Below are 115,750 nucleotides of genomic sequence, written 5' to 3'. Positions count from 1 at the left end.
TGTTGATGTTAGATTTTCAGATTCTTGTTCTGTTTTTAAATTCTAAACTAAAAAAATCAAGAACTCACATCCTGCGAGATGAGACTTTGTGCCAAGAGATTTAACCAGCCAGAAATAAAAAACAAAGAGTAAGACAGCTGCTGTGCAGGCTTTTAAATACTCAAAGCACTGCGCGAGATGCAGATCACTCAGGGGCAAAAAAAACTGTATTTGTTTCCCATTGTATCACTGTTTAAGTGGGGGTTTTGGAGGAGCGATCACATCTCCTTCACAATGTGAGTGGTTGGTTATGGGGATTACTTTGGGGTTGGCTGAAGCGAGGAGGGGGGAACCCCCTAGTAAGAATAATAACTATAATAATTCTCTTTATTGCATTCTGACAATAAAAAAAATTAAACATAAATAGAAACAATTGTGCAATTAGAACCTTAGATTAGTGCACACATCACAATAAACTTTCTGATGCAATGTCCCATAAATGATTATCAGTCAACTGAACCAAGATTCAATGTACTGTCCGTAGTTCGTTCCTCCCCTTTCAGTAAACATATTGATTCTTTTGTTGAACTAGTTCAGTGTACTGTCCTGTGAATCTCTTGTCAGCAGTTCATGAACGAACTTGCAATGGTTCTCCAGATCAGTTGGTGGCATACTGGTTCATTCAGGTAGTCAGTGTACATACTGCGATGGTCACAGTTACTCAGTCAGAGTGAACCGATCAATGGGAGGTGCTTGGTGTCATCTACCAAGTCAGTCATTAACGAGTTGTAGTTATGACCACTTTGCTGAAACAGTTTATTTATTTAGGTTATTTCCCAAAGACAGCAGCCATTTAAGTGAAGTTAAGATGATAGCTCCAGACTGTCATGGAATGCCATATAAACTGTGGCATGCATCATGCATGCCTCAAAAAGATTTGTTCTTTAATGTCATTGTACCAGTACATTCATTCAGAGACCAAGACAAGTACAAAATGACTAGTTTGTTCATTCTTTGCACATAGCTACTTATGTTTTCTGTTAAGCTGAAAGAAGCACTTTGTAAGTAAGATAATAAAAAGTTATGCTTTTTGACCATTCAAGCCTTGTGTGACTCTCTCTGCTGTAAACTAGGACAAGGGATCTCAGGAACAGGGTTTTACTCCAGAGCACAACTCACTGGCCCTGGAGCTGCACACCACTGAACACACTGAAGGAGAAGCTTCCTTGCGTCATCCCGCCCACGGTCCAGAGACAGGCAGGAAAGGTAAAAAGAATCACAGCCCACTATTAGGAACCTGAAAACATTTTTTAAAAAGTATTTCAAAATCTCGTGGGGTGCAAGTGATGGAGGAACAGACTATGCCAATTGCTGGTGAGTGGCCCTAAAAATGACCATTGCCATTTTCAGTGCTGCGTCAACCATCAGGTTTTCACTGGCGCTACAAGCTCCTAGCTTCTCATCATTCTGGTCACCCGGATTAAAAGGCAACCCATATGCCACACTATGACTATCTTCCAGCTTCAAGAGCTGTCCCAAGACCAGTGGCCATGGATCGAGATTGATGGGATTTAACAGAGAGTAGATGCGATCAAAGTGCTATCTAAGTGTTGTGTCTGCAGCCCCCACGCCATGCAGCTCAGGCGGCTATTTAATAGCCATCTTCTCCAGGTATTCTCACCCTCTCGGGCAGTTTGTGGCCACCTAAGGTTCAGTCCCTGAGTTTTTCTACAAGTGATGTCCAGGATCTTCTGGAGACAGTGGATGCGGAACGCTTCTAGGATGCAGATTTGCTTGCAGTAGGGCATCCAGGACTCAGAGTTGATATACATACTAAATGAAAGACCTAGACCATGTTTTTTATGCAGAGATTTTGGATAGAGAAGTCATGCTTGAAAAGGCGGCTGATTGCAGAGGGGGCTTATCGGAAGCAGTTAGCAATCTCCTCAGTGACAGAGGCATCACTAGAGATTCCAATATAAGGGAATGGCTGAGTGTTCCCCAGTGTATTTCTGTCAGTCTCAGTGTTCATTGGAGGATCTACAGTATGTACCTGAAGGTAATCTGAAGGGTCAGCATTTTGGAGGTGCTAATTTCCTGGCCCATTCAGGAACAGGCTGAGTGTAAGGACTCAATGGTCCTCTGAAGGCTTTCTGGGTCAAGAACTATGCCGGCAACATTGTCAGCATGCTGGAGCTTACAGATGATACAGATGATTGTTAAGGAGGTTCTTGAGTGGGTTGACAATCTTTGGAGGCTGAAAATATTGCCATCCAATCAGTACCGGATCTGCACTCCATCAGTGGTGTCCAACACATTTCACATACCAAAGTAAATACAGTTACAGTAGACCCCCGCAAAGTTGCGGTTCTGAGTTCGTGGCCTCAGTTGTTTGTGGATTTTTCCTTAGAATGTAACTAATAATTGTTTATGGAAACTGCAAATATCCTCCGCAATTTTTTATGGCTTTTTTTGTGGCAATACTATACTGTAGAGAGAACAGAAAGCAACAGTAGAGGAAAACGTGGCTTGGGATGGTGAAAATAGCCAATCTGAGAGCGTTATTCATTTCTCCTTGCTGCTGATTGACTGCTGCCCTGTGATGCATCTCCGGCTGAGTGTTCTCATGTTTTCCATTTTGTTCTTCTTAAAGCCCTAAGATGCCACCCAAACACCCTGCACCTTCTAAAGCTTCTGGCAATGAACCTAAGCGCCAGAAGAAGTTTAAGAAACTCCAGGAGAAGGCTGAACTACTGGATTTGCTCTGGGAATTAAAAAGTTATGTCGTAGTAGTGTGCCATTATGGCATCAACGACAGCACCATACACTAGATAAAGAAGAACGAGGCAGCGATCAGGAGGTACCGTATCAGTAAGTTTCTGTGATAGTGCCAAAAAGGTAACGACTAAGAAATAAGAATATCGTCAGGATGGAATCTGCCTTGGCATTGTGGATCACCAAGTGCAGGAAGAAGAACATCCTCTTGGACGGTAACATCATCTGTGAGAAAGCACGGAAATTGTACCAGCAGTTCTTTACAGGAGAAACGCAACCAGTACCATCAACAGCACCGGAGCCTGAAGATTTTCAAGCCTGTAAGGGATGGTTTGATCATTTTCAGAAACGATTCAATATTAAAAGCATTTCTCTACATGGAAAGGCAGCATCTGCCGACAAAGAAGCCATGGAGAAGTACCCCGAGACCTTTAGGCACATCATAGAGGAGAAGGGATACAAGCCCGAAAAAGTTTTCAACATGGATAAGACTGGCTTGTTCTGGAAGAAGATGCCTTCTAGAACTTACATCATGAAGGACAAAGCCAAAGCTCCAGGGTTTAAGGCACAAAAGGACAGAGTGACACCTATTATGTGTGGCAATGCTGCTGGTTACATGATGAAACCAGGCCTCATAAACAAATCAGTGAACCCTATGGCCCTCAAAAACAAAAATAAAAACCTGCTGCCTGCCCACTGGATGCACAACCACAAGGCCTGGATTACCAAAATCTTAACTCACCAGTGCTTCATCACTCAAGGCAAAGAATACCTCCATTATTTAGGCATGGATTTCAAAGTGTTGCTCATTATGGATTATGCTGGCGGCCACCCTCATCCAACCTATGGACCAAGGCACTTTATACCCAGAATTCTCTCCAACACCTTGTGGATGCAGTGGACATGGACATTAATTTTTATATTAAAGGGTTACTAGCATAACTTAACAATCACAACGTGCCTGTCAGTCATCCAAGCTGCTCTTAAGGAGATGAAAAAGGAAACCCTTAACCCATGCTGGAAGAAGCTGTGGCCAGAGTGTGTCCATGACTACAAAGGATTATCACCAGCAGAAATTCAGCACGAGGCTGTCGACAAGGCCGTGACACTGGCAAAGATACTTGGTGGTGAAGGTTTTAATGACATCACTCAAGATGAGGTCAACAACCTCATTGATGCCCACTCTGAACCCCTAATGGACGGGGATTTGTTGGAGTTAACGAAGTCTGCCAGCGAAGAAGAGGAGGAAGCAACAGATCCAGAGCAAGAGGAGGAGGAGCAGGGCCTGACATTGGAATGTCTATCCCAGATTATTAGGAAAGTGAAGGAGTTGCAAGGGATGATTGAAGCATGAGATCCCTATATGGTTTGGCTCTCAAAGTTAATAATGGCATCGATGCTGCCATTCAGGCATATAAAACCCTCCTCGCCACCATGAAGAAACAACCTACCAAGAAAAGCGAGCACGAAATCCCACCAGAAGAAGACCCATCAGAAGATGTGACTCCTTCTGAAGAAAAGCCTGAAGAAAAGAGCCACCCGAGGAGCTGTAAATCCTCTGCTTTGCTGTGCAGCCGTTATCTTCATTACATACCTTCATTGTACTGCACAGCTAATTCATCATCATCTTCAATCAATATCATTCATTATTGGTGAGTACCCATACATTTTACTGTATTTTTATTAAATTATTACATATTTATCCTACTTATAACAAAGAAAACGACAGCACATACCAAAGAAAATGCGCTTATATGAATTACAGTACATACAGGGCTAACATCGGTATCTTATATTCTAGCACTGCGGGAGACATAGCAGTACAGTACTGTACAGTATACGGGTTTACCTTTACATTCTTTTTTTTAGGTAATGTATTAAGCTGAGTTTAAAATGAAATTAAAGTGTTTTGGAGGCATATTTAGGGTTTAAACTATAAAAATAGGCATTTTTTTTGATCACATCCAAAATTCGCAGTTTTTCACAATTCAAGGGTGCTCTAGGAATGTAACCCCCGCAAATTTCAGGGGTCGTCTGTATACATTTTTTTTATTTGTAATGTATATAATATTGTTTATCATAAAACACCAATATATTAAAGAATATAGTAAAGTAGAATTGCACTTCCACCCACTAATATATAAAGTACATCCTTATAAAATGAATCCCAAAATGAACATAATTTAGATTGGATGGAGGAGTTTAGAAATCAGGAAAAGACAGATGAAATGGAGACTGTGCTTAACCTAGTGACTACAGTAAAAAAGAAACAGTTTCTAGTGCATGTGTACTAGTTCTTGTATTTATTGACCAGTGAGATTTCCTTGATGGTAATAACAAACTCAGGGATAGGTGTACCAAGAAATTTAAAATATTCCACCATGATGACAAAAAAAATTTAACACAAGGGATTTAGGAAGTGAGTAGTGTCTCCTAAAATCCACACTCATTTCTACTGTATTCAGGAAATTCAAGTCAAGATTACTGAGGATTCACCAATTGGCCAGCCAATCTACCTCCCTCTAATATGGCACCTAATCCCTGTCTGTGATCAGGGGCCTCATGCATAACGCCGTGCGTAGAATTCACACTATAACATGACGTAAGCACAAAAGCCGAAATGTGCTTACGCACAGAAAAATCCAGATACATAAATCTGTGTGTTTGCCTACTTCCACATACTTCCGCTACATAAATCCCAGTCAGCGTGAAAAGTAACGCACGTGCACGCACCTGCTGTCCCACCACAACTCCTCCCAGAATTACGCCTCTTTGAATATGCAAATCAATATAAATAGCACTTAAGCTCAGCGTTCTGTGAAAAGGCAATGGCAAAAGTACGAGGACAAACAGAAGAATTTCAGCGAATACCAAATGGAGGCAAAGAAAAACGTACTATTTGTTGGTTTAAACAGTGATATAAGCAACAAAAGGAAGTTGATTGAGTGACATATCGTGTTGGAGAAACTCGAAAGCTCAAGTTCACAAAGTCACACAGTGCTCGAAATAAAAAAAGAAGTTGTCACATATCAAAGTCGGCGTGAAAAGGCGAGTCGTAACCCACTGTCCGAGTGTCATATGAAAGCTTATTAGGGTACAGTGAAAAAAAAAGGCACACAGTGTGAAAAAAAGCACGAAATGTCAACTTTAATCTCGAAATTTCCACTTTAATCACGTAGTTTATTTTGTCATTATAGTAGAACATCATAAACTTCAACTTAAAATCGTTTAATTTACTAGTTTCTCAAATCCCATCATAACTAAAGTAGCACGTTAAATACTTTGTTGTGTATTTGATCTTACAGTATATGTGCTCTATGTGCCTGAATCACTATGTGCTCTTCCTCCGACAGGACACAGAATCCATTACATTCGCAATATTACAGCTCTCTGAATAATTAAAATACTGAGAAGTATACGTGATATCATTTTCATGATGATATGAGTTAAAGCATGTTATTAAACATGGGAACACGGTGGTGCAGTGATTGTTCATGTCTTACGCAAGATGCTTGCTGCGCCATGCGCGACCTTCGATGAAATACTTTATTACAGAAGTACTGTCTTTTTCAAACATACTAATCTCCAATTCCTGTCCTTACTTTTCTTTCTCCAAATACCCAATCGCCACACAATCAGCTCTGTAATAGACGTTAAGCCATCTGTAAGCTTAGAACGCAGATTCTTCAAAACTTTTATGGAACATCGAAATATCTTCGTAATGTTTAATTATTCTATCCATCTATCCTTCCAGTGTTGCGCCAGCCATAGCATGAATACAGCGCGAGGCAGGAACAAACTGTGAACGAAGCTCAAGCTTGCTAGCGCTGTGGCACCGTGTAGTTAAAGTTTAATTTGTATAATAAACATTTTGCTGCATTTCATCTTAAAAATGATATTGTCATCATATGTAAATACGCGCTTTATAAAGTGGCTCACATTGTGCAATATTATAATTATCATAAGTACAATTACCTCCCGGTAACTTGCAAGTACAAACAGTTCTACAAGGAGCACTTGATGGACTGATTGAGTGCGTGTATAGTTCTTGGGATGAAACTGTTTGTGAACCGTGAGGTCCGAACAGGAAAGGCACTGAAGCGTTGGCTGGACAAAGAGCAGTTCAAATAGTGAATGGCTGAGGCAGCAAGTGCTTGATGCTGTATACCGATAATTCTCTTTCTGATCAGCTGCTGTAGATCTGTGATTCACACTCGGATACAGTGATATAAATACTCCGAGTGGTGCAGTGAGAGTAATATGGAAAAAGATGATCCGCTGTGTCAACCCCTAACGGGAGCAGCTGACGGAAGAAGAAGGTGGTGCAGTGAGAGTAACAACGCTAAAGCGGTTATGGTATTTAGAATAGTTTGACCATTCTGTGGACCATTATATTGTTACAGGTTTATTACAATCAGATGCATTAAACTTATAAACAATATGCGGTTAATTTCAGTATATTTATAAAGCCACGTCAGGGATGTGGATCTAAAAAAGAAAGGGTAATCACACAGGAACAGTAGCACTGCTTTGACACTGGGTGCTGCCAGTCTGCAAAACCAAGCAGAGAACTTGCTTACGACAGGGTATGAGCTACCGTGGAAATGTGCGTGGCTTTACGCAAAGTTTAGGTTTTATACATTTCGATTTGAACGTGGAAACGTTCTTACGCAACATTTCTGTGCATACGCACCGTTTATACATGAGGCCCCAGGCCAGTCAGGATGGTGTATTCAGCAAACTCCAGCAGTGGTGCAGTCAATGGTGTAAACACAGAAAAGAAGACAGAACAGAGCCCTGAGGAGATCCCGTGCACAAGATCAGAGCCCCGAATGATATTTGCCCATCTTCACTGTCTGACGTCTGTTCCTTAGAAAGTCAGAGATCCAGAGATAGGTGGCATTGTCAACATTCATACTGAGAAGTTTACTGTGGAGAAGCTCTTGTACAATTGTATTAAATATTGAAATCCATAAATATGTTCCTGGTATGAGTAGCCAGAGAGTCTAAACACTGCAAAATGTATTGAAGAGCCATGTTCACTGCATCCTCAACTTACCTGTTGGGATAGTAAACAAACTGTAGTGGGTCAATTCAAGAACTTGTGAAAGATTTGTGATGCTAATGTCATTTGTTGTCCACACGTCTTGTGTCTAACATACATACTTAAGTTTTCTTAACATGCTAAATCCAATACAAAGTCATGGGAGGATGGTGTCTATTTTAGCAGGAGCCTCTCCTCCTTGGCCAAGTGAACCAGAGTCAGGAGTAACAAAGCTCACCAGGACAGGAAGAGTATTGTGATTGTGGAAGGTATATATTTTGTTTTAAATAAAAGGTATAAACAATAAAAATACAGGTATAAAAGAGAACTCAATCCAAGATAAGATGACAATCTATCATACAGAGCCTCACTTTACTGTCACTAGTGAAGCTAACCTGAATGTTAGAGATTTGGGAAAGAAACCAGAATACCCTGAGAAAAAGTAAAGCAATAAATTAGGAAAAAATGTGTAAACATATCATAGATGCGGATAACTACATTCTGTGTGGTGGCCAGTTACTCACTACCACTTTGTGTTAGAGACGATTGGAATAATTTTAACGAAAGCACGTGGAAATTGTGATTAATGTTCCAAAAATGTTACAAAGAACTCATTTTTCAAGGCTACTTACAGTACAATATTACAGACGATATATTAAAAGTATAGTAAAATTTGACTAATAAAATAAAGGAAAAGTTCAGTTACAGTTTGGTCCATAAATATTTGGAAAGTGACACAATTTTCATGATTGTTTCTGTATGCCACCACAATGGATTTGAAATGAAGAAATCATTACATGACTGAAATGTAAGCTTTCAGCGTTAATTCAATAAGTTTAACAAAAATATTGTATAAGCCATTTAGGAATGACAACCGTTTTATATATGGTGCCCCATTTACAAGTTCCATAAAGTGAATAACCATGAGTAGATGGTAACAGATTTGTGAAATACCAACGGGTTATAATTTTAAAAAGGATTCTGGCCACATACAACAACACAGGCAGAGTCCAGTTTTTTGTATTTTGTTAGTGTCTTGCTAGGTAACCTACCATACATTAAAGATTTCAGTTTTTTATAGATATTAGAAGTTTTCAAAAAGCCAATTTCATATGCAAAGAAACCGTACCAGAATGAAATGGTTCTTTGTCAAGCAATGACTCTACGAGGAGCCACAAAAAACCAGTAAAGAACCAAAAAGTGTCATTAAAGAGATATTACTTTTAAGAGTGTGGATGGAGGTCTTTAAGTCTTGTGGCAATTTCAATTAACTGCAAGAGATAGCACAGTGATGTCCCTTAAGAGTTCACTTTTTGAAGCACCCTGTATTATTTGAAAGAAATATTTAGAATTCCATATTTTTAAAACATTTTCCTGATTAGCCCCGAATTATTCTGTATTATACTGTATTTTTCACTCCATAAGATGCACCTGAACATAAGACGTACCTAGGTTTAGAGGAGGAAAACAACAACAAAAAAAAACTCTGAACCAAAAGGTGTACTATTTAATAAAATATAGAATAATATTTCAACCATGTGAAGTCAACAGCTGTATTAAGAACCATCATCAGTGTCATTAACAAATGAAGAGAGACTAAGGTTCAAGCACTCTGTTTTCTCAAGTTTTCTGTACTCCTCATCGCTAGTGTCAGAATTTATGAAGCTCAGTTGCTCACAATCACTTTGCAGGAGCACGTATCTATCATCACACGGCATAACCTGTCCAAAGCCACCAGGGGACAAAGCACGTTTGGACCAATGCTCCCTGAAGTTATATCGCCAGTCTAGTCCCATCTCGATTTGTAATACCACAAAGCCCTTCATCTCGTCTTTTGTTGTGGGTTTCCACTTTGAAAAACGAGAATGCGGTGCAAGCGCAATTAAAAAAATTGCTCTGCATACCTGTGTCTCGTCTGACAGAAGCTGAAAGGCAGTCTCAGGAAAGAACAGCCTGAAGTAGTCCAGCGGCTGGTAATCTGTTGAAACCAACAGCAAGCCATGCTGTCTTGTGAAGTCTGGTAGCCAGTTTGGCTCCCACGGATCAATGTCTGGTTATTCCTCCCACACAAACCTTGCCGTAGGTGCATCGGCTGCACGAATGCGCTCAGCTGGGGCGGCATCAGCTGGTGTCCAATCAGCTGATGCCAGTTCCTCACTCTCCTGCTCAATCTCCTGATCACTCTCAAAAAAATCAGATTTTGAAAAATCAGTCTGACTCCGCGATAATGCACAAAACATCGTCTGCTGAGTCTTTCGTTTTCTGAACTCACTTCGCTCCCTTGTGAGAAGTCAATGCCATCTTGCCTTTGTTTACATTTTGTAACTCACGCAAGGATTAATTAGATAGATAGATAGATAGATAGATAGATAGATAGATAGATAGATAGATAGATAGATAGATAGATAGATAGATAGATAGATAGATAGATAGATAGATAGATAGATAGATAGATAGATAGATAGGACAGACTATTAATCCCCAAGGGGAAATTCACATACTCCAGCAGCAGCATACTGATAAAAACAATATTAAAGAGCAAAAAAATTGCAGTGCAAGTTAAAAAAAAAAATGCAGAGTCAATGAGTCTAACATTCCTCCAAGCAGAGAGGGAATGCCTGTAACGTAACGCTGAGTTTCATCGCCATTAACAACTGATTGTCGCCCTCTACCCCTGGATGTCGACTTTTGTCAGGTAATACACATCACGGGTCAATGATGCAATATTTGCTCCATAAGACGCACTGACATTTCCACCCTTCTTTTGGGGGGAAAAAAAGTGTGACTTATGGAGCGAAAAATACGATATATACGTGATACATTAATGCCCACAAGAACTGACCTCTTGCCGGAATTCTTTCATCAAAACTCCTGCAAAGTTACTTAAAGGTGGCAGTATATTCAAGAAAGGCCACAAAAACACGCCATTGAGGAGTTCTGTAATGTATAGGAAAACATTTCTCCAAGGTGATGTATCAGACTAAAAGCTATTAAAACACACACTTATAAAAAATTTTAATCAACTATAAAACTTTAAGAATGTAGTTCTTTTCCCCCCCAGATTATCTCCAGAAAGCAGATAATTGCTACTCTGTCTTTTATGTTGAATAAATGATTGCAAGAGAGTAAATTGTCATTGTTAAGTAAGGCTACCTTGATGTATCAATATTGGTGAAATGACAATCAAATACCCATATATGCAAACATGTTTAAGAATGCAACCTTTTTATGGGATGTGCTTACTTTTTTCCTCTCTTTTTTAAAAGATTGAAATATTCAAGGGCAACAGTGGAGCAATATCTCAGAATGAGCATGAGAAAATGACAGACCATCATAAAGTTCCATCTCAGTCATGAATGCCAGCCTGGAAGACTGACTACTATGGAAAGTGCTGGGTAGTCATTTGGCCTAAACCCACTTCAGTCTTCAAAACCAAGGACCATGTGTACCCAAGTGTCTCCTTAGGACTTGTCATGATTTGGCAGTAAACCCAAAAGCAACCAAAACTGTTTCACTAGTCTCATACAACAGTGGTTCTCAAGCTCAGTTCTCTGGACTCCTTATGGCTGCAGGTTTTTGTCCCAGCCAGCTTCTTGTCTAATCTGGTCTCCAATCTTAACTAAGCAAGCTGTTATTCCCAGTTTCTGTTTTATGCATCCACCAAGAAACAACACTGCTTACACTATTGTTTTACTGAATGAAGCAGGAATTTTTGTGTTAGAGGGGCAAGAATTTGTTCTTTTTATATATTTATTTGTTAGACAGTTATTTACTAATATGTGTACATGTGGGTAAGACTGAAGTAGATGCTCCTTTCTGAGTCATGTGCGTCAGTGGCTGCTCTTCTCATTAAATGTCTAAATTTAGAGATAAGAAAGCAAAATTCTAAAGAAAAAGTATATTAAACAATACCAAAACAAAGTAAACATTTAAAGATACAGAAAAAAAATACAAATTAATGTTAATCTCCTATTAGTATAAATCTGACACTACTTCACTGTTCTAAATGCAACATAAAAAGACAAAAGGGTCAGCTAATTAAACAATAAGATTAATTAGAAGGTAAAATTCACTAACTGATTGAGAAACTGGCTGGAACAAAAACCTGCAGCCACTGGGGACCCCATGACTGAACTTGAGAACCAGTGACATTTAAATATGTATTTTGTAAATAAGGGACTTGCATTCCCTTCGAAGAACTAGAATGAATAAGAGATGGCTGGTTCCTGCTTCACACCTCTTGTTGCTGATAATGACACGGACTATCCAGATACATATGCTGCAACATAGACAGAATGAGAATGGGTGGGTTGGTTAACAAAGCCCAGTGCATTCCTCTACGCTACAAAGCAAAACAAGTCCAGAGTCCACAACAAAGTTAGTCTCATCATTATATTAATGCAGTTTGCGGTGCCCCCCAAAAGGACTTTATGGTAGAGATAAGAATAGCATACCACTGGAAAATGAGTGATGCTAAATAATTCAAACTGATGGCTCAGATTTGAAAAGTGCATGGTACTTTACATACTTCATATTGATTTTGACAGAGATTAACCCATTTTTGAAAAATAGAGTGTGATCATGTGAGCTGGACACTTGTTAGCTTAAACCCTTAAGCAAAAATGAACATTTCTTAAACTGAAATATATTGTATATACATTTATTTAATACTTTAAAGAAAAAGACATTTACAGACAATTTAAAACAACAATTTACTGGTAAAAATTAAATTTTTCATAGCTGCTTTGTGTACTTTGATTGTAATTAGGATTTCATAAAAAACATGCATCAAAATCAGATATTGCAAGTAACTGGCCTGATTTTAAAGCATCTGGTTAGATTAGAAGTTTTATAACAAAACTACTTCATGTCAAGCGGTTTTCAGCTTTTCCAGAAGAGAAAAAGAAAAAAAAAACATTATGAAAAAATAGAAAACTTGTACTTAAAACTGTTTAAAAACAATGATTTAAATCAATCTTTGTAGTACGTCAACAGCTCATTACAATATAAATTGATTGATGCACAATTCCAATATCAGATAGGCTTCCAACATTATTTCTTTAACTCTTGACTTTCAATAGCCCATAAACAGAGCATACTTGAGTATCCATGTGTAACATTTTCAGAATGTTTAACAGCAACTAATTAATTTTTAGATGTTAAGGGCCCGGGGCATTTGTAGGCATTCTTTCTTTAATTACAAAATGGTTCCTTGCTTTTAGGGATATGGATGTCAGTAGCGGGGATAGTGCACCATTTACAATCCCTGAAACATAAAAACATTTAAATATTAGAATTACATTAAATACGAACTACATCCAGACCTTAAAAATTGGCAATGATTTGCTCCAAATGTCAGGCAGAAGAACAGTATTACGTTAAAGTCCATGTCAATGCACAATTCAATGCTTAGTACCTTATTATTAAGTACCTAAATCTGTTATGTAAGTCTGTTCTTTCTGAGTGCAACAGTGCTAAGAACAAAACAAGAGTAACATGTAAATAAGCTCCAAAAGTGTACAATCTAGTCAGGACAACTACCATCAGAAAAATTAAAGTGCATATAAATAGTTTTGATAAAAGAACAGGGAGAAAAAAAAAAACAAATTTTTGTGTCAATGCAGTATGGCTTAATTTTAATTGACAAAGAAAAGGAAATCTGTGCATTTTGGGAACTTTGAAATTCAACTAAGATAACTGATTTAAAATTGCAAACATAAAATGAATGTGCAGCTCCAAGAAATTTAGTATAAAATAAAACTATTTTTCTTGAACATCAATGAGCGAACTCCTCTGGAAACTTACCAAGTTCCACTGAAGATTTCAGAGATTCTAGCAAATTTGGGCTTGAAAACTTAATCACACATCTGAAGGGATCTGTTTTGTTTTCAAGTATTCGATTTACTGGATCCTTGAATTTTGTTTCAAGCTGGAAAAAGACAGGAATAAATCAAGAAAAAAAGTCTTCTTTTGCTTTCCACATTAAGTGTTTTAACAGCAGCTTACAGGAGTTATTAGCATTCAATCAAAAAACACACAATTGTGTGTTCTATATAAACAATTTTTGGTGGACAATTTAAAAAAAAAAAAACACATTCGAATGAAGACATTTTTCATATCAAAGAAAGCCTTCTTCTACTCCAGTGCTGTCTAACCTTAAAGATTTATATTACTTCAACATACAGTACATGGATGAAAACACGTAAAAATTATGCTTATTGTGGCCTACTTAAAACTTATTTTAAATTTAAAGTTTTCTCCCACTTAAAAAAAAAAACTACCTTATCATTATCATAGACTGTGGAAACTATCTTCTTGCATACGTTAAATCACATCACAAATTTATTTTCTGTTTGACAGTACTCTGTCCTGACATCTTAATGATTATCATTGGCTGAAGTACTTAATTTTTGTATTATCTTGCATCTCTACATCATTTTTAGCTGCTTAGTTGTTTAACTGCCATATTCCATATTGTGTCAGATGGTAATGAAACCCTACCACACCACTGCAACACATGCATCATTTTTGCAACAAGTAACAAAGGGGCTTCCCGACATACTAAATCCAGTCAAAATGATATACAGCAATTTCTCCTGGTTGACAATTTCTACCAGTGTCTTATTTCTGCCTTGCACCACTAGCTAAGGTATTTTCCATCCATTCATCCATTTTCCAAGCCGTTGAATCCGAACACAGGGTCACGGGGGTCTGCTGGAGCCAATCCCAGCCAACACAGGGCGCAAGGCAGGAACCAATCCCGAGCAGGGTGCCAACCCACCGCAGGGCATGCGCACACACCAAGCACACACTAGGGACAATTAGGATCCCCAATGCACCTAACCTGCGTGTCTCTGGACTGTGGGAGGAAACCAGAGTACCTGGAGGAAACCCACACAGACACGGGGAGAACATGCAAATGCCACGCAGGAAGGACCCAGGAAGCGAACCCGGGTCTCCTTACTGCAAGGCAGCAGCGCTACCACTGCGCCACCGTGCCGCCCTGCAAAGGTATTTTGTTTAAAATAATCACTTTGAAAAAGTAGTAAGTCTGTCTTGCTGTTGAACTGGAGTTCAATACCACAAAATAGACATGTCATCCTATGTCTCAGCATGTTTAGCCAGTTATTTAACTAGATATAAACAGCACAAGGGGGCTCTGCCCCCTGCTCGCTTCGCTCGCCTACCCCCGGTGTTTTGAACCCGTGCCCGCTGGGCAGCCACGTGTGAGGATGACGCACGTTTAATACGGAGCGTTCGCCCGTGTACCTGTTTATGATGTTTTACTTTGCTTTCTACTCTGTCTTTTATTTGTGATCTCGCTTTATTCTGCTTTTGTTTTAATGACACGTGGTCCGTGGTGAATATATTTTGCCTTTTTCGAGTAATAATGTTGAATTGTTTGCGATACTGTGATGTTTATCGTACTGTTAATAATGCATCACTGTAATGTGATTCACTTAGGGGGGGGGTAAACGTTAACATTTAACATTCTACAAAGTTATTGTTTTTTTTTCACCTGCATTATCATCATTCTTTAATTTAATATTATTTATTGTATTAGTATGTTGCTGCTGGAAAATGTGAATTTCCCATTGGGATTAATAAAGTATCCATCTATCTATCTATAGTTTGGACGTGTGAGGATGACGTATGTTTAATACGGAGCGTTCGCCCGTGTCGCTGTAGCTCTTTCCGAACTATTATGCGGTGCATTGTGGAGCACTGCGGACTCTGTAGTGTTTGCCGTTTCACTTTGTATCCCACGTTCATTAGATCTGTCCACGTGGGCTCGGTGTCGAAGCTGTGTTAGTTGTTGAGCTGTTTGGTTTTGGAGCCGAGACAGTTTTGCTTCCGCGGTTTGAGACGCGTGTCCGTACCATCTCGGGTTTGACGTATGGACCTTTGTGTTTCTTTAATCCCTTTATGAAGTTTTACTTTGTTTCCAACTCTGTGTTTTATTTTGTTTCCAACTCTGTGTTTTATTTCTGACCTCGCTTTATCCCGCTTGCGGCATCTCTTTATGACGTTTTACTTTGTTTCCTACTCTGACGGTTCGTAGTTTCTCCCGTTTTGCACTGTTGCGGGGGGGGTTTTTGTGTGGCGCCTGCACACGTGCGTAGTCTGTCCCGTTTCACTATGGGGGGGGGCTTTGTCTGGCGCTTGCGCACTATGTCTTTTGCGTCCACGGGCATGTCCCTGCTTCCATATCCGGTTTACCATTCTCGTTTAGTAATATGGATTGTATGGGTGTTTTTTTTTGTTTTTTTTTAAATCAAAGCAAACAACTATCAAAGGCTCAAAATATTTGACTAGTCAATAAATGATTATTGATGATAAATTTTGGTTATTAAGAACCTACTCAAACAAATCTCAAAAACCCTGAAAATATGTATACAAAAACTACAAACCTTGAAGACAGCAGTTTCTAGAAGTGGCAATGTCCCTTCCCCAAAGGCATCATCGGCAACAAGCTTAAGGTAGGCCTGGTGTTTTGCATGCTCATTAGTAATATTTGGATCTGGAAATAAAGTAACACTTAACATAAAGAATTATAATACTACAACTAAAGATCTCAGCATCTAAAAATATCATTATTATAGAGTACTGATGTTAGCATTGGTTAACTAATGGCTTGCACATTTTTTGTTCTTCTAGACATTTCAACAAACTGGTGACTTTAGCAACAAGTTTAAAATAAAATATGACTCTACTTCAGCTGTTGCAATTAATTCTACACCACAGACTAATAAACATGATCAAACAATCCCAAGACACAATTGTATTCATATTTTTTTCAAAGATTTAAGATGCTACCATTCACAAAGAAGTATGCACAGAAGTACCACTGAGGGTAGGTCTTCTTTTATGCAAAGTGACTGTGATCCAACCATGCATGTCCTGAACTAATTTCTTTTATGGTACAGTGTGAGAGCAGCTGCAGGATATATTTATTACCCACTTTATTAGGTACATTTAACTAGTACCATTTGGAACCTACAATCTGTGTCAAAACAAGATGGATTCTTTAAGGCATGCATTCAACAAAGTGCTGGAAAAAAAATAGATTTTTATGCAAGCTGACTTGATATTACTGTATCATTATTGCCCCTACAGATTTTTTGGATATGGATTCATGCTATGAATCCCCTGTTATACATCTTCCCACAGATATTCTGTTGATGTGGGATCTAGAAACTGAACACTGGAGTAAACTGAAGTCACCACCATGCTAGCAAAACCAGCTTGAGATGTTTTGTTTTTGACATGGTATAATTTTTTGCTAGAAGTGTCCATCTGAGAGGAGGGAAAAAAAAAAAAAAGCAATGGCCATGAGGGTGGGCACATGATCTGAAGCAATGTTTACAGTAGGTGTACTGCAGTATTCAAATTATGCTCAACTGTTATTAATGTATGCCATAAAATATTCTTATTAGGCTACTACAAATAGCATGAAAGATGAGATACTGTAGATCAATACTAATTCTGAACCTACCACCTACATGTCAGAGCAGAAATCAAGATTTGTTAGACAAATGCCATTTTTCCAGTCTTTAATTATCCAGCTGTCATATTCACGTTCCCTGTATAGCCTTATGTTATTGTCCTTTATTGACATGAGAGGAATCCATCATCATCTTCTGATGTTGTAGATCATCCACTTCAAGGTCTGATGCATAGTGCATTTAGATCCTTGATTTGAATACTTGTGCCCTATGTTTGTTTCAGTATGTTCATTCCTCTCTGACCATTGTCGTTAAAAAGGTGTTTTTACCTGCAGCTTGATGGATGCTTGTGTGTGTGTACCATTCTCTGTACACTCTAGAGACTGTAGGACTTGATTCTACTTCCGAGATGTAGGAAAACGCAACAACTGGCACCAGCTATCATACCACAGTCAAACTTGCTTAGATCGCCTGACTTGCCCATTCTAAAGCTTGGTTGAACAAGTAATACTTCTGAGCATGCTTGCAGGGCATATTGAGTTACAGCCACATGAACAGCTATTTGAAGTGATGTGCACTGACAAGCAGGTGTACCTACCTAATAAAGTGGCCACCAAATATATCCCCAGAGCATCAAATACTAGGTAGAAATCTGCCCTGTAATATATAGTCTCACACTGCCCACAACACCCCCCCTTTAATCAGACTTGCACCAAGCCAATTTCCATGTCCAATTAACACAGCAACAATTTTCCAGAGAAAATCCAGTCACATTGGGAGACCAGAACAAATCTAGATTTTTCCAGGCTGTGATTAGAAATCTAATTCAGATCTAGAGGGTAAGAGAGTTTAATGCTGAAAAATGTAGTTGAGAGAGTAAACATTCCAATCTCTTAAATGTAATATACTGTATACACCCACCACCATTTTCATCCTTTAATTTTTATAGAAAAAAAATGATTGTATATACTGAAAATAATGCCTAGAGGTAAAACAGGCAAGTAGAGATAATATGGTGCTACTTTTACTTAGTATGTTCTAGAAAAATTCTAAACAGGGAAACACTCTAATCAAGAATAACACCAAATCAACAAAGAAGACAGAAAACCTTAAATGTAAAGTATATACAGTACAGTGGATTCATAAATTATCAAGACTCCTTCTCTTTCTGCATACTTTATTACGATGTGGACTTAATTTTAAATGAATAAATGTACCTTATTTTCCCCACAGTCAATACTCAATAACCCATGATGACAAAAATAAAAACGTTTTCAAAAATGTCTGCAAATTTATTTAAAAAAAAAATCAAAAACTGAAGTCCTTCATTCATAAAAGTATTCAGGCCATTTATTGCTGCACTCCAAACTGTGGTCTGGTGCATCCTGTTTGCTTTAATTATCCTTGAGATGTGCCTAGACCCGGGTTGGCAAACTCCAGTCCTGGAGTGCCACAGTGGCTGCAGGTTTTCATTTTAACCCCTTTCCTAATCAGTGACCAGTTTTCACTGCTAATTAACATTTTTTTCCCTTCATTTTAATAGCCCTGTTTTTAAGGATTCAGTGCTCTGAATTAATTATTTTCTTCATTAAATGACAGCCAAACAGAAATCAAATGTGAAACAAGTCAACAGTTGACCAGCTAAATTGGGGCTTCAAACTCCAACTAATTTCACTCCAACCAGTTTCTTAATGAGAAGCCAATTCTTGCTGTTAATTAAACTCGTTATTTAATTCTATGGCTTGTTACTGCTCTCATTCTGACACAGCAGACATTTCCATAACTGTTGATTTTCTGTTTTTTCTAAGAACATTGTCAAAATGTTTTGGGAACCTGAGAGATCAACCTTACTGAGACCTTCACCTTTCTTTATTCTCAGATATTGTGTGATGGGCACGGGTGAGCTGGTCATGTGGCACCTTGTTTTGTGTCATTATTGCTTTGTGTCATTATAGTGATCCAAGTATGGTGAGGCACAGTTCAGGGCAAGAGTATAAAACTATCTCTAAAGCTTTGAGTGTTCTCAGGAAGATGGTGGCCACAATAATTGCGACATGAAAGAAGTCTGGAACCACCAGAATTTCTCCAAGTGTCGGCAGTTCAGCCACACTGAATAACCAGACAAAAAGGGCTTTGGTCAGGCTGGTGACCAATTCCCCAAAAGCTCACTCTTGCAGAGCTTCAGAAGTCCTATGCTGAGCTATGAGAACCTGCAAAAAGAACAACCATTTCTGCAGCACTCCAATCAGTAAGGCATTACTTGTAGAGAGGCTAGGCGGAGGCCACTCTTGAGTAAAAGTCATGGGACAGCCCAGTTAGTGTTAACCTAACTGCATTTGAACTACTCAGAGCATAAGAAAAAAATCTCGTCTGTTGAGACAGAAATGTAACTATTTAGGCAGAATTTCAAGCACTATGTTAGGCAAAAACTATGCACTGCTCATCGCCTGACTAATACCACCCCTACAGTTAAGCATTGTGGATTTAGCATCATGCTATGGGGGTGCTTTTTAGCAGAAGGGACAAGGAGACAGGTACATATTGAGAGAATAATGAATGCAGCCAAATACAGAGAGGTCCTTGAAGAAAATCTGCTCCAGAGTGCATGAAACCGCAGACTGGGATGAAGGTTAAATATTCAGCACAAAAACGACCTGTAACATACAGCCAAGACAACACTGCATTGGCTTTGAGACAAGTCTCCGACTCTCCTTAAGTGGTCCAACCAAGGCCTAGACAAACTCCATTGAACATATGGAAATAGACTAGAAGATGACAATTTGGGTTAGGGTTACTTTCCAATCAATCTAACAGACGCTGAGAGGTTCAGCAAGGAATAATGGGATGAAATGCCCAAAGCCAGGTGTGCAAAGACTGTATAGACCCAAGAAGACTTGAAGCAGTAATTGCTGTCAGAGGCATTTCTAAAAAGACCTGAAATAAGGTCTGAATACTGAAGACTGACTGGCAAAAATGGAAAATTTATCCATTTAAAATTAAATTTACAACACAATAAAGTGTGCAGGAAATGAAGAGGTCTGAGTACTTTCTGAATCCTATTTAAATTTAATATAGCAATAAGAAAAAGTAAAAGTAAAAATATTTTTATAATGAGACAAACAGGAAAATACATACGTGAAGCACTTATTTCTTGTGATGCTTTTGGACAGGGAATCTGAAATGGTAATCATGGAAAAAGACTAAGCACAATTACAAAAATACATTTCTGTTATACCTTGTATGTAGATTACACTAAATTTAACTATCACATACTGTTGATTTCTTTTGTCCACTTTTAAAAGTTAAAAGTAGAGAATGAACAAATTTTGACTACAAACAACATTGAGCAGGATGTCTGAATAGACAGCATAGCAACATGCACTAGTCACTTCTCCAAAATTTAGAAAGGAGAAAATTCATAATTTATAAAAAATAATTGAGAAAACATTTTAAAATCATCTGATATTTGCAATTATAATGAAAATAAAAGTATGTGTGTAAATCTGAATGGGTCTCACCTAAATTAAAAACATTTAAAAGATTCAAACTATGTGATCACTTAGTTTCTTATACTAGCAGGGTATATTGACAGTAAGTTGACAAAAAACAACAAAATGAACATAGTTGGACAATAACCAACATTCACAAAAAGGGTTAAAAAAACTAATTTAAATAATTTTCAATAAAAGGCACACTTCATCACAGAACTATCTGGGCAAAAACTTAATTTCCTTTATTTATAAAATAATTGGGGGACAGCTTCCGCATATTTTAGAAACTGAATAAAGAGATATTTAATGAGCAAAAAGATTGATGACTAAGTAAAATGTATCTTTTCTTTGATAAATCACAGGGAATTATAAAGAAAACAGCTTTTTACTTAAAAAATACCATATATTCAACCCATCTCTTGTCATAGATTAAAAATAGTAAGTGGGAATGTGAACCTTTTTCCACTTTGCCATATTAGCAAAGCTGCACAACATGCTTGGTGAAAGACAGAATGTGAAGGATTGGGACTGCATTCCAACATTTTTCAAATACTAAATAACTTGTGTAAATGACATCTCATTTTACATTATAAAAATATCTATGCAATGCCAGCAGAAATACAATCAATGCATAAAAGTGCAAAAAAGCAAATGTTCCAGCAAAATCATCTTTCAAATGCCAGACAAGTCATAGTGCATGAAGTTTTTTTTTAACCTAACTACTGGAAAAATCTGCTTTAAAAAACGTACATAGTTGGGCAAGATCAGGACGGGAGCTTATTATGCATTTACCTTTAACAAAGGGGTTACTTGATTCACAAATACCATTCACTTAACACTACATTTGGATACTTAAATGAATGACCTTTTACATAACTATATGAACAAAGCTCTCCTTCTCACTTAATGATAGAAAAAAAATCAATGTGCTAGTGCAAAATTCATGTCAGTTTGCAAATAAGACTACAGTTCTGTCACCAAATTCCCAAAACTACTTGGGTGCCCATCACACAAAAATTCCTGGTCAGGTACTGTAAATAAACAATTTGCCTGTCCTTTCTTTACATTCCAGTGCTACTTAAGTACACAGAAACATGTTTAGGTTCATAGTTGACTTAAGTGTGCTCTCTTCACACATACACACATAAAAAGTAGTGTAAATAGCGGCCATCCTGGTCCTGATGTTATCCATAACAAATAAGAAACCACACACACACAAAGTTATTTTTATGAACCTTCTAACATTGAAAACCGAATAACTAACTTTCTCCATGAAAATAGTTCTTGTTAATAGGATTTCACAGGTTCTCATTAACTGGTGACCTTCCACATATAAACACTGGTTCTTCATACTATAGTCATTTTTTTGGAACCAAGGCCTTTTAACATAGCATAATATAATGAATAACACTGCAATTACATATGTATCAAACAAAATAAACCATTGCATTTGTTAGAAATTATTTAGCAAGCAATACTTAAATTGCCTGTACTTACAGGTTTAAAGTGCCGCATCACCAGATCTCTAAGAGACTTCAAGCAACGACCTTTGAGTTGAATCTCCTTAATATCTGTATATTTAGCTGCAATGAGCAGTGCCTGTTAATTAGCAACATATACAAAAATCAGCAAATGAGTATCACCTTAATAATGTTGAACAGGATTGCAAAAATGCAAATACGTTACCATCATGAATGATAGGCATTAACCAATAAAACTGCAACAAGATTAACAAAATGCCTAATATGTGGTTTGCCTCTGGATAACTGCATAATATTGTCATCAACATTATAAAAAAATCTAAATAAAAAACCTAGTACTGCACAATTGATCAAATTAAAATTACAATTTCAACCAAAGCAATTAGTAAAACAAAAAAGGTTGTGATTTTTCTACCAGTAGTACACTACAGTGATGTGCAAAATGATTCTTTTAGTGATTCAATTCATTTTGTCCATTTCATCAAAATGATTACAATATTGGAATCACTTATTTGTTCACTTCAAAGACAACTTGTTTACTAAACATGAACTATGCATGTGTAGAACTCAAACTAAGACAGACTAATCAGAAGACTCCTTAATCAGTCCCTCTGATATTTATTTTTGGACTAGTAGCCTAGTGTATCATGCGCTTTTGGAGAGGACAGAATAAGCTAATCTGTTATATATTCTGCCAATAGGAGAACAACAGAGTAGGGGGAAGTCTGTGTCTTAGTACTGTCATTTGGCAGTACATACTTTGGATTTGACCACAGAAACATCGATCGATTAAACAGAGGTATTGTGCAAAAAAATGCAAAATTGAAGTTGCTACGTCATGTGGAAACATACCTAAATTATAACAGCATCACGGACAACACTATAATGTTGTCTCTATAATGAATTCTATAATGAATGAATTACAAAAAAGGTGAATGCAAGTTAAACTGTCGTAGACAAGATTAAAGTGGTTGTTCTGTAAGGCACCTATCACACAAGCTGGTGACCCTCAGAAACTTGCCTTCTGATTGGGTTGTGACTTTGGTTCTGCCAGATCTCTTCCTTATCACAGTTTCATCCAGTCTCCAATTGCCTTTGGATTGTGTACGACACTGTACTCACTTTGATTTTTTTGACAATTTCTCTAAATGAAAGGCCTACACTTCTAAGTGTAATAATGCTCTGTCTCATTACAATTGTTAATTGCTGTTTTCTTGCTATTATCGCTGGAAAATTGTCCAAGTAGTATATCTCATTTTCCATAACAACTGTAAAGCTACTTTTGCCCACCCTATCTTTATGATACAGTATCTGCCAAATAATAAAAAGAGTATATTTATACTTATTTGGCAGGTACTGTATCACATATCTATGGGCTGCTTCTCGCAACTGAGAGGATGTGTCTGACCAGCCACAAGCGTTATCTGGTAGATAACCATCCAGATAATCAAGATTGTGATTCAGACCTATGAATATTATTATATTATTATATATATACACATACATACATATACATACATACATACATACACACACATACATATACATATATACATACATACATACATATACACATACATATACATATATACATACATACATATACATACTACATACATATACATAGACATACATATACATATTATATATAATTTGCCAGTCTCCTCACACACTCACTCACGTCCGTCCGAAGCCGAATGCGCAGTCACCTTCTGCGTAGCAGCCCAAAAAACCTTACGAGGCCGACATCGCGGCAGGCGGCAGTTTTACGGCCGCAAAAATTCAAAAAGAAAGGCGACTTCGACCAACATCGCGGCAGGCGGCAGATTTACGGCCGCAAAAATTCAAAGAGAAAGGCGACTTCGATTAAAGCTCTAGAGGCCTGAAAGGCGATTTCGACTACAGCTCCAGGCCTAATTACGCATTCATTCAATACACCTATATCAGGTTTGTGGTGCTTATACTCATTACTTACTATTCCACTCGTGCCTGTTTCATCTTCCGTTGTCGAAACGGGCTCTTTGTCTAATATATTTTATATATATATATATATATATATATATATATATATATATATATATATATATATATATATATATATATATATATATATATTCATATTCATATATATATATATAGATATATAGATATATATATATATTCCTGAGCTTTCAGCCCATACCAGGAATAAAAACTACTTTATGATACATGATTCATTTTCTCCCTTTGTGGATCTCCAGCTGCAAATATGCAAACCGTATCACAGACCTTCTCTTCCATATATATAAGAATTACAAAAGATAATATAACTGTCCATTAAAAAACAAAACCTTACCTGGAGTAGCAGAGGTCTTTGTTTTATACCTAAATGAGATATAAAAACATAAGGAGAGTGGGGATGATACACGGCATATGTAGGGAAAAAGTGGTTGGGTCTTTTGAAATTATCTCCCCAAGCAACACGAATCAAAAGGGCATCATCTTCAAACTGCTTTATAACAACTGATACCTGTAAAAGATTTTACAAGCACAAAAACCTAAAGTTTATTTTCTTATTCTTAACACCTTCTATATTTTACTTATGATCAACCTGTACACAAAAAGCTCAAATTTAAATCACATAGTTCATTATTACAATAAGGAAGCCATATCAAGCCATAAAAATAAAAAAGCCAAGACTGATGAGTTTGCTGATAGTTTTAAATTCCATTTAAATTAGTTTTACTGCTTAAGAATAACATTTTTAAAAAGTGACTTTATATTATTCAAAAAACGTAAGGAATATTTACCCCCTAATAACTTCTTTGACCAATTATAACAGCATGTACTAGAGAAAAACTCACAACATAAGCAGGGTCTAAGAGTGGATTTGTTTTCGTAAACTCAATATAGCACAAAGCAAAACCTTTTGTATAACCTGCAGACTGTGTGCAAGTATTAAAACAGGCAACACCACCCTCCTGCTTTATTCATCTAAAATTAAACACTCAAAAGAGTACTCATAATATGTGGCCCGAGTTATCATCGGAGCAATAGTAACAGACAAACTGCAAGCCACATTCCTTCAACTGCAGCACATACAGGCCATCAACAGCAATGACTAAATATGCCCTTGCTGTTTACAACATCCCCATATGACAAAACATTCAAGAAAAACAAAAAACATAATTGCCTAATGCATTGCAAAAAACTTGCCAATCGACAAAGTAGAAAAATGATTAAAATACTTCACCCAAGTAACCTGCTTCCAAGCAAAAAAAAAAGAAAAAAAAAAAAAAAGGAGTTGTGTGTCCATAACAAGCTCTGCTATATTTGCATAATAATTATAAAAGGCACATAGCCTTTTCTAATTATCTTGGAAGAACACTTGACAATTTTTTGGATGTTTGAGAGGTCAACACTTTTCTACTCATAAAGTAGGAAGGTAGCAGCTGCTCAAGTAGAACTCACCCTTTTTAAGCACATAGAAGTGACAGAAGCACCTAGGAAGAATTCTAGAGAAAGAGAACAAGCTGCTATTTGTCTGTGGACTAAAAATGAAGCACATGGTTGCCAAAAGACCAGAATTTGAAGTCCTGGATTTAACACACAAGATACTGTATCCATTTTTAGACTTCACTGATGCAGTCTTCAGAATATACAATACAAGCATTTCTTACCTGAAGCCATTCCTGTACAGTGTTAAAAAGTATTTCTTTGAAGTTTGTGTATTGTCAAATTATGCCGTAACTTTTTTGTTAAAGCAATGATCATAAGGTCTCCAAAGTACCGATTTTTATTTACTTGATTTATACTTAGTGTTCAAGTCTGTTAATTATTTTGCGTATTACACTATAATGATAACAGCACCAATTTTGATTTCTTCAGGGTTCAAAACACCATCATGCAATGCAGCAAAACAGCATCAGGAAATGCATATAATTATCATCAACATGTATTGATGTCATATGATATGGGAACATATATCATAATAATAACCTGACCTGACATTACTCAGACGTATCACAAACACTGTCAAGCTTGCGAAGAAAGCAAGATTAGCAACAAGCGGTGACTTAATGCCAGTAAAACTATACAGCATATTTATCAATTCAGTAGATTTGGAGGGAGTCACTTGCCTTATGATGTCATTAGGGTTGCAATGAAAAGAAAAACCTTTACAAGATTAGGGATCTCTTGCAGTGTCTTTTTTACATGCACTTTAATAACCCTGTTATTCATGAAACTCTGCTTTCTAAAATGCCATGTAAGCCCTTATTCCGGTTAGAGAAACTGGGTTTTTGGTCTCTGAGAAACCAGGTTAACCAATGTAGATTTCTTCATGAGTAACCTAGTTATTTTGGCATGTAAACCCTTAACCGGGTTACAGTTGAGGATAATATTTAGTTTGCGCATGTCCTTTGCTCTCCGTTCATCTGTTTAGCTTCACACATGCTTTCAGGGGCTAAAGGTAAACGTGTCAACAAAGGTAAATTTCCTAAAGCAAATGCTCAGATGATTGCATTATCCCTTCTCTGCGTAACCTAATGCATTACTTATTTTATTAAGGGAAAAATGCCTGCATTATCATTATCCCAGCAGAACTGGGTTTAAAGCAAAAAGCACACAAATAAGTATGCTGCACCTTTGTGAAGCTCAGTTGCACAGCCAAGCAGAAAAGTGTGCGGCTTGCAATCCAGTAACTGAAACCTATAAATGAAGTGTCAGTTTAATTTTTATCTAGTTATTTGTTATAGATATGTTGAAAAAGTGTGATCCAGTGGCTAGTGTTCATACCACAAATTATTGGTGGCTCAGGTCGGTTGAGGTTATAAAAAGGGGACAAATAATATTTACTTTACAGTACATGAAGGACTAAAGGTATTTATAAAAACACACAAAATCATCATATGCTCCACGCTTGTTTTCAGTTCATGTGGCTGATGACATTTAACTTCTTTTTTTGCGCAGTTTAAGAATGTCAGAGCATTTTGCCAAAGGAGAACTCAAGAGGCATACTTACCTATGTAAATGCGGATTTTTAAGAAACCGTATTTCTGCCTTGACTGGTTCGCCTTATCACGGTTGTCTATATGTATGTAAACGTACCAAATGATGATTTCTTGGGTTTGTCTTTTTTGAGAAGGATGAAAACAGTCAATATGTCTCCTTGGACTATCACTAATTTCTACATAAGCAGGGGGACTCAAAAATAAGTATTTTTTTGTGGAGGGGCGTTCATTGCGATGTTTGCTGCTAGGTGTATGTACTAAACTACCCTCTGTATCATTTGGCCAAACTGCATCCTTGAAATGCTCAAGCGATTGCGTGATGCAGTGTGGAGAAAATGACCTGAATTGTGGCAATCAGACGAGTGGCTTCTGTATGTCGACAATGCTCCCTGCCCACACAGCATTGAGTGTGCAACAGTTTCTCATGAAAAATGAGATGACGAGTTTATGCAGATACAGTACATGTACGATTCACTTCATCCCTTCATTATAGTAGGCGTACTTTTAAGTGATGTTGACTACTACTTGAGCATACTGTAGTGTGTTCCAAATATATTCCAAATATTGTGTCATATGGTATAACAAAAGCAGATGCATGCCCTTTATTTGCTTTGTGCAGTTTCACTGTCTCCTATCAATATGGCTCATTTGGCAAAACCTCTGAAGGCCACTGTTCTACTACATCAAAAAAGTATATGAACTAATGAATAAAACGACTACATTGTAGCAATGCCTCAAATTTTTATCCATACTTTGTATGTTTTATAAGGATTGATAACTGGTCACTACAGTATAGCAGATCTCAGTGCATATCTCTGTGTTTTGAGACTGTGTTTTGTTCTTAAATTGTGTAAAATCACTTCTTTTGTTTTCTTTTACTAGTTTGTAAGTAGTTACTTTTATAAAATGCTTTATGACATTTGTGAGAGTTTTTTATTTTTTTAAACTTTTGATTGTTATCGCCTTTGGAATCCAATGGGACACTTACTCACTATATGTGCATGAAATCCCAGGTCTGTGGCCATTGCTGTTAGTTTACAGTTGTGCTGTACTGCTATCAATGAGACCAGCTGCCAGTTACTCCCCATCTACTACTAATATACACCGGACAAGCTTTGAAACCCAGAAACGGATTAAAGAAAGGTGGACTTAAGAGTACGTCTGAGATGGAGAAGTTTTAAAATACCTTTGCCAAACATCACCATGAGCAATGTCCAGTCCTTGCGGAATAAACTGGACGAGATGAAAACATCTGCGCAAGTACCGAGAAAGCCGTCTGATGTGCTTTACTGAGACCTGGTTTAAGAATACCTACTCGGATACAGCTGTTGAAGTAGATGGATTTGTTTCTGTACAGCGAGATAGAAACCCAGCTTCTGGTAAGCAGGCAGGTGGGTGGGGGAGACTGCCTTTACATTAACAAAAGCACGCTGAATATTGACCTCATTGTACTCACTGTTGGACTTCTTCCATGTTATTTACCACGAGAGTTTAATAAAATACTTGTGACAGTAGTTTACATACCGCCGCATGCTAATGTAGGAGCTGCAGCTGAAATGATTCTTGAAACTGTTCAGAAACTGGAAACCAAATCACCTGGCTCTTTCAAACTTGTGATGGGCAATTTTAATTTATGCAATCTGGAATCAGTAATACCACATTACCATCAGTAAGGGAATATTAATACTAGAGGGGACAAAACAGTAGACAAGTGTTATAGAAATGTCCCTGGCACCTACATATTGCATAATAAAGCAGCTCTGGGTGCGTACAAACAAGAAAGTACAAACAAACTGAAACCAGGAAAAAAAAACAAAAAAAAACAGCCTTAAGAAAAACACAAAACTGGTGCAAGGATGGTGTAGAGGAACTGCACGAATGCTTCTCCTGTACTGTCTGGGATAGACTGACATCCACAGAGTCAATGAATGAGGCCACTTACACTAAGTGAATACACTGTATATGAAATTCTGTGAGTCTATGATCATAAAGGAAAAAACTTTCAAGGTGTACTCAAACAGTAAGCCATGCATCACTAAAAAGGTTGAAGAATTACTGTTGGAAAAAACATGCACATCACAGAAAACAAGAGAAAAAAAATCTAATTTTACAGCAAAGAATTAACAGGTTAATTAAACAAAACAAAGATTTATGGGGGAAAAAAAATCAAGAGCTGGTTTAATGATAACAATCCAAAGCAGGTTTGGAAAGGCCTAAAAGCAAAAACAGGACTGGATTCTAAAAGGAGTGTGTACTTTCCAGTAGACAAAGACCAGCAGGTTAAAATAAACAGGGCAGTGGGGCCTGACAGTATATGAGATTGGCTCTTAAAGTCCTGCTTTAAGCAGCTCTCTCCAGCCTTTCATTTGCTTTTTAACTGGACTCTGACCTGTGGTATTGTACCTAAACAATCAATATTTACCCCAGTTTCTGAGGTTTCCAGGCCAAGCTGTTTGAAGGACTATAGACCAGTGGAACTCACTTCTATTCCAATGAAATGCTTTGAACATTTGGTGAAAATTTTTTTAATGACGGAGACAAAATCTTTTCAAGATAACAACCAGTTTGCTTATTTTGCAAACATAAGTGTGGAAGATGCTCTACTTGTTAATTTACACCTTTCTTGATCAGTCTGGTTCATACAGTTAGGTCCATAAATATTTGGACAGAGACAACTTTTTTCTAATTTTGGTTCTGTACATTACCACAATGAATTTTAAATGAAACAACTCAGATGCAGTTGAAGTGCAGATTTTCAGCTTTAATTCAATGGGGTGAACAAAACGATTGCATAAAATAAACACTATTAGATGCAACTGAACCTTGAAACCTAACTTGTGTAGGTTTTACCTTTCAAAAAGGACATAATACTTTTATTTCTTTTGGTCTTCTATTAGATGCAACTGAGAAGGCAATTTTCATGTTTTTGAGTAAAAAACATAAAAAAACTGATTATTATATAAATATGGTCAAAAAAATGTGCTTTAATGACTTTCAAGAAGAAGAAGAAAAAAAAATCTTACATGACTGGTAAGCTGTTTCAGATTAGCTGTGAACTGCTCAACAAACTCTGTCACCTTCATTGTATATGTAAGCTCTGTTAAAGATATGAATAAGTCAAACAAAAAAAAACATTTCTCTCCAAAAAAATTATCCAAATGGCAATTAATTACTTAATCTGTAAATTCTATTCAACTTCAATTTTTAGTTCAAAATTTCTTGGCTCATCTACCATATATTAATTATATTACCTTGCTGTTCATAAAATTGGAAAACACTCCAGTTCCTTTTTGTGGAATATGCATGGTTGTCTGTTAAAAAAAAAAAAAAAAAAAAAAAAATTAAAAAATGGTAGTTTAAACAGTGCACTGATCTTCAGAACAGGGCTAATCTTGCCCTTGATGAACATCCACAAGGAAAAAAAAAGGAACAGCACCACAAACCAAAAGGGTGTGCAGTTGTGAAAAATGAACCTCATACTGTGCTCCTGCTGTGACTTGACCTGTATATTACAATCAGTTCAACACTTGGTATAGTATCTACACCAGTTACCACCAAGAGAACAACACAGCTGGCATTTTTGTACAACTCCCAAAATATTGACAAGAAGCCATTGACTTCAGAAAAAAGGCACACAATATCTGACAGCCTAGCAAAGTGCAATATTTACATTTCTGCCGATTATGAGGTAGACTCAGCTATCAAAAAACCTTCAACATTAGCAAGTAATTCTTCACTACTCCACTAACATCAGAGAACACAGTGTAATTCTCTTAGACCTGTTTGCAGTAAGTATGAAATGAAAATGATTGAGTTTAACTCTTGCTAACATATGCATGATAAAAGAAGCTTAAATTACTAGTAGACTTTAATTGAATAATCCACCCAAAAGTGACATTTTTTCGTAATTAGGTTACTTATCCCCAATTACTTAGTAGAGGCGGCTGAGAAAAAAAAAATGTATCTTGTTTTCTTAGAGAAAGCACATAAGAGAGGCTCTCATTGAATAGGATTGATACCATGCTGAACAGTGGAAAACACTGCGAAAAATATTTCTCTAAGGGAGAACCCACCAATCCTGCGAATAAAGCTAATTTCAGCACCTTGTACCCGTGATCTCAGTCTTTTGGTCTTTATCCAAAGCTTATGATCATAGGCGAGTATAGGGATGTAGATCAACTGGTAATTCAAGAGCTTCCACTTGTGAATTAGCTCCTTCTTCACCACTATGGTTCGATATAGTGACCGCATAACTGCACTTACTGCCCCAATCCGTCTGTCAATCTTACCTTTCCCCTCACTCATGAGCAAAACCCCAAGGCACTTAAACACTTCCACTTGAGGCCGTAACTAACCTCCCACTTGGAGAAGACAGACCACCTTTTCCCTACCTAGGATCATGGTCTCAGATTTAGAGGTGCTGATCCCCATCTCTGCTGCTTTACATTCGCTCACAAACTCTTCTAATGCGTGTTGGAGTTCCCAGCCCGATGAAGCCAACGGGACATCATCATCAGCAAAAAGCAGTTCTAAGGCCACCAAGCTGGAACACCTCCTTTCTCCAGCTTGCACCAGGATATCCTGTCCATGAAAATCACAAACAGGATAGCACACAAAGCAGAGACCAGGAGGAGTTCCACACCCACCAAAAATTGTGCTGACGTTTTCCTGTGTATGTGGACACAGCTCTCAATGTGATTATACAGGGACAGCACAGCGCTGGAACCCCATACTCTCCCAGCACCCCCAAAGAACCCCTCAAGGAACACGATTATATGCCTTCTCTAAGTCCACAAAACACACTTAGACCGAAAGGGCAGAATTCCTGAAACCAAACCCCCACAAATCCTCATGACGGTACAGCCTGTATAGAATCCACATTTCTCCCTCTGGATCTGAGGCCCCAAGACTGGGTGGATCCTCCTTCCTAGTACCTTGGCAAAAGCAATTCCGGGGAGGCTGAGAAGTGCGATCCCCTGATATTTCGAGCACACCCACCTGTTCCCCTTTTTAAAAATGGAGACCACCACAACCGTCTGTCACTCCAGAGGCACAACTCCCATTGACCATGAAACACTGAAAAGGTGTGTCAGCCATGACAGCCCAACAATGTCCAGAACCTTTCAGCATTACTGGGCAGATCTCATCCAGCACCCGAGCCTTGATACTGCAGAGTTGCTTAGCTACTTCAGTGACCTCCCTCAGGTAAATGGGCAGTGATCCTCAATCAGTTTCTAGATCTGCCTCCTCCACAGAAGGTGTGTCCAAGTTCAGAAGCTCCTCAAAATGCTCCTTCAACCACAATACAACATCCTCAGTTCAGGTCAGCACTTCTCCATCCTTGCTGAAACCCTGCTTTCCATTTCTGACTCGCCTGATGGTTTTCCAGAAACTCTGAGCCCATGCAAGAGTCACTTTTAATGGTTTACTATTCGATTTACCCTGTTTTAGATTTTTTTTGCATTTATATTTACTTAATGTTTAAATTGAAATTAAAAAATATAACTAGCATTAGTTCTTTGTTACTGACATGAGGGTGTGGTTAGGTCTGCATTTGCTATTAATCAATCAACTTTATTTGAAGTGCAGAATTACTATGCAGCATGGTCCCAATACATTGAACAAAGAATAATACATGCAACAAGACATAAAGTAAGCAAATAAAAACAAATTAAAATCAGAATCAGAAAACTTTATTAATCCCGAAGGAAATTACTTATGTTACAACTTAACAACAGACAAGGGACATGTTACACTAAGAGCAAGTATAAAGTAATCATGTAAATATAAATAGAGTATAATAAATGTAAGTATCAAACTAGAGTGCAGAGTGTTGCACCTTAAGTTAATATTGCACATTCTGAGAACAAATAGGTTATTCTCATGTGAAGAAAAGACAATTTATTGCACAAGAACAGATAGTATGTTGCATATTTCAAGTACTTGGAAAATGTACCTGGATATCCAATAAAGAAGAGAGGGTAATAGCTTAAAATATGGGTGAGTGACCGGAAAAAAGAGTTATAGAGTCTGATGGCTGTGGGGAGGAAGGATTTTCTGACGGTCAGTGGAGCACTTGATGCTAGTCAGTCTATTGCTGAAAACGCTCCTCTGTCCAACCACAACACTATGAAGTGGGTGCATTAGCATTTTCAATAATAGACCAACTGCGGTGGGTTGGCGCCCTGCCCAGGATTGGTTCCCTGCCTTGTGCCCTGTGTTGGCTGGGATTGGCTCCAGCAGACCCCCGTGACCCTGTGTTTGGATTCAGTGGGTTGGAAAATGGATGGATGGATAATAGACCAAAGCCTAGACAATATTCTCTGATCTGCCACAGTTTCCAAGCTGTCCAGTTTCTCTCCTACCACGGAGGAAGCCTTCTGAATGAATTTGTTTAATCTCCTGATGTCTGCCACTTTCATGCTGCTCCCCCAGCATGCCACAGTGAAGAAAAAGGCACTGGCAACCACACTGTCATAGAACATCCGCAACATAGTGCTGCTGACACTAAAAGATTTGAGCTTGCGTAGGAAATACAGCCTACTTTGACCCCTCTTGTATATGGCCAGCGAGTTCCTGGACCAGTCTAGCTTATTGCTCATATGCACCCCTAGATACTTGTACTCCTCAACTATCTCCACCTCCACACCCTTAATAGACAGGGGAGTGGCTGGAGATTGTGATCTTCTTAAATCAACTACCAGTTCTTTAGTTTTACTGGTGTTGATCTGCAGTTGATCAGCTCACACCAGTCACAAAATTGTCCACTACCTTCCTGTATTCCGTCGCTTCTCCATGTCTGATACTACCAACTATTGCAGAGTCATCAGAGAATTTCTGCAGATGGCAGCCCTCTGTGTTTAAACTAAAATCTGTAGTGTACAGGGTGAAGAGGAATGGTGACAGAACTGTCCCTTGTGGAGCACCAGTGCCACACAGCACGGTATCAGACACAGAGCCCTGTAGCCGCACAAACTGTGGCCTTCCCGTCAGATAGTCCATGATCCACAAAACTAAGAGAGCATCCACCTGCATTTCCGATAGCTTAATCCCCAGTCTGGCTGGCTGGATGGTGTTAAAGGCACATGAGAAATCGAAGAACATAATCCTGAGAGTTCCTCCTGGCTTGTCTAGGGGAGTGTAGGCACAGTGCAGCAGGTAGACGATTGCATCTTCGACTCCAATCCTCGCCTGCTAGGCAAGCTGGAGAGGGTCCAGTGCTGACTTAACCTGGGGGCGAAGTATTTCCAGGACTAGTCTCTCAAAGACTTTCATGATGTATGCGTTGAGCGCCACTGGCCTATAGTCAGAAGGGGCACTAGGATGTGCCTTCTTTGGAACAGGAACCAGACTAGATGTTTTCCATAGCACTGGCACTTTTTTAACACTCAGGCTTAAGTTGAAAATCCTAAGTAGTACACCACAGAGTTGTGAGGCGCAGACTTTAAGCACCCTTGGGCTGATGCTATCAGGGCCTGCCGCCTTGTCAGAACGAAGTCTGCGTAATTCTCTCACGACTTGGTCTTCTGTAAAGGTGGTGGATGGTCTGGTTGTGTCAGTGTTGTGGACAGAACAAGGGGCGGAGTAGGGTTCAGCTGGTAAGGAGGTAATGATTCACCACGCTCTTTCTCCTGTAATGAGTGGTGGGAGAGGGAAAAGTTAGCAGGTGAGGAATTGATGGTGGTGTCCAGGGATACATTGTCAGCCACAGAGGTAGAGCTGCAGGGCAGGTTGGACTGTGGCATGCTGTCAAACCTACTAAAAAACTGGTTAAATTCATTTGCCTTTTCTCAGTCACCCTCAGTCCTCTGGCAGCTTGAATGAAAACCAGTAATTGCCCTCATGTCCTTCCAGACCTCTCTGGTGTTGTTCTGCTGCAGCTTTTGTTCCAGCTTTATCCTATAGGTGTCCCTTATTTTAACAGACAACTGTTTCTGTACCCTCTTCACTGCTTCTTTGTCACCTGAGCTAAATGCTCTGTTCTTTTCATTCAGAAGAGCTTTAATGTCCTTGGTGACCCATGGTTTGTTGTTAGGGAAGCAGCGTACAGATTTTAAAAGGTACAGTGTTGTCTACACAGAAGTTAACGTATTCTGTGATAGTCAGTGAGACCATCAATGTCCTCCAAGTGAGGCTCACAGAGAGTGTCCCAATCTGGTGCCTCAAAGCAGTCCTGTAAAGCTACACTGGCTTCCTTTGACCACACCATCATAGTCCTGACAGTAGCTGACTGCCTCTTCACAAGTGGCACGTAAAGAGGAAGAAGGTACACAAGGTAGTGGTCTGATCTCCCAAGAGGTGGGATGGCTGAACAACTGTAGGCCTCTTTAACATTAGCATACAATAGATCCAGTGTTTTATCCTCTCTGGTAGGACAATTAACAAACTGGCTGAAACTGCTAAGTGTATTGTTAAGGGAAACGTGATTGAAGTCTCCAGAGATGAGGATGAAAGCATCTGGGTGTTTCGTCTAGAGTCCCGCGGTGACCGAGTGGATGACATCACATGCCGTTGCTGCATTTGCCGACGTAGGAATGTAGACAACAATGGCGATCGCATTTGAGAACTCCCTGGGCATGTAGTATGGGTGTAGTCCTACTGCTAGCAACTCGATGTCCAGGCTGCAGATACGTTCTTTAATCACAATGTGACCTGGGCGGCACCATCGTTCATTTACAAGTACAGCAAGCCCGCCACCTCTGCACTTTCCACTTTCAGCCTGTGTTCTATCCGCTCTTACACACTGGAAGCCTGCAATGTCCACGGCAGAGTCAGAAATAAGCTTGTGCAGGCATATCTCAGTAAAGAACATTAAACTGCACTCGCGAAATTCCCTGTTATACTTAACTAATGCCATGAGCTTGTCCATCTTATTATCAAGCGATCTAACATTGCCCATGATCACAGAGGGGAGATACGACTTGCATCTTCTTCTCGTTTCACTCTTACCCGCCTGTTGCACAATCCTACCTGCTTCCCCCCCAACATTTTGCTCATCCACAGCACACCCTCTTCATCTTTCTCCTTAACCCCGGAGGTAAATCCAAAACAATTCTGTTTTGTTCTGCGTCTGGCTTCAGAGTGAGTAACTAGTTCCATGAGTAAACCAGAAGCTGTCCCATGTTGCTTACCACGTTAACTTTAGTGGCGCTCAGGAAAACCAAACACAAAGTAAAAAAAGTGACTAAAATGCTCTTAACACTAGAATTACCAGAGCCTACGAAAAAACTCATAGATCCGTCCCACCTTAAATCGCTTCTTAAATCCGTTCACACCTCTCCGCCATTGTCTTTTGTCTTCTAAATGTGCAGATAAAGACAAGCTGCAAACAGCCGACTATTCCATCCCCCCACTGACTTAGAACGTGCACGAACTTCTTCCAGCTCATGCCTTGAATGATTATCTGGGAGTGAAGTGGAGTTTTAGAGTGGAAATAATAGATCGTTATTTGGAACACACGCATTTCATGTGTGTTCCGTTTCTACAGTAATCTGTGTAAACACGTTTTTAAAACACAAACATTTTTCATATTCTAGTAGTAAATGACAAAATGTAGGCATAAACTATATAATGTATGAAGCCTGAAGTCCAAATATCAAAGAAACACTTTCACGAAAGGTACAAATATTACAGAACAAGTGCGCTTTTATTCAAAAATATAACTACAGAAAAAAAAAAAGCCGCCTTAGTGTGCGACTTTGACACTCATTTACTACGACGGCCCCGTGGCGCAACAGTATCAGTTGCCGACTGGGAATCAAAAGGTCACGATTTCGATCCCGCACGACTCCCTTTTGAGAAGTGAACTGCTCTTATTTTTACTATTTTAGAATAAAAAGATACATTTGATTTCAGTCGGTGTAATTTATGATATTTGTAAAGATTAGCTTTGTTTTTTTTACATTCACTTTTCATTCTCTCAGTCGCGTTCAGGATCCTTCCCTACCCCATCTGACACTGCTGTTTTCACATAAAGACGCGCTATAGCTCTGCAGTGTATCACGATACATACGACTGTGTGTTTTTTTCCCCCAATCTTTCCAGTCTCCACATGTTGCTGTATGCGGTTTCTTTTGTACTCCAGGACATGCAGAGGAAAGCATAGTAAAGACCAGTAACTTCAGTGCTATATGCAATCATCAGACACACCCCATCTGACACTGCTGTTTTCACATAAAGACACGCTATAGCTCACCCAAGGAGCGCCCTTCCTACATTTACGACATGTGTACTTGTTGCAGTGTACACACCTCTCTGTGCTATGGTTCTTATTACACTGAACAAGCACCTGTAATTTGCAGCTCTATTCATTATCTCAAAACAAATATGTGACGTTTTGAAGAAATCATTTTATGACGCGAATAGTACCAATCAGAAAACATTGTTGAAGTAATGCAATATTATTTGAAAACGAACAGCATCAGATTGGGTGTGATTTATACTGGAGCTGTTACTTAGAGTCAGATCAGAAGCTGAATAAGCTCCTGTTCTGACTCTAAGTAAAAAAGCATGAATTAATCAACAGAAATAACCGTGATCGACATTTTAAACTTAACGATTTACAGTGCATACCAATTTATAAATGTTATGTCCATTTGAGGCTACAGATAAGAAAAAGAAAAAAAAACAAACAAAAAAAAAAAACAAAAACACCTCCCCAGCGGGGAATCGAACTTGGGTCTCTACGGCGCAGCAGGGCTGTCGTGCTCTGAGTCAGCAAATCTCAGCGTTACGCCACAGAAGGTGTTGCGACATTCCTGAACCTTTCGTGAAAGTGTTTATTTGATGTTTGGCCATCAGGCTTCACACATTTTATAGTTTATGCCTACATTTTGTAACATTTATTACTAAAATATGAAAAAGTTTGTTTTAACAATGTTTTACACAGATTACTGTAGAAACGGAACACACATGAAATGCGTGTGTTCCAAATAACGATCTATTATTTCCACTCTAAAACTGCAGTTCAGTCACTCCCAGATAATCAAACAAGGCATGAGCTGGGAAAACTTAGTGAACGTTTTGCGATGGTGGGAGATGGAATAGCCGGCTTTTTGCTGCTCATCTTAAATCGGCACATTTAGAAGACAAAAGAGAGGTTAGAACGGTTTTAAGGTGGGCCGGATCTACGAGTTTTTTCATAGACTCTGGTAATTCTAGTGTTAAACCTCATGGTCAAAGAGGGCTCAACTTATGAATACTTAATTGCACTTTAAGCTATTGTTAGGAAAACAAAAAACAGTCTAAAAAAACTAAAATATGTAGACAAGACACGGAGCTGTTGCAACAAGCTGCTGCAAGGCTCACGCCTGTGCAATATACAAGACACCAAGCTCACAAATTGTTTTAGAAAATTGTAAAAAGTTTCAAGACATGAGGAAGAAAACCACTCTTAGTCTTGGGCTCATTTGACTGCACAAAATTGAAAAAACAGTAGCATCAATGTTGAAGAAATAACAAATAAAATTGAAATAAAACAACATTAAAAAGTTAAGGTATGTCAACAAGTAATAAAAATAAATAATAATTTAAGCATTTAAGAAATATTTTAAAGATGAAATACCTGACTGAATTCTAAGGCAGGTTGTAATTAAGGGAACAAAGGTAAGTTTTAAGTCTTGATCTGAAAATATAATGGAAGCCCATTCCAAAGATAAAGTGCATGGTAGGCAAATGCTCTGTGACCTACTGATTTTTTTCTTAACAGGGGGAATTACCAAAAGACCAGGATTAAGAGATTGAAGAGGGCATACCGGAGTGTATGGTGTAATTAGCTCAACTAAGTAAGGTCATGCAAGTCTTTATACGTTAAACGAACTACTTCAAAAATCGTCTCTTGCTTGTACTGGTAACCAGTGAAGAGAAGCTAGAATGGGTATTACATGGGTGTTTTTAGTTTTTTTTCCAAGATTGCAGCTTAAGCATTCTGAATAAGCTGAAGACTTCTAGTAGCACAACTGGGAAGACCGGAGAAAAGGGCATTACAATAATCCAGTCTAGAAGAAACAAATGCATGTATTTATGTGTCAGCATTACGCAAAGACAGAATAGACTTGATTCTTGCAATATTACTGAGATGAAAAAATGCTGTCTTGGTAATAGCCTTGATAAGAGACTAGAACATGAGAGGAGTATCAAAGATCACTTGAAGGTTTTTGATGGTCAAACTGTCAGAAATACTACAGCAATAAATATTAACACTCAAGCTCTCACCTAATTGCCCACATCTGGCAAGCCTAACAACCAATAACTCTGTTTTATCAGCATTTAAGAACAAAAAGTTCATACCCATTCATTTTTTTTTTTTATTTCTGACCTCTAAATTTAGGAGATGGGAAAGGTCATTTGGCTTTACAGATATACTATATACAGTTTTGCATCATCAGCATAACAGTGAAAATTAACACCATATTTACAAATTATGTTACCAAGGGGAAACATATAGATAGAGAAAAAAAAAAGCAGAGAGCCAAGGGTTGATCCCTGGAATACACCAAACTTTACTATAGAAAATTCAGATTGTATTGTCGTAATTTACACGTTAAGTTTTATTTGATAAATAAGAGTGAAACCATGAAAGTACCACCCCCAGAATGCCAATATGCTTCTTCAAGCCATGTCTATGGTGTCAAAATATACACTTAAGTCAACAAGCAGCAACACGGACATCAAATAGAATCAACAATGAGCAGAAGATCATTAACAAAAGCAGTTTTTGTGGGATGACAGGACAGAAAGTCAGATTATAATTTATCAAAGAGATTACCATCAAACAAGAAGGCATTAAACTGATCAGTGACGGCCCTTTCAAGTAATTTCGACATAAAAGAAAGATTGGAAATTGGTTGATAATTATTCCGAATTTGTGGATGTGTTACCGGCCTCACGGTCTAGGGGAACCTCGGCCAGGTACAAACCACTGTTGCTACAGGGTGTAGCCACAGCGATATGGTGAAAAGCATAAAAGAAACAGGCAGCAATCCCGAGTCTCAGACTATACTTCTCTGTCCTCCTTTTACCAGAAATATACAGTATATATGCTTCAGTTTCTGCATAGATCAACATGGCAATCAGTGAAACAATGGTGCAAGCCAAGTTCCTCCTCTTGAACAAATAGTGTAAACACATTTACTTTGGTTCAACAATGGTATTGTGGCCAGCTATCAAAAAGTACTTGATTAGAAACCAATGTCCCCAGAACTCGTTAATTTTCAAAGGAAGCAGAGAGTTCTGTTATCACCACATTGTGTGTGGATGAGATACTTAACCTTCCTCTTATGTTAGCTTTCTCTTACTATCTCTTATGTTAACGGGTCGGTTTTGACCCGTGTCTTTAATCAGCCATATTACCCTCAAAACAATTATTTATCATCCAATTTTTTTCCTTACCTCTTGGTTACTTTGTTACGCTTCCTTGTGCATTAAAAGAATGTTTTTAATATTTTTGCTGTGACCTCATGAGCTTTTACTTTAACAGCATACCTCTCGTTTTCAATTTTAAAAAATGATTAAATAAACCTCAAGAGAATTATTTAAATAAATAAAAGGTTGTTATGTTACCTGACTATTACTGAGGGGTATTAGAACACATCTCTTAAATAAATTTCTTATATATATATTTTTATTATAATATTAATTACTATAGTAACATCTATGGTGTTACGGGTCAAATTTGACCCATATTTATTTCATAGAAAAAGGCAAAAAAGTATTTTCAAAAATAACTTTAATATAAATGGAAAGCTAAACAAGTAAATCTCAAAATGTGGATTTGCAAGGTCAAACAAACAACGAACAATCAAGCAAATCAAACCAATAGAAATGAGGCAGTAGTTCCAAAAAACGTCTTTGTGTGCAAGAACATGCATGTGCATTTAGATGCATGTGTGGCAAAAAGGGACACTTTTAGTGTGTTCTTTGCAAATATATTTTTTGCAGTAGAAGCAGAGTACGTTTGACTTTCTGTCTTTATTGCTAGGGCAGACCTGACACCTCTTTCTTTTAGAATCAGGTGGCCTCAGTGGGGTTGTGGTTGTGGCTGTGTAGGTTGATGTTGAGGCAGTGCTGGCCGAACAGGATGCTGGCACTGATGCTCTTTGTGTTACTGATGGTGTGGAAGGAGTGCTACGTGAGCTCTGCAGCTATCTGACCAAGGCTGCAGCGGCTGGGTCCCGGGGCACCCGTTCCCTTCGCTCAATGTGTGCCTTGACAAGGGAACTTCCTAACTCCTCAAGAAAAATTCTCCGCTTGTTTTTTCTGGTTGAGTTCCACCCTAGGTGAATGTGGGTCCACAACACAAATGCATTGTATGCAGACACATCTAGAATGTTATAAAACACAACCATTTGCCATCTCCTGGTCATTCTCTGGCAAGTGTAGGTGGCAGTCAGCTTGTCCAGGTTGTCCACTCCACCTTTGTTTTTATTATAGTCCAAGATAATTACGGGCTTTTTGTCACTTGCTGATGACACAGCTGCGTCTTTGTGAAAAGTGGACATAAGTATCACACTCCGGTGTTTTTTTGGACAATATGAAACAACCGTGGTGGTGTCTGTAAAAGCAAATTTTGAAAGAAAGTGGAGCCCTGTCCTTCACCTGCAAAATTTCGGCAGGCAGCTCAGGTTTATTTATTTTTTTTTACTGTGCCCACCATGGTAAGTTTCCACCTGAGAAGTTCTTGTCCAAGGTCATAGCTGGCAAAGAAATTGTCACATGTGATATTGTGACCCCCGCAGTCCAGTAGTCATATCGAGGACTACACGTTTTCCTCGATTTTTCTCAGGAATGCCACTTGCATGTTTGCCTGTGTAAATCTGCAGATTCCATGCATAGCTGGTTTTTGCATCACAGGCTGCCCACATTTTTATGCCGTATTTCCCTGGCTTACTAGGCATGTACTGCCGGAAAGGGCATTTTCCACGGAAAGGGACAAAACGTTCATCTACTGTTACCTCTGGCCCTGGGTTGAACATCAGTGGAAGGAGCTGCACCCACCTTTCCCAGACATCCCTGATGGGAGCAAGCTTGTCAGATTTTTCTCTAGTTTCTCTGTTGTCAAATCTAAGGACTCTTGATATCATTCGAAATGACTGAAGTGACATTGTTGCCCGGAAAATATTTCTGCCTGTCGACGCATCCCAGAGACTATCAGTGGCCTCATTGCTGGATTTGTAAACACCAGCAAGAAGAAGAACACCAATATAAGCATCCAGGTATTCCAAGGTTTGTCATAGCAATCTGATTTTCTTTAGTGACAATGGCATAAACAGATCAAAACATGTCTTGATGTCACTTACTCTCGTCACAGCAAACCTTGTGATTCCAGGGGTCATTTTGATGACATTTGCAGCAGCTGCCCTGCCATGTAAGTCAGAAGGTACTGAGCTCCAACAGATGTTACCACTTTTGGATTTGAACGTTTCAGCAGGAGTGAGTGCAGCTTCAGCATCGGTGACCTCCTCATCAAATGTGTCTGTGCCTTCTGGTAGATACTCTACAATGTCTTCCTCCTCGGAAACCTGCTCATCTGGATCACTATGCTGTTCTGTGTCCTCTGCCTCATTTTCAGAAAAGATATGATCCAGAGCTTGGCTTACTGTAAATCTTCTTCTCATTTTTGACTGCTGCAAACAGGAGATGTGTACTCTGCAAGTCACCAACGCTAAACTAAATTTGTCTTATGCAAGCCTTACAAGTCTGTCTTTGTTTGTTTGTTTTGTTTGTTCAGGTAAGGAGACACACAGGCAAAGAGAGAAGCCCCTCAAAGTGTGTTTATGATTTTTGTTTTGACCCTAACTATTGTTTTATAACCTTAAATTATAACTGGGTCAAAACTGACCCTACCAACACAAAGTTAATAATTTTCACCAGAGCATTTTATAATTTAGTACAATTGTTTTTTTTTTGTTTTATTTTAATTAAATACAGATTCCTGACAAAGTCAAAAAGCCTTGATGCAATAAACAAAATTAGGTAGTAGTTTTATGCATTTAAAAAGTAAAACGGGTCGGTGCTGACCCTAACACAAGAGGAATTAATCAAAGCAGGTGATAGATAACCATCAACATTAACCTGATGCTGGTTTATAGCCCATTACACTAAGCAACACACAGAAATGTCATTTTCTTTAAAGTACTGAATTCTAGCCCATTACACTTGCAAGTTAGTTTTTTTAAGCAGTGGTTTATTAATGTCAGTTCTAAAAGCTGAGGGCACAGAGCCAATGGAAAGTGACTATAATAAATATTAAAAGTAGGACTAATTAAAACAGGAGACAGTTCCTTAAAAAGATTAGAAGGTCTAATATTCAGATTGTAGGTTTGGAAGCAATTATCAAGCTAGACAAAGCCACAGGGGAAACAATGTCAAATTGTGAAAAGTTGCAAGAGGTCCAAACCACATTGCCTGTATCCATGAAAGTAGTGGACAGATCATAGCCAACATAGTGTACATGTGGAAGCCTCTTCAAATACAATACATCTGAATAAGATAGATGCCTTTTGCCTTTCATTTGTTCTGTGCATTATTCAGGACCTCTAAACACAAACATAAAAACTCATTAAAATCTCAATTGCAAATGCTCAAACATGTCCTTCATTTGGGAGAAAAAAATTCCTTGCTCTGTTCCAACAAATGAAAAATTACCCTAATTTTCCAAGAACACAATTTTCTCTTAAAAATTCTTTGTCTTGTCAGTGAACGTAAAGTTTACAGAATGGAAATACAGATTGTGAATTTCCCATTGGGATTAATAAAGTATCTATCTATCTATCTACAGATTGAATAACAAATAGCTATCATTCTAAAAGCTTACTGCACTGGCTAATTTTTTTTTTTATATTAAATTTAGAATTTTGCTAGATAGATAGATATAGATTAGATACTTTATTAATCCCCAAGGGGAAATTCACATACTCCAGCAATAGCATACTGATAAAAACAATATTAAATTAAACAGTGATAAAAAATGCAGGTATAACAGACAATAACATTGTATTGTGTTAATGTTTAACCCCACCCCCCAGTGGAATTGAAGAGTCGCATAGTGTGGGGGAGGAACGATCTCCTCAGTCTGTCAGTGGAGCAGGATGGTGACAGCAGTCTATCGCTGAAGCTGCTCCTCTGTCTGGAGATGATACTGTTCAGTGGATGCTGTGGATTCTCAATGATTGACAGGAGCCTGGTCAGCGCCCGTCGCTCCGTCACAGACAATAATTCTTTGCATTTATATAGCGCTTTTCTCACTACTCAAAGCGCTCAGCAAGTGCAGGTTAAGTATCACTGTATCACTAACTATGGGAACATCTGGAGTGTATGAAGCACAACTGGGCATCAAGTAGACAGTAAAAGATGTTTGAGTGAAAATTACTTGCAGATAGAGAAGGAAAAAAAGTCTTCTTTAACATTCTGAAAATTAAAGTGTGTAAAAAAAACGTTTAGACTATGACAGCTGAAGCAGCAGGTTGTACAGTAGGCTCCAAGCACCATAGGTTACTAGTCTGTCACAGTTTATTTAAAGTGTTGTCTCCATTAACAACAAAAATCAACAAGTTTCAAATAATATGGAATTCTAAGAAGATGCTTGAAGAAAATAAATATAAACAGCTTTAGATTAATACTTACATATCATATCAAGCTCTATGACATGCTTTGTTTGGACGTGATTTTCCTGTGAATTACAATAAAGAAAAGATCACTGTGTGTTTACATAAATGGGCACAAAGCAAAAACATTTTTGTAACTGTGCCAATTAGTAACAATAAAACCTTGCAGTCAGTAGTAGCATTTCCAAAAGTATTACGGATATGTAAAAAGAATGGTAAATACAGAATTTGATTTGAAATGTAAACACTCAAATTGTTAAACAATTAAAAACAATAGAGGCAGAATATTTAACTACTACGTTATATGGGAACATTGTCAGCTGAAAAAGTTTAAGAATGATGATTTAAAGATCCCACAGATGAGATCTTGATTTTTTTTTTTTTTTTTTTTTTTTTTTTTACTTACAACACAGTAAACGCTTATAAACACATTCATATTACAATTCTGGGACATTTTCTTTCTATTAAATTTACAAAGTTTAGGGCACATAAAATACTGATAAGGATGTTCAACGATTTGTATTAGAATTATTACTTGCAGTTTGAATTATTAATTAACTCAATTATATCAAAAAACCATGGCACATTTCTTTGCTCCCTTTCAAAACAATTACCTTGTTAATCGCCATATTTCAATAACACAACATCCACTTACAGATCTTAAAAAAAAAAAAAAAGAAGCCAAAAACAGAACCTGACAGCCGGATTTCATTTCCTTGATCTATATTCACTGGATATATTTGAAAAGCTAGAAAATGCAGTCCACTAGAACCAGTAACTGCAGGTTTTTGTTACAGAAATATTCAGGACCTGAATCAAGACTGTAAACAAATCAAGCACTTAACTGGATTAATTTATAATGATTTGTGTTTTAGTCCCTAAACAAATATTTGCATGGATTTCCCTTTTTGTGTTCAATGATTACTCTAGGTTGTGCCAGGCCACTTTTTTCAGAAATGTTCCTGTATTAAGCAGCAGATTTCAGATGAGTAGATATATAAACTAAAAAAGGATGAAACGTCAGAGCATCCATTATTTGAGCAAAAGCAATGCACCGGTGTTGATCAAATAAAATATCTGAACAAAACTGATAAAAAATAAAAAAATAAGATAAAAAACAGAATACCCAGAACTCAGATCTAATCCTTCCCCAACCATTTTGTGGTTTATGTTAAGAAAGTAAAATATTGCCTGGAAGGAATGTGATGAAGAAGTAATGATAACATTTACAGACTAAAAGAATCGGGCTATAAATAGGAACATGGATAGAACCGTAGACCTCCAGAGTCAGGATTAACTGGTGTGAACGGTTTAGACATCGACTACAGATGATGTAACTATTATAACTGCAGAAATGCTTTATTACATGTACAAACTCAAAATATCCAGATTTAACACACATTACCTTTTTGTCATTAAAGAATATGTTGGTTCTGAGGAAGCTATGAGAAAGCAGAATGTTATCCAGTCTGTCCTAAAGCATTCTTCATACCTGTCCAATTTTACCTAATACAAACTTAGATTTTTGTTCTATACTCTTATGCACGTGTAAATCTGCCACTTAATATTTACAGTATATAGAATCCTGTATACAAGGCATAACTCGTTTTACATAACATTCGGCTAGTCTATATTTCTTTGTAAGGAAATCTTCTTACATCGTTGTCTACTCAAGTTTTTATAAACATAAGTGCCTACAATGTTCATATATTTCAGAACTAAAACTAAAATCATAAAAATAAACTCACATACAGTATAGTTTAACGTTTCATGGATTTGAAGACACCAATTACTACCTTGTAAAGCAGTTTCTGGCAGTACTATTTGTGAAAGGCGATGCGTGAAATAAGCACTGACTGAGTTCTTCACGGGAGACATACACTCACTGGAATTCTGAACAATGACCACATTTTCGGACCCACTTGTCCATTTTGGATAGAGTCCTGCTGTAAAATGCAGCAATTGGGGAAAGGTCCAAAAGGGATCTGGGTGAAAATTACTTTTATTTATCATGTGCTTGAAACAAACAAACGGTTTGCTTAAGAGTACGGCTTTCTGTATGCCTCGACATTTCACAATTTAAGCATACACTAAAAAAAAATTAGGTAACTAAGTAAATTATACAGCATTTATGGACATATGTACACAATTAACTTTAGAAAGTCGTTGACATTCCCTCTTTAGAGCCAAAGTATCACATAAAGCAGTTACCTCGCAGAGTGCAAGCACTTTCAGCCGTAGAGCCGGACCGTACTTGGCTGAATCCAAGGAGCGGAGCTGCGCTGGGCTTAAGAAGTCCCATTCTTCCAAAATGCGTCGTAAGCCAGAGACTGGGATTTTGTTTAAAGTCTTCTGTAAAAATTTTGCCACAGTGTATTCCATTGAAAGCCAAATATGTGAAATCCTTAAATGAGAGATAACACTCAAGTACGTGAAAGTCAGCTCGGTGTTGTTTAGCCTCCTGTAAAACCTGAAATAAAAAAAACACGTTTTCCCAAAGAATCGGGGGTCTGTTCCGAAAGAGTTAAAAGAAAACACGTTCGCTACGCCCTCTATGTGAATTTGCAGACCACTGCGTTATGCGAGTCCTACTATTATGTACCCAATTAAGGATCTGTTTGTTTGTTTTTTTGGAAAAACACTATTTCAAAAGTAACATTTCACGACGCAACAACTGTATAAACCAAGAAGGAAAGAGCCTAATCTGCAACCCGCCACATCCACATATATGAATAACCCAATGAGGTTTCCCCAGACTTTGAAAACCAATCAATGATAGAAGAGTGGGCGGGGATATTACGTCACGCATGGTTGCGTCATTGCAGTGCAGCCTTCTCCAAGTAGATATTGCTGCAGACCGGAGTAAAATGGGCGTGAATATCATTTTCGACTTCAGCCAATCAAATATTAAATTTGCATACGTCAGTCACCGATCAGCCAATCGAAAATTTAAACTTCGCCGTCAATCACCTTTTTATTTAACAAATCGCTAATCGGTGTTATTTGTCATTCATGTTCCACTTTAGCGAATTGCCTTATGGATACGTAAAAAGAAAGGTGGGAGTAATTTCTAAAGGTGGACGTGTAAGATAATTTCTAAAGGTGGACGGTCAAGATAAAGTGACTGTAAGAGACGGAGTGTATATTCGTAAAATACATCAGCGACGATAGTCTACTAGTGCCACTATCTTACACTATAACATTATGTCGAGTGCATTATTAAGACTGCAGTATATTTTTACCACCGTCATTTATGATTAGCGGTTCTGAAAAAATAATGATAATAAAAGTTTGGATTTGAGATATTTATATTTACTAAACAACTTCTGAAGAAAATTTAAATGAACATAACAATACACATTTGTGTCCGCCTAATTTTAATGGATTGACGTACACTTAAATGTGGGCTCTACTTGATTGAGTCAGTCAGATTAAAACAAATATGGAACTGTTGTTGTTTACTTGAATATCCAAATGAAATAGTCGCCTACATTTAACAAGTCACCTTAAAGACGGGCTATAAACGTATTACAATTTTAAACGTTGAATAAACTGTCAGAGTTAAATCTTTACTTCTATAATACACAACCCTAAAATGTGTTTTATTACTTTCATTACTTTTTGATCAATGTTTATTTATTTAAGTATTCCTAATATTCCATTGTCTCCCCTTCTGCCTGCATATCAGCCTCTGTTCTTTGTTTGTCTGATGTGTGTCAAATATTCTGCGGTCTTCATGTCTGTTCTCAACACACCAGCAGCTCCAGTGAGTTTCTTGCTTGTGGATCTCGTATTCAAGTTTGTTTTTTTAGCTGTATTATGAGTACAGAATTTCACAAATCACATACTTGACACTCTCATTTTCAGGTATCAGGGAATAGACAACGTTAAGAAAGCTGGCAATAAAATTGTGACTTTAAAGAATCCATTGGCTGTCTCTACATGTTATCAATGTTAAATGTAAGAAACACAGTTATCATAGTGCTAACAGTCACATTTCAATTATTATTTTTATAATGAAATTTACTATGTTAAACGATCTGTGAAGAGCAAATATTATGCCTTTAAAAGAGTAATAATTTTGCAGTTTTTGTGACTGTGCACCAGCTAATCAGGGTATTCAATTATTTGACTTAATTGGATCTTTATTACTTTTGGGATTTTAAAAATCTCTTTAAGATCATCAAATATATCCATCCATCCATCCATTATCCAACCCGCTGTATCCTAACTACAGGGTCATGGGGATCTGCTGGAGCCAATCCCAGCCAACACAGGGCGCAAGGCAGGAAACAAACCCCGGGCAGGGCGCCAGCCCACCGCAGGGCACACACACACACACACACACACCCACACACCAAGCACAATTTAGGATCGCCAATCCACCTAACCTGCATGTTTTTGTACTGTGGGAGGAAACCCATGCAGACACGGAGAGAACATGCAAACTCCACGCAGGGAGGACCCGGGAAGTGAACCCAGGTCACCTAACTGCGAGGCAGCAGCGCTACCCACTGCGCCACTGTGCCGCATACATCAAATATATATTTATTATAATACATATTGTTTATGCAAAAGTTACATTTAGAGATTAAAACATGACCGATGTTTGTTCATATCTCATTGAGCCTCCATTTGACTCCATCAGGTCCTAGTGGCGTGCTGAACACATCAGCCTGTCTTTAGGGTCTCTGAGACTGGAGGAGGAGGCCAGGAGTCCAACTGTACAGCAGGCACTGATGGGCATCGGCATCACGATTGGTAACAAGATAGAGATGGCAGATAGTTCAGCTGGGCATCATCTTATATGACTACCCAAGCAGACAGCATATTAAGAGCACACCGAGTCTGTATACTCCAGTATGGCCCTGAAATAACCACCTGTACAGCTGTAAACGACTCCACTTTACTGGTCATTTAGCACACACTGCACTGAGGCTGTCAAGTCTGAACCATTAAATCATTCAATCTGAACAGCTGGGAATTTATTTTGACAATGATATTACTGGTAAGGCATTTTATTTTGTTGTTTGTCATAGGTTTATACTGAAAAACTGGTTTAGATCAATGTAGTTTTCTATCAGTGACACTTGTGGGCTATTGATCTGGTCAGTGAAGTAGCAGAGGGGCTTGTTCATCAGTTTCAGCTGCTTTGGTGCACTAGAGGGGTGGGTAACAATGAGACGACCCCCAAAACAGGAATGAACTGACATTTGTCCATCCTCATCTGTTTTGTCACTTGTTTTGCATTTGGCTATGGTCAGCATCACTACTGGTGGCATGAGGCCATACCTGGACCCTACAGAGCTGGCACAGGTAGTCCAACTTCTCCAGGATGGAACATCAATACCACGTGCCATTGTCATAAGGTTTGCTGCGTCTCCCAGCACAGTCTCAAGGGCATGGAGGAGATCCCAGGAGGCAGTTACTTTAGGAGAGCTGGACAGGGCTCCTCGTAGAAGGTCCTTAACCCATCAGCAGGACCCACCAGTATCTGTTCCTTTGGGCAAGGAGGAACAGGATGGGCACTGCCAGAGCCTACAAAATGACCTCCAGCAGGTAGACCACTGGTGTGAATATCTCTGACCAAACAATCAGAAGCAGACTTCATGAGGGTGGCCTGAGGGCCCAATGTCCTCTACTGGGCACCGTGTAGCTCGATTGGCATTTGCAATAGAGTACCAGAATTGGCAGGTCCACCATTGGTGCCCTGTGCTTTTCACAGATGAGAGCAGGTTCACTCTGAGCACATGTGACAGACATGAAAGGGTCTGGAGAATGTTATGCTGCCTGTGACATTGTTCAGCATGACTGGTTTGGTGGTGGTTCAGTGATGGTCAGTGTGGGAAGGCATATCCATGAAAGGATGCAAGCTAGACAACGGTGGGCACCTTGACTGCTGTTAGGTATCGGGATGAAATCCTTGGACCCATTGTCAGACCCTATGCTGGTTCCTCTTGGTGCACGACAATGCCCGGCCTCATGTGGCGAGAGGATGAAGGAATTGAACCCATTGACTGGACCCCCCCACGCTCACTCGCCTGACCTCAATCTAATAGAACACCTCTGGAAGGGACATTATGTTTCAGTCCATCCAACACCTCAGCCTGTCCAGGAGCTCAGTGATGCCCTGGTCCAGATCTGGGAGGAGATCCCCCAGGACACCATCTGTCGTCTCATTAGGATATTATCAGGCATGCATACAAGCACATGGAGGAGGAGGGGGGGGGTTGGGGGTACTGGGGCATACAAACTACTGAGTACGATTTGGAGTTGCTGCAATGAAATTTTGGCAAAATGGACTCGACTGCCTGCCTGTCTGCTGCATTATTTTCTCCCTTTGATTTTTGGGTTGTCTTTGAATTCAGCCCTCTCTCTGTGGGTTGATCGTTTTCATTTCCATCCTTTTATTCCTCACACATCATCATATTAGTCCATAGCAGCAGAGATAGCTAGCAGGATTTTTTTCCCATTGTGATCTCATGTGTTTTCCAAGTGTTCCTTTAATTTTTTTTCAGCAGTTTATATATATATATATATATATATATATATATATATATATATATATATATATATATATATATACTAGAGAAAGAGCCCGTTTCGACAACGTAAGATGAAACGGGCACGAGTGGAATAGTAATAAGTATAAACACCACAAACCTGATATAGGTGTATTGAATGAATGCGTAATTAGGCCTCGAGTTGTAGTCGAAATCGCCTTTCAGGCCTCTAGAGCTTTAATCGAAGTCGCCTTTCTCTTTGAATTTTCGCGGCAGTAAATCCGCCGCCTGCCGCGATGTTGGTCTCGTAAGGTTTTTCGGGCAGCTGCGCAGAAGGCGACTGCGTATTCGGCTTCGGATGTGCGCAGAAGGCGACTGCGCATTTGGCTTCAGACAGACGTGATTGAGTGAGTGAGTGAGTAGGCTGGCGAATGTATATAAGATATATACAGTATATATATAGAAATGGATACACACTTAATGTCAAGACCTTAGAATAACGAGGCTCTAGCTGCGAGTTATGGTTTTAGAATACTGAGCTTCCAAACTTTTGACTCTACATTTATCAGGAGTATTCAATCCTTTTCCTTTAATTTTGTTCCTTTATATATAAGCTGCATTTTCAGTTAATGATAATGTAAGTTTTATTGAAAATGTGACTCCTAATTAAAGATCAGTAAGACCCTTATTGTTGTAGACTATGTTTGTAAGTGAACAGCACAGTCTTGATCAGGATGCTCAGTTTCCAAGCTGTGGGATTACCGGTGAGTCCAGCAAAGTGCCATTTATAGACAGTGTTGATACAAGAGGAGGCTCTGCTCAAATCTATCAGTTCTAGTTGTGTTATTACACGAGGTGATTGGGCAGCACAAATTAAAACACTCCGTATTGTCACTACCAAAAACATAATGTTATTAGTAATCATTCAGTATAAATTGTACAACCATTTCAAGAAACATTTAGAATTAACAATAATGATGGGTCAGTTGAACTGAAAGAAAAATTCATCTTCTTTGTGCATTCTAACAAACAGACTGATCGGGGAATATACTAAAGCAGGCCCACTTCTATATATTATATATAAATAATATGTAATGGTGATAGACATGTTTGCTTGTAATGTTTACAAAAGTAATAAAACTGTACAATGCATTTATAAAAATTAAAGAAAAAATGCAGATGGCATGAATTGGCTAAAACAGATACCCAGACAAAATGTCCTTTATTATTTACATCAATAGTTAAATCAAATATACACAACTCTATTATGCACAGTCAGTTTAACACTCAGAAAAAAAAAAGGCCAAAGACTAATAAAGCCAGTGACACGTTTATTAGAGGAGGCGTTGAGATGGAATCCCAAGTTGAGATGCCTCAGTGATGTTGTCTGTCTTTGGTACTCCAACAGTTGAAGCTCAAGTTTGTCAAACTCTTCACTCACTTTAAAAAATAAACAAAAGATTGACTTTCACCAATACTAAAAGTGTATTAATGTGTATTTTAAATATCACTTTAAACATATATTTACATTTATATGTATTTAGTTTATATTCTTGGCTAAATACACTACAAGTAAAATGGTATTATAATTAACAGAATAATGGCGCTGAAAATAAAAAGAAAGAACTGTCTGCTCCCCAACACCACATGACGTCCCACTCATCGTCTGCTGGTCCATCAATGAGCAGACCTTCTGCTTCTTACTCATGGAGACACTCTCTGTACTCATCAGAGATTCACTGAAGCCAAATGAGCCTCTGGCATCAGCACATCCACAATGATGTGAACTCTGTTGATCTTTTCAAAAGTGCCTACAGCTCTTGATAGCACTTCATCAGGTAGTTGTAGAAGCCATCTGTCAGCTCCTCATCTTCTACTGTATAGAGGTCATTACCCGGTGACCTTTAAGAGCTTCATAATTTTTTAAACCGTTTGGATGACACCTTTTCAGATACAACAGCCTGTTGGACAAGCAAATACAAGAGTTTGGTGCTATAAGGTCATCACAGCTCTTTGCTGCTAGATAGATTACAATAACAAAGGTTTACTTGTTATCTGAACTAAGTTACCAGCAAGTGATCATCTGCTCCATGGCATTTTATGATGAACTCCAACAGTTTTCCATGTTGAGTCTCCTGGAGGCCCTGCTGATCTCTGCAGCCTCATAAACCTGAGCCCGTTGTTCTCAAGTCAGCTGCCCCACTGCAGTCACACAGCCAGCCTGCTCTCCTACATGGTGGACACACACAAATAAATACATCAGACTGTCACATGAAGTATTTGTCTTGTGCAAACTATCTGGTTTGGGTATGAACACTCCTGTTTTCTCATAAAAGTGGACACTTTGGTGTAGAGTTCAAACTGTGAGAATTCCTCTGTGGTTCACTACACAAACTCTCATTCATGGTTATCTCAATAGTTTTTTTAGAATACATCAATTATTTCAGAATATTATGAATACCCCAATCTGGACACTACCTAAAGTAATATGCAAGTCACAGACATGTCATCCTAAAATAAAAAGGATAAACACAGTGCTCTCCACTATTATTGGCACCCCTTGTAAAAATTAGTAAGAAGGGTTAGAAAAAAGATCCCTGTTTGCTGAAGAAATGTCACCTTGCACTGAAAAAATTAGAAACTTCTGACTTGTAATTGAAACAATTTCATTCAAAGAAAAACAAAGCCCTCATCAAGAAATAAATATTTTTAAAATTAACATTTTTATAAGGGGTGTCATTAATAGTGGAGGGCACGTTAAATGAATGACACAATTAAAGGTATGTCACACATGAAAAAAAAATTATATATTATCAGTATCTTTTAAAGACTGACAGTAAAATCAAAGGGTTCCTCTATAGTCAGATAAAGAGAATACTGAGAGAGAATAAGAGAAAAAGTATTGAAATCCTACACAATCTAAACACAAATGTAAAGTTACATAAAGCTTACAGTTCATATTCACACACCATCAATGTGTCTATTCCACAGTCTACTGAACCAGCAGGGATGTCCTAGAAAATGAAGGAAAGAAAAAAAGACACACGTGAAAGTCCAACACTACAAGTGAATTACAAGTTTAAGAAAAGGTTTTTTAACTTACCTCATTTTTCATTAACATCCAATTTCCAGAAGATATTCTTGTAGCAAGCTGGCTGAAAGGAAAAAATGTAAATGTCACTTGTAATTAAATTGAAAAGGCTCTGTGCACATCGCGACTGTCAGTCTGAGTCACATACATAGTGGCGCACTGCCCATTGCAGGAAAGTCTTTAACAATTTAGAAATAGCAGGCATCATCTGCACAAAACTACCATGAAATTCTATTGAAATTGACGGTACAAAAACATTGCGGATTATTTGGTATTACAATTTAGACACATTACTCCAACATAAGGAACTAAACTGAAAAGAAAAAAGGTAATGCCGTGCACTACTGTAGTCAATCTGAACTTTATCAAAAGCCTGGTTTGCCACAGAATAGCCGATCAAGCGTTTCCAAGATGCTTGTAAAAGTTTTTTTTTTCGTTTTCCATGCACAGTCGAGGAGTTCTCGTGAAACTTGCCTTGTGGAATTTGAAAAGTTGCCGGTACCGCTGAGTGCCGGTCCACTTCAAGCACTGAATATAAATAAATTACTACAGCGAAAATGACTATTAATACAAAACAAAGTTATTAAAAATACGAGAAAAAAAACTACAAATTTCAAACGTTTTCATTTCGAAGCACACTTACTTCCATTGTCAAAAATACGAGCAATTAGTTTGGTCGCTTCTTCTTCTTTTGTCTAATGGAGTTTCATCGCCGCAGCTTCTTTTTTTATCTCCTTTAGTTTAATGGAGTTTCATCTGTTGGTACAACGGCAGGTTATTTAGAGGTAACTCAATAAGGCGGAACCTCAAAGAGGTAGGGATCACGAACTGTGAAATGTTTGGTTAAAGTTACACTTGATAGACAGCTTCAAGCGCTGATAATTGGACAGGTGAGTTTTTGATTGTCATAGAGTATTAATAATCTCATTCGTTGAAATTCTGAATTAGCCAATACTATCCACTTGCATTTACAGTTATCCCGCCTTCAGATCCGCCCATAATGTCTCCGGTCTGCAGCAATACCCTTCTCGCCTTTTTTGGATCAAGTATGCACAGTTTGGCGGCCGAATACTGAAAATGTGAGTACTGTTAATTTAAACACGCCGGCTGCTCTGCCTAAATTATGCTTCACAATGAGAAAATTTATCTTAGTGCCTCACCTAGCGGAATGGAGGAGGAACAATGGATGGCTGCATGTACATATTTAGCATTACAGAAAGATGATTAAAGGTTGTGCAATAATATTTATATATTATGATATATGTATACTGATGATTTTTAATTTTATCTTATTTAAAAAAATCAATCTGGAGTAGTGCTGTATAAAAAAGTACGTTTTTATCTCATGCAATAATGTTTCTTTCTGAAAAAGCTATTGTAAAGCCATGATACCATTACTAATTTCATGGAGCCTATATTGGGTGTGAAGAATTATATTGTGAATAACTTGTAGCATATGCAGATTTTTAAGTTGAATTCCCTGTGTTGGAGAAAATTACTATTTTGTAGGCTGACTAGGTTTTTAAAATATATTTAATAAGCAAGTATTGTTCTATAAGGACTAGTTGGCTTAAAGTTATCCTTGAAGGAGTTCCATAAGATTAGATAGATAGATAGATAGATAGATAGATAGATAGATAGATAGATAGATAGATAGATAGATAGATAGATAGATAGATAGATAGATACCAATATAACAAAGGTGTTTATGCTCACTTTTACCTGTTAATTGTTTTTATTAATTTTATTTCAAGAAAGTAACATAGTATACAATCAAGCAGATAAGATTTGCAGAACAGATATAACAGATAAGTTCAAAATCAGTTCAGAAATATACACCAAATAATTTACAAAACAAAGAAGACAGAGGGAAAAAAAACAAATCCTAACAAAACAAGACTTCTACCCCCTAACTTATAAAAGGAGGGTTGTCATTCTTCAAGATAACAAGATAAGTCTATGTGCTAATAGTGTGGTATAAGTAATTACAATCAATTTGTCCTTCTCCACCTTAAGCCCATCAGAGGGTATACCAAACACAGCTGTTAATGGGTTAAAAGTGATTATGGCACCAAGGTTGTCTGATAGGTATTCAAAGAATTTTGTTCAAAATTATGTTAATTTGGGTCATTCCCAAAACTTTTGGCTTAGAGATTCTGGAGCTAGATGGTAACATTCACAAGACAGATCTTGCCCTGGATATATTATGAGATAAATGTGGTCAATGAAAGATTTTAAGTTGAATTATTGACTGCGGGTGGCGCAGTGGTAGCGCTGCTGCCTCGCAGTTAGGAGACCCGGGTTCGCTTCCTGGGTCCTCCCTGCATGGAGTTTGCATGTTCTCCCCGTGTCTGCGTGGGTTTCCTCACACAGTCCAAAGACATGCAGGTTAGGTGGATTGGTGATTCTAAATTGGCCCTAGTGTGTGCTTGGTGTGTGGGTGTGTTTGTGTGTGTCCTGCGGTGGATTGGTTCCCTGCCTTGTGCCCTGTGTTGGCTGGGATTGGCTCCAGCAGACCCCCGTGACCCTGTGTTCGGATTCAGCGGGTTGGAAGATGGATGGATTATTGACTGCCTTCTGTATACAGAGCTAGAGTGTATTCTATTTATGGCTTACTTCCACAGCTGTTTTTTCCACTTTACCATTGGATTGTTGAGGGGAAGATTCTTTGAGATGTTTTTGTATATTGTTGAGAGACTGACCAGTATTGCCCCTGGAATAGAAACAGTGGATGTGGGAATGGTGCTTGGGGGGTCTGGAAAATTGGACAGATTTCTTTTAACAGATTTTCTAGTTTGAAAATAGTGTAAAAATTGTATTGATGGGAAGTTAAATTTGAAGCATAGTTGTAGATTAGATGCAACAACTGTATCTAATAATAATTCTTTGCATTTATATAGTGTTTTTTTCACTACTCATAGCGCTCAGCAATTGCAGGTTAAGGGCCTTGCTCATGGGCCCAACAGAGCAGAGTCCCTATTGGCATTTATGGGATTCAAACCGGCAACCTTCCGATTGCCAGTGCAGATCCCTAGCCTCAGAGCCACCATAATTGCACATCTATGCATGGTTCTCTAAATGTCTTAACCCCAAGTGTCTTCCAAAGATTAAGTACCGAGTATGTTTGAGAAGATTGAAAAAGGTGATTATCATGTAGAGGAGCAACAGATAAAAGCTTCTCTGCTTTAAAGTGCACCCTGTATTGGTTCCATATTCTGAGTGATTGATGGACAAGTGGATTATTGGTATATTGACAAAAGACACAAAGCAGGGCATATAAAAACGTACAGCAAGATTTCATTTCCGTTGCTGACCAGGCTGGTATAAATTCATTCATTTGTGCAGATTACCAGGTCTTTATAGTTGTCCATCAGGTTTAAAGTGTGCAGACACTTCCCTAGGAATCAGCCTCTGATCCTGAGTCTCAGCACCATGAATATATCCCATTAATAAGGTTTAGATCATCCTACTTTACCCTTTAAATAAATATGCTCACCTAAAGATTTGCATGCTATCAGCTATATACCATACTGCATATGCTCTTGTATATTCATATACAGTATATAAAACCTTTCTCTGAACGAAGGATTGTTGGCATATCCATGATTACAGACCTATATTTTTTGCTAAACAATTGTTCAATCTCTCTGGTAAAATGAAAGTAGCCTACAACTTGAACACCTTTCATGTGGGGTCGCGCTTTTGAATTGAAAACAGGACTCTTTGCCAATATATCTGGTGTGAGGTGATCACTACAAACCACAAGAGGCAAGTAACATTTACAAATATATTATATATATATATATATATATATATATATATATACAGTGATCCCTCACTATATCGCGCTTCGCCTTTCGCGGCTTCACTCTATCGTGGATTTTATATGTAAGCATATTTAAATATATATCGCGGATTTTTTGCTGGTTCGCGGATTTCTGAGGACAATGGGTCTTTTAATTTCTGGTACATGCTTCCTCAGTTGGTTTGCCCAGTTGATTTCATACAAGGGACGCTATTGGCAGATGGCTGAGAAGCTACCCAACTTACTTTTCTTTCTCTCTCTCTTGCGCTGACTATCTGTGATCCTGACGTAGGGGGTGTGAGCAGGGGGGCTGTTCGCACACCTAGACGATACGGACGCTCGTCTAAAAATGCTGAAAGATTATCTTCACGTTGCTACCTTCTGTGTGCAGCTTTTAAGTATGCTGCACGGTGCTTCGCATACTTAAAAGCTCAAAGGGCACGTATTGATTTTTGACTTTGTTTCTCTCTCTCTATCTCTCTCTCTCTCTCTCCCTGCTCCTGACGGAGGGGTGTGAGCTGCCGCCTTCAACAGCTTTGTACCGGCAGTGCTTCGCATACTTAAAACCAAACAGCCCTATTGATTTGTTTGCTTTACTCTCTGTTTCCTTTGAAGAGGAAGATATGTTTGCATTCTTTTAATTGTGAGACAGAACTGTCATCTCTGTCTTGTCATGGAGCACAGTTTAAACTTTTGAAAAAGAGACAAATGTTTGCTTGCAGTGTTTGAATAACGTTCCTGTCTCTCTACAACCTCCTGTGTTTCTGCGCAAATCTGTGACCCAAGCATGACAATATAAAAATAACCATATAAACATATGGTTTCTACTTTGCGGATTTTCTTATTTCGCGGGTGGCTCTGGAACGCAACCCCCGCGATGGAGGAGGGATTACTGTATATATATATATACGTTTTTGGTGGAATATTCCTTTAAGATATGACAATCCGAACTGTGTTTTGTACTTTAACAATTGTGCTGTTGATAATTATTTATTTTGCTACTGTTGCAATTTTATTGGCTGACATTTTTCTTATTTACTTGTAACACACGACATTCCACCTGGTGATACTTTGACCTTGACATTAACCTTAAGACACTTAACTACAGACTTTTAAATTAATCCCTTCTACAGTAGTAAGAAAATTCCCTCCAAATACATTTTTTATCTCAGAAGACATTTTCATTATTTTTTTATTGGGAACTGTATTGTTTTCTTACTAACATTCATGTTGTTCAAAAATATCTTTCCAGCAGTCAGTGCCTCAAAGTAATAAAAGACAACAGTGTATTGAACAATTTCCCAAACCCAAAAATACATCAGCCTCAGAAGACTGAAATTACCCTTCGAATTATCGGTTCTAAATCCATCTAAATTTCAAATGCGTGCTCAACGTCAATTCAATAGAAAAACAACTGCCATAAAAAGAAATCGGGAGTGGTCTCTCCAAGACTTTCTCGTATACACAGATATGGGGTTGGATATTTGAGGAGTAAACCGCCAGACAATGAGTATATTTTTATATTACCGTATGTACATTAAAGAACGAACAACAACAAATCAAATTAATAATATATTGAACAATTATTATAAAAGTAAAGTTGAACATGCAGCTCCATGAACAAAAGGTAAAATATCACTTCCGGTTAACGGAAATGGCCCAAAAGTTAATAGAAATATACGTTTTGTACCAAATATGTGTATGCAAAATTTTGTTGACCTAAGTGAACCCGTACTCAGGTTATCGTGTTTATATACACACACTGACAGACACACAGACATAATTACAAAAATGGGATTTTTGGACTCAGAGATTCATCAAAATCTCAAAATGGAATTTTTGGAGGATTCCAGTACTTTCCCTATACTTCATCCATCCATTTTCCAACCCGCTGAATCCGAACATACGGGGTCTGCTGGAGCCAATCCCAGGGCACAAGGCAGGAACCAATCCCGGGCAGGGTGCCAACCCACCGCAGGACACACACAAACACACCCAGCACACACTAGGGCCAATTTAGAATCGCCAATCCACCTAACCTGCATGTCTTTGGACTGTGGGAGGAAACCGGAGTGCCCGGAGGAAACTCACGCAGACACGGGGAGAACATGCAAACTCCACGCAGGGAGGACCCGGGAAGCGAACCCAGGTCCCAAGGTCTCCCAGCGCTACCCACTGCGCCACCGTGCCGCCCTCCCTATACTTCGCATACGAGAAAGTAAAAAAGTCGGTCGGTCGGTCAGAATTGTTTGTGAAACCCCGCCCTTTGATCAAAACTACTAGCTGTTCGGAAAATAATCCCGCCCACTTTATTACGACAAGAAAGCGAAAGCTCAATTCTAATTGGGTATCTACGTTGTCAAACTTGTTATAAGCCAATGTATTTCCGGTCTTCTGTGACTTTCTGAGAAAATCACCGGTGTGCGGTATATGCCACCTTGGAAATTAGAGGCAAGTTCAATGGTTTTTAAGTGTTCGTTTGCCAAATAATTGAATAGGGAAGTTCGATGTTTATGCGGGGCTGCTGTTAAAAAATAAAATATCCCCATTACAGATACCGCGAGGTGCGTTTTGAATGTGTAAAGGTGGAACAATTTCTTGTATTGTAAAATAATATTAAAAATAAACACCATGATTTGGTGTAAATTTCTATTATTTATTTCCTGACTTGGTGTAATTTTTATATACCTACTTTTTTGCACTGCAACGTTCTGTGTAACCTTGACTGAGGTGACGTCACGTCCAGTCTTACACGCTGCTCAGTTTAATTTAATTGAACGTAGAAGTCGTTTTAGGATATTGAATATGGACGATTATTTTATACCTTCGCACCACTTCTCCCCATTGCATTTTCTTATTTTGAACTAGAGTTTCAGTCTGTAGCTTTGTGCTTCCATGTACGTTGTTTTCAGAGCTGCCGATGGCACCGCTTTAAAATGCTCTTAATTCAGAGCTTTTGTTATGTCAACAGAAAGTGAACAATCTTTCCATTACTATTTATTGTATTGCATTTTACAGTGCAGAGGGTAATTAAGTATGAAATTACTGAGAGTGCACCCAACTAGATATCTGATTCTACAAAACGTACATCTTGGGAGAGACAGCCTCACATGATGTTGTAGGAATTTTTAAAATATGTAGTTGTTTGGATTAACCTCGCAAAACAGGATATTTCCGTTTATTAGAAAGTATAATGCTAGATGAAAGCTGATGACTTGCAGACAGATCTCGAGGAACATTTAATATCTGGGGTAAGTTTAAACCACAGTTAACAACATATAGTCGTTCATTTGCATGAGCCATATTTAATACATCAAGGTTCCAATTTCACTCATTCACTGTTTTAAATATATAACGCCTCGGAGGTGGCACACCACTTAACTTGCAAGTCTTCATTCAAATACTGTATAAAAAGTGATCAGTGAGGGTGATGCAACATTTTTCTGTGTGCATCATCTGATATTATTCAAGACACCAGGGAGAGAGAGAGAACATGCACAGCAATATTTATGCAGTCATACACAGATATTTAAACATGGCTTTAGTCAGTAAGGTGTTTTTCTCAATAGTGTTCAAATACTAATTTTCAAACATTGTTTTAGACAGTATTTGATTACTAAACAACTTAACTGTTATCATAAAATATGTCCAAGAAAAATACTGTGTCTTTAAAATGTTAAAAAATCCATGGAGACTGTTATAATTTATTCAGAGTGACTATTGAAGAGAGAAATTGTTGAATGGTTTATAACTAATTGAAGAGAGCTTTTAGTGCATGGGGTGGCACAGTGTGTAGCACTGCTGCCTCAAAGATCAGGCATGCTGGAATTGAATCTTTGTGCCAATTGCATGTGTTCCTCATGTGGATTTTCCTCTGTATAATTAAAACATATGCATGTTAGACTGACTGATGACTTAAAATTGCCCTATTGAGATTGTGGGTATTTGCATGAGTGGGAATGAGCTGTGGAGTGGTAGTGCCGTGTCCAGGGCTACTGGGATAAAGTTCTGCTCACCTTGACACTGAATGTGATTAAGTGGGTTTGAGAGTATTTGGGTATTTAACACGTAAGAAGGTTGAATAAAAAGGGATAGATAAAAAAAAAATACTACATTTATCATTAAAAATTTTTGGAAGAAGAATATTTGGGGCACTTGATAATGTACAGCGTGGAACCGATTCAGAAATCTTTCAGATGTCACACTTTTCAGGTTTCAAAAAGTTGCAGCTTAAAAGCCCAAACTCTATAATGAAAAATGTCAACTCTTGTTTAAAATATTAATGGCCATCAAAAATGACAGGCAGTTCCTGAAGTGAGGTTTGTGTTTGGGACCTTGATTTGTTAAACCACCTTCATTTTGCTTGGAACAACACTGGAAGACATTTACCAGCTGATTTCTTTGGTAGCCTAAGGGTCAAAGTCTCTGTAGGAGGTAAGTAGAATTGACCTTATAACTAAATCTAGTCATATGTTGAGATCAATGTAAAGATATTGGTGCACATTAAGTAGTGAAACAGCAATTTTCATTATGTTCTCATGCATTTACTTTAGGTGTGCAGGCAGTATAATTGTTAATTGGAATTGTTAAAAACTTTGGTTGTTTATATTTTGGTCATGCACTACATTATTATCTATGTAAGTCAATACAGTTGAAACTTATTTGCATGAAAAGACTCAATTGCCAAAAAAATAATTTTATACTTGGTTTTGTTTTACTGTATTTAAGCTTTTTTTTTGTTATTTGTTTCATGGATATACATTTTTTTTTTTTTTTTTACCATTCTTTAAACCAATTTTTTCTATGCATTAGACTATGGTAAATGGTTTGCTTTTTGGACATCCTTTGTGCATTTTTATGTTATTAGTATCTGCATTTCGGTCCATGTTATTCTAAAGTTTTATACTTGCTGGTTAACAGTAAATGTAAGCTACACTTCCATTTTCTTAAATCTTACCCTGTAATCTCTCTGTGTATTCCCTTGCATTGTATTTAAATTTAAAAATTATCTGACTGTGGTAAAGTTCATGAACAATTGTTTACTGTATATTACAATAATTATCACTGTTATTCACAATATTTGTTTTTTTAATTAACTATTTTTGGCTATACTGTCCACCGAAGGGATAAGACCCACAAATCATTTTTCCCCAGAGTGACTCTCCTGCCCATTTCTGTCACCAGCCCTCCCTCAGTCCTGGTGACTACATTGTATAGTGGCATAGTTATTTGCAAAGTCAGACACCGTCAATAAACCAGGATATCTGGTCATTAAATTGTTCACTATATGAAGCTAATATACTGAACCTCATTTATTATTTACACACTGTTTAAATTGTTTTTGTTTATTCCTGTTTTAGTTGACAAAGGTAAAGATTTTACCTTAAAAAATTTTAAATGACTTGGAGCATGCTTACATTCATACAACCCTTGGTTGTTGTAACGATTGCCAAAAGGTCTTAAAAAATCTAGACTTGAAATATTTACATTCACTAATGTTCAATTCTGATAATTTATTTGATACTACTGTATCTTACAACATAATAATAAGCCTTTTGGTTTCTTCTGGGTTCACAATACTTTCCACACTTAAAACTGAGCATCAGGAATTGAATATAACAATTATTATTATTGAATGATAAGGAGAAATGTACTATGACATTTTTGTCATAGCGCCCAGCACCATAATAAAGGTATAACCAGATATTCATAATGTTTCAAGACATTGTTCAAGACTGTCTTCCATTTGCCACCTTCTGTAATTCAAATGAGGTTAATTCAGTTTTGTGAGAACTATGGAGTTGGTGATCTGACTAAGCAAACATTAGATGAGAAGGAAAGGCTGTTTTTAATGTCAATTTTTATTAAGTTCTTTTTAGACCAATCTACAAAATACATAGAACCAGCACCCTAATAGGAGTACTGGATTTGTTGTATAAAACTGTTAGCAGGTTTTTGGAAATTAAATAAGGCTGTTTCAAACTCTGAGATGCAGGTTCTGATGAAAAAATCACTTTTTTGTTCCAGAGTATCAGTAATTCAGAACTTGGGTTGAACTATTCAACTTCCTCAGGAAATTGGAAACAGGAGCCTTTTAATTTTTAATTTATTTATTTATTTTTTTAGGAATTCTTTTCCAAAGGGTATATCCTTGTCTTTACCCACTCAATCTGAATTTATACCTACTAGTATTTCTGATCCTCAAAATTATGTCTTAGTGCTACCTGACAAAGAGTCAAATAACTCTGTCTAGTTTTAAAAAGTTTAGCTCAAATGATTCCATCACTATTAGAAGTATTGATAAAATAGCAGCAATCATTATACATGATTCTTCTCAATATACTAAAGATATACAGCAACTAGGTGATAGCACCTGTTAGGAGCGAATTAAAAACTATCTTGAGTCAGTATATAATGAAGATGCTTCCACCTGTTCAGGCTGCCCTCATTCCCCAAATCATTGACAGACATACTCCTCATATTTTGTATAATGAACACCCATATATCCCTTTTTTAATGTTCTCCTGAAAATTCATAATCCTTAAGGTAGACCTGTTATTTCAGGTAATGGGTCTATTTTACAGCCTTTTTCACAGTATGGCAATTTACATTTATAAAACCATGTTAATAGCAGCCATTCCTTCATTAGAGATTCAACTGACTTTATTAATAAAGTGCAATCAACCTCTGTACATGAAGGATGTTTTTAGCAACCCTTGATATAAAATCACAACACATCAGCATTCCACATTGTGCTGTCTTGAGTAGTGTTGAATCTATACTATGTACAGAATATGGGTTTATCTCACAGTACGTTGACTTTATTTTTCTCAGCGAAGTTGCTGTCAAGTGGAATTATTTTAGTTTTTGCAACAGTTATATGTTGCAGTGGGTTTCTCTTTCGGCCCAGGCATCACAAACATCTTTATAATTGGTTTGGAAGAACAATTTATTTTTTCGGACTACAATCCTTTTGTTAAAAATTTCTTGTTTTGGGGTTGATACCTTAATGATATCTGTGTGATGTGTAAGGAGTACTTCGGAACGTCTTAATTGTTTTTATATATTTAAATTTCTATGTCAAGATAACGATGTTTACTCTGAATTATGACACTGTTACAATTATCTTTTTAGATATTTCTGTTCAAATATATTATAATGCTTTATTTTGTATAGAAAACCTACTGACCTTCATACACTCTTGCATGCAACTTGTTTGGATCCCTTGGTCTCTGCTTAACATTCTCCCTGTCTCCCAGTTTTTTCACAATAGAAGAATATTTTCTGACCAGTCTGAATATATAAAACAACTAAGTTCTTTGAGAAGTAGATTTTTTGCTTGGGGCCATAGTGAAAATTGCAAAGAATGCCTAAAAAAGGGCATTATTCACAGATTGTGATTGTCTGATTGACTCAAGTTAAAAAAAAAAAAAATATATATATATATTTTATAGTGCATCCGGAAAGTATTCACAGCGCATCACTTTTTCCACATTTTATGTTACAGCCTTAATCCAAAATGGATTAAATTCATTTTTTTCCTCAGAATTCTACACACAACACCCCATAATGACAACGTGAAAAAAGTTTACTTGAGGTTTTTGCAAATTTATTAAAAATAAAAAAACTGAGAAATCACATGTACATAAGTATTCACAGCCTTTGCTCAATACTTTGTCGATGCACCTTTGGCAGCAATTACAGCCTCAAGTCTTTTTGAATATGATGCCACAAGCTTGGCACACATATCCTTGGCCAGTTTTGCCCATTCCTCTTTGCAGCACCTCTCAAGCTCCATCAGGTTGGATGGGAAGCGTCGGTGCACAGCCATTTTAAGATCTCTCCAGAGATGTTCAATCGGATTCAAATCTGAGCTCTGGCTGGCCACTCAAGGACATTCACAGAGTCCTGGTGGTTTCGAACTTCTTCCACTTACGGATGATGGAGGCCACTGTGCTCATTGGGACCTTCAAAGCAGCAGAAATTTTTATGTAACCTTCCCCAGATTTGTGCCTTGAGACAATCCTGTCTCGGAGTTCTACAGACAATTCCTTTGACTTCATGCTTGGTTTGTGCTTTGACATGAACTGTCAACTGTGGGACCTTATATAGACAGGTGTGTGCCTTTCCAAATCATGTCCAATCAACTGAATTTACCACAGGTGGACTCCAATTAAGCTGCAGAAACATCTCAAGGATGATCAGGGGAAACAGGATGCACCTGAGCTCAATTTTGAGCTTCATGGCAAAGGCTGTGAATACTTATGTACATGTGCTTTCTCAATTTTTTTATTTTTAATAAATTTTCAAAAATCTCCAGTAAACTTTTTTCACATTGTCATTATGGGGAATGTAGAATGTGTAGAATTCTGTGGGAAAAAATGAATTGAATCCATTTTGGAATAAGGCTGTAACATAACAAAATGTGGAAAAAGTGATGCGTATGTTAAAACAGAGGGTGCGCATCTCAACTATCTCCGATTACATCAACAAGATCTGTGCGTGGAACTATCAGACGCACTGCAAGCAAACGCTGAAAATAACAACATACGTGTAGGCAAAATGATCATATTACTGTCCACATTTCCAGGAAGTCCAAGATACATGCAACAAAACTATCAGGATTCCATGGCCATAGTACGTAAATTCGGAAAGCCTGATTTATTTATCACTTTCACATGTAATCCTGCTTGGCCGGAAATTCTACATGCACACTGCGTCTTTCAAGAAGTATTTACAGTAATCCCTCGCTATATCGCGCTTCGCCTTTCGCGGCTTCACTCTATCGCGGATTTTATATGTAAGCATATTTAAATATATATCGCGGATTTTTTGCTGGTTCGCGGATTTCTGCAGACAATGGGTCTTTTAATTTCTGGTACATGCTTCCTCAGTTGGTTTGCCCAGTTGATTTCATACAAGGGACGCTATTGGCAGATGGCTGAGAAGCTACCCAACTTACTTTTCTATCTCTCTTGCGCTGACTTTCTCTGATCCTGATGTAGGAGGGTTGAGCAGGGGGGATGTTCGCACACCTAGACGATACGGACGCTCGTCTAAAAATGCTGAAAGATTATCTTCACGTTGCTACCTTCTGTGCAGCTGCTTTGTGAAGCGACATGGTGCTTCGCATACTTAAAAGCTCGAAGGGCACGTATTGATTTTTGATTGTTTGTTTTTCTCTGTCTCTCTGTCTCTCTCTCTCTCTCTCTGCTCCTGACGGAGGGAGTGTGAGCTGCTGCCTTCATTGTAACTGCTTTGTGCCACGGTGCTTCACATACTTAAAAGCCAAACAGCCCTATTGATTTGTTTGCTTTCCTCTCTCGTTCTGACAGTCTCTGCTCCTGACACGCACTCCTTTGAAGAGGAAGATATGTTTGCATTCTTTTAATTGTGAGACGGAACTGTCATCTCTGTCTTGTTATGGAGCACAGTTTAAACTTTTGAAAAAGAGACAGATGTTTGTTTGCAGTGTTTGAATAACGTTCCTGTCTCTGTACAACCTGCTGTGTTTCTGTGCAAATCTGTGACCCAAGCATGACAATATAAAAATAACCATATAAACATATGGTTTCTACTTCGCGGATTTTCACCTTTCGCGGGGGGGTCTGGAATGCAACCCCCGTGATGGAGGAGGGATTACTGTATATATATATAATATATATATAATGTGTGTGTATATTTTCAGTTTTTGCGATCTAGTTTATCAGATACAATAAAAAGCGCTGGCATATTTCATAATTCAACCCTGTTTTTCAAGATCCCCCCACTTTTTACTTTTACCAATAATCGAAACATTAAAGACTTAATACAGAATGAGGCTGTGTTCCTTACTGTTCTTCTTCTGTTAACTCCTTAACCATAGAAAATGACCCAATTTGTTAAATGTTAAGTTGCAGCTGTTGTAATAATTTGTGCTAAAGATGATCGGTCTCCAATTAAGAATGTCAATGTTTCTTTAGAACAATGCTCTGATTGCATCAGTAAAAGGGTAATATGTGTATTTGTTTGGCTGTACGCACTCTGTTACATTGAATAAATACACATTAAGACTTGTCAAAAATAGAACCATGAAACATAAGTTGTAGACATTTTGTAGAAAAATGCATTCTGTATCCATGCAGTGTTCAGTGTTGCAAATAGTTACACCCTGCATTAGAGATGGAGACTTTGACACTTGTTTGTTACAAATTGAAGCAGCCTGGATCTTTAAGGATTATACATTATCACCCCAAATTAATGAGACCAATGACTTGGTTGGCTACTAACAAAAAGTTGAACACTTAGCTTACCTTTTTTCATCCCCATTAGCAGAGAACCATGACATTTTACAGTTTTCTCAAAACACAGAACACGTTACAGAATCATTGTCACAAGTTTAGGGTTATTTTACCATGGTAACCAAACGCTGCTATACAAAATACTTCAGCTTTTCCAGCAAACACTGCATTCCTGTCCAAAATGTTTTCTGTCAGACACCCCATTTGTAAATAAAAGTATTTTAAAGCCTCCCCATATGCACACACACATGCTTTTTTGAAACCTCTGAGACAGAAAAATGATTGTAAATTATTACCAAACTAAAATGTCAGTGTGTAACATTTTACTGAAAAAAAAAAAATAAACAAGTGAGAGTAACAAGTGTCTTTCACAGTGATATTAATAGTACAAGAAAATGCTTTTTCTGAAGGAATGTCCACATTTTGATTACAATTACTTGTCTGTATTTTATGTCTTACAATTAAGTGTAAAACAGTGAAAACTAAACTTAAACAATATTACTATGTAACAACATTCATTACTTTCAATAATTTTTTTTACCCTCTGAAAAGTAGGTTTCTGTGCAGGAATTACCGGTTTACAGGCTTACTGAAAATAATTAAAAACGGAACCTGAATATTTCCTTGAAGAATTGCACCTGTAGTTCTACAAACATTTCAATGATGTGAGTGAGCCTGTTATTTTGAGTTTTCACTCGTAGTTTATTTTCAGTGTCTAGCTTTGACCGGTATTTTTTCATGATAAAAACATGTACAGAAAAACCTACCTTTCACACAGGTAGGATGGGGCAGAAGGTAGGACTATGGCTAGGGTTGTTTGCAGGAGCAGTGGTTCGTGAACTTGAACTGGAGCTTCATTGTTGAATCAGCGGTCACATCAATGAACATTTCCTGTTCTACTGCAGCTAGTGTTGCACTGAAATGACCTCTAATCCAGTCATATTTTGCAGGATCTGCGTGGACTCAAGTGTTAAAATAGGTACATGCCAAAAAAATCAGGAAAATGCAAATACCAAAATAAAATCTGATTTATTTAAATAGAAGTATGTACATTTCTATGCAGTTAACCCTTTATAAATCACAGTCATCTTGTGCATACATGAAAACACCTCAAACAACGCTCTGAAGCATTCATATGTGAAGCATGCTAATCAACTTTATATATACACAATTGTAGAAAAAAAATGGCATCAGCCACAACATAGTCATGTTTTGAACACACAGATGAAATTCCATGCAACTCTGATATGTAGTACAGCTTGTATATAATATTACGAATAGCACCAAGAAATTCAATGTTCTTTCAGACTTATTCTCAGGAGGAGTGGAGTATCAAACACTATAGAGATTCTGTTTCATGTGTAAATTTGCTAGCCTTATAAAAGTAAAGTGCAGACACAAGTGTACAAACTGACAAGTAAACTGTAAAGAAAGGTACAAGTAACAGAAGTAATTAACCTCCTTAGTGTTAGACCTGAGTGTTACTCGGGCTGCGAAAACCATGCTAAAAACATTAGTCCTGAGTGTCACTTGGGCAAGTATACAGATGCATCTTCTGTAAGCATTAGAACCAAGAATTACTCAAGCTATAAAAGTGCTGTCAGTGCTGCCATTCTTTGGAGAAATTATGTCTGAGAGCAGGTTTCCACTAATTATGAAATATCTGCACTTTACCAACAATGAAGACTTTGATGAGAATACCCATCCAGCACCCAAACTGAAGAAAATCTGGGAGATATACCAGGTAATGGTAGCAAAATTCTGGAGTGTTTACATTCCAGACCGAGATGTCAGCATCAGTGAAAGTCTCATGGCTTATAAGGGCAGACTTTGATGCGATGTACAGAATCCATGACAAAGTACAAGATTTGGCATAAAGTTTTACAAGCTTTGTGAATCTAAAACGGGATAAACTTGGAATTCATTTCTGTACATCAGGGAAAGGGACAATGTTTGATCCAAAATACAATCAGTATGGCATTGCTATATCATTGGTGCTATCTTTGATAGATGCTCTGCTGGATCAAAATACTGTGTAGCCATTGACAATTTTTCTATTTGCTATTTGACTATCTTGCTGCAAAGAAAGACTTGATGCATATGGAATAGTGTGTCCCAACTGTCGTGGCATGCCTGAAGACTTTGGTAAAGCTAAATTATAGCAAGGTGCACTAGTAGCTTGACAGAAGGGTAAAGTGATTGCTCTGAAATGAAAAGACAAAGATATTTGTCTTCTTAGCACTGTACATAATGCAGCTACGGTCACTGTACAGACAAAAGGTAACAAGCAGGTTACGAAGCCTTGTGCTGTGGTCGACTACAATAGCACAGTGTGGATCAAGAGTTGGCTTTCTATCCCTTTATGCGGAGGCAACAAAATAAATACTACAAAAAGATATTTCATCATCAGGTGGAACTGTGCATTTGAAATGCATTCATCTTATACAAACAAAAACCAGTCGAAACTGTATCTCATGAAAACTTTACATGCCAGCTTGTAGAAGAAATCATTGCCACACATCCACCGTCCACACTACCACTCAAGACACACTGTCGACGCAGCACATCATGGATCAGTCCAGAGTGTTTTATTGGTAGATATTTTAATTATATACCTCTAACAGAAAAAACCAGAATGCAACTCTAAGTGTCCTGTTCAAAAATAGATAGATCTGGAAAGAAAATCCGAAAAGAAACACACCATTATTGTCCTGACTGTGACGATGGATTGTGTCTTTCACTGTACTTTAAGATTTACCATACAAAGGACTTATTTTAAGATTACTGTTTTGGCATCATTAGTAGTAGTACTATTACTATTATTTTTTTAATTATTGTTCATTTCATATTATTATTATAATGATACAAAAAATAAATAATAATACTTTTGAGATTTAATAAAAATGTAATTTTTCATGCCAAAAAAAAAAAGCAGCGCTTTTTACATGTTTTTTTGGAATAAAATGCAATGCCAAGGATGTTAATTGGGGAAAGTATTCAAATAACTGCTGAACCTGACTGGATGGATGAATAGTGCAGTTATGCAATTTTTTTGTGTACAGTAACTGATGAATGATGCCAAAACAATTTGTTTTTCTATATCTGCTTGATCTTTTGATTCAAGGTTTTAAAAACGGGGGCCACAATACATATGAGATGTTTTGTGCAAGTAAGGCCATCACATATACGTTACAAATAACTACATTTTGATGTATATTATTAAGCTGTGTTGCTGTTGGAAGTTATACTGCCAGAATTTGTCCAGTAATTTAAGACACACTAAAGTGTGGAGTTCGCTTGCTTCCTCTATTTCCATATGGGTCTGAATTGAAACCTCTGAGTGTGGATGAGTAGGTGTGTGTGAGTGTTCCCTGTGATGGACACATACCCCGTTTGTCTTTGGATCCTGCCTTAAGCCAGTGTTGCTGTATAAAGTTGGGCAGTACATGACCCTAACTGGACTTAGCGGGTTCTAGAAATGAATGGAAGTTTTTATTTTTGCATTTGCTCAAATGCTCGATTTTTCTTTCTTTTCAGAGACATGGAATTTTCACTATATAATGGGTTTTTCTTAACACGAGAACTGGACAGCTGTGCACTTTATTTTAAATATGAGTCACAGTTTAATCTCCATTGGTTTAAAAATCTGTTCTGAGATGGAATTGTTAATTTTCTGTGCTGCTGTTTGTGCATGATGGTCTAGATGTTTCCATTAATAGAATCTGTTTTGCAGATTGCAGAATTGAACGGCTCTGAATAGTTGGCAGTGCTGGGCTTTTTATAGCCTGATTCTACCCAGTGATAGAAGATGTGTAAGATAATTTCTAAGTACCAAACCATTAAGTGTCCAGTTTTTATTATGTAAAATTAAAGCGTAGAGGAAAAAAGTCCCCCCCCCCATTTTGTTATATAATTATATTGTATTTTGAAAACATGAAGGGTATGCCAACCGTAGGAATTATCCTGATTCTGTCCTCTGGCATATGATTTTATTTCTTTTTTTTTTGTAGCACATAGCAGAGAATGCCATATCTTGGTAATGTTTGGTTTATTTAGTTTGAACTTTTGACTTTTTAGATATAATTTTTAACTGGGCTTTACATCTGTCTTTGCATCCGTTTATTTTATTTACTGCCTTCAGCTTCTCTCAAGTAATTAACAAGCATTGCCAGGCCACCTGTAAGATATTACTTGTCAAGTGGGTCTTGGATCTTTGGGGGTTCCCGTGAATGGAGTGTATGATATGTGTGAATTTTATTATGGGGGGGGGGGCTCCAGGAACTTTATTGGAAGGCAGGTGTAGTTTTAGTAAGTAAACACTCTAGTTTTTCTCAGCTGTGTGGATCTAAAAAAGCAGAGAAGATTGAAGCAGATATCAGTAACAGTAGAGCATATTCGGCTGAAAAAAAAGTGGTGTAATTCCAGTACCCTTCTTCAAAATGTATTAAACATATGTAGCTGGATATGCTTTCAAACACTATTCACTTAATGCCCTTTACTATCTTCTTTAAAACAGAAACAGTGCTACCAATAAATAGCTAAGAGTGACTAAAGCAGTGTCCTGCGGTGGGTTGGCACCCTGCCCAGGATTGTTTCCTGCCTTGTGCCCTGTGTTGGCTGGGATTGGCTCCAGCAGACCCCCGTGACCCTGTGTTCGGATTCAGCGGGTTGGAAAATGGATGGATGGATGGACTAAAGCAGTGGTTCTCAAACTGTGGGGCGAGCCCACCCTAGGGGGGCACGAAGATTTGAAAAAAGAAAACAAGAATCGAAAATATGAAAAATACATCTATTGAAACAAAAAACAAATTAATTTAAACTACATTCTGATACTAGAAAAATAAATATAGAGTTAGATAAATGTCAATTAAAAGTTAAGCAGGTATAATAAAATATGCATCTATGATATATCATTAATTAAAAAAGAACAAATTGGTTTTAGTGGGCTCCTTTCAAAAAACGTTAGGGGGGCGCGATTAAAACTGCTATGAAAGCTCTGGTTGCAAATATCTATCAAATACTTAAAAGGTTGAGAAACGCTGGACTAAAGCGTCATACTACCAATAGGAAACAACAATGTTACTAGTTATCTCATATGAGCTGATACTGTAGCTGATTAGTTCTTTGTGAAAAGAGCAGGTTGGCTGCCTTGTGTACATCTCTCTCTTTCTCACTAATACAGTGTAATCTTAAATTGTAATTTGGTTTTCTCTTCTTTGTGAAGTAGCAAAATACCCTTATAGTTGTGACCAAAAAAGGTTCCTTTTTAAATTAATTGCTAATAGCTCAGCATGAGCTTGCATTTTTGTTACAGTATGTCGTATGTTGTACAAGTATATCTGTATGTCTGTAAGTAGCTTTCTGCACCATAATCAACCCATGAATGGCCACTGACGTACAGTGGATTGTAGAGCAAATTTTCAACACTGAATTAACAATAGTAGCCCATTTTTTCACATTACATGTGTATATAAATACCAAAAACTAGTATCCTGTAGGAGAAATGCATAAAACTGCTCAAAAGAGACTTTCACTAACAACTTGAAGGCAACCAAGGTTTGTATGCCCTTTGGAAATGTTTTGAAATCTGTGGATAAAAAAATGTTTATTTTCTAGGACTTGGCTTACTCTCATTGTTAGCTGAGGTGTTCCCCATGCATTACATGTTGTTTTGTTCTGCTGCTCCAGCATGTCTGGAGTTCAGTGGCTGTGGGGTCCTCAATAAAGAGTTTGGTAGCAGTTTTTAAAATCACCAGCCCCTTCATACTAGAAATCACAGGGAACAAAGAAATACATCAGCATTTCTCCTGGTATATTCCAAGAAATACCTTCTCACAGACTGTTAAATAAAGGCAAGAAATATATATATATATATATATATAAGTAAAAGCAAGCAAGTTAACATAATAAGTGCAGAGTCTTATTAAGTAGACAGACCACAGTGAAGCATTGGATATCAATTGAACTTCATGGTTGCCTACACTAATACTTAATTGGAGGCACCTTTTGCTTTTATTATTGTAGTAAGTCAGTAGGTCTTTGTAAACTTAACACATTAGGAGCTTTCAATTTTATCCAACTCTTGTTTGCAGATGAGATCAAATCCAACCCTCTTTTAACCCAGTCCCTAGATTTTCTATAGAACACCGGTCCTGGCTATTTCCAGACCATTTCTGGATATTAGTTTATTTTTTAAGCTGTTCCTTAGTCAAGTTGCCTGTGTGCTTTAGACTGTTGCTTTGATGCTGAAATTGATCTCTTACTTCAGATTTCTACAAGAGATTTTATGCCATTTGGACCTGTTTGTTTTTCCTCCCACTCTGACCAGAATCTCTGTCCCCGCAGAAGAGAAGCAGCCCCATAGCATCATGCTGCATCCACAATGCTTGACGAGAGGCACTTGGTTATTTGGGTGATGAGCGGTTTAGGCTGATCTTTTGCATTTAAAGCCAACAAAAGTTCTGCCTTGCTGTCAATAGGCTGTAGAACCGTCTCCCACATAGTTTTATGAAATTAAATGTGTTTCATACAAAATTTCATATCAGCTCGAAATGTTCTTTTATTTTTATTGCTCAGACATGGAGAATATGCAAAATGTTTGTAATATGAAGGGAGTCTCCAATTACTGTCAAAGTCGCAAACCAGCGTTAAGGTTTCCATTGACCTGGTGAGCTTTCTCCTTGTCTGGATAGACAGCCTGATCTCTGCAATGTCCACATGTCGTCGTCTTGTTAATGATAGCTGGTAACTTTTTAGAACAACTTTAATTAGAATTGTGGTAACAAACATTAAATAATGCCTTTTTACACTTTTTTTTTTAATACAGATTATTACTTCAGGTACTATATATGCAGATAGTTATAGTCTTATTATATATATATATATACAGTATATATATATGTAATTAAATGATGTAATTAAAGTGTTAACAAACATATACAGTAATGATTTTAACATTTACATATCATTTACTCATTAACTTCCTAGAACACCTGATCTAAAGTTAAATTTACTCATCAATTGTAAAGGTTAATTAATGAAATTAATTATCAAGTGTTACCTGATAGCCTTCATTTTATACCTTTTTTTACATGTAAAGATTTTAAAATTTACTTTTATATTCTTTGTTAAATTTTTTCACATCTCCCTTGCAGCAATAAGATACAGTAGATAGCTCCTGGGGAACCAAAGTCTCCAAGAAATCTTCCAGAATAGGTCATTCAAGTTATTGTCTGTTTTTTACCTGCATTTTTTATTACTGTTTAATTTAATATTTTTTGGTGCTGGAGTATGTGAATTTCCCCCTGGGATTAATAAAGTATCTATCTATCTATCTATCTATCTATCTATCTATCTATCTATCTATCTATCTATCTATCTATCTATCTATCATGACAGCAGATTAACTTTTCTACAATGTTTGAAATCCAATAAAGGGAGTGCACACTTATAAATAGATAGATAGATACTTTATTAATCCCAAGTATGACTAAGGCATTGGAGATTTTTAGTTTTAATAAATATTCCTAAAAATAATCCATTTGTTTTTCACTTAAATATTTTTGTTTATAAGATCTTAAAGGTGACAGGTCATGTTTTATTCTCCTGTAACACTCACAAAACTTCAACAAAGGAATGGACACTTTTGATTTCCACTACTTTGTATGAAAACACTTTAAACAGCACATTTTTGAATGAGCGTGTTTCTCAAAAATAAAAATTTTAAATTTCATATATTGCCTTCCATAATACTGCAAGTGGAAAACTGGTTAATATTGTGTGGGGGGAACGACTTTTGCCAAAAGAATTCTTGCATATAAAGCACAGAAAAAAGACAGTGTGACTGAAATGTGCAGTTTGAAAGATTAGGTAGTAATAAATGTTTTATGTTTGTAATAAATGTGTTGTTTTATATTTGTTGATTTAAATAAGCAAAAAAGTCTCTTGAAAATGCAACTGCACATTTTATTATGACTGAATAAAGTGTTTGTGTGTCAAGTTTTACAATACAGTAACTGTTACAGTGCATGAAGACTTCATTGTATTTATGGAATGCTTTTTACTTGATAAACTCAAGGACTGTGCAGCTGACGTCTGAATGTGCCTTTTCATCTGCTTGTGTACATCTGTATGTATATGGCTGTGAAAAACTAATTTAGAAATTCAAATTGAAAAACTGAAATTTACCTACTGTACTTGTTGTAAAGGTTTGACATGTATTTTTAATTTACAATCCCAGAAACTTTCCAATGGAAAGATTGAACAGAACTGTAATGTACTTTGTATATTAATTACATACTTTTCAAGAATTTGCCAGGAACAAAAGAAAAGTGAGTTCAGTTAAATTTAATACTACTATTACATATGCTTTGAATAAAAAAAAAAAAAAAACCATGTATATATGCTTATATGTGGTACCAGCGTGGGTAGACAGGTTGATTTATTATAATTGCATTGTTATGAAAAGTTGATTACAGAGTTGATAATTTCATGTCGGTAATTCTGTTATTCTTGTGAAAGACTTCCAAGATAATCAAATTCAAAAATGTACTCTATGGCTTGAATAAGTCTTATTTTCTGAAGTAGGTGTTTCATGGGTAAACACCATAAGTGTTTTAAAAAAAAAAAAAAAAAAAAAAAGCGCATAACTTCTTGTATTAATCAAATTGATATCCATTTAATCTCATTTTTGGTTACAGACTTATGCATACCCCAACTAATTTAAATTTCTTTGATTTAAATTAGTCTGTTAAACAGTAATTTTCATTAAAATGTGACATGGTTCACTGTCATCTTTTAGGGGAGAGAGAATTGTTGGCAATGTATCATGTCTTGTTTTGAAAAGCTTAATGTTTTGCTCATTATTATCTTTTTTTGATGAAACTGTTGATTTTCTTTGTAACGCTTTTGGGGAAAAAAAACTTTTACATTTATGCAAATGACTGTACAATGAGTTGTATTAAATTTTGGCTAATGCAGGTGTTATCAATTTATTATCACAGCTTGCAAACAGTAACCATCACATAGTAACACATACATTTATAACTACTGTATTCATCCCTATTGGCTATTTTTACATTGGCATTTCCTAACATTTCATGAATTCTGAAAGGTTAAAGTGACAGTGAAAAAGCTGAGGAGAGTATTCACATAATCATTCACATCATAGCCTGCTTAACAATGGCTGCTTGGCATCCAAAAGACATTTAAGAAATAAGAGTAACATATTAGCAAACAATCGGTAAGCTACAGTCTATATCAATATAACATATTAGAGCAACATTTAGAAAATATAGGTGTGTGAAAATCTTCCAGTTATGAAATAAATTCAGCCCAGAATGAAAGAGATGCCACGAATAATGTGGTAATCTAACACCAGAGGTAATGCATTTATTTTTTCACTATCGGTTTGCAGGGGCGTCATAACAGATGTAGAATTCATTGGCAACAAGTGAGAAGTGCGCAGCCATTTATTCAAGATGTGTTTCTGCCATCTATTAGTTGTCTTCAGTGATGTGCATCAGATCTCTTAAATCACCATATGGTGATTTCAGATCCTCCTAGCTAATCTGTAACACTACCACTGTGCTGATATTTTCATGCCATAATATTGCTTGACTAACTGTGCCACCTGTCTAAGGCAGGTTGAAATCTTAAGCACTGTAGACATGCAGCGTTAATGTTTGCAGTGTCAAAAAAATGCATTACTACAAATGTTTGTGATGTGCCATTTGTTGGAATGAAAATCTCTGCTATATGTCATTTGAAATGGGATTTGTAAAAGCAGCATTACTTTTTGTGATGTGCCATCTGGTGGAATGCCAAATGCAATCCATTTTACTACAACTGCTTGTGACCGGTCTGTTGGAATGGCAGAGACGTAGCAACCAGATGGTCACACAGGTATACAGACACTTGTTCTTTTATTAATTTCGATTGAATGTTAACTTGCTTTCTTGTATAATGTGATTCTCTATAGGTAAACCAATAACACAGGATGCATCCAGATCTGTCTCCTCACTTGCATACAGAAGAATGCAATGTTATAATTGCTCGCTTAAAAAACTGTCATTTGGAGGTAAGCTTACAGTGTATTATTCTCATCTATAAATGTTTGAATTAAACAATTTAAGGGAACAGCCCTGTGTTTCAGGTGCCTTGGAGAGATTGTGGCTGTAAATTGAGCAGCAAGAGGTCTTTCGACTAAATCTTGACTTTAAGTATTATGTTAAAACATAGCTAGCCTAAGATTTTAAGAGTCGGAATATTGTGTGCAGTGGTTCTTATTTTTTTTAAAGAGGATGCTGCTAGTTGCAAGTAAGAAGACCTGAAGATAAAGCTGACTAAAGTAAAACCTACATGTACAATACATACACACACACACACACACACACACACACACACACACACACACACAGTGGCTTCTTTAGTAGGTAAAGATGCAAATCACAAGTAACTGCCTACTCACTAAGTGATGGTGTCATGTGTCCATAACAGTATTTAAAGCAGATATTAAAATACCGAAGGACCATAATGTTGGTGCAGAATTAAAGGGCATGTGATAGATTTAAGTGACACTAATGTGACATAGTACACTACCTGAAAAATATGTCTAGGTTTTTGTGATCAGAAGCAGATGATAATGAAATAGGAACACGGAGGACAAGACAACTTGGACGGAGTAACAGGCAGACCCTAGTCAGCCAACAAACAGATTAGAGGCATATTAGAGAGCACAGCTTGATTGTACCATGATACAAGTGGATTATTAGACATGAGGACCGCAAAGCTTCTGCACCTCTCAGAGGAAAAAAGGTGGTGTGGTGGCTAGTGCTGGGCGGTATACCGGTTCATACCGAAAACCGTTTATTTTTTTATGATATGGATTTTTCTTATACCGCAACACCGGTTTAAATTGCCTAAACGACGTTCGGAACGTGGCGCAGCAGGAAACTGTTCAAGTGGGGACCTTTTTCACTGCTACACCGCTAAACACAGATTTGTTGCACTAGGGCTCTTTTTCACTGCTACACCACCAAATAGTGGGCGGTAGCATAGGTATGCCGCGCGGTGAAAATGGACAGAGAGCCAAAAAAAAAGCACTCACATCTGTCACCTGGAGATGCTTTAGTTTTAAAAGGTCAGATGTGTAAATACTGTTTCTATACTACTGGATAATACTGCAAGCCAAGTTGTACTTTGTTTTCAATACAGTGTAATGTACCTGGGTACTGTGTAATAGTGTGACGACATTTTGACTTTATTCTCGACATTTCCACTTTAATCTTGACGCTTATGACGAGAATATATTCTTTTGACTTTATTCTCGTAATTTGTCATTAAAGTAGAACATCATAAACTAAACTTCATCATAAAATGAATATTTAATTTACTAGATTTTTTCAAACCCCGTCATAAGTTATATAGCACATTAAATGCTTTGTGTTAAGTGATTCGTTCAGAGATGGGCGCAACTCTGAATGGATGGCATAATTAAACATGTATAATGAAGATATTTTTAAAGTTCTGAACACTCCGTGGGCTAAGTTTATAACTAGTTTTAATTTCACAAAGACGTTTATCGTGTAGTGATTGGTTATGTGGTTATGTGGTGAAAGAAAAAGGAAGGATAGGAACTGTGGTTTTGGTAGCCTACGTCAGATAGAGACAGCATGCATGCAATAAAGATAGCCTGCTCAGAAGAACATGCATTGAATTCTGTGTTCGTGTCTCCGACCAGCAGATCACAAACCCAACATTTACACAATATTTAAGTTAAACCTGTGCGATAGCTATTCATACATCCAGTTTTTTGGAGCCTCGTCACACCTGCCATAAAGTTCTCTACACTGAACATACACCTGGGGACCCCTTACTGCGAGGGAGCAGCACTACCGCCTCACTACCGTGCATGTGTAATACCTGCTTTAATGCATTTCATCATGAAAATGATATCAAGTATTTATCTTAGCATTCTAAATTCTCAGAAAGCAGGAATATCATGAAGTGAATGGATTCTGTATGGTGATCGCTTAAGAAGTGTAGTGATTAACCACTGGGTCGGGGAACGTAACACAAAGCATTTAATGTGCTGCATTAATTTATGACGGGGTAAATTAAGTAATTGATTAAACATTGACTTTAGGAAGAAGTTTAGTTTACGACATTCTACTTTAATTATGAAGTAAACTATGAGAATAAAGTGGAAATGTCGACTTTAATCTCACCATAAACGGCGAGAATAAAGTGGAAATGTCGACTTTAATCTCGACATAAACGGAGAGAATAAAGTGGAAATGTTGACTTTGTTCTTGACATATAGTTTGTTTTTTTCTTCCCAGTATAGCTTAGCTTGAAGCAAGGTCCATATTAATGCAGTTTGCCTAAATGATGGTTATAATAATAGTAATAATAATTCATTACATTTATATAGCGCATTTCTCAGTACTCAAAGCGCTATCCACACAGGGAGGAACCGGGAAGCGAACCCACAATCTTCCAAAGTCTCCTTACTGCAAAGCAGCTGCACTACCACTGCGCAAGATGTCATCACCAAGTTGCACTTGTTGTATTTTATTTTATTTTGGTGAATACTGTGTAATGCACCTGGGCTTGAAGTCTTGAAGTAATAGTGCAACTATCAGTAATAATACTATTATTTATTTTATTGTTATTATTTATTAGTTTAAATATTATGCAGTTTAATGATGATAAAGTTGTTTAAAAAGTCACTTTAACGTGTCAGTGGACAGAGATTGTTAACATTAACAGAAAGTGTAGTTGGTTTACAAAAAATATTTACTATTTATTCCTTTTCTAAGACATATTCGGTGCAATACAATTTTTGACAAGCACTTCTGGATATTTTACTAAGTCTTTAAATGCCTCTTTGTATGGTTGAAAATATGTTGTTAAAATTATAGTTTGTTTTTGCAAAATTTGTTCAATAAAAAGGTTCTAAATTTTGACTGCATCTGTCATGCAATGTGATACCTTCTCCATTAGTGCCACCCCCTTGAAAACTATCACTTTATGGGGCAATGCAAAACTGTATTAATACTTGTGTGCACATTAAAATGTTTTTTTTTTTTGCACAATGTACAATACTCTTGACAGTGGAATAGGTTATTCTTAGCCAGTAATTGCAGTGGAAAATGTGGTTAACATCCACTCATGCATGGGGAAAAAAATGCCGTTGAATACCGTGAAACCAGGATAATTTAGAAAAATACCGTGATATAGAATTTTGGTCATACCGCCCACCTCTAGTGGTGGCTGTTCTGAACACAAACGCTTCTGTTCTACAACAGCATAATCCTATAGATCATATCTAAGTTCTAATCAGTCTTTGTTTTAGTAGTACTGTCACATGTACAGAGTACAGTGAAGTTTCCTTTTATAGATAACACTATGTCAAATCAAATCAAAAATAATTTTCCATACCTGATATCAATAAAAGTCAGAATTGTCTATATAGTGTATAGTAAAGAAGAGTTAGCATGTACATTGATAAGTCTTAAGTGTTATGGCATAAAGCTTGCAAATTCCAAAATGGCATGCAATTATGGCTGACCCTGTGCTTAGACCCCCAAAGGTCATGAGAAAAGACTATTTTCCCTCCGAGATTAACAATCATTCAAATGTGAAATTACTAAGTTGGTCTCTTATATCTGTGTAACACTGTATGTGAATTTTATTTTATTTTGTTTCAATAAATCCCACTACACCGAGCCCATTAAGTTGTCATACACAAGGGCGTTATAAGGTTTACAATGCATGCACAAATGTTGTAATAATGAGCCCTAAAGGAGAAGCAGTGATCACCAATAAGAAGGATTCAGCACCAGCTTTTGTGAAGGTGAGTGGTCAGTGGTCAGTCACAGCATTATGGACTGTGAATGTTCTCCTCCCTCTGAGTTGTTGCCGGTAGTCTGAATATTATCTCTTGATCCAAGAAGGGTGGCAAGTCTCACTGGACATTAGGAAGCTCTGATGTAGGTGTTACAACAGCTGGAGATACGATCATTCAGTCGTTTAATCATTGTGTTCTGCTAAGCCTCTCTTATCCAAATGAGCCCTTGTCCTCACCAGCTTTGCCTAACTGTCCCATGTCTATTGTCTTGACTCCCTGACAGATGCATCATTGAGGCTTCCTTGGTGAACTAAAGAAGCAGTGTAGCGTTCCCAAGGTTATTCTTTCACCCTGTCCAACTCAAACATACTGGATATGCAAGCCCAATCATTTGTGTTCCTTGCTACGCTAATCTCCCAGGCTGATTCTGAAGCAAATTTGTTTTGAATACCTTGATGTTTGTCCCCAAGTGTTTCATATAATTGGATTATTATATTGTTAAGGGAAATGTAAAAGTGAAATTTTTTCTGATAATGACTTTAAAACCTCAGAAAAACAAACACTGGCCAGTTCAGATAGTAAAATAATAAAACAACAGTAAGTTAAGAAATAAAAACCAAACAGTTTTTTGATGGTTTAGCACATGAATTATTACAGAAGTTGGTGGTCTTTAAAAATAAATAAATGAATTAATAATAATAAGTGGACACAAGTTCTAATTCTTGGTTTTAATTATATTTACAGCACAATTTTCTGAGATTTTTTGGAAAGTGTAATGACATTGACCGGGAAATGCGACACTGCTTGAAGAATGAGGTAAAGTGTATTTGTCTATAGGAGGACAATAGGTGTGTTTGCCATATAAAAGTGCAGATCAATATTATGAAAAAAGTGACAAGGTAGTTATAACTGCATCAGCAAGGTCTCTCCCAGAAAAAGATTTCAAAGCAGACTGGGGTTTCAGGATGTGCTGTTCAAGCTCTTTTGAAGAAGCACAAAGAAACGAGCAACATTGAGGATCGTAGACGCAGTGGTCGGCCAAGGAAACTTAGTGCAGCAGATAAAAGACACATCAAGCTTATTACCCTTCAAAATTGGAAGATGTCCAGCAGTGCCATCAGCTCAGAACTGGCAGAAACCAGTGGGACCTAGGTGCACCCATCTACTGTCCGGAGAAGTCTGACCAGAAGTGGTCTTCATGGAAGAGTTGCAGCCAAAAAGCCATACCTCCGACGTGGAAACAAGGCCAAGCGACTCAAGTATGCACGAAAACATAGGAACTGGGGTGCAGAAAAATGGCAGCAGGTGCTCTGGACTGATGAGTCAAAATTTGAAATATTTGGTTGTAGCAGAAGGCAGTTTGTTCGTCGAAGGGCTGGAGAGCGGTACAATGAGTGTCTGCAGGCAACAGTGAAGCATGGTGGAGGTTCTTTAAACGTTTGGGGCTGCATTTCTGCAAATGGAGTTGGAGATTTGGTCAGGATTAATGGTGTTCTCAATGCTGAGAAATACAGGCAGATACTTATCCATCATGCAATACCATCAGGGAGGCGTATGATTGGCCCCAAATTTATTCTGCAGCAGGACAACGACCCCAAACATACAGCCAAAGTCATTAAGAACTATCTTCAGCGTAAAGAAGAACAAGAAGTCCTGGAAGTGATGGTATGGCCCCCACAGAGCCCTGATCTCAACATCATCGAGTGTGTCTGGGATTACATGAAGAGACAGAAGGATGTGAGGAAGCCTACATCCACAGAAGATCTGTGGTTAGTTCTCCAAGATGTTTGGAACAACCTACCAGCTGAGTTCGTTCAAAAACTGTGTGCAAGTGTACCTAGAAGAACTGACGCTGTTTTGAAGGCAAAGGGTGGTCACACCAAATATTGATTTGATTTAGATTTCTCTTTTGTTCATTCGCTGCATTTTGTTGATTGATGAAAATAAATGATTAACACTTCCATTTTTGAAAGCATTCTTTGTTTACAGCATTTTTTCACACCTGCCTAAAACTTTTGTACAGTACTGTACATCTCCAATGACTGCAATCACTTTCAGCCTCCTCCTGTTGAATGCAGACATTGAAATTTCTGTTCCTCTGCAAGTGTTAATTTTGAATTGGCCAAAAACGATCAAAGTAACAGCATTTCAGTGGAGCCGGTTCAAAAAAGAGCAGTTTCATTACCCTCCCCTTCCTTGAGTTTATGTTCCTTTTTAGTTTAATTTTTACACGCAGAAACCCAGTCTCCTATGTGGTTAAGTAAAGCTTATGGAATGAAAGATATCAGGTTTAAATTTAAGGAGTGTGCGGAGTGTTTTCATCTAAGACTCCATTGCAAGCACTGATGAATTTTTAGTAACTCTGCTCATAGCCACAGAACGTCAACAGCTAGAACTAAACTTTGTGTAAGAAGGAAGAGTCTGCTGATTTGTAGAAGAAGTCAAATGAACTGTGTTGTTGTTTATAGTATTTGTTTTGTTGCTTGCACTGTTTTAATTATTTTTTTTAACTCTGTAAATGAAAGTTAAATTTTTGAACTGATATATTTTTACTTTTCAAGTTATTAAGCTAATAATATTTCGGGGCAAAGTATTTAAAAGTGATCTGGCTTTTTGGTTAATATATATTGAAAAATGTTTAGAAGTAGAACTATAATTATTTAATAGACTTAAAAAAATAATCATTACTGCCTTAGCATTGTCTTTAATTTATTGTGTATTAATTTATGATAAACATTTTTGTTCTGTGCAATAAATTCTTAAATGAAAACATTTCCATTATTCAGTACAATAATTTGTGAGACAATGGCATCATTCACTTTTCTATTATTCTTTCTTTAGAGATATCGTTGTTAACCTTTTCTGAAATAGGAACTTTATGTAGTGCATAACATGTCCTCTTATTTTTATCTGTTTAATTATTTATTTCATTCAGTATGAGGAAAAAAGGACCAAAAACCGAGCCCTTTCTGACAAGATGAAACAGAAAATCAACAGCAATGCTCAGAAACAGCTTTAACTGAAATGGTGGCTTTGTGGGGAGTGCAGCCAGAGCAGGACGTGTACATCGTGAGGTGAGGACTACAGAAATGTGGCCATTTTCTCAACAAACATTTGGGAATTATATAGCACATGTGGATTTTTATTTGCTTTTACACTGTTGAGCCATCCCCGTAAAAACTTGCAAAGACTTATTTTAGGTCAACACGTAAACCTTAGCAGTGCTCAGTTAAGCATTTCTTAAAACCTTTGGTAAAAGTGAACATTTGCCTTCATCACCAGAATATTTTGCCATCATTTTTGTAATTCTTACAAAAGGACTCAAAAAAAGTCACGCTAATCCTGCTGCTGGTCCTCATCTCAGACAGTTTATTTAAAACAGATGTGTGGTTGCCTTTGAATAAACTGTTTCAATATTATGTTGATAAATTTCGGCATTTAGTGTACAGAATCATAAATAAAAGATTTTCAGATTTATATTCCAACTGGTGTCCTATTATTTTCTTATTTTATTCTCAATATTTGTAGCAAAAAGGAGAATTGTGCATTATGTGGTATGTCTTGGGCTGATATTTGACATGAAACTCAAATAGCCAGTTAATCTTTGGGAAAGAAACGGCGTTGGAGGCTTTACAAGAAGTTTAAAATTGTAAAATTTGATTAATTAAAAGAAAAATAAATAGAATAGGATATCTGCTTTTAGGTTTATTTATTCATTTTTTTGCAATCTGTAACCAAGGAAGCTTAAGATTAAATCCCCTGAGGAGTCCTCTCATAGCTCGTAAATAAGGAATTGGGCTCTCTAGGGTATGCTCTAATGATGCAGCAGTAGGAATAGCCATCCATCCATCCATTATCCAACCCGCTATATCCTAACTACAGGGTCACAGGGGTCTGCTGGAGCCAATCCCAGCCAACACAGGGCGCAAGGCAGGAAACAAACCCCGGGCAGGGCACCAGCCCACCAAAGAGGAATAGCCATCTCACACCAATTTGTTCATATTCTTGCTGGGTTGACTTTAAACTTACTGGGTCAGAATGGTCAGGGTTTCCTCGGGACACTGTTTTTTGCCCATAGTTCATAAAAATGTTTGTTTGATCGACAAGTCAGACTTCTCCCAGTATAAGTGAATAACTGATTGGTGGATATCCAAACCACAGTTTGTTCTTACCCACTGCCTTCTGTACAAACTTTCATTTTCTGCAACTTTATTGTAGGATTCTTAATTTCTAGATGTGCAAGATAAAGAACACATAAGTTTTCTTTATAAATAAAAAAAAAAAAAACTACAGCAGCAAATATCTTTCCTAAGAGGCTTTATCTGCAATTTCTTGGATGATTGGAATGAACCGATATCCAGAAAGAAATTTGGGTCCCAGGCCAATCTGGTGCCATGGTAGTATGGCTACCTCACAGTGCACCTCTGGACTAACTCCTGGTCCTCCTCCAGTGAGCTTAGCGTGAGCCCACTATTCATAGTCTTTCCTGGAGTTTGGGTGCAGACTGTTACAAAGTGCAGCACCCAGGCTATACTCACCTTGAGTATGTAGACTGCAGTCGGATACGGGAGCACATCTGTTGATGCTAAAAGTACCATTCTTACAGAGTATATTTACTGTTTCCCATAGTTTAGAATGTCATCATTCTAAGATATACAAAACCAACAAGGAAGATCAAACTTTTTCCAGGTGCCTGTAAATCTGATGTTGAACCTAAGATGACCAAACTTGCCAACAAGTGGAATCCACTTAGTTACTATGTTTCTGCACCAATGATATTTATGTTGAGTGATTGGAGATAAAGCAGGACTTCATGTCAGTGTGCACAAGAAAAACTAAAATTGTAAGCAATTATACAGAGGACATCTAATAGCAGTCATGACTGGGATAGTGCTAATTTATTGGGTGAGATCACAGACATAAAGGTTTAAGGAATTTTCCAAAAGAATGTGAGCAAATGTTGGTACATGAGACGCTATCACTGAAATGTGAAGGGTAGGCAAAGTCCAAACAAATCCAAAATCCTTACTAAGTTATTTATATTGATGAACAAAATGACACATACCTGATGATAGCACAGGCTAGTTAGGGGTCCTCAATTACAGTGTGCAGTGGCTGCATGTTTTCATTCCAGCCAGATTCGTAATTAGAAGCCAAGCTGATAAAGAAACTTGAAATGCAATCATATGGCTCGTTAGTGCTTTCATTCTTCCAAGACATCTCTCTCTTTACGATATTGCAGATTTTTTCATTTTCTGAGAACATTATGAATAGGTTTTGTGGTCCAGAAAGAATTAGTATCTTGTGGTCCTACCCTTCTGTCTCATTTATTTCAAAACACAGTGATGTATCTTCACCATTGTCAATGGTAACATTAGCCAGACAGCTGGTGGTTTCTTTGTCATTTGCACCTCATTATTAACTGACTAGACAAAGAGCCCGTTTCGACAATGTAAGATGAAACGGGCACGAGTGGAATAGTAATAAGTATAAGCACCACAAACCTGATATAGGTGTATTGAATGAATGCGTAATTAGGCCTCGAGCTGTAGTCGAAATCGCCTTTCAGGCCTCTAGAGCTTTAATCAAAGTCGCCTTTCTCTTTGAATTTTTGCGGCTGTAACTCCGCCGCCTGCTGCGATGTTGGTCTCGTAAGGTTTTTCGGGCAGCTGCGCAGAAGGCGACTGCGCATTCGGCTTCGGACAGATGTGAGTGAGTGAGTGAGTGAGTAGGCTGGCGAATTATATATAAGATGGCTGATTAAGAAAACAGGAAACAATTCAAACCCTAACATTCTGTTTAAAACTAAAATAGGTAATTACAAGTTCTGAACCGTAACAAGCGAGTTAACTAAAACTAAACCAAAAAAACATATTGCTTTAGTAGTAAATCAGGGGTACCCAGCTCCGGTCCTGGTGAGCCGTTTTTGCTGCTGATTAACTTGTTTTGCTTTAGTTTTAATTCACGAGACTCGGACCCCTTAGTTGTTTCTTTTCCCTTAATGAGCAGGCAAACAATTAAGAGATACAAAACAAGCCGCCATATGACCTGCTAACTTGAAAATAAAGAAAGTTGAAGGTCTTAGTCATGGAAAACGATTAGAATGAAAACCTGCAGTCAAGTGCGGCCCACCAGGACTCGAGTTGGACACCCCTGTAGTAAATAAATGGGTTCAAATTAAGAAAGTGATTAAATGTGAAAACTTGGCAGCCGCTGTGGACCTCCACGATGTGAATGAGGAGCCCTGGGAGGGAGGGGTTTCAGTATTTTAAGAATGATGGTCTCCACCCAAAGTTGAGGGGCTTTTTTTTATCCCAAAATATTTGTTGGCCAAACTAAGCGCTTGAAAATTTCCAGCGCCGTACCCAGTTGTTCTGTTTAGTTTTTGCCCACCTATACTTGTTATTACTAAGTAGCCCATCTGAGAAATCAAAGAGTAAAGGATGTAACTCGCAACAATGGGGCCATACTCTGACCACAAATTAAAAGTCAGATTTTTGATTGCTTATTACATGGTGGTCTTAGCTGCAGAATGGACATAAAAGCATCATAATCAGACATATACTAATTATTGATTTTTCTATGTTAGTATTCCCTAATTTTAATTCTTATTTATTTTGTCTTTTTTTTCCTCTTTCTTCATCATGTAAAGCACTTTGAGCTACATCATTTGTATGACAATGTGCTATTTAAATAAATATTGTTGCTGACATTTTAAGTACAACTTCTGGTTGTTTTATTACTGAAATTTGGCTTAAACATCCATCCATCCATCCATTTTCCAACCCGCTGAATCCGAACACAGGGTCACGGGGGTCTGCTAGAGCCAATCCCAGCCAACTCAGGGCACAAGACAGGAACCAATCCCGGGCAGGGTGCCAACCCACCGCAGTTGGCTTAAACATCCAGACTCTATTCCCCTTCAAGGCCTGGTTTGATGGTTTTATGTATTTCCACAAATCATACAGTAGAAGATAAAGAGACTAAGTTTGGGTTTATCATAAATCCTTTGAGATCCCGATACTGCCAGAAGGGATCCTACCCTGTTGAGCCTTTCAGTAAAGACCTTAACCTGAAAATTGCTCTGGGACGTGGTACAACGGCTGACCCTATGCTCTGACCCCCAAAGGTCATGCGAAAAGACCGTTTCCACTCGGGAATTAAAGTCTATCAAAATGTAGTCTAGCAAGAGTATATTAGACATTAAAAATAGTTTATTACTTTGCATACCTCCTGGTTTTTAATATCTCCTTCTAAATCAGGTTTGCAACCTTTAATCAGAATTGGTTGTCAATTATGCTCAAGTAACTTTATTCTGACACTTTTAAAAGTCTCACGTATGTGGAAACAAACCCTTTCAGTTGATTTTTTTTATTCCCGAGTTGATTTATGTGGGGATTTTCCAAGTTGTGAATTTCTCAAAATATTCTCCCAATTATACTTTAAAATTTATTGGAGTTATTGAAAGCTTGTATCAGAGTGCACAAGTAAAAAAAATAAATACGTGTAGAACAGACTGAGCGGTTTATATGAACATCTGATGGAGGCTGAAACATGGTCTTAAACTTATTTTTTTTATTGTGGAAATAAACTCTTTATTTTCTTAATATTTCTTTAATGTTTTCATGAAAAAGATCAACTTTGGGTTTTCAATGGAAAAAAGTGTTGATTTCCCTAGAATGCGTTTTGAGCATTTTTGGAGACATTTGTGTCAATGGTTATAATTTTAATAATTCTTATGACACTGCGCATTTGTTTGTGTTGAGGGCTGATTGAGCGACAATCCAACCAGTCCGTTTTCAAGCTAAATTCTAGTAAAATTGATACTGACATCCGCCAAACCACTGCTCAGAAGTTCACGAAGTTTGACACACACATTTAAGACTTTGAAAGACTTTTGTGAATTTGAAATTCAAGTTTTGAGCTTTAAAACTGAAGACAATTCAAATGCAGCCAAATTCTTTTGATTACATGTTATGCCTTTATTACGTTGCCTTTGCGGTGGACTAAAACATACAAAGTAAAACTTCGATGGCATTGCATCTTGCACTGATATTCACTTCTTAATGATTTGGACTGACTGTCATTACAATGTCACCTGTCAAGGGGCGCGATATGTTAGGCAGCAAGTGGACAGGAAGTTCCTGAAGGCAATATGTTGGAAGCAGGAAAAATGGGCAAGTGTAAGGATCTGAGGGACTTTGACAAGGGCCAAATCATGAAGGCTAGATGACTGGATCAGAGCAGCTCCAAAACGGCAAGTCATGTGCAGCATTTCCACTATTCAGTAGTTAATGCCTACTAAAAGTGGTCCAAAAATCGACAAGTGGTCATGGGAACCCAAGGCTCACTGATAGGTGTGGGGAGTGAAGGCCAGCTAGTCTGGTCCAATCCCAAAGAAGAGCTACTGTGATACAGATGACTGACAAGAGAGAAAGTGTCAGAACACACAGTACCTCCGACTGGCCAGAGTGCCCATGTGGACCTGTCCAGTTTGAGCTAACAAATAATGGCAGTTGGTTTGTGACAGACTTTCGATAAAGAGCTGCTTTACTAATCAGAGTATTTAAAATTAAAAGGGCATGTCCCCTGGGTTAATGGTACAATGTGCCCTCAATAATCATAATAATACATTTTATTTAGATTCTATAGTACTGAAAAACAAAGTGTATATAGTGGACAACAAAGCCGCACGTTCACTTGTCTGTATGGAGTGTATCTATTGAATGAAATAGCAAAGCTCTCTGCAAGGCACACTCTGTCCCAAATCAATAAATGAAATGTTATCAACTCTTCTCTGGTTTTCTTTCAAATAAAGGTAACCTGAAATCCTGACTGACTTGCACAGTTGTGGTTATTATTAATAGGAGTGACTTTATGGATTTCTTTAACAATAAACCAGGTAATGAAAAATCTCCCAGTATTGGATAACATCAAATTCTAAATTAATGACATAACAGGCTTTATAAAGCGAATGCAGCTTACCTCCTGTCCTTAACACTCACCTCTCAGGTGCAGTAGCTTTACAGCCCATAATGATGTCCTCATGGTATCCCATGCCAGCAGCCCATGCCATTGTACCCTTGCTGGGGCATCCAGTAATTCATAGACCAAGGATGGGCAAGTGAGGGGACTGACACGATCTAAGGTAGGAAAAAAAAGAATCCAAGCATCCACTGTGCATCAATGAAAATCAGAGTTCTTGGATGAATAAATAAATATGGTTAAAAATATCCCTTTAAAACACGACAGCCTTCTAAAACAGTCACTTTGAGACAGATTATATAAAATCAGTGTGTTCAAAACTATTTAAAACAAAGGATCCCCTTTGGAAGCATATTATGGTACTGACCTGGAGTATCACAACAAGTTCAGCCCCTCCTGAGAATTCCAGCCAGATCCCGAGCAACATTCCTATGCCCATCATTTCCCCAAGTCCTGCACTCAGTAGCAGCTTCACTCGCTTCCCTCCTGTCCTTTCCTTCCACTTGCCTGCCACCTTCTGCCTTTACTGCTACTTGAAAGTTGCTTGGCAGATCCGGACCTCTTCACCCTGCTGGATTGCACTTCTGTCTTCCTGTCGTGTGTCTGCTGGATCCTGCTTAAGGCTCACACCATCCTATTCCTGCTCTTGTCTTTCTTTCTTTGTCTCTCTCTCACTTTCTTCATTTCTTTTAGATAGATACTGTAGATAGAACTTTATTTGTCCCCAGGGGGAAATTTGGAAGTTTACAGAAGCTCTTTAAATAAGTAAATACACAAATGGTTAAATAAGTAGTGTGTGTATATATATATATATATATATATATATATATATATATATATATATATATATATATATATACAGTGGTGTGAAAAACTATTTGCCCCCTTCCTGATTTCTTATTCTTTTGCATGTTTGTCACACAAAATGTTTCTGATCATCAAACACATTTAACCATTAGTCAAATATAACACAAGTAAACACAAAATGCAGTTTTTAAATGATGGTTTTTATTATTTAGGGAGAAAAAAAATCCAAACCTACATGGCCCTGTGTGAAAAAGTAATTGCCCCCTTGTTAAAAAATAACCTAACTGTGGTGTATCACACCTGAGTTCAATTTCCGTAGCCACCCCCAGGCCTGATTACTGCCACACCTGTTTCAATCAAGAAATCACTTAAATAGGAGCTGCCTGACACAGAGAAGTAGACCAAAAGCACCTCAAAAGCTAGACATCATGCCAAGATCCAAAGAAATTCAGGAACAAATGAGAACAGAAGTAATTGAGATCTATCAGTCTGGTAAAGGTTATAAAGCCATTTTTAAAGCTTTGGGACTCCAGCGAACCACAGTGAGAGCCATTATCCACAAATGGCAAAAACATGGAACAGTGGTGAACCTTCCCAGGAGTGGCCGGCCGACCAAAATTACCCCAAGAGCGCAGAGACGACTCATCCGAGAGGTCACAAAAGACCCCAGGACAACGTCTAAAGAACTGCAGGCCTCACTTGCCTCAATTAAGGTCAGTGTTCACGACTCCACCATAAGAAAGAGACTGGGCAAAAACGGCCTGCATGGCAGATTTCCAAGACGCAAACCACTGTTAAGCGAAAAGAACATTAGGGCTCGTCTCAATTTTGCTAAGAAACATCTCAATGATTGCCAAGACTTTTGGGAAAATACCTTGTGGACTGATGAGACAAAAGTTGAACTTTTTGGAAGGCAAATGTCCCGTTACATCTGGCGTAAAAGGAACACAGCATTTCAGAAAAAGAACATCATACCAACAGTAAAATATGGTGGTGGTAGTGTGATGGTCTGGGGTTGTTTTGCTGCTTCAGGACCTGGAAGGCTTGCTGTGATAGATGGAACCATGAATTCTACTGTCTACCAAAAAATCCTGAAGGAGAATGTCCGGCCATCTGTTCGTCAACTCAAGCTGAAGCGATCTTGGGTGCTGCAACAGGACAATGACCCAAAACACACCAGCAAATCCACCTCTGAATGACTGAAGAAAAACAAAATGAAGACTTTGGAGTGGCCTAGTCAAAGTCCTGACCTGAATCCAATTGAGATGCTATGGCATGACCTTAAAAAGGCGGTTCATGCTAGAAAACCCTCAAATAAAGCTGAATTACAACAATTTTGCAAAGATGAGTGGGCCAAAATTCCTCCAGAGCGCTGTAAAAGACTCATTGCAAGTTATCGCAAACGCTTGATTGCAGTTATTGCTGCTAAGGGTGGCCCAACCAGTTATTAGGTTCAGGGGGCAATTATTTTTTCACACAGGGCCACGTAGGTTTGGAATTTTTTTTCTCCCTAAATAATAAAAACCACCATTTAAAAACTGCATTTTGTGTTTAATTGTGTTATATTTGACTAATGGTTAAATGTGTTTGATGATCAGAAACATTTTGTGTGACAAACATGCAAAAAAATAAGAAATCAGTAAGGGGGCAAATAGTTTTTCACACCACTGTATATATATATATATAATATATATATATACACAGTAAAAGTAAAAACTACGTGAACCCCTAGGAATTATCTATATGTATGTCTAATTCCTATATAAAACATGGTTGTATCTTCATGTCAGTCACAATAATGAACAAACACAGTCTCCTAAAGATACACAGATTTTCAGAGAATTTTTGACCATGTTGAATAAATCATTCAAACTGTGAAACTGACGGTTGGAAAAAGTAAGTGAACTCTAAGCTAATGACTTTATAAAAAGCTCATTGCAGTCAGAATTTAGCACACCTGGAATCCATTTAATGAAACGAGTTCAGAGGTGTGGCCTAGAATTACTTTGATTGATCACAAACACTATAAAGTTTGAGTCTGAGCTTTTGACAAGAAGCATATCCACATGGGAATCACGCCTCACACAAAAGAGCTGTCTGAAGAGCTACAATCGAGAATTGTTAATCTACATAAGGCTGGAAAGGGTTACAAAGTCATCTCAAAGATTTTAGATATTCATCAGTCTACTGTTAGGCAAGTTGTCTATAAATGGAGACAATTTGGTATTGTGGCTACTCTACCTAGAAGTGGGCGCCCTGCCAAGATGACCCCAAGAGCACAACGCAAAGTCAGCAGTGAGGTAAAGAAGAACCCTAGAGTGACAGCAAAGGACTTGAAGAAGTCATTAGAACTGGCTAACATCTCTGTTCATGAGTCAACTATACACAAAACATTGAACAAGAAATTAGTCCATGGCAGGACACCAAGAAGGAAGAAACTGCTATCAAAAAAGAGCATTGCTGAACACCTGGGGCCTCATGTATAACACCATGCGTAGAACTCGCACTATAACAAGGAGTAAGCACAAAGGCGGGAATGTGCGTACGCACAGAAATATCCAGATGCAGGAATTTGTATATACGCAAACTTTCACGATCTTCCACTACATAAATCCCGATCAGCGTGAAAAGTAACACACGTGCATGCGCCTTCTGTCCTGCCCCAACTCCTCCCAGAATTATGCCTCTTTGAATATGCAAATCAATATAAATAGCCTTCTGTGAAAAGACAATGGGAAAAGCACGGGGGGAAATATAAGAATTTCAGCGAATACCAAGTGGAGGCAAAGACAAAACGTACTATTTGTTGGTTTAAACAGTGGTATAATCAACAAAAGGCAGTTGATCGAGTGACAGGGTGTTGGAGAAACTCGAAGGCTCAAGTTCACAAAGTCGCACAGTGCCCGAAATAAAAAAGAAATCACATATCAAAGTCGACGTGAAAAGGCAAGTCGTAGCCCACCGTCTGAGTGTCATATGAAAGCTCATTAGGGTACAGACAAAACAAGTAGGCACACAGTGGGAAAAAGGCACGAAATGTCAACTTTAATCTTGAAATTTCCACTTTAAGCACATAGTTTATTTTGCCATTAAAGTAGAACATTGTAAAGTTAATCTTAAAATCGTTTAATTTACTAATTTCTCAAATCCCATCGTAACTAAAGTAGGACGTTAAATGCTTTGTTTTGTATTTGATCTTCTATGTGCTCTGTGTGTGAATCACTACCTGCTTCTTAAATGGGCTTTCTTTTTCTCCGACAGGACACATAATCCATTGCATTTGTGATATTACAGCTCTCTGAATAATTAAAATACTGAGATGTATATGTGATATTTTCATGATGATAGGAATGAAAGCATGTTATTAAACATGGGAACACGGTGGCACAGTGCTTGTTCATGTCTCATGGAAGAGGCTTGCGGCGCCATGCGCGACCTTCAATGAAATAATTTATTACAGCAGTACTGTCTCTTTCAAACGTACTAACCTCCAATTCCTGTCCTTACTTTTCTTTCTCCAAATACCCAATCGCCACACAATCAGCTATGCAATAGACGTGAAGCCATCTGTAAGCTTAAAATGCCGATTCTTCAAAACTTTTAAGGAACATTGAAATATCTTCATAGTACATGTTTAATTATTCTATCCATCTATCCTTCTGGTGTCGCGTCAGCACCAGCAAGAATACAACGCAATGCAGGAACAATCCATGAACTAGCTAGCGCTGCGGCACCGTGTCCTCACATGTTTTATTATTAACAATACAGATTATTTAAATGAAGTTAAAGTTTTATCTGTATAATATAATGAACATATATTGCTGCATTTCATCTTAAAAATGATATCGTCATCATATGTAAATACGTGCTTTATAAAGTCACTCAGGTTGTGCAATATTATAACTGTAGTGCAAGTTTACAGTGAGGTGATTGTACTTATAAGTACAAGCAGTTCTACAAGGAGCACTTGATGGACTGATTGAGTGCGTTTATAGTTCTTGGGATGAAACTGTTTCTGAACCGCGACTTGATACAGGAAAGGCTTTGAACCAGTTTGCCGTGGCTAAGGCAGCGTCTGCTTCATGCTGTATTCCTGATAATTCTCTTTCCGATCAGCTGCTGCTGTGATTCCCCACTCAGATACAGTGATATAAATACTCCGAGTGGTGCAATGAGAGTAATATGGAAAAAGATGATCTGCTGTGGCAACACCTAATGGAATCAGCTGAAAGAAGATGAAGAAGGTGCAGTGAGAGTTACAACGCTAAAGCTTTTATTGTATTTGGAATACTTTGGCTATTCCCTGGACCATTATATTGCTGCAGGTTAATTACAATCAGATGCATTACACTAATAAACAATATGCAGTTAGTTTCAGTGTATTTATAAAGCCGCATCAGGAATGTGGAGCTAAGAAAGAAAGGGTGACCACACAGGAACAGTAGCACTGCTTTGACGCTGGGTGCCGCCAGTCTGCAAAACCGAGCGGAGAAATTGCGTACGCCAGGGTATGAGGTACCGTGGAAATGTGTGTGGCTTTACGGCAAGTTTAGGTTTTATACATCGCGATTTGAGCATGGAAACGTTCTTACGCAACATTTCTGTGCGTACGCACCATTTATACATGAGGCCCCTGAAGTTTGCGAAAGAGCACTTGGACACTCCACAACGGTATTGGAAAAATGTTTTGTGGAGTGATGAAACCAAAATTGAACTATCTGAGAGGAACAAGCAGAACTTCATTTGGCGTAAAAAGGGCTCTGCACATCAACATCAAAACATCATCCCTGCAGTAAAGTATGGTGTAGGGAACATCATGATTTGGGCCTGCTTTGCTGCATCAGGGCCCAGACAGATTGCCATCACTGAGGAGAAAATGAATTCACAAGTTTATCAACAATTTCTCCAGGATAATGTGAGGGTGTCTGTCCGTCAACTTAAGCTCAGAAGAGGCTGGGTGATGCAACAGGACAATGACCCCAAACATCGCAGCAAATCCACAGCACAATGGCTTCAGAAGAACAAATTCCGCCTTTTGGAGTGGCCCAGTCAGAGCCCAGATCTCAATTCTATTGAGATGCTGTGGAATGTGTTGAAGAGAGCCATACATTGAAGACAACCAAAGAATATTGAAGAGTTAAAGCTGTTCTGCAGGGAAGAATGGGCTCAAATTCCCCCCACACAGTGTGCAGGTCTGATCTGCAGTTACAGGAAGTGCCTGGTTGAGGTCATTGCTGCCAAAGGAGGGTCAACCAGTTATTAAATCCCAAGGTTCACTTACTTTTTCCACTACCATTGTGAACATTGAATCCGTTTGTAAAATAAAGACATGAAAAAGTAGAATTTTTTGTGTGTCATTGGCTTAAGCTCATTGTGTATATCAGTACCTGTGACTTAGATGAAGATCAGATCACTTTTTATGACCAATTCATGCAGTAAACCAGATGATTCCAAAGGGTTCACATACTTTTTGCTTTGACTGTATATATATATATATACTGTGGTGGACAGCTGGCGCCCTTGCCCAGCCGGAACGCCTCTATGCTGAGAGGACCAGGGGAGCCAGCCTATCCAGAACGTTACCTCTCCTGGAGCGCTAGATGGCAGCCTCCCCTGGCTTGCAGTGTTACCTAGGACTCCCGCAGGGCTTCATGGGATTTGGAGTTTGATGCAGCTCTGTTGATATCCATGGGCACCGCCAGGGGGTGCTGTAGCTGCTGCTAAGGCCTACAGAGCAGCTCTTCTGCCACACCCAGAAGTGCTGCCGGAAATAAGTCATCAAGCACCTGGAGCACTTCCGGGTGCGTTTTAAAAGGAGCCAGCAGCCACTGCTCCGAGAGCTAGAGCCGGGAGGAGTGGAGGAGACAAAAGAGAATAAGAGTATTGTGTGTTGTGATAATGCTTGTTGGGACTGTGGGAAACAGGGAAGGCGTTGCCCACAGGTGAAGAAAAGAAAATAAAACTCTTGTGTTTTATTAGTGTGCCTCCCGTGTCTGTGTGTGTTGGGTTAAGTGCTGGTATAGCGCCATCTACTGTCACAATATATTCTTTGGCCCTGAACACACACAACAGAGTGACTATGAAGCAAGAAAATTAAAAAGAAAAAAAACTTTTGTCTTGGCAGTCACAGTTACAGTGAGGCAATATGTCAGTGTATTGCTGTTAGTATAAAGGAGCCCCAGCAGAGTTTCTTAACACACTTCTGCTGAATAATTTGTTTGGCTGACAGTCCTCAGTATTAGTGTGTCAGAGAGAGGATGTGGAGCATTGTTTATAATGGCACTCAGTTTTGTTTTAACTCCCTCCTTTGCTACCACCTCCATGTGTTATAATTGTGCCTGCCCTTTTATTTAGCTTGTTAATTCAGTGAGCATCTTTTGAAGTGATGCTACCAGCCCAGCACCCCACAGCGTACAAAATTGCACAGTCTTCTAATGAAAAAAGAGCTTGCTCTGCCCTTCTTGTATTCTTCCTCTGGGTTCCAAGACCAGTCCAACCTGTCACTGATGTTGACCTCCAAGTACTTGTAGGAGTGGATCACCTCTACTTCTACTCCTGAATAGTGACCAGACATACAGGTTCTGTTTGGTTCGGTGAAAGTCATTAGCTAGTTTGTTGCTTTTGCTGATGCTAAGATGCAGATAATTCTCTTTGCAGCGAGGAACATACTCCTCCACCTGACACTCTGTGTCATCCTGCTTATCAATACACCTCATAAGTGCAGGATCATCTGAGAATTTCTGCAAGTGACATGACCTGGTGTTATATTTTTAGTCTGTGGTATACAGAGTGAAGGGAAAAGGAGACAGGACTGTTAATTGTGGTGCACCAGTGTTGCTCGTCTCCTCTATGTATTTGTGGCACCAACTGTGCGGTTGCTTTTTATATTGAAACTAGCTGTGTAAGCCCATGCTGTAAAAAGCCCGGGGTCCTAGAATTTGTTGAAATCCTCAGAAAACAAATTGAAATGTAGAGATGTCAGCTAATTGAAAGGAACTACGCTGGGTGTCTCTCTCCTAGGAGGATTCGTTTTGCCAATGTGTTCACCTCGCTTGTGTATCAGTGGCTAACCGAGTTTTCGGTTTCCTTAGAGGTGGAGCTCTTACCCCGACTCCACCTCTCACTTCCAGGCCGCACAGAAAGACACACACACTTCCAAGCATAGACGTTTATATATAAGACAAATTGCAAGTCAATTAAGAAGCAAATGGTTGTAATCTAATGGTGCACCTCCCACCACCAACCAATTCCCCCAATAAGAGCCTAGCAACAAAAACAAAAACAATAGAAAATTAAGCACATGGCTCGAGCAGACAAGACGAATGAAAACAACACTATCAGTGACAGCCAGATGTCAATGTTCTGACTGACTGAGCTGAGGCAGTTCTTGATGGGTTTAATGGAAGACTGACCGATTTGTCAGGTCAGTTTAAGGGAGATTAAATTGTACCAATCTATAGACCAGGGGTAGGCAACGTCGGTCCTGGAGTGCCACAGTATGTGCAAGTTTTTGTTCCAACCCAGTTCCTTAACGAGAACTCAATTATTGCTGATGAAGCACATATTGCTTAAGTGACATTTTAATGCTTCATTTTAGTGGTCTCGCTTGTTAAGGTTCTCCAACCTTAATTGCTTATTTCAATCTTAAACTGCTGCATTCAGTGTTTTAATTGCTCCTTATTAGCAATAAGATGTAAAAGACAAAGCAGCCAGCAGTTCTCCAGCTAGCTTTTTTCCAATTACATCTGTGTGTGTTCATCATGCACGGTTTGATTTAATAAAACACTTAATAGAAAAATGTGACAGACTGAAAATGATCTGTTTTAGGCTTCAAATCATTTGGATGATATCCTTGGAAAGGAAAAAAATCTACGATATAAAAGCCTTACATTGCACAGACTAACAAGCCATAAAATTAAATAAGGTCTGAGATTGGCAAAGATTGGTTTCTAATTAAGCAATTGGGTTGAATGAAAACCTGTAGCCACTGCGGCTCACCAGGACCGACATTGCCTACCCCTGTTTTACATCTTATTGCTAATAAGGAGCAATTAAAACACTGAATGCAGCAGTTTAAGATTGAAATAAGCAATTAAGGTTGGAGAACCTTAACAAGCGAGACCACTAAAATGAAGCATTAAAATGTCACTTAAGCAATATGTGCTTCATCAGCAATAATTGAGTTCTCGTTAAGGAACTGGGTTGGAACAAAAACCTGCACATACTGTGGCACTCCAGGACCGACGTTGCCTACCCCTGCTATAGACAATATGATTATAAATAAAAATAATGAAGAGAACGGCCAATCAACAGGACTCCTCTACTGACCTTACACTGCACAGACCACACCACATACAGTAATTACAACAGAAATCAACACTATATATTTGAGTTGCAAAAATGAAAAATTAAATAACACACAGTCCAACAAATACCCACTGAGTGACGCCATTCCTAATACTTAACATGCGAAAAGACCCCACAATATACGGTTCACCACCAAAAAAACAAACAAACAATATAATGAAATTGAACAAGGGGAAAATCCAGTAAGACCATAGATAAGCAAAAGTATTTGAAAAGTGCTTGACTGGAATAATGGAGAAGTCTAGGCAGTGTGAAACTATCCTTCCAGATTATAAAGAACTGAAAACAGTTTGTTCTGGTACGGATTATCCAGGCAAGCTTCTTTGCAAGAGATCCCAAAAATACTGAAATATTGAGCCTTAGCCATCTTAAGGTAGGCTGTCTTCTTCTTTTATATCTATCACTGTATTTATCACTTCCGTTTGTGCCTAGACTCCTCCCCTTACTGGCAAATCAAATCCCAATTGGTCCTTTCCCTGTCCCACCCCTACCATCATAAGACTTGCTCCTTCTCTGAGATTCAGTCAGATGATCAAACTCCTGCACTCACCAAAACAAAACAAGTATGGGTAAACAAGGGAACGAATCATCCTCATGACCATTGCTACAAAATTAAAAAGTGAGGAATGCCAAGTGTCAAAAGTGATAAGTTTTTGGGTTTTCCATCAAGAGGCAAGGAGTAGTTTGACTGCTAAAGTGGCAAGACAAGAATCCACACTTATGAGGAGTGAGAGTGGAGGGGTCCAACAAGACAGGGCTGGGGCACTGGGGTAACAGTCACAGAAATGAAGAGCGAATGTGAAAAACAGGGGGCAGTGCCAGAACATATGTAAAATAAAGTGCCAGACAAACCAAGCAAATAGAGATGGCAAAGGGAATCAGAGGAGATACCCAAAAAAAAAGGTTTCCTAGAGGTGGGGTAAAGTCTCTGAAGTATTTATAGTTGTGAGAGTCGATAATTGAGATTCCTCGAGCAAAATCGAACACTCCTAAATATGTCAGGCCAGGAGAGAGAATAAGCCAGTGGATGGAGATCATTAGACCAGAGCGAAATTAGAGGGAGACGGGTGTAGGACAATGTTCACAGAGTAAAGGGTGGAGGCAGCTTTCTTCCTAGATGAAAGTGAATGAAAAAATGGCGGGAAGAAAAGAGGTTAGATAGTGAGATGCCACAGGTCTTGAGTAAGTAAGGGAAGACGGACAAACTGAGAAGGTTATAGCGAGTCTATAAAGATTGGAATGTCATAAGTCCCGAGCCATCGAACGAGTAGGCGTACTCCCATTTTCTGCCAAGGGTGAAAAACGCATGGTCCACTACCAATCAAAAAAGCAGGATTGTGAGGAGAAGAGTATAAGTGTGTCATTTTCATGGAAGGAGCAACAAGTTTTTCAACATGGTGCCATATATCAACCATACACGATAACACAGGCTTTTTCAGTCATGTACAGCTGAAAAAAACTATTAAATTGGAATTGAGCAATGAGGCTTGTAATGTGAACGTAGCCTGTGAGGAGCCGTGAAGAAGGATGGGTGGCGAGACAAAGCCAAGACCTGACTGAGCACGGAGTGAATGACCAATGGTGGAATTCAAAATCAGGATGCTATACTCCAGTGCTCTGCCTGTCAAAAATTCAAGTGGAATGTTTAAGGGAAAGTCTCTTTACCATTCATAAATTTAAAACGTGGGATATCAGAAGAGGCACTAAATCATATAAGTAGATGAAATGATTAGTATTGTGCACAGTGATGGGAGTGGGACATTCAGAGTTACAGATGGCAATAGCTAATGTCTCAAGAGGTAAATTGAAAAATGAGGGGAAATTTGGCAGCCTTGCAATGCTCCTCTACTGCTACAGAAAGAAGGGGAGATGTTTGAGTTAGATATGATTAACTGTGGACTCGGAGGAGTATAACGTTTTAGTCAGGTTGAAATATGTTGTGGCAAGTTTCATATAACTGAAAGCTTTTTTGGCATCAAGAAAGAGGAGAGCTGATGGATTAGAGGGGGATGGAGCAACACTGACCATGTATACGTTATCAGAAGCTAAATGAAAGCAAGTAAAACCAGCCTGATCTGAATAAATCAGACTGCTGATGACCCACTGTAGCCGTCATAAGTTCTTGGCTAATAACTTTATGTCAGTGTTTATGAGATAGAAGGGTCTATTACTTTGACATAAAGGAGGGGTCTTTATCCTGCGTTAAAAGGAGACTGATGGCTGGGTTCAAGTGAACTACAGAGATGGCTTCCCTCTACCTGTCAAAAAGTGGGAGGGACAATTTTTTGCAAATTCAAAGCAGTTCTGAAGGTAAACCATCCAAACCAGGAATTTTGCCAACATTCATGGAAAGCAGTGCCTCCTTAACCTTCAGGTAAGGAGACAGGAGCCTCCAAAAAGAGTTGGGGAATATGAAGGCTATCAAAAATGATTTAATAGTGGAAGGTGAAGTGAAGTGTTAGGAGAATCTGAGAACTATTTAGAGTAATAGTCAAGTAGTACTAGGGCATTGTAATGTGTTAGACATTATGAATGTAGTGAAAAGTCAAGCAAAATGACACCTTTTATTGGCTAACTAAAAAAGATTACAATATGCAAGCTTTCGAGGCAACTCAGGCCCCTTCTTCAGGCAAGAATAGTAGTCAAGAAATCCTTTATTACATGGGGATCATTAGCGAAAGCACCTCATTTAGTATGGATTGAGGAGATAGAGGCAAAGAAGCTTGATTTTCCATGCAAGTAATCTGTCTTGTTTAGCCACAAAAACATGAGAACAACCTTGAGTTCAATGGATATGGAATTTGGTTCTTTGAGACAATCTCAGTTCTAGGGCCAGTTTATACTTCATGTTCATAATGTGTACGCGCAAGCATCATGGCTGGTACTAGCGTGTTCATACGTGTTCCTAGCGTACATCTGACACGTCCTCTGAGCACATCCTCAGAAATTAACGTGATGTGCGAGTTGCAGCACCAGCAAAAAGTCGGGGGGTGCAGTGTGATAAAGTCGGAACGAGACGTCAGAGTCTCTGTTTACTATCTACGTGTGACAGAAAGCCGCTTTGAGGATCCTCTGGGATCGATGTGGGTACTTAGATGTTTGATGAATGGTTCGATGTGGTGAAGCAAAATGGCGACATACAAATGCATTTGTGGTGCTTTTATAATCAAGTGTCACATTTTCCCCAACGTAATGACGTGTTAAGTCTCACATGTCATCTTCTGTGCCGTCTTTTTTTTGCACCTTCATAACAGCAACAGAATGTACGGCAGTGTATTTGAGGCACAGAGAAAAAAATTAAGCACACAGTGAAAAGGTCTCTTTTATTATTAAAGTGGAAACTTCAGCTTTAATCTCGAAATGTTCACTTTAACCTCCTAGTTTATTTTATCATTAAAGTAGACCGTTGTAAACGTCATCTTAAAACCGACCCAGTTGTTAATCACTACGTGCTTCTTGGGCTTCTTCCTGAACCGAAAGCAGCAATTGCCACACACAGAACAAATTACATTTATGATATTACAGCTCTCTGCACATTTAGAATCCTTAGATTTATACTTGATATCACTTTCATGATAAAATGCATTAAAGTATGTATGTTACATTTTACAGATAAGTCATTAACATCATTTAAATAATGAATACTGTTAATAATTACGCATGTGGGGGTGGCACAGTGGCAGAGCAGTAGCACTGCTGCCTCGCAGGGAGTCACATCCCTGGTGTTCCCTGCCTGGAGTTTGCATGTTTTCCTGGTGGGTTTCCACAGTGTGTTCCGGTTTTCTTCCAAGGACAGGAAGGTTTGGGGATTTGGTGGCGCTAAAATGATGCTAGTGTATGTGTGCTTGTGTTCACCTTGAGATGAGCTGATGCCCCATCCATGGATTGTTTCTGCCTTGTACCCAATGCTTGCTGGAATGGGCACATCCCAGGATTGATTGATGTAATCATTAAACATCCATCCTTTTCAGAGATACTATGGCAAGGTGTCCTCGGAATTTAATGAATGTTTCAGGCAGTTAACAACACAGTGAAGCCGTTTTCTCACCATGATGATATCTCGCACTGCCACTTGGTGGAATCTTCCAGGTTTACGTAAAGTATGTACTTAAGTATAAACAGTACCACCAATAGTAGCGCCTGCAGGAGCACACATTACGTTGCGTGAAGTATAGACCTGTCCCTAGTGTTCGCAATGATTAGCTCATACTTTTCATTGACCAGGCGTGGGTGAGTCTTTTCTAAGGATAAAAGTTTGGATTTGAGTTCAGCAATTCCATGTAGTTTAGTGTAAGTGAGATGTGATGAAAAGGAAATTGACAATGAAAATGTTGGTAGTTTTCCAAATGGCACCAGTGCTGTCTACAGTACCCATGTTAAACTTGTAAAGGTCAGTCAAACTTAGCAGCAAACTGTTCACAAAGCTGTTTATTATTCAAAAGAGATGTGTTAAATTTCCACCTTGGAGTGTGGGGGACCAAGGAAGGTATGTAAAACTGCAATAAACAAAATTTATGGTCACATCGGGCAGAATAGGACAAGGATGATTTGAAGACGAAGGAGGCAAGAGAACATGAATTTAAGAATAAAGTCATTACATGACCGTGAACAGTCAGGCAAAAGAAATAAGAGAACTCTCTGGCTGAGAGATGAAGCAGAATGAAAGGATCTAATCGACTAAGATCAGATGCCAGTTTACATTAAGAGAATGGTGGAAGTATCCACTCATCAATAAGGGATAGAGACTTATCTAGAATAAGATTCATCACAGCTTTTAGCATCTGAGCCAAGCACAATTTCACAGAATATCTTAGGGGAAAAAAATTATTTATGACCACCCATCTCAGCTTTCAAGGCACATTACTTTCTTAAATTATCACCACCTGTATTTAAATCCGAAACATGAAGATTGCCTTCTACAAAAATGAGGACCCTGCATTTTTTGTTGAAAGCTGAGGAAAAAGACACCATGCGATAATATGTATTAGTGCAGCATTTGGACATCAGAGGCCAACAGGTGAGATTTCTGAATTAACGCCACACATTCACTTAGTGATGATGCAAAAAGTCAACGATACACACCAGTCTGTCTGCATCATAACCCTCTGCTAAGTGAGGCAATTCTGCAACCATCCATACACGACACCCCTGAGCTCCCACTTCTTTTAGTTTGATGCCCAACCTCTCATGTGGCACCTTATCAAATGCTTTCTGAAATGCCACTGGCCCTGTTCACCTTCTTGGAATTGGAACAATGCAGGATATTTTCCACAGCAGCAGCACTTTCTGAAGCCCTAGGGACAGACTGAACAGGTGACAGAGGACACCACAAAGTTGGTCAGCACAGGCCTTAAGACCTTGAAGACTGACTCCATCTGGTCCCACAGCTTTTCCTGTGTGGCATCTTCCCAGTTGTCTCATCATTTGGTCATCCCATACTGAATGTGATGGGGGGACTCATCACTAACCATACCAGCTGAAGTGGAATGAGTTGTTGTAGAAGTAGAGATGAGGTGGTGGTGGGTGCTGGAAGGAGGGAAAATATGTTAAAACCTGGTCCAGGATGGTGAGTTTGTCTACCTTCCACTTTGTCCTGAGGCCTGGATTCCACAAGCCCGTTAATTATTCCTAGCCCATTCCAAACATCCTTCATGTTATTCTGCGTGAGTTTGTTTTCTATTTCAGTTCCATAAGCTCCTTACGTTCACTCATTTTTTTCTTCAGCACTTGCTGAACGCCATTTAGTGCCTCGTTATCACTGTATTTGAATGCTCTCTTCTTCTCATTCAATGGACTTTTTAGCTCCTTAGTAATCCTGGGTTTGTAGTTTGGAAAGCTGTGCACCGAGAGTTCAACAGTGAAGACGCAGTAGTTAATATAGTCTGTGATGCAGTACGTGGCTGAGTGTTTCAATATCATTCCCATGTGACTCGCACATCATTTCTCAGTCTGTCCTTTGGAAGCAGTCACTCAGAGACAATTCCATTCTCCAGAGTCCACTTCCTCACCATCCTGGTAGCAACAGGCTTGTAGGTGGGAGTACAAATGGAGCAGATCTGCCCAGCGGTTCCACAGGTTTAGCAAGTTTAGTTGTGACAAGGATGCGCTTCTCGTGTTTCCCATCTAATGAGCGGATTTTCCAACCTACTGTACATACTCGTGTATAAGTCGGGTCTTGAAACCCAAAAAATCGATGATAAAATCAGAGCCCAACTTATACACCCATTCAAAAATACAACTTAATTTTTTTTTTTTTTACATCTTGCTTCCTCCAATCTCACATCAGTTTCTTAGACACATTGAATTTTGTTGCAGCAGCACAGTTACCAATTTCTTTCGCCACTTCAACGACTTTCAATTTAAAACCAGCTTCATATTTTCTTCTGATCGAACGCTCCATTGTAGATAAGGGAAGCTCTTACGATAAAGCTGTATGAGGGTGTGAGACACACAAAACAGTGCAAACGTCGCTTTGGAATAGTTCGGGTATTACTGTGTGGTCACGAAGGCACAACACATAGAAAAAAAAACGACAGTGTGCTCCGTGGTTACTCTCTCCGTTGGGCGTTAGCATGTCATAATCTCTTGGACCAATAGTGTGAGTTTTCCACATTTGACTTATTTGACCGACATTATAAAATACTGGTAATTATATTGTAAAATCAAGCCCCGACTTATCTGTGGGAGAACTTAAACATGAGTATTAACAGTAATGTTAACAGTATTTACAGTATTTACATTTGAGACTTTCTCCTCAACTGACTGTGATTACCTGCAGTTGCTCTGGCACAGCATACAGAGCCGACTATACTTCCTTAGAAGGCTGGCGTCCTTCAACATCTGCAGATGTTCTATCAGATGGTTGTGGTGAGCGCCCTCTTCTACGCAGTGGTGTGCTGGGGAGGCAGCATAAAGAAGAAGGACGCCTCACGCCTGGACAAACTGGTGAGGAAGGCAGGCTCTATTGTTGGCATGGAGCTGGACAGTTTGACATCTGTGGCAGAGCGATGGGCACTGAGCAGACTCCTGTCAATTATAGAGAATCCACTGCATCCACTAAACAGTGTCATCTCCAGACAGAGGAGCAGCGTCAGCGACAGACTGCTTTCACTTTCCTGCTCCACTAACAGAATAATAATAATCTTTGGTAGAATAGCTTTATTTTGATATGACACTTAAATTGTCTTTACACAATTTTGTGTTGTAATGATATCCAATCAGTTATATTACAGGACTATTTGTTCTCATTTTTCTGTAAAAAAAAAGGCTTGTTAAAGTGATGTAGCATGCATGCCACAATTTCTTTATGAACCCATAGACAGATAGATAGATAGATAGATAGATAGATAGATAGATAGATAGATAGATACTTTATTAATCCCAATGGGAAATTCACATTCTCCAGCAGCAGCATATTGATCAAAAACAATATTAAATTAAAGAGTGATAAAAATGCAGGCATACAGACAGACAATAACTTTGTATAATGTTAAATGTTAACGTTTACCCCCCCGGGTGGAACTGAAGAGTCGCATAGTGTGGGGGAGGAATGATCTCCTCAATCTGTCAGTGGAGCAGGACAGTGACTGCAGTCTGTCGCTGAAGCTGCTCCTCTGTCTGGAGATGATACTATTAAGTGGATGCAGTGGATTCTCCATGATTGACAGGAGCCTGCTGAGCGCCCTTCGCTCTGCCACAGATGTCAAGCTGTCCAGCTGCATGCCAACAATAGAGCCTGCCTTCCTCACCAGTTTGTCCAGGCGTGACAAAGTCACAATGCACTTGTCATCTTAACGCTGCCTATGAGGAAAGAATTAGCTGAGTTTCAGAGAGAAAACTGAAAGTTATTTGGTGAAAAGTTCAACTGTTTTTCAAAAAACGTTTCCAGGTGAAGTCCATGGAGCCCACTGGTGATGCTCAGGTAGCTATCTATGTATCTGAATACTTATATGAATGGCAGATTTCAGCTTTTGATTTTTAACAAATGTAGAAACCTTTCTGAAAAATGTTTTCACTTTGTCATTATGAGTTATTGAATGTAGACTGCTGGGCAAAAATGGCAAATTTATCCATTTAAAATTAGATCTACAATACATGAAATGTGCAGAAATTGAAGGACTTTCTGTAAATTATGATAAAATCATTTTGTACTTTATGGTCTGCTTGAAGCTATGTTAAGAGACAGCAGTCTTTCCAGTGCTTCTACAATGGATACAACAGGTGTCTCTCTGTGATAAGTGCTCCGCGACGTTGTGCAAGTTTTAAATAAATATTGCAGTCACAGTGGGGTGGCACGGTGGCGCAGTGGTAGCAGTTAGCAGACCCGGGTTCACTTCCCAGGTCCTCCCTGCGTGGAGTTTGCATGTTCTCCCCTTGTCTGCATGGGTTTCCTCCAGGTACTCCAAAGACATGTAGGTTAGGTGCATTGGAGACCCTAAATTGTCCCCAGTGTGTGCTTGGTGTGCGTGTGTGTGCCCTCTGGTGGGCTGGCACCCTGCCCAGGGATTTGTTGGTTGGGATTGGCTCCAGCAGACCCCCGTGACCCCGCAGTTAGGATATAGCAGGTTGGATAATGGATGGATGGATGCAGTCACAGCTTGGGAAGTGCAGGCTCCAATTGGGTGCCGATATAAGCGAGTGTGCTTTGCTCCAGGGATGGTTGAGGTGCCTGGCTGAACATGCACACACATACAAATGCGAGTGTCAGTCAGTGGCCTCATTCTCCCTTCGGAGGCAGCAGTTAGTCACGCCTGTGCCCAGTTAGGCAAGCCAGTAAGAGAAGCCTGCATGGTAGAGGGGAAAAAGAACTGAAAAGAAAAGAGAAAAAGATCAGAAAGACAGAACAGAGGTTAAAAGGAGATGAACGAAAAGGAAGAGAGACAGCAGGGAGAGAGCCATGCTTGAGAGGACAGAGGTCGGTGGTTGTGTGTGAGCCTTAGGGCTGCAGGAGCCTGAGGCGGAGTAAGGGGCACTACTACTGAGCGACTGCCTTGGGAGTAGGAGCGAGCCAATGTGTGGTGTCTCTCACAGACACCGAGGGACTGCCAGTGGGGGATGTGTGGGGCTTGGCTTGGCACTCCATGAGCCATGGAATGACGGTAGGATGTGTCCTCGTGTTACGGGATCCGTAGAGGGTAAGCCAGGAGACATCGGCTGTTGGATGGAAGCATTCAGGCTCATGATTTATTTCTAAAGGAACGGTCTCTAGGATTTTTACCTCGCATTTAATTATTTATGGAATTTTTAACCTCCACAACTGTCATAGTTTGTACTGGATTATTTATTTATTGAAGACATTGAAATGCACTGTTCTATTTATTTGAACACTGTTTTTTTATTTTAGTGAAAGCACAGATCACTTTTTGCACCTACCCCTTGCTGCATGTGTGTCCTCATCCGCCTGGCTCATCTCGGTACATGGCTATCAACGGTTTGGGTTCAAGAGGCTTCCGAACATATTAGGGAGCATGGAGCCGACCTGGAGTGTCGCACTCCCTTACTCATTACAACTTCCATGGCTTTTACATTTGTCACAATACAGGCTCGTCACTAACTTGTATTGACAATGACATTTTAATCTTCTGATGAAGGAAACACTACAGTCATGTGGTTAAATGTAGGTGAAGCCCTGACACCACTGACCACTTTACGATGTCACATAGGCTTGATATTACGTTGAGCCCACAGGCACCGTCCTGCCTTGGTTTACTTCATACTTATCACACTGATTTCAGTATGTACGGAAATGTGATGGCAGAACTCCATCAGTACATTCTCAGGTTAGATATGGTGCCTCTCAGGGCTCAGCACTCAAACCATTACTGTTTTCACTGCTCACAGATATAATTAGAAAACTGATCTTTTTCACTTGTCTGTAGAAGATCTCAGCTGTATCATTCACTCATACTTCTGTAAATGCCTCCCTCATTACTTGTGTCAACAAGGACAGGATGTATGATAAATAATTTGACAAAGAGAAAAAACAGAAATGCTATCGATCACTGGGAATGATACAGAGAGTGACACGGTCCTGTTAACATTATAACACAGTAAGTTTAAACATTACTGAAAGAGCACCAATGATGCTTTGATGCCAGTCAGTCTTTTAAGACAGACATTAAATAGTATCTAAAATGTGCCTTCTGCAGCTTAAAAATATATTTTCTAATTATAGACCAGGGGTCGGCAAACTTTTTTAGCCGTTACCCCAAAATTTATGCGGTTTTTCTAACATTACCCCTGGGATTTGAAAGAGAAAAAAATCAAAATCTGTTCAAAATCAAAATATTTTATTGCACTAATATGAAATATTAGTTTATATTATTATTATTATAATTTTCTAAATGCAACCAGTGCTTATTTCTCCTCCATAAAATCAAACTATTTAAAGTAGACAAGGACCTCATGTTGTCCTTCTATCGTAGTATGATCCAGTCCGTGATCACTTTCAGTTTCATTGCCTGCTTTAATAGTCTGACAAACCAAAACTCAAAAAAGCTCCAGCAGATTACGAAGTATGCAGCTAAAGTTATTGGGGCTGATGTAGATGATTTGACTAGTGTGTGTCAGAGGGCAATGCTAAAGAAACTGGAAATCATCTCAACTGATGACAGACATCCATTACATGTAGAACTAAACTTCAGTAAATCAGGAAGGATAGTTGCTTTGAAAACCCACACAAATCGCTCCAGAAACTCCTTTCTTCCTAGTGCCATACGACTTTTCAATAAGAAATATCGGAGATAATGTTTAAGGTTTTGATATATATCCTGTTACCTTTTTTTTTTGGTATAAATATGTTTTATCTAACTGCCTTACCTTAACCTTTCTTATTTCTATTTGTCTGTTTTATTTCATTCTGTCTGTTACCTGTTATTAGATGCAACTGAGAAGGCAAATTTCATGTTTTCCTGTGTAAACATGACTAAATAAAGAAACCTAACCTAAACCTAACCTAACCTAATATTAAAGGATAAATAATGTAAATAAATATAAAAAAGAACTCTCTGCTAAAGTGAAAATAAACAAAATATTTAATAAGTAACAAAATAAACAAAACAAGGTAGTGAACAAAAAAATGCAATTCACACACATTTTGAGAAATGATATTGTTTAATTTCTGAAACAATGAGATCAAAATTGGGAGTTTTGGAGGTAAGCGCGATTTGAATATCGTTTTCGCAATTCAGACGATTTCTTTGCTTTGTTTTAAAATTCATTAATGTGGAAAACCCTTGTTCGCTAAGATAAGTTGTTGTGAAAGGCAACAACCTTTTGACCGCCTCTTCATGTGCGATATTGAAAGCTTTTGCAGCAGCTGTCATCCAAAAAGATGACAGACTGGTTTTATTCTCAAATTCAATACGCGCTTCATTATTGGATCGAAGTTCAAGAATTGCCTCTGCCAGTCCTTGAGGTTCTTCTGGTATTTCAGCTATTTCACATTTAAAGGGATCAACAACACAACTGATAGTATTTAAATCAAAATCAGGAAAATAATTTGAGAACCACTCTCTGAGTTTTGTAAGATGTCTTATAACTGCATCTTTGATGTCATCAAAAGTAATGTTTTCAGAATCTTCCAAAAACAGAGCTAACTTTGGAAATGCAGCTATCTTGTTCCCTTGCATTTTCTGTCTCCAATATAGAAGCTTTGATCCAAACGCTGATATCTTTTCTCTGGCTGAAATGATGTTGATATTTTTTCCCTGCAATTCTTTGTTCAGTGCATTCACATTTCAAAAACGTCTGTTAAATATGCAAGATGTGCAACCCATGAGGTGTTTGTGAACTTGTCTGCAAGAATATGCTTTTGATCAGTGAGGAAAATTTCAAGTTCAGTTTTCAAAGCCCACACTCGATTCAAAACATTCCCACGAGAAAGCCATCTTACTTCTGTGTGGTAAAGTAGGTCTGTATATTCAGCCTCACCATCTTCACATAATTCACGAAATAGGCGCGTGTTAAGTGTATGTTGTTTGACAAAATTAACGACCTTAATAACGTCATGCATGACGGTTTCCAGTACAGGTTCCAAATGCTTAACAAGAAGTGCTTGGCGATGGATCATACAGTGAGTAATTTCAATTTCTGGATTATTACTTTTCACCAAAGCCAAAAAACCATTAAGATTACCCAACATAGCTGGAGCTCCATCAACAGTCACTGCAATGCTTGGAGTATTAAAATATTCATTCACCTTATTAAAGACATCAATACCACGTGATCTCAATTCGAGAGGGGAATAAAACAACAATTCCTCTTCAATTGTATGTGTACTTTTGTAGCGAATATATACCATTAGCTGTGCATTGTTACTGACATCTGTAGTTTCATCAAGCTGAATAGCAAAATATTTACTCTTTTATTGAAGAAATAACTTGTTCCCTCACATTTCTTGCTAAAATAGAAATTCTTTCGTTTACTACTTTTGCAGACAAGGGCACTGAATTCAGTTTCACGGTATCTTTCTGACCACACTTGCTCTCTGCCATTTTCAAAACTGCTGGTTTAATGAATTCCTGACCAATTGTATGTGGTTTCTTGTTTCGAGCAATCAACCAGGCTACTTCAAAGCTAGCCTTTGCTGCCTCGCATTGATCGAATGTGCCTCTCAAGTTGCTGTCCAGTCTTTGTCTTTTGGCAGACTTTTCTAAATTTACAAAATATTCCAGCGGCTTGAAAGATAGATGTGAATGTAAATTATCCAAGTGCTTCTTTAACAGACTCTTTTTGAAAGATTCTGCAGTGAGTACTTTCAAACATACAACACACTGTGGTTTCATTATTTCCTTGTCTTCTATTTGTGTGACCCCATAACTGAAGAACTCTTCATGGTATACTCTCTTCCTATTTGAAGCCATCTGAAAGGTAAAAATCATCCATGGTTATCTGTTGAGCCTACATCGGTTAAATTAAGGCCTTTTCATTTATTAATAGTTTAACTTTTGTTAATAAAACATTGTTACCTTGCTCGTCAAAATTTTAACCACAAATATTACATAGGTGTGCAAAACAACTAGGTTAGAATGGTGTACGTATATCAGCAACACGTGTGACCATATCAGTACTCGAACACCTCGCTACACTCCCATACGCAGTTACAAAATCGGACGCCAGAATACGCAAATGTAGCATACGTGTATGCTGGTGCCGTGCTGTAAGGGATGACTGTACTAAGCTAGTTTCAGCTGTCGTGTAGAAGTTTAAATTACTAAAATAATGTTTTTACATATTTAATTTTTCATAATGTATATAATTTTTATTTAGGTTAAATGAGTCACCGTTACCCCCGAGATTTTTGTTTTTACCCTATTTGGGGTAATTTACCCCGGTTAGCCAACCACTGTTATAGATGATATGGATAGACTGACTCATCCAGTTATTTTTGGACAAAAACTGACTACTGTAAAATGTTTAAATCATTCTAATTGTTGTCCGATACTAAAATTGATACAAAAACTAGACAATACAACCACATAACTCCTGTTCTGAAGTCTTTCCAAAAGTTTTCCATCTTCTTACATATAAAGCTGTAAATGGCCTTATGAATGAACTAATGAACTTATGAATGCATTCCAGAGTGCATATTATGATCTTCATGCTGTTTTTACTACTTCAGCTACAGGACCTCAAAGCTGTAATGTGATTGGCCTATTTGGATTCTGAAGACTCTTTACTTAATTCTGCCATACCCTGCTTAGTGCTGCTGATTAGTTGTTCATACTGCATCTCTGTTTGTTAGTCATTTACACAAAAACACAAACATGTACCTTGTCACGAGCTATTACTGACTCTTCTCTAGTCCGTTGTTCTTCTTGGTATCCTGCTGTGCCACTCTGTGTCGTTGCTATGTGCTAAGTTGGTTCCTGAGATACAGTCATATGAAAAAGTTTGGGAACCTCTCTTAAATCTTTGGATTTTTATTTATCATTGGCTAAGTAGCAACTTCCTTTTAATATATGACATGCCTTATGGAAACAGTAGTATTTCAGCAGTGACATTAAGTTTATTGGATTCACAGAAAATATGCATTATGCATCATAACAAAATTAGACAGGTGCATAAATTTGGGCACCCCAACAGAGATATTAAATCAATACTTAGTTGAGCCTCCTTTTGCAAATATAACAGCCTCTAGACACCTCCTATAGCCTTTGATGAGTGTCTGGATTCTGGATGGGGGTATTTTTGACCACTTCCATACAACATCTCTCCAGTTCAGTTAAATTTGATGGCTGCCGAGCATGGACAGCCTGCTTCAAATCATCCCATAGATTTTCAATGATATTCAAGTCAGGGGACTGTGACAGCCATTCCAGAACATTGTACTTCTCCCTCTGCATGAATGCCTTTGTAGATTTCGAACTGTGTTTTGGGTCATTGTCTTGTTGGAATATCCAACCCCTGCGTAACTTCTACTTTGTGACTGATGCTTGAACATTATCCTGAAGAATTTGTTGACATTGGGTTGAATTCATTTGACCCTCGACTTTAACAAGGGCCCCATTCCCTGAACTAGCCACACAGCTCCATAGCATGATGGAACCTCCACCAAATTTGACAGTAGGTAGCAGGTGTTTTTCTTCTTCCTTCATGCAAAGTGCTTTTTGTTATGACCAAATAACTAAATTTTTGTCTCATCAGTCCAAAGCACTTTGTTCCAAAATGAATCTGGCTTGTCTAAATGATCATTTGAATAAAACAAGCGACTGTGTTTGTGGCGTGAGTGCAGAAAGGGCTTCTTTCTCATCACCCTGCCATACAGATGTCCTTTGTGCAAATTGTGCTGAATTGTAGAACGATGTACAGATACACCATCTGCAGCAAGATGTTCTTGTAGGTCTTTGGAGGTGATCTGTGGGTTGTCTGTAACCATTCTCACAATCCTGCACATATGCCGCTTCTGTATTTTTCTTGGCCTGCCAGACCTGGGTTTAACAACAACTGTGCCTGTGGCCTTCCATTTCCTGATTCCATTCCTTACAGTTGAAACTGACAGTTTAAACCTCTGAGATAGCTTTTTGTAGCCTTTCCCTAAACCATGAGACTGAACAATCTTTGTTTTCTAATCTTTTGAGAGTTGCTTTGAGGATCCCATGCTGTCACTCTTCAGAGGAGAGTCAAAGAGAAGCACAACTTGCAATTGACCACCTTAAATACCTTTTCTCACGAATGGACACACCTGTCTATGAAGTTTAAGGCTTAACGAGCTAATCCAAACAATTTGCTATTGCAAGTAATCAGTATT

General features: G+C 38.2%; 2 protein-coding genes and 1 long non-coding RNA gene across 3 annotated transcripts; 1 reads left to right on the top strand and 2 right to left on the bottom strand.

Moving 5' to 3' along the window:
* Nucleotides 1-12,519: 12,519 nt before the first annotated feature.
* Nucleotides 12,520-47,525, bottom strand: cenpn (centromere protein N). Its single transcript, XM_028809823.2, has 10 exons — nucleotides 47,022-47,525; nucleotides 44,830-44,875; nucleotides 30,459-30,518; nucleotides 30,231-30,304; nucleotides 24,552-24,725; nucleotides 22,233-22,334; nucleotides 20,380-20,419; nucleotides 16,210-16,319; nucleotides 13,604-13,727; nucleotides 12,520-13,064 (listed from the first exon to the last, which is right to left on the bottom strand). Exons 1-10 carry the CDS (start codon nucleotides 47,190-47,192, stop codon nucleotides 12,958-12,960), a joined length of 1,008 nt encoding a protein of 335 aa, XP_028665656.1. The 5' UTR covers nucleotides 47,193-47,525; the 3' UTR covers nucleotides 12,520-12,957.
* Nucleotides 47,526-51,976: 4,451 nt separating this feature from the next.
* LOC114657177 (uncharacterized) lies at nucleotides 51,977-55,430 on the bottom strand. Its single transcript, XR_003717178.2, has 3 exons — nucleotides 55,048-55,430; nucleotides 54,417-54,468; nucleotides 51,977-54,327 (listed from the first exon to the last, which is right to left on the bottom strand). It is a non-coding gene; the product is annotated as an uncharacterized LOC114657177 (long non-coding RNA).
* Nucleotides 55,431-60,585: 5,155 nt separating this feature from the next.
* Nucleotides 60,586-85,826, top strand: cmc2 (C-x(9)-C motif containing 2). Its single transcript, XM_028809822.2, has 4 exons — nucleotides 60,586-60,660; nucleotides 78,469-78,567; nucleotides 83,086-83,157; nucleotides 85,277-85,826. Exons 2-4 carry the CDS (start codon nucleotides 78,487-78,489, stop codon nucleotides 85,358-85,360), a joined length of 237 nt encoding a protein of 78 aa, XP_028665655.1. The 5' UTR covers nucleotides 60,586-60,660; nucleotides 78,469-78,486; the 3' UTR covers nucleotides 85,361-85,826.
* The last annotated feature ends 29,924 nt before the right edge of the window (nucleotides 85,827-115,750 follow it).

This window comes from Erpetoichthys calabaricus, chromosome 9 (assembly GCF_900747795.2).
Source record: "Erpetoichthys calabaricus chromosome 9, fErpCal1.3, whole genome shotgun sequence".
In the NCBI taxonomy this organism is placed as follows: domain Eukaryota; kingdom Metazoa; phylum Chordata; class Cladistia; order Polypteriformes; family Polypteridae; genus Erpetoichthys; species Erpetoichthys calabaricus.
Note: the sequence above shows the minus strand (reverse complement) of the source record. Positions and strands in the feature narration are given on the sequence as shown.

Excerpts from the sequence above, each read along its gene's own strand:
- cenpn (XM_028809823.2), bottom strand. The coding sequence starts at position 47,192 with ATGGAATACACTGTGGCAAAATTTTTACAGAAGACTTTAAACAAAATC. Across the intron at positions 44,876-47,021 it reads AAGTGCTTGCACTCTGCGAG|GAAAATCACGTCCAAACAAA; the intron begins GTAACTGCTTTA and ends TGTAATTCACAG. Across the intron at positions 30,519-44,829 it reads CATAGAGCTTGATATGATAT|ACAACCATGCATATTCCACA; the intron begins GTAAGTATTAAT and ends TTTTTTTAACAG.
- cmc2 (XM_028809822.2), top strand. The coding sequence starts at position 78,487 with ATGCATCCAGATCTGTCTCCTCACTTGCATACAGAAGAATGCAATGTT. Across the intron at positions 78,568-83,085 it reads TAAAAAACTGTCATTTGGAG|CACAATTTTCTGAGATTTTT; the intron begins GTAAGCTTACAG and ends TTATATTTACAG. Across the intron at positions 83,158-85,276 it reads GACACTGCTTGAAGAATGAG|TATGAGGAAAAAAGGACCAA; the intron begins GTAAAGTGTATT and ends TATTTCATTCAG.